This window comes from Narcine bancroftii, chromosome 6 (genome assembly GCF_036971445.1).
Source record: "Narcine bancroftii isolate sNarBan1 chromosome 6, sNarBan1.hap1, whole genome shotgun sequence".
NCBI lineage: Eukaryota > Metazoa > Chordata > Chondrichthyes > Torpediniformes > Narcinidae > Narcine > Narcine bancroftii.
The window spans coordinates 223,414,180-223,558,358 of record NC_091474.1 but is presented as its reverse complement, the minus strand read 5'-3'; the positions used below and the strand labels follow the sequence as shown (position 1 = coordinate 223,558,358).

At 41.5% G+C, this 144,179-nt stretch overlaps 2 protein-coding genes across 12 annotated transcripts in view; one reads left to right on the top strand and one right to left on the bottom strand.

Moving 5' to 3' along the window:
- Nucleotides 1-28,287: 28,287 nt before the first annotated feature.
- On the top strand, nucleotides 28,288-117,541 carry scml4 (Scm polycomb group protein like 4). Its single transcript, XM_069887517.1, has 8 exons — nucleotides 28,288-28,469; nucleotides 28,861-29,094; nucleotides 35,327-35,456; nucleotides 73,112-73,312; nucleotides 100,599-100,787; nucleotides 106,017-106,283; nucleotides 115,231-115,382; nucleotides 116,334-117,541. The coding sequence occupies exons 2-8, from the start codon at nucleotides 28,903-28,905 to the stop codon at nucleotides 116,457-116,459; spliced, it is 1,257 nt and encodes a 418-aa protein (XP_069743618.1). The 5' UTR covers nucleotides 28,288-28,469; nucleotides 28,861-28,902; the 3' UTR covers nucleotides 116,460-117,541.
- A 12,488-nt stretch (nucleotides 117,542-130,029) lies between these two features.
- The window catches only part of sobpa (sine oculis binding protein homolog (Drosophila) a), a 427,151-nt gene continuing 413,001 nt past the window's right edge, over nucleotides 130,030-144,179 (bottom strand). For 9 of the 11 annotated variants that reach the window (XM_069887499.1, XM_069887498.1, XM_069887502.1 and 6 more), the window contains one exon: nucleotides 142,137-142,220. Coding sequence is in view for 1 of the 11 variants with exons in the window: in XM_069887496.1 (XP_069743597.1) it covers nucleotides 141,997-142,220 (224 nt within the window). In the remaining 10 variants the exon portion in view is untranslated. Of the gene's footprint in view, nucleotides 139,704-140,370; nucleotides 142,221-144,179 lie in introns of those variants that run through there. The other 2 variants (XR_011340735.1, XM_069887496.1) reach the window with 2 other exon arrangements.

Here is a 144,179-nt window from a genome sequence, read left to right as displayed (position 1 = left end):
TAACAGAATGGTACAAACAAGGTGGTTTGCAGCTACCAAACTTTAAAAAATTATTATAGAGCAGTACAATTAAGGAATCTATCAGATTTTTATCAAACAAGGGAAAAACCAGATTGGACCAAGATAGAGCTAGATAAAATAGGGGAGAAGGTACCAGAACATATACTTTGTAAGTGGAATGAAAAACTGGTGCAATATAGAAGTTCACCAGTACTGCACCATTTACTCAACATATGGAAGAAGATTCATGTAGAAAGGAAAAAAAAACAAATTACCAACTACCAAAATTATTATTGATGCAAATTCAACTAATCCCTTTCACAATAGATAATTTTCCTTTAGAGAATGGGAGAGGAAAGGAATTAAAAGAATAGAAAATTGTTTTTTTGGAAATAATATCATTTGAACAAATGAAGTACAAATATGGAATAACTCATGGTACAACGTTTGCATACCACCAACTGAAAACCTACTTAAAAGACAAATTGGGAAGCAGACTGAGATTACCAGAAGGAAGCAGCTTTAAATATGTGATTACAGACACAATTATAATAAAAAGATTTATAACAAACATGTACATCAAGCTGCAAGAGAAGGAAAATCATGAAATAAGCTATAAACTCAAACAAAAGTGGGAAAAAGATTTAAACATAAAGATAAAAAATGAAATATTGGAAAAGCTATTCTCCGGAACTATGAAGAATATAATAAACACAAGGTTACGCATGATAGAATATAATTGGTTACACAGGTTATATATCACGCCTCAAAAGTTAAATAAATGGGATCCAACATTATCAGATAGATGTTTTCGCTGTAAGAAGGAAACGGGAACAATAGTACATGAAATTTGGGCATGTGAGAAAGTGAAAAAGTTTGGGAAGATCTAAATCAGATATTAAATAAAATCACAAAAAGCAACATACCAAAAAGTCTAAAGATCTTTCTTCTAAGTAATATGTTCTTCTTTGGTTTGGCTTCGCAGACAAAGATTTATGGAGGGGTGAATGTCCACATCAGCTGCGGGCTCGTTTGTGGTTGACAAGTCCGATGGGGGACAGGCAGACACGGTTGCAGCGGTTGGAGGCGAAAATTGGTTGGTTGGGTGTTGAGTTTTTCCTCCTTTGACTTTTGTCAGTGAGGTGGGCTCTGTGGTCTTCTTCAAAGGAGGTTGCTGCCTGCTGAACTGTGAGGCGCCAAGATGCACGGTTTGAGGCGATATCAGCCCACTGGCGGTGGTCAATGTGGCAGGCACCAAGAGATTTCTTTAGGCAGTCCTTGTAACTCTTCTTTGGTGTACCTCTGTCACGGTGGCCAGTGGAGAGCTCGCCATATAACATGATCTTGGGAAGGCGATGGTCCTCCATTCTGGAGACGTGACCTACCCAGCGCAGTTGGATTTTCAGCAGCGTGGATTCAATGCTGTCGGCCTCTGCCATCTCGAGTACTTCGATGTTAGGGATGAAGTCGCTCCAATGAATGTTGAGGATGGAGCGGAGACAATGCTGGTGGAAGCATTCTAGGAGCCATAGGTGATGCCGGTAGAGGACCCATGATTCGGAGCCGAACAGGAGTGTGGGTATGACAACGGCTCTGTATACGCTTATCTTTGTGAGGTTTTCAGTTGGTTGTTTTTCCAGACTCTTTTGTGTAGTCTTCCAAAGGCGCTATTTGCCTTGGCGAGTCTGTTGTCTATCTCGTTGTCGATCCTTGCATCCGATGAAATGGTGCAGCCGAGATAGGTAAACTGGTTGACCGTTTTGAGTTTTGTGTGCCCGATGGAGATGTGGGGGGGGGGGCTGGTAGTCATGGTGGGGAGCTGGCTGATGGAGGACCTCAGTTTTCTTCAGGCTGACTTCCAGGCCAAACATTTTGGCAGTTTCCGCAAAACAGGATGTCAAGCGCTGAAGAGCTGGCTCTGAATGGGCAACTAAAGCGGCATCGTCTGCAAAGAGTAGTTCACGGACAAGTTGCTCTTGTGTCTTGGTGTGAGCTTGCAGGCGCCTCAGATTGAAGAGACTGCCATCCGTGCGGTACCGGATGTAAACAGCGTCTTCATTGTTGAAGTATTTCGTGGCTTGGTTCATCATCACGCTGAAGAAGATTGAAAAGAGGGTTGGTGTGAGAACGCAGCCTTGCTTCATGCCATTCTTAATGGAGAAGGGTTCAGAGAGCTCATTGCTGTATCTGACCCGACCTTGTTGGTTTTTGTGCAGTTGGATAACCATGTTGAGGAACTTTGGGGGGCATCCGAGGCGCTCTTGTATTTGCCAAAGCCCTTTCCTACTCACGGTGTCGAAGGCTTTGGTGAGGACAACAAAGGTGATGTAGAGTCCTTTGATTTGTTCTCTGCACTTTTCTTGGGGCTGTCTGAGGGCAAATACCATGTCAGTAGTTCCTCTGTTTGCGCGAAAGCCGCACTGTGATTCTGGGAGAACATTCTTGGCGACACTAGGTATTATTCTATTTAGGAGAATCCTAGCGAAGATTTTGCCTGCAATGGAGAGCAGCGTGATTCCCCTGTAGTTTGAGCAGTCTGATTTCTCGCCTTTGTTTTTGTACAGGGTGATGATGATGGCATCACGAAGGTCCTGAGGCAGCTTTCCTTGGTCCCAGCAGAGCTTGAAAAACTCATGCAGTTTGGCATGCAGAGTTTTGCCGCCAGCCTTCCAGACCTCTGGGGGGATTCCATCCATACCTGCTGCTTTGCCACTTTTCAGTTGTTCAGTTGCCTTATATGTCTCTTCCCGGGTGAGGATCTCATCCAGCTCTAGCCTTAGGGGCTGTTGAGGGAGCTGGAGCAGGGCGGATTCTTGGACTGAGCGGTTGGCACTGAAAAGAGATTGGAAGTGTTCTGACCATCGGTTGAGGATGGAGATCTTGTCGCTGAGGAGGACTTTGCCGTCTGAGCTGCGCAGCGGGCTTTGGACTTGGGGTGAGGGGCCGTACAAGGCCTTTAGAGCCTCGTAAAAACCCCTGAAGTTGCCAATGTCTGCGTTAAGCTGGGTTCGTTTGGCGAGGCTAGTCCACCACTCATTTTGGATCTCCTGGAGTTTGTGCTGAAGATGGCTGCATGCGCGACGGAAGGCTTGTTTCTTCTCTGGCCAGGACGGCTTTGTAAGGTGAGCCTGGTGGGCAGCTCAGTTGGATTTCCTGGTTGTTTTCATCGAACCAGTCCTTGTTTTTCTTGGAGGAGAAGCCCAGTACCTCTTCAGTGGATTGCAGTATGATAGTCTTCAGCTGATCCCAGAGGATTTCAGGGGATGAGTCCGTGAGGCGGATTGCATCCTCAAGCTTTGCTTTGAGGTTTGACTGGAAGTTTCCTCTCACTTAGTCTGTCTGCAGGTTTCCAACATTGAACCTCTTTCTGGGGCTTTACTGTTCCTGGACTATGGCTTGAAGTGAAGGTTGAGCTTGCAGCGAACCAGCCGGTGGTCAGTGTGGCATTCCGCGCTGGGCATGACCCTGGTGTGGAGCACATCTCGTTTGTCTCTTTCTCGCACCAGGATGTAGTCCAGGAGGTGCCAGTGTTTGGATCGGGGATGCATCCAGGTGGTCTTAAGGCTGTCCCTCTGCTGAAAAAGGGTGTTTGTAATGACAAGCCGCTTTTCTGCGCAGAGCTCCAGCAGGATGCGCCCGTTGTCGTTGCACTTGCCGACACCATGCTTGCCCAAGATTCCTGGCCAGGTTTCTGAGTCTTTGCCGACGCGAGCGTTGAAGTCGCCAAGGATGACAACCTTGTTGGCTGTAGGGGTGCGTTGAATGAGGTTGCGCAGATCAGTGTAGAACTTGTCCTTTTCTGCTTGTTCCGCCTGGAATGTTGGAGCATAGACACTGATGAGGGTGATGCGACGCTTGCTTTGAAGGGGGAGTCGCATGGACATGATCCGGTCCGAGTGGCCTGTCGGGAGGTTTTCGAGTTTGGCGGCAATGGAGTTCTTGACCATGAAGACTACACCAGATAGGCGTCGTTCATCCATAGGCTTGCCAGACCAGTAGAGTGTGTAGCCCACGCCGTGATCTTGGAGGCTGCCTACATCTGCAAGGCGGACTTCACTGAGAGCGGCTATGTTGATGTCAAGTCTGAGGAGTTCATGTGCGATGACGGCAGACCGACGTTCAGGTCGGTAGCTGTCAGCCTTGTATAGCATGGTTCTGATGTTCCAGCATGCTAGCTTGAGTTTGTAAGCATCTTTTGAGGGGGAGGACGTGGAGGGGGAGAACATGGAGGGGGAGGACGTGGAGGGGAGGATGTGGAGGGGGAGGACGTGGAGGGGTGAACGTGGAGGGGGAGGACATGGAGGAGGAGGACGTGGAGGGGAGGACGTGGAGGGGAGGACGTGGAGGGGGAGGACGTGGAGGGGGAGGATGTGGAGGGGAGGACGTGGAGGGGGAGGACATGGAGGGGGAGTACATGGACATGTCCTCGGGCCTGCACAAAGGAGCTTTTAGGTGGAGTGCAGTGTGCGCAGTACTGGCCCCACCCTTTACACCCATGGTTCGTGTGCCGAGGCCAAGCAAGCTGGGACGTGGTAGCGAGGTCCTTGGGTTGTAGGTTTTATATTGGAGTGGCCTTCTCCTATGCAGGTTTCTTACCCGGGCTGGAGGGGCCTGCCTCCCCTCCTAGGTCTAGGTCGGACCATGCTGCCCGGACCGGGGCCGGGGCCGGGGCCGCCGCTGCTTTCCCTGTGCCCGGACTGGGGCCGCCGCCTCCTTCTTTCTGCCCAGACCGGGGCCTCCGCCTGCTTCGCTCTGCCGAGGCTGGGGCCACCACCTCCCCCTCGCTTCTGCCCAGACCGGGGCCTCCGCCTGCCTCACTCGACCGAAGCCGGGGCCGCCGCCTCCCCTTCGCTCTTGCCCGGATCGGGGCCGCTGCCACCTACCTTCTGCCCAGACTGGGGCTGGGGCCGCCGCTGCTTTCCTTGTGCCCGGACCGGGGCCACCGCTTCCTTTCTGTCCGGACCAGGGCCTCCGCCTGCCTCAATCGACCGAGGTCGGGGCCTCCGCCTCCCTCTCACTTCTGCCCGGACCGGGGCCTCCGCCTGCCTCACTCGACCGAGGCCGGGGCCGCCGCCTCCCCTTCGCTCTTGCCCGGATCGGGGCTGCCGCCGCCTACCCTCTGCCCGGACTGGGGCCGGGGCCGCCACTGCTTTCCCTGTGCTCGGACCGGGGCTGCCGCCTCCTTCTTTCTGCCCGGTCTGGGGCCTCCGCCTGCCTCACTCGACCGAGGCCAGGGCCGCTGCCTCCCCCTCACTTCTGCCCAGACCGGGGCCTCTGCCTGCCTCACTTGACCGAGGCTGGGGCCGCCACCTCCCCCTCGCTTCTGCCTGGACCGGGGCCTCCGCCTGCCTCCTCAACAGCTTATAATGCAACATAAGAAGTAAAGAATTAGGCCTCAAACTGGATGAAGCGCAAAAAATATTTATTATGATAGCTTTAGCTATAGCAAAAAAAATGTATAATGTCATCTTGCAAATCAGAAGAGAGCCTGAGCGTACAGCATTGGTACATAGAAATGAATAAATGTATTCCATTGGAAAAAAGAACATACAATTTAAAAAATAAAGTCACATTATTTGAACAAATTTGTGAACCATACATGGAACATAACAGAGAGGGTTTGCCTCGGACCTCCACTCCCTAAAATGATAGAATGAGAAGAAGACGAAATGAACTGATCCAGTGTGTAAAAGTAGATGACACAATTTTCTTGTTTATTTTCATTGTGTGATGACATTGTTTAATGGTTTTATTGTATTGTATATGTTGAACGTTTAATGTGTTTGGAGGGGGGAGGGAAGGGAGGTTGGAAAAAAGGGGGAGAAAATGCCACTGTGTATATTTAAGAGGGAAATGTTTGTGTGTATTTTGATTGATATGGTTCATAGTGTGAAAAATTTTTAAAAATGTTAATAAAAAAGGTTCAGGGCTGAAACAGAATTTACAACTTTACCTCCTGTGGATGCTGAATTCCTCCAGCATTTCTGTGTTTTTACTTTGGAGTCTGTAACTCTCACGGGAAACTGCTCATTGAATCTGTTTAACTATGTGATGAACCACACTGAGAGGGTTTCTGTAGACGGTAGAATAAAGAATGGTGAGACCCATCGGTTTTAGTGGAACCATAAGCATCAAATTGCTTTTTTGTTCCCCTGGATTAGCTATTGTGACTGTAACTGCTTCAAACTGGTTATCGAAAGCTCTGTGGAAAGATTGAGAGACCTCAGCAGTGCCATTGGCTTTTTGATCCCATGGATCAGTAGACCTTGCAGACTTAGTGACCTGGTGAGTTCAGCAAAAGGAAATGCAGCTATTGAATCAGGTGCAGTGAGGTTACTCAACAGCCACGACTCTCATCATTCTGCACTGCCCCTTTTTTTAAACTTAGAGATACAGTGCAGTAACAGGCCTTCTGGTCCATGGGCCCTTGCCACACAAATACACCCATTTGACAAATAAACCTACTAACCCTTATGTATTTGGAATGCTGGAGGAACCAGGAGTGCCGGAAGAAACCCATGTGGTCATAAGGAACACATACAAGCTCCTTACAGACCGCCACCAGATTTGAACCCAGGTCTCTTGACTTCTCCATCAGCATGGGACACACTAAGGGAAAGGGGGCATCAATAAAGTTAACATGAAGAATTTTGTGATCCATAACGGCAAACAAATGAGACAAACCACATTAAATCTGCACACCATATGTACTGATCCAGTTTGCAAGCTCATTTACACTTTAATATGTCGAATAAGTATTATTTATCTGTCAGTAGAATATAGAGAATAGATTTCAGATTTATTGTCAGGGTACATACATAACATCACAAACAACCCTTAAGATTCTTTTACCTGTGGGCGTGGAGGTATATTCATTTAAACAAATAAAGAACTGTAAACAGATAACAAATGTAAACAAACTGCAATACAGAGAGAATTTAAAAAATCAATAAAGCATGCAAGTACGAGTTCTTAAATGAGTCTGTTACAAGCCCAGAGGACCCCAAAACACAGCAGCAATAGAAATTCACCAAGACAAATGGTTACTTAAACAAAAGTTGTTTTTAATTTTCTTTAAACATAAAAAAAATCAAACTTTAACTTATTACTATTAACTTAACTTAACCCCCTTCTAATTCTAAGCACATGTGTACGTCATGTGTATATGTTCAGGAAAGTTCTTTGATTCACAATCAAATCTCACTTCTCACTTCTCCAAGTTCACTGGTATCAGGCAATTCTTATACTGTGCACAGAATTGAACTTTTGTGAATTTTCACCAAGCTCTGGTGCTTAAAGTTAAATGGTTACCGCTCAGGAAGGTTCTTGTTGGTTTCAGAGGGAGATTCGTTGCTCGTTGGACACTCACACACAAACTGATTTACTTCCATCAGTCACTTCAGTGTCTTGCTGAAGAAACTTTCCCCATCATGGGTTTTCCAAATGATAACCTCTTCTTCCAGGTCACCACAGAGTTCCTCTTATTTCAGGTGAAACACTCTCGCCAGTCATTTCCTTTAATGGGTAAATGGGTTTTGAACAAGCTGAACTTAGAACTCACAACCCAGCTTCCAAAATGGGGTTTTCAATGAACTGCTACCTTGTTCTGTTGCAGCCTCCAAAAGCCACTGCTGAACTGAATTCTCTCTCTCTCTAAAGAATCACATGTTTTTTTTCCCCCTCTCTCTGTTTGCAAAAAAACCAGAACCCATCTTAAGGCTCCAGACCCAGTCTTTGAAAGATCTTATCAGCACTTGAGCCCGGACTTCTCCATTTGCACCTACTTCTGAAAATTCTTTAGCAAAGCATTTTTCCAAAATAGTTTTATTGTCTTTGCAAAGGCTCTGGGTGCTTCAATGTCTCACTTTCATCAAAAGTCTATTTTAAATGTGATCTCTTTTGTGAAGTGTTACTCTGTTTGTGAAGTGACCTACACACCAAAGCCCCACAATCTCTTTTAAAGACATATATATATATATATATATATATATACAAATTTACATAATGTGTCGCAAGTCTTTGAGTTTGTTGTTGAGGAGTCTGAGGAGTCATACAATTTAGAAATGGGTTCTCAGGTTGATTTCTCCATGCCAAGCAAGTTGGCATTTTGGGTGAGTCCCACTCGCCTGCTTTTGGTCCATATCCTTCCTGACCATAATTCTGTCCAAATGACTTTGAATATTGGGTGGTACCATTTGTATAGAGGTTGGTGTGACTCTATTACAGGGACAGCAACCCAGATTCGAACCGGGTTTCTAATTTCCTCCCACCCTCCAAAACATATGAGGTTGTAAGTTCACTTGGGCTTAATTGGGTGGCACAGGTTTAAGTGGCTGGAATCAGCTTGCTGTAAATATATATTTATTTAAATTTTAAAAATTGAAACTATACCTGCTCCTATGGTTTCCTCTGGCAGCTTGGTTTACATATGGACCACTTTTTGAGTGAAGAAGTTGCCTTTCAGATCTCTCTTAAATCTTTTCCTCTCTTCCTATGCCCTCTAGTTCTATGGAAAAAGACTGTAAGCATTCATTTTATCCATGGCTTCTCATTTTAAAAAGCACTACAAGGTCACTCCTCAGCCTCCTTCACTCTGTGGAATGAAGGCCCAGCCTCTGCAACCTCTCCCCGTAACTGAAGCCCTCCAGTCCTGGCAACATCCTGGTGAATCTCTTCTACATCCCTTATAATAGAGGTAGGAATATTCTGAAGAACAATTAGCCAGGTACTGTATATAGACAAATCTGTGTAGAACCCCAGTGGGATCCTCCATGTCCTGGGCTTTACACCAGAGAATGCTCTGTTATTTATGTCTTACATGGTGGCATCCTCCTGGACTTCTGGTTAATCCTCCTGGTTAATTGCCACTCCTCTTTCAAGCCCATCGTGAGGTCATGACGTGTTGTGTAGTATTAGAACACAATGTCCTGTTTGCACCTATTTTAAAGCTCCCATCATGAACTTTTATGCAATTATAATTTCAATTCTCTCACACAACTCACTAAAATTTTAATATTTAAAAAATTCAATGATACAGTATAGTAGAAGCCCATTCCAGTCCATGAAACACATTCCACCCAATTGACCAACCGATCCATTGTTTTGGGTGGGAGGAATCTCGAGCACCTGGGGAAAACTCACGCATGTTAGACGGAAGAATGTAGCATGGGATTTGAACTTGGGTTGCTGGCGCTGTAATAGCGCTAACTGCTACACTAGCCATGCTGCCCAAATCTATGCTCTCTGGGTGTGAAGTTACCTGTATGCATTTCCCTATTCATTTTTTAGGAGTTGGATATTGCCGGCAAAGCCAGCATCAAATACACTTCCCTAACTACTCTTCAACTTGATAGGCAATTTAAGAGAGTATTGTCTGAAGAGAGCACACAAAATCATTGAGGACCCCTTCCACCCTGCACACAGCATCTTTTGGTTACTCCTGTCAGGGAAGAGATGCCATCAGACCCACCACCACCAGGCTGAGGAACAGCTTCTTCCCATAAGCAGTGAGAATGCTGAACGACCAAAGGAACTGCTCACACTAACCATACATTTTGTGGGCTTGAACTTGTCCAATCAGATGACAATAAACTTTACTTGACTTGAAGAGTCAATCACATTGCTGCCTCTGGATCCACATTGGGGAGGATAACAGATTTCTTCCTGTGAGGTTCATTTGTGAACCAGGCAGGATTTTTATGATCATCTGGTCTTTATTACCAATAACTTAATTGTATTTGTTTTTTAAAAATTCCAGAATATTCATCAATTTTCAATCCCACTGTTGTTGTGATGGGATTTGAACTCAAGTCTCTGGAAGATCGGTGTAGGTCCTTGTACTAACATGCCATATCTTTGAAGAGTCAAATGTCAAACTTTCTCAAAGCATTTATCCGCAATTGAACGGTTCCATAATAATTTCTGGTATGTCCAAACTCAAGAAGACAAGAATACATGAAAATAGGGCCAGGAGTGGATCTCCAAGGCCCTCAAGCCTTCCCTGCCATTCAATGTGATCATGGCTGATCTACACTGGCCTCAACACCACCTCTGTGCCAGATCCCCATTGCCCTCAATTCCCTATACTTTCAATAAAGTATCTGCCTCCACCTTGAATACTTCTAATGATGTCACCTTCTGGGCTAGAGATTTCCAGAGATTCACCAACCTCTCTGAAAATAAAGATTTGCACTCTTCCATTTTAAATGACCATTTCCTTATCTTGTAGCAATGACTCTTTGTTTGAGATTCTCCAATTAATTAAAATATCTCAACAAATTTCATTTAAATTGGCATCATGTTCAGTGCAGACATCATGGACCGTAAGGTCTGTTCTAAATTCTCTCCTCTTTGGCATGTCGTATCAGAATATTGTAGGTCTCACTAAGGTAGTCCCTCACTCCTTTGACCTCCAAAGAATACAGACCTAAAGTGTTTAGTCTCTGTTGTTTGCGATTGACTTAGTTTGCTTATTTCCTCCTTCCTTATTTAATTACGTCACTCTGATCTTGATTGACCCTTCACAGGCATCTTGATTGGTTTAAACAGGCAAATCAACCTTTCCCATGTGTGTATCAGGATAAGAGTAGGAGGGAGTAGTGATATAACTGCTTCATTTTTTTTTCTTCCACACTTTTAGCTCCTGTACACATTTTGTCAAAGTTAACCCAGGCGAAAATATAGCCAAGCATATCTGGAACTTCTACCTGCTGGTAGTTACAGCACCAAGGACAACCTCGAATTTACTCCATTAATATAAACTCACGTCCCTGCATATCAGCCTCTTAATTAAAGAACAAAGCTGCCTAGAAAAGTCTGAGTAAGATTTTATGCTTGACTTCATTGACGTCAGAGCTGGTAAAATGCTGAAGTCTGTAACAGCTGGTGACAAATGAATTCTTCAGAAATGTTGATTTACTTATCAACCCCACGGAAAAGAAACATTCTTAAAAGGATTGTTTTCCCTGGAAAAATAGGGAGCACAGAGTCAAACAGGGCAGAGAATGGTATTACAGTATTGTGCATGTTAACTTTTTTAGATGAACCATGTTTCTAATGGGTAAACGTGAGAAAACCTAAAATGTCCTTTATATTAATATGTCTCAAAAATGATATTGAGATTGCAGTGAGTTTTTGCACAAAGAATTAACATTAAAGTACACAATCTTAAAATTCCCACCACCTTGTGCCTTCCCAATGCCTTCAAAATAGTTTAGTGATTAATTTATTTTACCATACCTGCTGTTAAAGCTGTCACATATTAAATTTTCATTTCCAGTAAAAATGTCTGGGAGTACAATAGCCACCCACCCATTGTTCAGCTTGATTGAATGGCGAATCTGAAATGTCTCCTGAGGTTCAGGTGTAATTCAATGCTATTTCGAACTGCATATTAATTCCTAAGGCCCAATAACACCAGAAGCTTGAAACATGGACGTGATATCCATCTCTGTATTATACATATTTTCAAAGCAAATTAACAGATAAATTTGTTTCAGAATGACATAGAAGTTCACAGTACTCGAGCGGCACTTATACAAATCCGATTAGTTATACTTCTGTTGTTCAGCTCAGAAACAGGATTGGAGTCAGTAGATTAGATGCAACAGCTTCAATAAATTGGGCGGCATGGACTCATGGGCCGAAATGGCCTGTTACTGTGCAGTCTGTCTAAATTATTTTAAAAAATGAAAATTTATTGTAAGAGCCAGGCAGAGTAAAGTGTCACCATGAAATCTGGGAGAAAAGGCATTGTGCACAAAACAGTGACTCCATAAATTAAGAGAACCAATCAGTGAGAAAGAATAAACATTAGATTGTCAACAGCAAATTATCCTGATACTTTCTGCCATTCGTATTCAAATGCCTGGAAAGGAAAAGCCTGTGTAATCAAAGAAGTCAATGTCAACAATCATGGCTTCAAGATCTTGAAACTTGCTCCCTATCTTCCCCTGAGTCTGTTATGAAGAGTCATTTTGGAGCCATTTAACCATTGCTTGAAATGATAGCAACAGCCATTTTAAGAATGCAATCGTGAGAGTTTTCCAAGACCGTAGAACATTGCAGCTCAGAATCAAGCCTTTTGGCCCTTCTCATCTATGATAAACTATTATTCTGCCCAGTCCCACTGACCTGCACCCAGTCCATAGGCTTCCATACCTCTCCCATCCATGCACCTGTCCAAATTCTTCTTTAATGTTAAAATCACCCCACCATCAAGTACATCTACAGGGAAGGCTGCCGTCAGAGAGCAACAGAAATCTTCAAGGATCCACATCACCCAGCATGCATTCTGTTTTCGTTGCTCCCATCAGGAAAGAGGTATCGGTGCCACAAGACACGCACCGCCAGGTTCAGGAACGGCTGCTACCCCTCCACCATCAGACTCCTCAACAATAAACACAATCAGGGACACATTTAAGGACTCTTACTTGTGTACTTAATTGATTTTTTAAATTCTCTCTGTACTGAACAGTTTGTTTACATTTGTTATTGTTTACAGTTCTTTATTTGTTTACATGTATACGCTGTGTGCAGTTTTTTTTTTGCATTACCAATTAGTTGTAATTCTGCCGTGCCCGCAGGATAAAGAATCTCAGAATCATATGTGATGTCATGTATGTACTCTGACAATAAATCTGAAATCTGAATCTGAGTTACAAAAATAGGGATGTAAAGAGAACTTTTGGCATATTGGGCTTCATAAATCAAAATATTGAGTATAGAAGTTGAGATGCTATGGTAAAGTTGTAAAAGACATTGGTGAGGCCAAATTTGGAGCAGTGTTTGCAGTTTTTATTACTTCAGCTGATAGCTCGTTTCACACCCCTGCCGCCCTCTGTGTGAAGAAGTTCCCACTCATGTTGCCCCCTAAACTTTTCCTCTTTCACCCTGGTTTGTACCTCACCTACCCTCAGTGGAAAAAGCCTACCTTCAGTACATTTACTCTGTCAATACCCCTCATAATTTTAAATATCTCTGCGTTCACGGAATAAAGTCCTAATCTGTTTAACCTTTCCCTGGTAACTTGGTTCCTGAAATCCATGCAACATCCTAATAAATCTCCTCTGCACTCTTTCAATCTTTCTTGTTGTTAGGTAATAAAAACTGCAAATAGTTTGGCAGGGGGGTGGGGAACAGAGTGTGAGTGCAGTGTCAAGGGAGCATGGCCACCTAGATAGGAATAATAACGATAACAAAGGTAGGATGAAGATTAGGGTAAAAGGTAGAAAAGAGAATATAGGTGAGGGTCCGTAGAGCTCGTTGAAAGAACCAAAGACTTGTTGATCCAAACCAAGGCTTTTATTAGCAAAAGACAGGAGCTCTTCTCAGGTGGCCGACCAGTCCGGAATGATCCGACCTGGCTAGGGACACAACCCTTTAAGGCCCAGACAGTAGGCGTGGCTAAGCTCTCAGCCAATCGCTGTAAGCACAGTCATTACACTCTAGATACTGTAACTATATACATTGGTGATAGGTCTGTACTATCACAGGGTCATTCTCTGAAATGCATATATTTTAATGCAAGAAGCATAGTGAACAAGGTAGATGAGCTTAGAGCATGGACAGATACTTGGGGTCATGATATTGTGGCAATTAGTGAGACCTGGCTACAGGAGGGGCAGGACTGGCAACTTAATATTCCAGGATACATTTGTTTTAGATGTGATAGAGCAGGGGGTAAAAAAGGGGGAGGAGTTGCTCTGCTTGTTAAGGAGGACATTACTGCCGTGAGGTGGCAGGATGGTCTGGAGGGATGGTCCAGTGAGGCTGTTTGGGTGGAATTGAGGGGTGAAGGAGGCATGAGGGTGCTAATAGGGATGTATTATAGACCACCAAATGGGCCAAGAAAATTAGAGGAACAAATTTGTAGGGAGATAACATATGTGTGTGAGAATCATAAGGTAGTGATCATGGGAGATTTTAACTTCCCTCACATTGATTGGGATACCCATATAGTTAGAGGGCTGGATGGGACACAACCATATTCGTTAAATATGTTCAAGATTGTTTTCTAAATCAATTAGTAGAAGAACCGACTTGGGACGGTGTAATACGAGATCTCCTGTTAGGGAATGAGCTAGGTCAGGTATCGGACATTAACGTTGGAGAACAAATTGGGTCTAGTGATCATAACTCTGTTAGTTTTCGGGTAGTTTTGGGGAAGAGTAAGGAGGGGCCTAAAGTTGAGGTTCTAGATTGGAGAAGAGCAAATTTCGAAGGAAAACAAAGGGATTTGGGGAGTATTGAGTGGGACAGGATATTTTCAGGTAAGGATGTAAATGAAAAATGGAGGATATTCAAAAAAGAAATTTTGAGGGTACAGAGTAGATATGTCCCGGTGAGGATCAAAGGAAAGGCTGGAAGTCATAGGGAGGCTTGGTTTTCGAGGAATATTGGAAATTTGGTTAGGAGAAAAAGGGAGGTGTACAAGAGGTATAAAGAGCAAGGAGCTGAGAGTTTGAAGGAGGACTACAAGGAGTGTAGAAGGAATCTTAAGAAAGAAATTAGAAAGGCCAAAAAAAGGCACGAAGAGGCTTTTGCAGACTGAGTAAAAATAAAACCAAAGGGTTTCTATAGGTTCATTAAAAATAAAAGATTAGTGAGGGATAAAATTGGACCCCTTGTAGATAGCGAAGGTAGGCTGAGTGAGAAGTCAGAGGAAATGGGGGAAATTTTGAATGATTTCTTTGCCTCGGTATTCACTAGGGAAAAAAATATTGAACCAGTTGAAGTAAAGAAAAATAGTGGGGAGGTCATGAAGCATATAAGGATAACCGAGGAGGTTGAAAAAAATAAAGGTGGATAAATCTCCGGGACCGGAAAAAATATTCCCAAGGACACTCAGGGAGGCTTGTGGACAGATAGTGGGGCCATTAACAGAGATATTTAGGATGTCACTGGTCACAGGGGTAGTGCCAAAGGATTGGAGGGTGGCGCATGTGGTTCCGCTGTTTAAGAAAGGGTCCAAATGTAAACCTGGGAATTATAGGCCCGTGAGTCTGACGTCTGTGGTGGGTAAGTTGATAGAAAGTGTTCTGAGGGATGGTATTTACAAATATTTGGAGGTACAGGGATTGATAGGGAGTAATCAGCATGGTTTTGTCAGGGGTAGATCATGCTTGACAAACCTGATTGAGTTTTTCGAGGGGGTTACAAAAAAGGTTGATGAAGGGAAAGCTGTGGATGTTGTCTATTTAGACTTTAGTAAAGCTTTTGACAAAGTTCCCCACAGGAGGTAAGGAAAAAAGGTGGAGGCATTAGGTATAAATAAGGAGGTAGTGAAATGGATTCAGCAATGGTTGGATGGGAGGTGTCAGAGAGTAGTGGTAGAAAATTGTTTGTCCAATTGGAGGCCGGTGACTAGTGGAGTTCCTCAGGGATCGGTCCTGGGTCCACTATTGTTTGTTATATATATTAACGATCTGGAAGTAGGGGTGGAGAATGGGATAAGCAAGTTTGCGGATGATACAAAGATTGGTGGTGTTGTGGATAGTGAGGAAGATTACCGTAAATTAAAAGGTGATTTAGGAAGGCTGGAGGTGTGGGCTGAGAAATGGCTGATGGAATTTAATACAGATAAGTGTGAGGTTTTACATTTTGGAAAGGCAAATCTAAATAGGTCATATGCATTAAATGGCAGGCTATTGAGATGTGCAGAGCAACAAAGGGATTTAGGAGTGATGGTAAATAGTACCCTCAAGGCTGATACTCAGGTAGATGGTGTGGTGAAGAAGGCATTTGGAATGTTGGCCTTCATAAATCGGAGTATTGAATTCAAGAGTAGGGAGGTTATGATGAAATTGTACAAGGCATTGGTGAGGTCAAATTTAGAGTACTGTGTACAGTTTTGGTCACCAAATTATAGGAAAGATATAAACAAAATAGAGAGAGTGCAGAGAAGGTTCACGAGAATGTTGACAGGATTTCAAGGTTTGAGTTACAGGGAAAGATTGTGTAGACTAGGGCTTTTTTCTCTGGAGCGTAGAAGATTGAGGGGGGACTTGATAGACGTGTTTAAGATTTTAAAAGGGACAGACATGTGGACAGACATGTGGATAGGCTTTTTCAATTAAGAGTGGGGGGGGATTCAAACTAGAGGGCATGGTTTAAGATTGAAGGGGGAAAATTATAAGGGGAACATGAGGGGAAATTTCTTTACGCAAAGGGTGGAATGAGCTTCCGACAGACGTGGTCGAGGTAGGATCATTGGTTACATTTAAGGAAAGACTGGATAGTTACATGGATAGGAGAGGACTGGAGGGGTATGGACCGGGTGCTGGTCAGTGGGACTAGGAGAGTGGGGATTTGTTACGGCATGGACTAGTAGGGCCGAACTGGCCTGTTCTGTGCTGTAAGTGGTTATATGGTTATATGGTTAACTGTAAACAATAACAAATGTAAACAAACTGTGCAGTACAGAGAGTATTTTAAAAAATCAATAAAGTACACAAGTAAGAGTCCTTAAATGAGTCCCTGATTGAGTTTATTGTTGAGGAGTCTGATGGTGGAGGGGTAGCAGCTGTTCCTGAACCTGGTGGTGCGCGTCTTGTGGAACCGATACCTCTTTCCTGATGGGAGCAACAAAAACAGAGTGCATGCTGGGTGATGTGGATCCTTGATGATTTCTGCTGCTCTCTGATGGCAACTTTCCCTGTAGATGTACTTGATGGTGGGGTGGGTTTTTTAACATTTTATTTAAGAATTTTTAAAAGACATTCATGTCCCAATGAAAATTTCTGGTGGACATGGGTTCAGAAGTTAACATATTTCCACTCATCAGTTTTGACACACACCATCCTATCTCGGACCTGCAATTACAAGGAGTTAACAGTTCCAACTTTCTGACTTTTGCCATCAGGAAGATGAATGTCAAGTTCGAGAATCATCTCTACACTTGGCCATTTATTATAGCAGCAGTATCCCAACCTTTGCTTGGTGCAGGTTTTCTTCGGGCTCATTCATTCCTCATCGACTTAAAAGGGTGTCGGCTAATAGATGGAACTACTTTGCAGACCATTCCTCTGGCAGACGCCTATACCCCACAAATGCTCTGTGCCTCCAAACATTAAGTAAACCAGTAGATGAATTCTCCAAGTTGTTGGAAGATTTCCCTGAAATTACTACTCTACAATTTTCTGCCTCCATGACATTACTCACCACATTTGTACTAAGGGCCCTCCTATCCATGCTAAAGCATGTCGCTTGCCTCCAGAGTAGCTGCATTTAGTTAAGGAAGAGTTTGCCAAGATGGAGGAACGAGGCATAATTTGTAGGTCTGGTAGACTCTGTGCATCCCCATTGCATATGGTCCCAAAACACAATGGAAGTTGGTGACCTTGTGGAGATTACAGGCGGTTTAACTACACCACTCTTCCGGATCATTATCCAATATCTCATATTCAGGATTTCTCGGATAATTTGCATGGTGCAAAACATTTCTCCAAAATAGACTTGGTGCATAGCTGGAAGACATTCCAAAAACAGCAATAATTACCCCGTCTGGGTTGTTCGAATTTGTACGAATGCCATTCGGATTAACGAATGCTGCTCAGTCATTTCAACGGGTGATGGTTGCTTTAGGACGTGGTATAATCAATGTCTTCATTTACCTCGATGACAATTTTAGTGTCCAGCGGGACCAAGGAAGAACATTTGGAACATCTTCATAAACTTTTTATTCATCTTCAGCAATTTGGACTGACCATCAATCCAAATAAATGCACTTTTGGACAAGAAATTATTGATTTTTTTGGAGCATAGAATTACTCGGGAGGGCATGACCCCGCTACCATCCAAAGTTGAGATCATTATCAAATACTCAAGAGCTGCTACAGTTAAAAGCCTGCAGAAATTCTTGTGAATGGTAAATTTTTACCTTCTGTTTCTTCCGGGAGTAGCTCATATCACAAAGTCTCTTTTTGATTTACTGTCCAGAAATGCCAAAACCATCCATTGAACTGAAGAGGAAAACAATGCCTTCTTGAAGATGAAAGATTTGCTGACTCGTGCCACTATACTCAGCTACCCAGTTTTAAATGCAGCCATCACCCTTTCTACAGATGCTTCCAGTATGGCCGTAGGAGGTGAACTTCATCAATATGTCAATGGGCAATGGAATCTGTTAGCATTCTTCAGCTGCCATCTTCATGAAGCAGAGAAAAAATACAGTGCTTTTGATAAGGAGCTCTGGCCATTGAATTGTCTATTTGACACTTCCAATTTTTTTGGAGGGCAGAGATTTTACTATGTACACTGACCACAAGCCCTTAACATTTGTGTTTTCCAAGGTTTCAGAGCCATGGGCAGCGCAACAACAACAGCAATTATCATTCATTTCAGAATTTTCCACAGAAATAGTACATATTTATGGAAAAGATAATGTAGTAGCTGAGGTCCTCCATCAGCCAGCTCCCCACCATGACTACCAGGCCCCCTACATCTCCATCGGGCACACAAAACTCAAAACGGTCAACCAGTTTACCTATCTCGGCTGCACCATTTCATCAGATGCAAGGATCGACAATGAGATAGACAACAGACTCGCCAAGGCAAATAGCGCCTTTGGAAGACTACACAAAAGAGTCTGGAAAAACAACCAACTGAAAAACCTCACAAAGATAAGCGTATACAGAGCTGTTGTCATACCCACACTCCTGTTCGGCTCCGAATCATGGGTCCTCTACCGGCATCACCTACGGCTCCTAGAACGCTTCCACCAGCGTTGTCTCCGCTCCATCCTCAACATCCATTGGAGCGCTTTCATCCCTAACGTCGAAGTACTCGAGATGGCAGAGGTCGACAGCATCGAGTCCACGCTGCTGAAGATCCAGCTGCGCTGGGTGGGTCACGTCTCCAGAATGGAGGACCATCGCCTTCCCAAGATCGTGTTATATGGCGAGCTCTCCACTGGCCACCGTGACAGAGGTGCACCAAAGAAAAGGTACACGGACTGCCTAAAGAAATCTCTTGGTGCCTGCCACATTGACCACCGCCAGTGGGCTGATATCGCCTCAAACCGTGCATCTTGGTGCCTCACAGTTTGGCGGGCAGCAATCTCCTTTGAAGAAGACCGCAGAGCCCACCTCACTGACAAAAGGCAAAGGAGGAAAAACCCAACACCCAACCCCAACCAACCAATTTTCCCCTGCAGCCACTGCAACCGTGTCTGCCTGTCCCGCATTGGACTTGTCAGCCACAAACGAGCCTGCAGCTGATGTGGACTTTTACCCCCTCCATAAATCTTCGTCCACGAAGCCAAGCCAAAGAAGAATGTAGTAGCTGATACACTTTTCCGCTCTGCTCCTCTTGAGATTTCACCTGTAGATCAAGGTATTGACTACACAGCTTTGGCAGTGGCCAAAAAACATAATCATGAGACGAATGCTTATCGGACTGCAATCACGAACCTGCAATTGAATGATGTCCAGTTTGGAGTTCATGGCAAACTCCTCCTCTGTGATATATCAACAGGTTACCCATGCCTAGTAGTTCCAGCATCATGGAAACACTGAGTATTCGACTCTGCATGGTCTCTCACATCCATCGATTACATCGACCGTTCATATGGTTTCCAACAGGCTCGTGTGGCACTGTCTTAAAAAAGACGTTACACAAATGGCAAGGTCCTGCATTCCTGCCTAAAAGCAAAAGTTCAGCAGCCATACTAAGGCACCACTGCAGTCTTTCCCAGCAGTTACTTGTTGGTTTGCTCACGTCCATGTGGACATCGTTGATCTGCTTCCTGTTTCAAGAGGATACTGTTATCTTTTTACAGTAATAGACAGGTTTACGTGGCGGCCTGAGGCCGTGCTTATGGCAGATGCTACTGCAGACATTTGTGCTCTGACGTTCCACAGTTCCCGGGTGTCTCGTTTTGGTTTTCCGATGCATGTTACTTCGGATAGAGGACCACAATTTACTTCCTCATTGTGGACAGCCTTGTCTCGCTTGCTCGGTGCAACTATTCATTATACGAATGCCTATCATTCCCAGGCTAATAGAATGGTGGAAAGATTTCATTGACATCTCAAGTCACCCTTGATGGCTCAGTTAGAGGGCCCGAACTGGGATGATGAGCTGCCCTGGGTATTACTGGGCATTAGAACAACTCCAAAGGAGGACTTCCAAGCTTCATCACTGGACCTCGTGCATTGGGCATGGTTGGTGGTTCCAGGGGAGTTCGTTCCCTATCATTCCAACTCCAACGATGATCCTATGGAATCGTTGAGCAGGATAAGGGAGTCTGTAGGAAAATTGACCCCGATACCACCACCTCCGCATGGAGAATACTCTTCCTTCATGCCCAAAGACCTCAAAAACTGAGAATATGTCTTCGTCCTTAGGGGAACTCTTGACTAACTTTTCCAGATGCCTTACGAAGGACCTTATAAGATACTCACACAAACTAGGTCAACCTGTATTTTGAAGGAAAACTACAGTCTTTCACTATTGACAGGCTTAAACTAGTTTATATGGACAAGTCTTCCCCACTGCAGCAGCCAACAGTCCGTCGCAGAGGTTGACAACCTAAAACAGACAAACCTTTTTGCCGGATCTGGGTGGGGAGGTGGGCAGGGGCTGTGTAGTGTGCCACTATGATGGCACTACAACTCCAAGAAGGCATCAAACCAGGTAAGTGATGTCAGTGCGTGATGACGACAACGCTTGTTGGACGCGTGTTTCGGGCTTTTAAAAGGTTGCGTGCGTTCTGAACAGTAAATCCATTTGATTCACTGAAGAAACTCCCTGTGTGATTATTTCATTGTGTCCACTGCAATTCCAGTGGCCACAGTCTTCTCATTTTGAATATACAACAGCGCGAGCTCCCTGTAACAGATTAATACAACAGCGCGAGCTCCCTGTAACAGATTAATACAACAGCCCGAGCTCCCTGTAACAGATTAATACAGCGCGAGCTCCCAGTAACAGATTAATACAACAGCGCGAGCTCCCAGTAACAGATTAATACAACAGCGCGAGCTCCCTGTAACAGATTAATACAACAGCGCGAGCTCCCAGAAACAGATTAATACAACAGCGCGAGCTCCCTGTAACAGATTAATACAACAGCGCGAGCTCCCTGTAACAGATTAATACAACAGCGCGAGCTCCCAGTAACAGATTAATACAACAGCGCGAGCTCCCTGTAACAGATTAATACAACAGCGCGAGCTCCCAGTAACAGATTAATACAACAGCGCGAGCTCCCAGTAACAGATTAATACAACAGCGCGAGCTCCCTGTAACAGATTAATACAACAGCGCGAGCTCCCTGTAACAGATTAATACAACAGCGCGAGCTCCCTGTAACAGATTAATACAACAGCGCGAGCTCCCTGTAACAGATTAATACAACAGCGCGAGCTCCCTGTAACAGATTAATACAACAGCGCGAGCTCCCAGTAACAGATTAATACAACAGCGCGAGCTCCCTGTAACAGATTAATACAACAGCGCGAGCTCCCAGTAACAGATTAATACAACAGCGCGAGCTCCCTGTAACAGATTAATACAACAGCGCGAGCTCCCTGTAACAGATTAATACAACAGCGCGAGCTCCCAGTAACAGATTAATACAACAGTCCGAGCTCCCAGTAACAGATTAATACAACAGCGCGAGCTCCCAGTAACAGATTAATACAACAGCGCGAGCTCCCAGTAACAGATTAATACAACAGCGCGAGCTCCCAGTAACAGATTAATACAACAGTCCGAGCTCCCAGTAACAGATTAATACAACAGCGCGAGCTCCCAGTAACAGATTAATACAACAGTCCGAGCTCCCAGTAGCAGATTAATACAACAGCGCGAGCTCCCTGTAACAGATTAATCAATATTTTATTATGTCTTAGAAATGAAAAATATAATAAAAGAAATGATCGAATCAGAGGAAGAATACTGACCCCAAAAAAACCTGGAAAAAAAAACACTAGCATGGTTTCTGACTTTTATTCTCGCAGATAGTGCATCGAAACTGTACGAGCCTCATCCTAAACTTTCTGGGGTTCCTATATTTTTATGATTTTGGCATCTCCCTCAAGCTGGCACCTGGGACGGACCCCCCCACCCCTCACCATCAATACGTTAGTCCACAAAGATACATACAGGTACAGGTCTCAGTCACTACCAATGTTTTAGCCCTGAACCTTTCATGAAGGTATGGACAAAAAGCAGGCAGGCATCTGAATAAAAAGGTGGGAGGATGGAAGGAGGAGAGGAAGGGGCATGGGGAGGAGTGAATATAGGCCAAAAGTAAGAGGACTGAGATGAATATGGGTAGGATGGTAGAAGATTAAAAATAAACATTGAGATGATAGGCGGTAGCTCTAAATGAGAGGGAAGGGAAGGTGGTCAAGAGCTGGAAGAGAGGAGAAAGAGGGATAGGGAAAGAGCGAAACTTGGGGGAATGGTTTAACAGAAACCAGAGACATTGATGTTAATGCTGTCTGGAGAGTGGCCAGAAGGAATATTAAGGGCTGTTCCTCCAGTTTGTGGATGGCCTTGCTTTTGGATCAGAAGTCTCGAATCCAGATCCCATCTTACAAAGGTGTGAAATTGAGATCTTTGATCAAGTTATTTGGGCATCCATAAAAGGATTCAGCAATCGCTTGATTTACTCATGCAAAGGTTGTATTCCTTGATCTGATTGTCCGACTTGCAAACCCAGTCACATGATTTTGCGATAGGGCCATTTGGCAGGGAAACAGGCTGTTCAACCCATTGAGACACTACCAACCATCAAGCACCCATTTTCACCTACCCTACACTGATCCCATTTTATTCTCTCCACATTTCCATCACCCACCCCCTCCCCCACCCCCCCCCCACCACCCGATTTTACCATAGAATTTGTTAAGTGTATCCAAGGTTATTTTTCTGAGACAATATATAGATGGTTCCATCAGAGAAGGGCCTGTACTTGATCTTATTTAAAGTTATGATGGGCAGGTGATGGAAGAGTTAGTTGGCGGCACATATTTGAAACAGTGACCACAGTTTTGTAAGTTTCTACTTAGTTATTATAAAAAGGGATAAGATTTGTCTACATGTTTAGGTCTTGAATTGGGGTTTGACTGACTTAGGGACCATGGGGGTATTCTATGTGTAGAGTCAGAAGAATTGAGCATAATTTTAAATGTATACTTCTCATCTGTATTCAATAAGGGGAAGGATATAGAGGATAGAGATCTGTCGGTAGTCCAGGGCATGTTGGTAGATGTCTTGCATTGCATAAAGGTGGATAGATCCCCAGGGTCAGATGAGATCTATTCCAGAGTGTTATGGAAAAGAAAAGATAACTGGGGCTCTGACAGATTTTAGTGAAAAAGGAGAGAAAAAAGTGAGTTAGTGTCTGGGGTTCATTGTCCACTCAGAAATCTGATGGTGGAGGGGAAGAAGCTGTTTTGGTGTTGATTTTCAGGCTCTTGTATCTCTTTCTTGATCGTAGCAGTGAGAAAAGGGCTGGCCTCAGTGGTGAGGGCCCTTGAGGCTAGAGGCGGCTTTCTTGAGACACCGCCTCTTGAAAATGTCCTTAATGGAGTGAAGACTAATGGCCATGAAAGTACACAACAGAACGTAAAAAAAGGAACATTAAGTATCAGGATTAAAAGTAATGTTCCATTATTTAAGAAGAGCAGCAGGGATAAACCTGGTCTGTGTGGGCTCATGTGACTTACTTACATCAGTGGTAGGAAAATTACTGGAGAAAATTCAGAGACAAGATTTACACCGATTTGGAAATGTAGGGGGTGATTATGGCTGGTCAGTGTGGCTCTGTGTGAAAGAAGTTCTGACTTGCTAATTTGATTGAGTTAACAAAGGAAACTGATAAAGACAGGGTGATTGATGTTGTCTGTGTGGACTTTGGTACAGGATTGGATAAGGCTGTTGGTAGCATCTCCTAAAAATTAAAGCATGTGGAATTCAAAGTGAGCTAGCCTAAAAGGATCCAAAATTGGCTTAGCGATCAGAGACAGAGAGGTGTTTTTCTGATTGGAACTCTGTGGTCAGTGGTGCTGCAGGGTACTGGGACTTTTGCTGTGTGTGATATAGTGTCTCTTAATGACTCAGATGTGAATAGAGGAGATAAGACTGTAGATGACACAAAAATTAGTGATGGAGTGGACAGAGAACCGTGAATCGAGAGGGCCCTGAGGGCAAGGAGGGGTTCCAAAGTGCCCTGGGCGCTGGAGCTTCCTCATCATGTTGGAGGTTTGGGTCTGTGCTCGGGTTGCCGATGGTTTGATCTGAACTGGAGTCTTGTGCATCTGTCAAGGTTGCAGGAGTGCTGGAGACGAATCCACAGGCACTCAGGATCTCTGAGGGATCTCTGTTTTGTTTCTCTTTCTCTGACTGTCAGGAGCATAAACAATGTTAATGGTGAATCTTCGTCAGACTAAAGGCAATTTCATGCAATATTACATTTCAGTTTTATGATATAGGAACATAGGAACATATGAAGTAGGAACAGGAGTAGGCCAAAAATGGCACATCGAGCCTGCTCCGCCATTCAATACGATCATGGCTGATCTAATTTATGACCTAACTCCACCTACCTGCCTTCTCCCCATATCCCCTAATTCCTCTGTAATCTGAAAGTAGCTTTCCCTGCATACCAGTTAAAATCTTCCCATCATTTTGAGGAATAGACAACTAGTGTATCTTCTAAAAGCTCTTTATTCTGAGGGATGTGAAGCCCCTTATCTCAGTTTGTCAAGCGTCACCTGATAATGGCCTTGCATGCATCTTAAAATACTCATGAATGTATTTTTGGGTTTAGCATTCTTCGTGCTGTGCTCTGATCGTGAGATTCGCAAAGCTGCTTCCTTTCTATTGGACATATGGTGGGAACTCCATACGCCCAATAGAAAGAACAGGCGCATTACTCACTGAGCTTGCTATGTGCCTTCCTCTTTTTTTTAATGATTTATTCAACGTCCTCCAATTTCTCAATCTCTCAGCAGATATGAGAATTTTGTTTGTGTGATCTTTTGTTAAGATCCCTCCAGATGCACTTCCTCATTGCAGAACACTACAGTCCGTTATCTTCTCTCGTCATTTCACTCACAGTCAGAGTCAATCTCAAGATCTCTGTAATGTGCCTGTTTAATTTTCCTTTTTAAGAAACTTTTCATTTTGCTTATCATGAAAGGTGGACAAAACTAATGCCTGTTACGGTTCTCCTTATCTGGCTTTTATTCCTCAGCATGTTTGAATTAAACTTAATTGTTCCACCACCTGTCAAACCCAGAAAGGGTCAAAAAGTGAACAAAAACTTGCTCAATTATTTAGGTCCAGGTGGAACAAAAGTCCTGAGGTGTAGCCAAATTCTGTACTCTTTCTCCTTCACCTTGCATGCTCCAGTGAGATCTTTTGGAGAAAAAACATGAACGTGTGCTCCCTTGTTAACTTTAGTTTACTGTAATGTACTGTAATAACCAGGTGCCTTGATAAGATTTGCCAATGTGTAGTTTGCATTACTTTCAAGATTAAATCAAACTACCTCATCAGAATTGTTCATGACTGCAAGATCGATACAGGTATGTTAATTAAAAACTCAACAGATTCATAAAGTTACATCTAGCCAGAAAGAAGTAACACTCAAATGAAAAGAATTGTTGCAGTCTGTAACTTAAAACTTCAGAGGTTTATTGACTAAGTGGTTGAGGTGTGATCGATTTTCCCCTCATGCTCTCTCTCTTACTCTCTCCCACTTTCCCCCCCCCCCCCAACCCTCCTCTTCTGAAGCAGTATTTATTTTTAGACATACAACAGTAGTTGTGAAGAAGCCAGCATGGTAACAGGGCCATTTGGTCCATGGGCCCATGCCACCCAATTGACCTACGATCCCAGTATGTTTTTTGAACAGTGAGAGGAAACTAGAGTACCTGAAAGAAACCTGCATGGACAGGGGGAGACCGTACAAACTCCTTACAGACAGCGCCAGATTTGAACCCCGGTCACAGGCGTGGTAACATCATGGCACTACGCTAACCCCGCTTCCCCCTTATGCTGAACTATTTTACTTAATTCTGGTAATTTAAACATAAGGTTTTATTTACTTGCCTTATTTTTTTCCCAGCTTGCTCTCACTTCTTCCCCCGTCACCCTCCCCTAGCTCTGTCTCTCCTTTCCGCCTCCATTTGCACAAACATGATAAATTGTCTCATTCCTTATATATCCAATGAACACCTTTTATTGGTCTGGATTCCTCCCCCAGCCGGCACTGTCTGAATTCTGAGACTTTCTGAGGTTTCCTGCTTCTGGCTCATTCTGCTTATTCCTTGTATCTTCGTCTTTGATGGATGCTGAAAAGACTGGTTGTCCCTCCAGCATTTCGGTGTGATTTTACAAGAATCATAGCATCTGCAGACTTTCATGTTTCACTCTATTCCTTATCGCCCCTGTTCACTTCCTTGCAGTCTTGGCTACTCCTTGAATTGGACCCTGACACTGACTGGCTGAGATCCTGCTATGAATGTCTTTTACTTCTGTGACAATATGCTTTTTATGTTTCAGTCCCTCTATTTCTTTGAATCAGAGTGTTCCAGCGCCACCGGTTGCACTTGTTATATACTTTGTTAGTGCCTTCTTGGTGGACTTAAAATACTTGTTCTGGTCCAGTTTACCTGCCTGCTTCCAACATAACACTACTCATGCCTTGACTTTGAACTTATAAACATATTATTATTTCACCAAATTCTTTGCAGTCAGGGGCATTTTAATGAACTTGGTCCTTATGCTTTGTTTCTTGAACTATTCCTTATACTTTAGTTTTGAAGTTTTAATTTAAGTTTATTTGTCACATTATACCATCTTGAAGGAGAGGAGCTTTTCCTGTTCCATTGTTTTACGGCAACATTACTACAACGTGAAATACACAAGTTTATATATTTAAAATTTTTACTATTTCTTAAGGTTGCCTTCTCCAACTCTTGTCAATGAACAAAAAAGCCAGGGGTCAATGTTAAATTGTTGCATTCCATAATTGAACATACATAAGTATGATCGGGAGAAATTTGCACATGGAGAGCTCCCACAACAATAGTGAAATTGATTTAGAAATAAATATTGGTTAGATCATTGTATCTCTACCAATGTGATGGTAGGTGTAATGTTTAACCTGAAAGATGGTAGCTCCTGTAACACAGCACTCCCTAGTACTACATTGAAATGTTGGCTTAGATTTAATGCTCAAATTTGATGGCAACTTGAAAACATGGTTGTACATCAAAAGTAAGAACTAACCCACTTGCAATATTTGTGTATCTTTACTTAAGAAAAGAAGCTATAACATGTTAATTGAATGCCATAATTTTGGAATGGACTGAGGAGGGCAGAACTGAATAATATTTCAAAAGAATTAGTTTATAGATAATTATGCAATGGAGTTGCAGAACCTAATTTTACACTGGTTTTCCTGTAAAGACAGCAGACAGAACATTGAGAGTGGTTAGACACGCACCTTTGAAGTTGACAAGGGTAATATTAAGTAAATATTTTGGCTTTCTTTTCTCGTGTAGAACAGCTGGCCCACTGGAGTTGATCCTCAACTATGTTGGTTCCTGTGACGCAGCGATCTGACTGGCATCTGGGCTCAGCCACTCCGCTTGTAACTTCCTGTGAACCTTCGAGGGAATCTTGTCAGTCATTTAACCACTGTTGTGTGAGGCTGGGAGGATGTGTTGCCACACATTCAGTTTCCCATATGTGAATGGGAGGGCAAGTTATGTTAGCGACAGACGTTGGAGTGCTGAATTGACATTTTCAGTGTGGTTTCCGTGGAAACAGTGGAGGAGGTCCAAAAAGAATAACTGAAAGAGTAATGCAAGAAAAATGCCTGATTAAGAACCATTGTGTTTTAAGTACCATGAAGCAGTATGGTTCAGCAAATGTTGCAACATAGAACAGATTTAGGGGTATAAACCAAACAATTTTGGTCTCTCCAATGCTTCAAATAGTCATTAAAAAAATGTGCATTGCATAACATCGTTGCTTGTATTCATTCGTAGCCACCTATCTGATTTATTTCTGTGAGGTATATTCTGAATTTGTTTGACTTATTTGGCATTTTAAAATATATTTTTCTTTCCTCTCTTAGCAGCATATTTCCTTGTCGAGCCGATTGAGAGGAAGGAAGATATACCGCATGTAGGCTTCATTTTGTGCATGTAATTTTTTCCCCCCCTTCTGAAGCACAGGGTTGGTTGGTTTCCGGACATGATGTGGTTTAAGCTGTCATCGTAATGGAAATTCACTGTTGTAGCCATGGCAAATCGAGTTTCTGCTCTGCCCTGAATGCATTAGTTTAATGAGATGTTTGCAGCTGGAACACTGGGCTGCCAGAGTCTTGGTTTACAACGAGAAGCGTAGCAAAGATGGGTTTTGCCAGCTTATTGTGCCTGTGCAATAAGTGTGTTCCTGCCTCTGTCACTTCGGAGGTTTAGTGGTGTAGTCTAGTTAACAAGGTAATACGAAGTAGTGAATGGTTCATCTGCATGGTTGTAATTCTTGATTTAGAAATAATGATTTAATAACATATGGTCTTGCAAGCAAATTTTATTTGATGTATATGATTTAAGTACAAATATTCTTGGCACACACAAGTAGTTACGTTATTATGAGATGGAATTATATCTGAATGTTAACATCTATGTATGCATTAATGTATAATATATACACACACACACACGCACACACACATTGAAGACTGGCAAAATGCATAGATATTGGAATGTTAAAAATGATCCTATACTGCTAAAAATTAGTAGTGAATTTTTGACCATTACCTTCCCTGCCTTCTCTGCAATTTAAAGTCTTCCATCTCTTTTTATCACCTGTTTCATTTCTATCCTGAAGAGCATTGCTTCTCCCATCCCACCACGGTCTGAAGAGAGTGAAATGCAGTCTGCAATGAAAGTGGCTTCAGAGCATACACCCGGACAAAGAGGAAGGAAGCCAGGTAGAAAACGGAGACAGGAGCTCCTTCAGTCAGCTTTCAAACTGGCCGTGCAGACTGCTGCAGTAGCTCCACCTAAAGCAGTTTTACCGCTCAAAATACCCAAAAAACGAGGACCAAAACCTGGAAGCAAGGTAAATACGGGTCAGATTTGGTGTATTCCACAGAGCGTGGCAGGTGCATTTTGCAGGTGTAAATGGCAGAAAGTCACTGAGAAATTTTTACAGGTCCCATTCTCCTTAAGGAGGCAAATAACAATTGTTGCTGTGGCAAGGCACGCATTTCCTTATGTGTGGATAAGTTTTTTAAAAATTTGTAAAGATGACTTTTTTTGATCCTCTAAAATCAAGTGCACTGTGTAATCAGACGGATTGCCCAAGGGATTGCATTTGTGGGATAGAGCAGTTGATTTAAATCTGTGATGAGAAGGTTGTTAAATTATAACAACCTCAATTTCTAATTCCTTGTCAAATAATGTTAAGTGCTTATAGCCAACATAATATTTGCAATTATGATCTGAATACTGTTATAATATTATTTGAACAATTGGCTAAAATCTTACTTATATTGCTTTACAGTGAACATCAGATCCATTTGTTTTTGCCTAAAAGGTTCAAAAATTGATTTTCAGATGCCAAATGGAATAAAATAGCAGCCAATAGATTGAGTTTATATAAGATTGTGGAGAGTAGAGAGTTTGAGGTTGATAGGTTTTGTTTTGGCCAAGCTGTACCTGGTCAAATTTTTTATCTCCATTCTGTGTGTGCATATTAATAATTTCTCTCATACTTGTTACTAAGGAAACAGGGCATTTTAATTTTCATAAAATGTCAGTCTTAACCATTCTACTCTGCTTCTACAGCAACCATTCAGTTACTGTAACTTATTAAGGAAATAGTTTCCTGTATTATCTTGTAGCATGCATTAAAGTGAAAGATTGAGCAAAGAAAAAAAATAGATTGTCTTTCTTTGATTTAAATATTATTATAGGAGATCATTTTTTTAGATCTACCATTTATTAAGAAAATGTTTAGAAATTTTGCACAAAAGGCAAAAGAAGGAAATGTCCTGCACCAGTTCATCCTGCTTGAGGTTAAGCCTGTGTTTGTATTTAGATAAAAGGGACATATCGTTTTTGAGAATGGTTGTTAAAGTTATCAGATGTTCAAAAAATAATTCATGCTATTTACTATTGGTGCCCAGCAGGCTTTATTGCTGAAGAAACAACATAGTGTCAATATGAACCCATCAAAATTGACTGAACAAGCATTGAACAAATGAGCTCACATTTTAAAAGTTTTTATTTGTTAAGAGAAATAAAATTATTTCCATGAATTTTCAAGAAGCAGAATGCAATTATCAGCCAATGCAGCAGAAGATAAAATTAATGTAACATTATAGCTGTTTAATAATAGAGTCTGCTTCCCTAGTCTGATAAAAATGTAGCATCTAGTCTTTTGATAAGATTGTTCATTGACATCAAGCTAATGTCGTACAAAAGTGATTAAATTTAAAGTAGGTCTGTTATTGTCCAGGGTACTGTTTAATCTAGACATGTTTCCAGACACTAAATGGTTAATTACATTCATCCATGCAAACACTCCTCTACTGTATTTATAGACTGACTTAACGTGGAACGTGTGGAAGAATGTTCCTGTGAGGCTCGAAATTCCTCTTTGACATTAGCACTAAGTAGGTGGTTTGGTATCAACTGCCTCTATGTATTCTGTGCTGAGTAATTAGTTCCATTGCTTCAATGGAATCAAACACTAGATGGGCAGTCAAGCAGGACCATCGTAAATGGTGTAAAAAATTTCCTAGAGTTGACTGAGCGAGAAGTTCTTTGCATTTTTTAGACGTAGACATAAAGCACGGTATCAAGTCTTTCCGGCAGTGCCGCTCAATTAACTCCTGTACATTTTGAAGGGTGGGAGGACATCGGAAAGCCCAGGAAAAAAACTCACGCACAGGGAGAACGTGCAGTCTCCTTACAGAGAGCGCAGGATTCGAACTCGGCCAGCGCGATGCTAACCACTACATTAACTGTGCCACCAGAGATGGCAAAGAGGAAGTGTGTGAGAAGACAGGAAGGAGCCCTAGGTTCAGCCACTCCCAACCCATGACCAACTATTCATCAAGCACATTATGTCATAATAAATGCTCCTTCAATAAATGGTCTAACTTATCTGTCAAACTTTAAGAATAAAGCAAAGAATTTGATTTATTCATTAAAGTATTCCTTCCTCCCCCCCAATACTGTTTTATTTCTGTTTCTCCGTGTTTTTTATTTTCCGCATTCTCCTGCTGGAACTTTCCCAATGCAGGGAAAGTATTCAGCATTCTTTCTGCTGTGAGCTGATTGCAGACTGGAGATGTTCCTTCACACAGCCTGTCGACCATCATGTCAGATACAGGGGGCAGTCTGTCAACGATCGCTGTTCAATTCCTGCTTTTCTGACAAATCACGGATTATTGGGGGAAAAAAATCTGTCAGACATTGCAGAGACTTGGATGCCACAAGGACAGGATTGGCAGATGATAATTCTGAGGTTTACATATTTCTGAAGGGTCAGGGAGGGAGGTAAAAAAGTGGGGGGGGGGTTGGTGTGGGGTTGGAGAGTGGTATTGCTACTCAGGGATATGATCATAGCTGCAGAAATGGAGGATGTTGTGGAGGGATCATCTAAGGAGTCATTGTGGATGAAGTCAGAAACAGGAAGGGAGTGATCACTCCATTGGGAGTATTCTATAGGAAACCCCCCCCCCCCCCCCGAGCCATTGTGATACTGAGGAGGAGATAAGTAGGCAGATTCTGGAATGGGGCAAAAATAACAGGGTTGTTGTTATTGGAAAATTCAAATTCCCAAATATTGACTGGCACCTCCTTAGTGCATATGGTTCAGATGGGTAGAATATGAGATGTGTGTCCAAGAAGGATTCCTGACACAGTATGTGGACCAGCTGACATTAGCCCATTTTCCAGGAATTACCTGGGACAGGGTCCAGTGGAAAATGGACACTGTCCAAACGCTGGCATCAAATGACGCCATTTCCCACCGGGGATTATCCTCCTCTACTCCTATTCATATCCCCGGCTTTTGCTGATGCCAGGGTGCTGATAAAACCAGTGGGAAAGGGACAGCAGAAAGTGACCCATTTCCAATTGAAGGTAGAACACTCCAATCCCTGGGGATGAGTTGTTTTCAGTGGAAAAGCAACTAGTGTCCCAGTTAAGGGATCCCCAGTGGAAACGGCACAAAGAGGTTCCTATCCTGGGACACTGCACAGCCAATTAACTGGGATGCCAGTGGAAAAGGGGCTTAGAGGAGAGGCCTTTCTGAATCTGGTAATGAGCCTAGACAGGTGACAAACTTCTTGGTGAGGGAGCATTTCTGAGACAGTGACCACAATCTTGCAGGCCTATAAAAGTCTAGTGAGACCACAATTGGACTGTACGCCTTCTTACTCATTCTATTAACTTGTGCAGCAACCTTGAGGGATCTATGGACCTGGACTTGCAAAATGTGCCATGTTCTTTGTAGCTCGTGTGAAAAATCATGTATTAATATATGTATAAGTGTAAAGAGGTGTTGATAAGGCTCTATGGGCACTGTGTGCAGTTTTGGGCCCCCTATCTTAGAAAGGATCTGATGTTGTTGGAGAGAGTGCAGAGGAAATTTACTAGGATGATTCCTGAATGCAAGGAACATTTGGCTACACTTGGATTGTATTCATTGGAGTATAGAAGAATGAGAGGGAATCTCATAGAGACATTTTAAAAAGTATTGACAGAGTGGATGTAGATAAGATGCTTCCTTTGGTGGGTGAATCAAGAAAAAGGGGTCACTGTCTTAAAACTAGAAGTTATCCATTTAAAACAGAAGTAAGGAAGAACTTCTTTAGCCAGAAGGTCGTGGATTTGTGGAACTCACTGGTGCATACAGCGATGGAGGCCAGATCATTGGGAGAATTTAAACAGGAAATTGATAAGTATCTAATTGGTAAGGATATCAATGGATATGGGTTAAGGCTGGAAATAGGAACTAGGTGTGAGCATAGTTCAGCTTAGTGTAGAATCACGGAACAGACTCGATGGGGCTAATGGCCTGTTTCTGTTCCTTTATCTTGTGATCTTATAAGGATGATTGATTGCAATATGATGGGATACATGCTGAAAGAACTGCGGTTTCAATCTGAGGCAAGTGGCCATTCTCATTTCAATAATTTAGCCAGCTACGGGACAGCCATGTGCAACCACTAGACAATGGGATCCAACCAAGCACCACTTCTTGCCATGTGTGAAGTTTGGTCTTTGACATCTTTTAATTGGTGTGAGCAGGTAGTAGAAGCATGACTCCCAACTCACCTTTGCAAAAGCACTTCCTTCAAAGTGACATAGTAGTAGTAATGTATATCTACTCCTCTCCTTCAATGGTTTTTCAGTTGTTATACCAAGCCTTTCAGGGGTAGTAGGTCGCAACTCTTTAACCATGAGTAGAAAAATTTACCTTCCAGTAAAAGACATGGAGTCATGGAGTTCTGCAGCATGGAAGCAGGCCCTTGGCCCTAACATCTTTGTTGACTAGTCTGAACTTGGCCCATATCCCTCTAATCCTTTCCCATCCATAATTCACACTTCATACCCAAAGTTCAAAGATCATTTATTAATTGTTTCTCAGTTTTCCCTCACACCATCTCTCTTTCTGCCTCTGGATAACTGGGATAGAAGTAATATCTTGAAACTAAGTCTTTCCAGCACATTGAGCAAACAAAACTCCATTTAAAATCAGCATATTGACTGCCATAATCTAGAGCTTGTTAACGTATTTCTTGTAAAGTATAGGATAATGAAATGGGAAAGCCACTCCCTATTTCAATAGGGTTTTTTTCTGTACTCCAAATGAACATTTTGGGAAAGCCTTTTGATCTGGTAGAGACTAACATGCAGAGGGAAGGACAGTGAGCAGCCAAAGTTCATCCACAAAAGATGACTTTAGTTAAGTTCTATCTTTATCCCTATGAGTGCTCCAAGAAATCCTTGCTTCCATGATAGGTTTTCTCCCGCAGAAGGAATTGCCAAACTAAGCGTTGTAATGCAGTGCAAATGTAAAGTGTATCTTTGGATGGGAGAAAGGGAGCTCGCAATCTCTCCTATAGGGTTCAAATGAAAATATAAATCTTATTTAGACACTATACTCATAGGTTTAAAATGATTGGCAAAAGATTGGGTGGTGATGTGAAGAAAAAACATTTTCATGCACCAGGTATTTATAATCTGGAATGTATTGTCAGAGAATATGATGGATATAATTCAACTGTACATGTGAAGGGGAGCACGATAAATATTTAAAGTTGAATTGGATCCAAGTGCTGGCATAAACTTGGGATGTTACAGTTCGAAAATGGTCCAATAGTCTCTGATGAATGAACATATATGTGTAGTGCATTTATTGTATAGAATAATGAATTTGGCCTATCACTGTAGAACTAGGCAACATCAAGAGATTAAGAACAGGTACAGTGTTTCAGATTGCAAGGACAGCACATAATCTCTGCTGGATTTATTCAATCATATTTTACACACCTTTGCAGATCCAGGCAGGGGGTGGGGAGAAAAATCTTTGTTCCCAATCATCAAATGGTCTTGAATCCTGAGTCTTTATTTTGTACTCTTCAGCCAAATATCAAAATTTAAATATATTTTAAATTTACAATGCATAAAAGTAGATGACGAGAATATTTTAAACGCTGTCGTACAGGAATTAAATACTTTGCTTTGAGGCCAGACCAAAACTGAATAGGTTACATCACTCTACCATTTCACCTAATCTGTAAAATGTATTACTTTCTGGAGTCCCACATACAATTTCCATCCCAAGAGAAATGGTGACCACGACAACTTTGAATTTCGTGACTTATCAAGAGAAAATCTCATTTGTTGAATGTAAATAATACAAATGTATATTTTATCTCACTGACCTCCATAATTTATCATGAACATTTGTCATACGAGCTGACAATCTTTTAAGTAGTAGGTACTTAGGGTAAGTGTTGCAAGACTGTGAGTCCTAAAGCTGTAAGTGTTATAACAGCATGCTGCAATTGACCTAATTATTAGTGAAAAGCAATCTATTGTTTCCTTTTACTAGTCTGCACCTCAAAATTACTTCAGTCTCCATAAAACGTTTTGGGATGCCTTAAAGTTTTTAATGGTGCTATGTAATTGCAAGTTCTTTCTGTAAAATTATTTGTTCCTTCACCAGTAAGTTGAAAACATCTGCAAAAATATGATAATTGCAGGCAAAAGCCATTGGAGTATTTTTTTAAATTTTGCTGGTCATTTCAAATTCTTTCTTGTTATGGCAGAGGAAGCCCCGTATTCCACAAAATCCTCCACCCATCTCGCCCACCTTAAGCACTCCAGAGCCAGACACCAGCACTGTACCTCAGGACGCAGCGACTGTTCCCACTTCAGCGATCTCCCAAGCACTGACAGGTAGGAGGAGAATCAAACTGACATCTCTGGGGCACCAAGGACAGCTTAAAGGGTGGGATTGATTTCAGATGAAATTACCATTCATTAATACACAGCCAGTGTGGTGATCAGAGCCCAGGAATTAATGCATTGTGTCCTTAAATCAAGCACTTAACGTAGTCAGTAAAATTAGCAACCCCATGAAATTTTTAGAAACTTCTAAATGTATTTTAATTGTTGATGGATTGGGTCTTTTAATTAATTCACTTAGGTTTTTTTCTTCACATGAATGTTGAGCTCCCTGCAAGTTGGGAATTCATGGAAGATTTGCTTGCATGGTTGGTTCTGCATTGTGATGTTGGCAGCTGAACTCTTGCTCATGAAGAAATTGTGCTGAGGGTGAGAATGAGACTTGTCCCTAACCTTCTCTTATGTATTAATGGTCAACCTGGTTGGATTGAGTGGACCTGGATTTGTATATGGCCCAGATGGATTAGATGTAGTGGGACCTTTTCTGAATGATATTAATGAATTACAGTAAAGCCCCTGAGATCTGACACCTATGGGCATTGGTAAATGCCAGATAATTGAATTTTCTGATTATTTGAGTTTGTGCATTGCGTAGATTGGTGAATTAATGGCCAGGCACACCGATTTTGAATTTCCGTATTTTTTACCTATTTATTTTCCACAATTTTTTTTTGCTGGTTTCTTGAGGCTATCGGACGCTTGAGTTCTGGTTAACAGGGTTTCACTGTAGTTTGATTTATAGAACCATAAAATACAAAAGCAAGGACAAATGGTTATGAATTGCTGTGTAGTTCAAGTATTGTGGCCATTTCTGATCACACACTTTATGGAGGAGATTAAAGTCTTTACAAGGGTCCAGAAATGAAAGAAGTCCATCATGAGAACAGACAAGAGAAACAGGAATGGTGCTTATTAGGGCAGAAATTTAACAGAAGGCTATCAAACCTTAAAGCATTTTTGGGGAAGGAACGGAGAGAGCAGGGACTTCACTCGTGGGACTGTCAAGGTGATCATGAGAATAAAAGAATATCTTGATAAAATCAGAAAGTGATGGTAAGACTCAGCACGCCAGGCAGTGTCTGTGGAGAGTGAAACAAAACTAATGTATCGTATCAATGACCTTTTATCACAACTCATCACAAGTTAGACAGAAGTTGTGATTTGGAATTCTTTACCTGGAAGGAAGCAGGGTCAGATGAATATTGTAAAGGAGGACATTTTGCAAGTGTTCCTGTTTCAGAATGAACTGTAAGCCACATTTCAGGCAGGATTCCAAAATGTAAGGTAGTGCAAGGTAAATAACATCTTAATTATATCTTCACAATGTTTTCTAGTAAAAAGGTCATCACAGTAGTGTACAAACACTTAAGAACTTGAGTCTGAAATTTACTGTGGTGCTCCAGTAATAAGGGATGATGTCCTGGAAGGGTCCTCAAATGAAGCTACATGGAGAGAACTCAGAAATAAGAAACAAATGGGCAATGACTTTGCTGGGTTATTACAGACCTCCACCTTCTTCACACCCTCAGTCTGAAAAGCTTACCCCTCAGATCTCCTTTAAATGTCTTCCCTCTAGTTCTAGACTCCCCTGACCCAGGAGAAGACTTCTGACTGTCTATGCTAGCTATGACCTTAATAATTTTGTAAACCTCTACATGTTCTCTTATTTTCCTGTGAGAATAAATCCAGCCTATCTAATTTCTCAAACATCCTGGTGCAGAATCTCTTCTGCACTCTCTCTTTCTCTGTTGCTACAATGGCAGCTGCAGACTACTGAAGACAGGTGAGGCTGTTCAGGATTATGGAGAGTGTGAGGGAGCATTTCAAAAAGTAATATGAAAGGCAAAGAGGGCCACAAGATATCACTAGCAAACAAGATTAAAGAAATTGTAGTATTTTCCATATGAAGAGTAGGCTCTAAACTTGCCTTGCAGTTCACAGAAACTTTACACAGTTGATTCTTGGGATGGAAGAGCTGGCCTCACATACTCACGAGAAGCTGATCAGTTTCATTATGACCCCAAAGGATTAAAAAACCCCAACAGCAACAGAAATTCACCAAGATAACGGCTGCTTAAACAAAACTGGTTTTATTTTCTTTCATACATAATAATAAGATCAATACTTAATTTATTACTATTAACTTAACTTAGCTCCCTTCTAATTGTAAGTCATGTGTATAATGTTTATGTGTTCAGGAAAGTTCTTTTTCACTGACCAATCATTCACTTTTCACTTCTCCAAGTTCACTGGTATCAGGCAATCTTCCATTCTGTGTACAGAATTGAACAGATAATATATTCACCAGGCTCTGGTGCTTTAATTTAAGTTGTTACCATCAGGAAGGTTTCAGAGAGATATTCGTTGTTTGTTGGACACACGCAAACTGATCTCCTTCAATTTGCCACTGAAGTGCTTGTTGAAGAAACTTGCTCCCTCTTGGGTTTTTCCAAAAGATATCCTCTTCATCCAGGTTACCATATAACCATATAACCATATACGGAGCGGAAACAGGCCATGTCGGCCTTTCGAGTCCGCACCGGTTCACTGATTTTGTGCGCCCTCTTCAGTAATAATCAACTTTTGAAAATATGGGATCAGAAAGGAGTTAAGACTGTACAAGATTGCTATGAACTTGGTCATTTTATTTCCTTTCAAAGAACGAAAGAAAAATATGAATACCACAAAGTATCCTTTTTTGTTATTATCAAGTTAGAGCTTCATTATTGGATAATTTTGGACATGCTTTAAAGTTACCACAGCAGTCAAAATTTGAAATTCTACTTATGGAAGCCGGAAATTAAAAAAAATATGTATCAGAAATGTATTTGTTATTGCAGAATAAAATGCCTCAGATAGATTTGCATAAGTCAGGAAGATTGGAAAAATTTATGTAAAGATGTATGACAAGATTGTTAATGTGAGATATAGATTAGTTCATTATAATTTTATAAATCAGTTATATTTAACTCCTGAAAAATTAAAGAGATACCACAAGGAGTTCTTTTTCCCTTATTTCAGAAGAAACTCAGTAACCAGCCACAACCTCTGCAATGGACTCAGAGATTTAGAATAGGCTGAACTCAGAACTCAAAACCCGTCTTGAAATGGCGTCGTGCAGCAGGTCTGCCAACTTGTAGCCTTCACCACAAACTGCTGCAGAATTCTCTCCCAAACAATGGATAGTTTCTCTAAGTTTGCAAAACCATGTGGCCCCTCTTAGGACAACAAACCTCAACTAGAAATTTTAAACTCTGGTCCCAGTCTAGCAGCAAAAGACTTCTCAGTTCTTGAACCTGGACACTGTTCAAACATGCTGATCCATTAACACCTACTTGTGAAACTCTCACAAGCACTTCCCATTGTCTTTGCAAAGTCAACTGCAGACTCAAAGCCTACCCTTGCATAGCTCTTGCATGGCAAATGAGACATTTGTTTGTGACATGTGACCTGATAACTAAACCTCACAATCTTACCCTTTTAAGATATATTTTATCATAATTTTATCAACTTATTCCATAACAGTTTCAAAATTGAAACATCCCAAGGTTCCCATGATTTACATGGCACCAGTCTTCACTCCATTGAGATTATCTACATGAGGTGGAGTCTAAAGAAAGCAGCCTCTATCCTTAAGGACTCCCACCATCCAGGCCATGCCCGCTTCACTCTGCTACCATCAGGAAAAAGGTACAGAAGCTGAAACACAAGCATTCAGTGGCACAAGGACGGCTTCTTCCCTGCTGCCATCAGATTACTGAATGATCCATGAACCATAGACACTACCCTTACTTTGTCTTTTTCATTTTTTCTGCACTATTTTATTTATTTTTGAAATGTGATTTATAGAAATGTTTGCACTGTAATGCTGCCACAAATCAATGAATTTCATGACACATTCTTGACAATAAATTCTGATTCTGAGAGATTATGAACTCTCTGGTAATTAACTTCTAAGGTTCAGTAACAGAAGTGATCCCAATATCAAAGGCTTGTCTTCATGGGAAGGAACCTCTAATGTAGGAAAAAATATATTGAGTTGAGCAGGATTTATGAAAAGAAAATCAGGCTTGATCAATTTGCAGAAGTTCCTTGCGGATGTGACTCTTAACATAGATAAAGGAACAAGTGGTTGTGTCGTATATGGATTTACAGAATGCTTTCAATAAAATACAAGATTGGAGCACATAACATGCTAACCTGGATTGAGAAATGGTCATTGAGTAGAACGTGGATTGTAGGAGTAAACATTGGTTCCTCCTCATGACGGCAAGCTTTGATTTCTAAGGGATTGGTTCTTGGTCCCCATCTATTCACGATCCATATCAATGACTTGGCTGAGCAAACTAAGTATCAACTTTCTAAGAACTCTGCTAATGGGATTGTGACCACAGAGGAGGGTGTGAAGAGGTTACAAATAGATAGTCTGAGTGAGAGGGTGAGACATGGAAGTTTAAATAGAATGGAAACAGGTAAGAGGGTGAACATAACAGAGAAGCAGAGTATTTTGTTGAATGGTGAGATTTCACCGGTGTTCAAAGGAAGATGGGTGTGCTTGTGTACAATTCAGTGAAAGCCAACATGCAGGTTTGAGGAATGGTTAGGAGGAAAAATATTACGTGGGCCTGATTATTGTGAGAAAGATGCAAATTCTTAAACTGCAGAAGCTGGAAAGCTGAAATAAAATCAGAAAATCCTGTAAACATTCAATAGTTCAGGCAGCATCTATGGAGAGAAATCGAGATAGTATTTCTGGTTGAAGGTCCTTTGGCAAAACTAGAAAAAAAAAAGAGAAAACAAGTTGGCCTTAAGTTATGGAAAGGGGTGCAAGGGGGTGGATCTGACACAGGATCTGTTTCAGGGTGAGATCAGGGTTGCTGTGTGCATAAATTGTGCATGACGCTTCTAGTCAAAAGGTCAATGAGGGGAGTTGGAGGAGGAAAATCCGAACATATGAACGTAAATTCTGTCTAACAACTGGATAAAAACAGATCTCGTCGACCCCATTGAGCTGCTGCCTCACCGCTCCATAGGCCCTAGTTCATTCATGACCCACTGTCACTGCCTTTGTGAAATTTGCATGTTCTTCCTGTGCTGTGTAGGTTTCCCTCGAGCGCTCTGGTTTCCTCCCACAGCTCAAAAGATATGTAGATTGTGGATATGCGGATTGGTATTGTAACTGGCCCCTGTTAATTTCTCCCTGTGAGAATGGTAGAATTGGGAGAAGTGGATGATAATGTGGGGAGAATAGAAAAATGAGATTAATGTAGGATTAGTGTAAATGGGTAGTGGATGGTCAACATGGGCTCTTATGAGAAAGGCCTCTTTCTGTATCGCTGTATCTTTCAATGACTCTAAAATGCTGGAAACTTTGCAGGTCAGACAGGGTCTTAAGAAAAATAAATGGACCTTCATCAGATCTGAGATCGAGCGAAAACAAGTTAGTTTTCAAAAGAAATGGAGGTGGAAGAGGGATGAGCAGAATAAAGGGAATATCTCTGATATGGTGAGACCAACTGACTTGACATGGAAGATAGAACAACAGATTCAAGATTCCTTTACTGTCATGAACTAAAAACTGTGCAATATTGCAAGGAATTGGCTTTCATCTGCCATGAGCCATTATGTTTGGATGATGCTTACTTGGTTCTGACATGTATTGCAAATAGCAAGGCCATGGAACATACTCAGCAGGTAGACAACCCTAAGAGTAATGGAAAAATTGAACTAAATTAATTGCCAGTCCCAAAAGGAACAGAAAGAAAGACCAAGTCGCATGAAGGTGAAGAAGCTGAGTTTGGAAGACTGTCAAGTGCTTGGGCAGTCTTTGGCCTTTGTTGCAAAAGTTCAGAAGGTCACAGAAAGAAAAATCAAGGTGAGAATGGGATGGTGAATTAAATCAGCATGTAGTGGATATAGGATAAAGAGAGACTCAATGAGTAAGTGAATACTTGTCAAACTTGGAAATTGGATGGGAGGGGGCATGTCACCTGATGACATGGAGTTCATAATGTAATCCCTACCCTTCCCGAAAAAGTTTTTAAAAAGTCAAAAAAGTATAGAAAACTTTAAAAGAACAGTGAAAGAAACCGTAGGAAGAGTTGGAGAAAAGAACAAGATGCCACCAAAGAAGGAAACATTTGATATTACAATGCTGGAGCCAGAAAAAGAAAAGGGCAACTCCCCTGATAATGGCCGCTGATAACTGAAGAGGAACATCTTCTGTGCTGGCACGAGGAGTCATGCCTGTGCAGAGAAGTAAAAAAATGGGGGCACTTCTTTAAAAAAAAATATATATACATATATATATATCCTGAATCTGGCAGCTCTGGGGGAGAACCAAGTGAAGAGCTAATAGAGGTAGAAGTTGAATCGGACACAGAATAAGGATTCAGGGAGGTTGGTAAAGAAACATTATTATTGGCTTCGGAGGTTAAAATGTATATGGGTAATCTTCAAGAATCACTGCAACAGACTCTTAGTCATATATGATAAAGCGACAGAAACCAGGATGTGACAGGTCAGGTGCAGAATACTGTAAAACAAATGGAAAATAAATTAGAAGTTATGGAAGAAAGAATAAAAGGAAATGAATTGGAAATACAGCAACTAAAAGACCGGGTGAAAAATTTGCAAGCAGAATCAAAAATAATGAAGGAACGTTTTAGCCAGAAAATGGACACTTTGGAAAATTACAGTAGAAGAAATAACATCAAGATTGTGGGGCTGAAAGAAGGTGATGAAGGTCAGGATATGAAGACATTTTTACAGTTGGATACCGCAAGTATTGAGAATGGAAGAATTGAAAGGAGATATTGAAATTGAGAGAGCGCATAGAGCTTTAAGACCAAAACCACAAGAAGGTCAAAACCCTCGTCCATTTTCCTTTGCTATGAGGTGAGAAAGAAAGTGTTGGAACTTGCAGCAAAGCAAGTGAAGGCTAAGATGAACCCAATGATTTACAATGGAAACAAGATCTTCTTTTATCCAGATATAAGTTTTGAACTGTTGAAAAAGAGAAAGGAATTTAATGTAGTTAAAAATGTTTTGTGGAAGAAGAAATATGCATTTGTTTTGAGATATCCTGCTGCATTGAAAATTTTTCTTGATGATAAGCACAAATTATTTTCAGATCCTGATGAAGCCAAAGTTTTTGCTGAATGCTTGCCTGTGAAGATGGGCAGTAAGGGAGGAGGAGGTATACTGTTTGGTTTGACAGTAAAACTGGAAGATTATGTGTTTATTTGACTTTTCTTTAATTGGAAGGGTAGGGAGTTATGACAATATTAAGTAACTGAAGATATATGTAAAGGCTGGTTAGTGCGAGATTTGGCGGGGGGGGGGGGGAGGGAATGTTTGCTGGTTGCCACCGAATCATGTGTGTGGCTGTAGGCTGGACAACCACTCCTATAAATAAGGATGATAAAAAGGGTATGTTTTTTGCGTGCATCTTTTTTTGGGGTATTCTATCATTTCTTGTTTCTTAATTTTTCTTTTTCCACACATTTATTAGTATAATAGATCTAATAAAGAATAATGCCTTTGTTATGTTGATTTGGAGGATAAAGGCTGGATGAGTAGGGGTTTCATTTGATTGAAGATTAATTTTATGAGTTTTAATGTTAATGGGATACAAAATAATAAAATGTTAAAAGATATTGGTATTTATGAAAAAAGAATATAGATATAAGAAAAAGTGGAGAAGGAATTTGATAAATTACAAAGGAATTGGGTGGGTACAGTAGGAGCAGCCTCATTTAATTCAAAGGCTCGAGGAGTTGCAATATTGTAAATAAAAATCTACCAGTAAACATTTTAAATGTAGAAAAGGATGTGGCGGGAAGATATGTTAAGCTAGAACGTCAAGTATACTCAGAAAATTGGACATTGTTGTATTTATCTGCTCCTAATGTAGGAGATAGTAAATTTATGCAATGTTTTTATAAAACTATCAAATGCCAATGGTAAAATTTTGATGGGAGGAGATTTTAATTTAACATTAAATTCATAAATGGATAGATTGGGAAAATATGTAGGAGATAATAAAGTGTCTAAAGAAGTAAAGTAATTAATGGTAGATACGGGATTGATCAATATTTGGAGAAAAGTGCTTACGAATGAAAGAGATTATTCATTTTATTCTTTTTGACATAAGATATATTCATGAATTGACATGATTTTATTGACAGCTCAAGTTCAATCTAGAATACAACAGGTGGAATATTTGGCAGAACTATCTCAGACCATTCCCCTTTGTTAATGTCAATATTATCTGAGGAAGAAAAAATTAGTGGATACAGGTGGAGATTAAATAAGGTATTGATGAAGAGGAAAGATTTTTGTGATTTTGTAAGAAAACAAATTAAGCTTTTTATGGAAAATAATGAAGACTCAGAAAATAATAAATTTGTTATATGGGATACTTTAAAGGCAGATAATTAGTTATTATGATAAAATTAAAAAAAGGATTATTTAATGGAATTAAATTAGATTAGAAAAGGAAATATTACCTATTCAGGTACCTGAAATGTTTTTTTAAATGATTTAATAAGAATATTAGTGAGTTTTTATGGAAAGGAAAATTGGGAAGGATAAGTATGGAGAAGTTGACATTGTAAAAAGATCAAGGAGGTTTGAGATTACCAAATTTTAAAAGTTATTATAAGGCAGCTCAATTGAGATTTTTGTCTTCTTGGATTCAAAGGGAAGAAAAAGTATCTTGGGTAGATATTGAGATGAATAATATAGGTGAAGAAAGTCCAGACCAAATATTGTACAAATGGAATTATAAATTTTTAAAGGTAGAAAAGAAATATCAATTTTAAAACATTTGTTTCAAATATGGAACAGGATACATGTGGAAAGAGGTATAAGGAATTATCAGTTGGGTCAATTGACTTTAAAACAAAATCACCTTCTTCTGTTTACAATGAATAATTCTTTATTTGACAATTGGTATGAAAGAGGTATACTGAAAATACGAGATTGTTTTAGGGGTTCAATTTTTATGACATTTGATCAATTAAAGGAGAAATGTGGGATATTACAAAATACAATATTATCAATTATGATCATATTCGAAGGAAAAATAGGAATGAACTTGAGACTTCCAGAGCATAGTCAATTTGAATATGCTATAACAGATACCTTTATTATTCAAAGATCTATAACTTCTATGTATAATAAATTACAAATAAAGGAAAAGAAAGATTTGTATAAAACTAAACTGAAGTGGGAACAGGATTTAAATATACAAATTCAAGAAGAAATATGGATGAAACTGTGTCGAGATAGTGTAACTAATGCAATCAATGCTAGATATAAAATGGTTCAATCTAATTTTTTACATCAAATGTATTATACACCCTATAAATTGAATACATTTAATTTAAAATTTTCTACTCAATGTTTTAGATGTACAAAAGAGATTGGTAATTTCTTGCATTCAGTATGGTTGTGTGAAAAGGTAAAAGATTTCTGGGAAGAATTATGTGTTATGAAAGAGAAGATATTAAAAGTGAAGGTTAAAGTAGATCCAATAATTTTTTTGTTGGATAATATATATGATGAAGTCATTAAGTTGGAATTAGATAAATATAAAAATAGATTTTTGAGTCTAACAACAGCAATAGCAGAAAAGTGTGTAGCTAAAATGTGGAAATTGGAAAATAACGTTAAATTAGAAGAATGGTTTAATGAAATAAAATATTGACTCCCTTAAGAAAAAAATACTTTTAATATGAAAGATGATTATGATAGATTTTGTCAAATATGGGGACTTTATATGAGATTTATGAATATAGACTAATCCAGACCTTCTAATCCAACCACCCCCCCCCCACCTTAAAATATGGTACTTTCATCAAGAAATGTATTATGGTATTATCAATGTGGTTTAATTATTATGTTCTTTCTTTTCTTTTTTTTACTATCTGTAAGGGTTAGGGATGGTGGAAGGTGGGGTGAAAATTGAAAATTATTTAGTTTCTATTATGTAATGTTATTGCAAATTAATTTGAAATGTATGAAAGATACTAATAAATAAAATTTTCAAAAATAACCTTGGAAAGTGGAGTTTTACATAGTTAAGTGTGACCTCATGCACTTTGGTATGAGGAATCTAAAGGTAGGCTACTCTCTAAGTGGAGAGATTGTGCAAAGGCATCTAGGTGTCCTTGAACATGCATCACATGAGGTTAACAGGTGCAGCGTGTCAAATGGCACATTGGCCTTTATAACAGAGCTGCTGGAGTTTAGAAATAGTGGGATTTGTTCCAATTATATACAGTGAGAACACACAAGGAATACTGCCACAGTTTTAGCCCCTTTAACTGAGAAAGGATTGCAAGTGGTCCAATGGAGATTCACCAAGGTCATCCCTGGCATGAAAGGATTACTCTATCAAGAGAGGCTAAACAGCTTGGTTCTGTATTAATTGGAGTATAAAATAATGGGAAGAGTGGGGTGGATCTTAGTGGAACATTCAGGGTAGATGCTGAGATGTTTTCACAAATGGAAGAGTCTCCAGCAATAGGGGATAATTACAAGTTATAGGGCAGGTCATTTCAAACCAAGGTACTTGCAAACTCCTTTTCATTGAGGGTAGTGAATCTTTGGAATTCTCTATCCCAGAGAGTTATGGAGGTAGATTTATGGAAGCATTTAAAGTTGTGGGAGACACGCGTTTTAAAGATCATGGGATTGGCATCTGGCTCAGGGGGAGGAATTGAGTCCTGAGGTAAATCCACTCAAAGGTTAGGTGAGATACAAACTGAGGTTAGGTGATACAAACCAGACGACATGGGTTAAAGATGAAAGGGGAAATTATTCTCTTCATGCAGAGAATAGTGGGAGTGTGGAACAAGCTGCCAGATGAAGTGGTGAATGGGGGCCTCAATTTCAACATTTAAGAAAAAAATGGACAGGTACATGGATGGGAGGGATATGGACTGGGTGCAGGTCAGAGGGACAAGGCAGAATAATAGTTCAGCGCAGACTAGAAGGGATGAAGGGCCTGTTTTTGGTGTTGTCATGTTCTATGGTTCAACCATAATCATATTGAATGGCGGAGCAGGCTTGAGGTAACCTGATGACCTACTCCTGCTCTTTTTTTTGTGTTTTGTTGAAATTTAGAGTCACTGAAAGCAGAAGCTCCTTAAAGTAATTGGCCTCATTTTTATTTGTAGAGGAGACCACAAAATGCAGCATATAGGCAGAAAGAAGCTCCATTGAATCGTGGCTTCACTTGGAAATAATACTGGAGCCCATAAATGGTGGGAGGGGAACGATGAGAAAGGAAAGGTGTTACATCTCCTGTGGTTGCATGGATAAGAGCCACGAGACGGGGAGTGGGGATTGAGGACGTAAGAGTGGTCCAAGGGGTCGTGAAGGGAGTAATCCCTTTGATAGCCCAAAAAGTGAGAGAAGGGGATTATGTGCTTGGTGGGAGAATTTATTGTAGTCAGCAGAAATTGGAAGGATATTGCATTGTGTACAGAAGCTGTTCTTCAAGTCGTCACCTTTATTTGCCATTCAAATCATGTATTGCATGGTAAAGGTGAGATAGCATTTCTTCAAGACCACAGAGCAGATTTACAAAAATAATTAAAATATTAAGATATATACAATAAAAGTCCATGGTGCACTATCTACATATGTTCTGGGAATTCAGGAGCCTGATGGCTTGGGGGAAGAAACAGTTGCCCAATTTGGATGCAAGGACCCAAATGCTACAGTTCCTCCTACCAGATGGCAGAAGGGAGAACAGTTTACATGAGGGGTGTGTGGAGTCCTTCACAATGTTTATTGCTTTCCATGTGCAACGTGTGTACGTCATGGAAGGAAGAGAGTCCCCAGTGATCTTTTCCGCTGACTTCACTATTCTCTTCAGGGTCTTGTAGTCTGAGGTGGAACAGCTTCCAAACCAGGCGGTGATGAAATGTCCAGGAGAAGAGGTGAGGGAAATATTTGAGAAAAGGTAAAGGGAAATCATGGTCCATCATGGTCAAGGGGAATCCTTCTCCAAGAAAGATGAATTTGTCATGAATGGAATGCAGCAAGTTCAAATGAATGGGAGGAGATAGACATGGGTCTCAGAGCTGGTACTACCAGAGCTACTAAAATGGCAGTGTTGTCACTGGGAGACATGGAGAGCAGGGAGCAGAGATACAGCGCTCCACCACAGGGTTCTACTGCCCAGTCCATCTACCAATAGCTCCGTGCAGGATTTAAATGGCCTGTGAAAGAAGTCAATGTTATTTTATATCAAATTCTTGTGACCACAATGTCTGGGCCCAAGATGGTGGTGCCCTTTATCAGCAACTTCAGGAAGCAGAGGGCTGGTGGAGGGCACCAAATAACTGGGAGAAGCAGAGGAGACAACCCTAATAAAATGGGAACTATGGCGGTGGACAAGGGAGGAGCTCTGCTGTTGGCGACTCGAGGTGAGGAACCCCTGCAGGCTATGGGGTGCTGGCGATTTGCAGTCACATTAGACTATGGACTGCTCGAGACTGGCTAAAGGGGAACCAGGTATTGGATCTGGGATGAAAGAGGGTGCTGAGGGCAGGAAGGGCTTCCAAGTGGCCTTGGATGCTGAAGGCTTCCTGATCATGTCAGAGGTTTGGATCTGGAGCTCAGGTTGCTGAATGTTTGGTCTGAAGTCTGTGTGGCTGCGAAGGCTGCGGGATCGCTGGTGGTGAATCCATGGACGCTCAGTGATTCTGGAGGGACTCTCTTTTGTTTCTCCTTCTCTGACTGTAAAGGGTGCCGGGCAATTTCTGCTGATGGCGAATCTTTCTCTGCCTGACAGTAAACAAAATGCAATTTATTGTATTATATGACACTAAAAGAATCTTGAATCTATACTAATCCCTGTATTTTTCCTGCACATCCCTCTATGTCCCTCTCATTCCAGTACCTCTGTAACATTGTTACTATTCCTGCCTTTACCTCCTCCAGTTGCTCATTCCAGATACATGAAATACTTACCCATCAGATCTCCATTAAACCTCCCCCTAACCTCAACCTAAACTCCTGCCCTCTTGTTTTAGACACCCCTACCATGGGAAACAGACTCTGGCTATCTACCTTATTCATATCTCTCATAAAATTTATATGGTGTAGTGGGAGCCCCACGCGAACAACAGAATCACGTGCAGCCACAACAGTTAAGCAAGCGCATTACTAGAGCTCATACCCTCCAACGATGTCCCAGTCCTCCAGCTACAAGCCAGGCACCAGCAATTAGGAAAAGTGCGTGAATAAGAGCCTGTGCTTTTTATGGCACCCGACACCTGAGGCTGGAAAGTGACATCACTACTGCATCCCAGAAGGCTCAGCGTGAAACGCGCAGAGGGAACTATAAAAGCTGTGGTTAAGCACAATAAAGGAACTGATTCCTGACTATACTGTCTCCAGTGTCATTTATTGCCACTTGCAAAAGGTAGTGCTGTCAGATAGGCCACCACAATACCTCTAAAGTGTCACCTCCAGGCCTCCATTGCTTCAGGGAAAGCAAACCCAGTTATCCAATCTCTCCCGATAACTCAAGTTCTCCAATCCAGTCAAAATCCTTATAAATCTGTTCTGTAGCTGAATTACATTTTTCCTGCAGTGCAGTTGCCGCAACTGATCTCAATTCTCCAAGTTCAGCCCCTCCTAGTGTAACACAATCTCTTGGAAACATAAAATTGACAGGCCAGATGTAAGGAAGGTGTTGCCCTGACCAGGTCCAATGGGCACACTTTGAGAACAAGGAGCAGGGAAACACCGAATGAGTTAAGGAAAACTTGCTTCATGCAGAGGCTGAGGAACCTTTGAGAATTCTTAACCAGGAGGCATAGAATCATTCATAGAACATGGATACAAGATCTTCAGCCCAATTCATCCACACCATCTAAGATATAAACCTGAGTTAGTTCCATTTGCTCATTTGGCCCATATCCCTCTGAGCCTGCCCAAGTGTCTTTTCAATGGGGTATTGCGCCTGCCTCTACCATGACCTCAGGCAGCTCTTTCCATATACCCACCATCTGTGTGAACAAAATCCCACTCAGTTCCTTTCAAATCATTCATCTTAAAACTATACCCTCTAGTTTTAGACATCCCTTACCCTGGGGGAAAAAAACTGTGACCATCCACCCTACCCTGATTTTAGAAACCTCTAAGTGGTCACCCCTTTCGCCTTCTGTCCAGGGAGAAAAATCCCCAAATTTCCAGTCTCTCCTTGTCGCTTAAGCCTTCCAGTCCTCAGGACTGCTGATTAAAATTATGGATCAGAGATTCCCAGAGTCTTGCATTTTTCCCTTCTCCTCTCCCTGGAATGTGGTAGTAGTTAGTTCCTATTTTGGATCTGGCTAATAGCAAAATTTAGCTTGCAGATTAAATGAGTGCCTGTAGTGAGCGTTTTTGTTGCTGAAGGTTTGCATTATTTTCTGCAGGTGATGCTTTCATGACTCATTTTCCTTAATACCAACTTCACCGTTTTCACACCAATCCGAACCTACAATTTTGGACTTCATTGCTCCTCTGATATCCTTCCTGTCTCCACACAACGAAGAAGGATTTTCTCCTTATCCACCTCAACGTCTTTTCACCCCTTTGTTCAACTTGCCTTCTTGGATCATGGATTGGTGTGTGTGAAGCCCATCTTGTATGCACACAGCATTCCTCACTCAACTTGCCCAGTGCTCTGGTAATCTCATGTTGTTTACTGAATTGAAGTATCTTTAATAATCTTGGACAAGACCTGCTTTGCAATTAGCCCTAATGTCATAAATTCACTGTGCAAGCGTCCATCCTTCTCAATTCTGATTGGTTGCAGCTAAACATTGATTACAGAAGCTGGCCTTCAAGGTACAATGGAAACAACAGACTGAATGGGACTTCTGATCTTTGAGGTAGCAAAGCTTCTCATTTCTCTTTAACATCCAGCCTTGTGCTTCTTGTAACCTCTGATTTTATTTGCTCCATCTTGACAGCATCTCACAGCTGGTTTCCACCTTTGTGCAGAATTAAACCCCACTCAATACTGTACACTCAGCTAAGACAGTCATTCATTCATAATTGCACCCAGCCATTATCTTTCTGATTTAATTAATGACTAATATATCAACTATATTAGCCATTCTCAATGGGGGGACCATATGGCTCCCCTGAGGGCCACAGCACATTTATAAAGAAATCATAATTTTTTTTAATGCAGTCGGTAGGAGAGAAATAGAGATAAAAACAACTAAATGACTGCTTCACAGAGAAGGTGACGCAATCACCATGACGTGGTTAGCCCAACACCATTACCAGCGCCAGCAATCAACCAAGGTATGAATCTGGCACCGTCTGTGAGGAGTTTGCACATTCTTCTCATGACCTGCGTCGATTTTTGCCAGGTGTTCCAGTTTCCTCTCCCTCTTGATTTAATGCAGGAATCTCTTAAATGGCTCCCCTCTCTCATTATCTGAATACCCTGCACAACGATGTAAGTGTGCCAAACACCTAAATAAATAAATATCGCTTCAATAGGACAGCACAGTACAGACCCTTCAGCCCTTGATGTGTGCCAGCCTATATATTACAGCTAAAAATAAAATACTAAACCCTCCCTCCCTACCATGTGCCTAAGATTCTCTTAAATGCCCTTCACGTTCCAGCCTCAATCACCACCCCTGGCAGTAAATATTACAGTTTCAGAAAGTTAGTGTAAGCAATTCCCTTGGTCGTTCAGCATTTTCACTTCCCGTGGGAAGAAGCTGTTTCCCAGCCTGGTGGTGCTCGCTCTAAAACTCCTGTATCTCTTCCCTGAACTGAGTAGCTGAAAGATGCTGTGTACAGGATGTTCTAAGGAATTCTCAACAATTTTGCCTGCCCTCTTCAGACAACAATCCCAATTGATCATGTCGATGGTGGGGGGGGGGGGGGGGGGGGGGTTGGGAGGGAGACCACAATGATTCCTTCAGCCACTCTTATGGTCCTGTGGTTTGACCTTCAGTCCAATTCTCTACAGCAACCGTACATACTGTAATAGAGCAGCTGGGATACTCTCGAAAGAGCTCTTGTAGAAAGTTGACAGAATGGTGGCTAGTAGCCTTGCCCGCTTCAGTTTTCTCAGGAAGCTGTTGCGCCTTCCTGACAAATGAGGAGGTGTGTGTCCATGATAGTCACTTGTTTGGAGTGGATGGGCAAGCTGTGTCAAAAGTTGGAAACAAGGGAGTAACATTCCCTCTCGATTGCAGGCAAGAACCTGGTCATCAAGGTATGAGGTGTTGCACATGCCGCAGGTGTGGCCTCTGCCGTGGCAGACGTTTTGTCTGGGGATCCAAGATGGAGCATGTACAATGGGATACCATTCAGGAGTGGAATCAACATTGCCTTTGTCCTGATGCCCAATTTATGTGCAGCTCCCTCTGGCTGTGAACGGAACTGAAGTCCTCAACCACCATGCTGAGGTTCTTCCTGTTCCATATGTGCCGATGGGAGAGCTTGGCCTTGATATTTCTGCAGTGTTCCATTTCAGTTGGACTTTGCCCCACAACCTGCTATTCGTGAAGAAGTTCCTTCAGTAAAACACTTTTGATGACAAGCCCTTCAGACAATAATCAGCATGGAAGGTCCCACAGACCCTCTGGGAGCAATGTTCTCTCTAATTTTTTAGTAGTCAATGTGCGCAAAGATCTTAAGTTGTGCTAATTTTTTTCCTGTAACAGAAGTATGTGCGCACTGAATGCTTGAGCAAATGTAAACTTGAAATTGTTTCGAGATAATTATTTAAGGGAACTAAACTTTTGTCTGAACGTTAATTTCTTTGATGCACTGCACGCACACAGCTTAGAGGGAACAGTACCTGGGAGAAGGCCACAATGGATTCCGAGCAGCTGTTTGCTGAGCATACTACAGTAAGGACTTCACATCCCATCTACCAGCACCAAGACTGTAATAGGGCTCTCCAGATGCCTGGACAAGTGCAGTGCAAACTGTAGTTATGGTCATGTGGAATATATGCAGCATAAAACGGTACAACATAGGAACAGACCCTTTGGCCCGTGTGTCTGCACCAAACATGACACCTAATTAAACAAAACCTCCTCTATTTGTGCACGATCCATACCCCTGCATTCATGTGTCCACCTAAAATCCTTTTCATATTGGAAACCCGCTAAATAGGCGTGTGATCGGCCCGTTTTGAATACTGGTAGGGGAGTTCACACTGGACCAAGAAAAACCGGTTCCTTGCACCCTTTCCCATTACCTACCCGATATCACGGAGCTAAGGGGAAGGGGAGAGCCTAACCTCCAGTGGTGACTTCCTGAGTGACGTATTACGTAGGAGCAGGGCAGTGAAATTGTAGCGAGAATAAAGCACACATGCACAATTTATGAAAGAACATGGGGGAAGAACACAGTTTAATAAGATATATGTGCACAATTTATAAAAGAGCATGGCAAATTCTACTGCAGACTGTTCCAACTGAGGACAAACCCACAGACCAACTCCCTCAAATCTAGGTCCCTGAGCCTACAGGCAACCCTTTCATCTAACAGGGTCCGTCTTCTTTAACAGTGCCCATTATATGTTTGGAGATTTCCTCCTTGGCCCTTATCGAGAGGAGTTCTTGCACCTCCCAGTCCCCCCCAGTTTGGCAGCATTATATTTTTTTGATTAATGGTAAATCAGAAAAATCCAACACTACCTGCCTCCCCCCCCCCCCCCCCCCCCAGGAGGTTGCACGCACATATGCAAGAATGTCATCAACGCATCATTAATGGGACCTGGCATATCTGGTTGCCCGTTCATACTGGAGCTGATTTAAAATGGCTCAGCTCTGATATCACCTACCCCCCCCATACTGGTTTGGGAGTGTTCACACCGATAGGTGAACCAGTAAATTGCTGCTAAGTTCCTGGTTGCAAGTGCCAGTGTGAAAGGAGCTTTTGTCAATAGTGTACACCTTCTCTTTAGCATGTTCAGCCAACCCTATAATCAATGTCACTTTGTAGTGTTTCTCTTTCATATTTGCAAGCCTTGACTTTTTCCACTAGTCTTTTTGTTCCATTGCTGGATTGGGCAATCAATATTGAGTCATTTAGTCAAAGAGTTGTGAGTTCAATCACAATGGAAGTCAGCCCAGGGTAAATCATTGCCAATTAGGACAAAGGAAAGATATTGGCCAGACATGCGGACACCTGTAAAATATTCTTTAATCAGGAATGAACTTCTAAACTGTTTACACCAGCAAGTATTAGAACAGAAATTAGTACAAATGTGAAATGCACAAAAGCCTATTGGAAACTCTGAAATCCACCGAAATTGTCCTCCTCTACTGTTTGGGAATGGATAAAGTACACATGACCTCTGCATTCTGGAGAACAAGTTCCTGGCTGTGAAGTCATGAAAGGTGCGGACAGAGTAAATGTAGAAAGGTTGTTTCTCAAGGTGGGAGAGTCTAGGACAAGAGGGCACAACTTCAGGATTGAAGGGCATCTGCTTATAGCAGAGATGTGGAGGAATTTCTTTAGCCAGAAGGCCATTTCATGTCAGGCCTTAAAACTTAATACTTACCTTTCAGACAGCAGCCCTAAAAGGCTGCTCCAGCATCCCATTCATAGCGCCCTCTGGAGCCGATGGAGGTGGGGCGACTGGTGCCGTAGCGTCACCCAGAACAGTTCCAGCTGTGTGGGGGATTATGGGTAGGGAAGACGGCCATTGCTCTGCTTCATTTTGAGCTGTAGAGAGCAGCCCCAAAGGCTGAAGCAGCCCAGTGAGGCTGTCACAGCCCGCACTGGCTGCCTCCTGACAGCTCACACTGCCCCAACAGCTCCTGCTGCCCCAACGGCTGCCCTGATGGCTCCCGGTAGCAGCACCTGCATTGAGGGGGTCATGGAGAGAGAGGAGTGAATGGGGAGATGAGTCATGGGCTGACAGCATCACCAGCTTACCCCTAACCAGCTGCTTGCAGCAGTTATACATTCCCTGAAAGGGATGGACTCAGAGCCTCTGAGCCGGCCACGGCGCATTCAGAAAGGTACGTCTTTAGGCGTAAGGGCGAAGAACTTCCGCTTTTACAGACAGGTGTTGCCCCTGCTTGAAAGTTCATAGAGAGTGGTGAATTTGTGGTATTTGTTGCCACAGGTGGTCGCAGAGGCCAGGTAATTGGGTCTATTTAAGGGAGAAATTGATAGGTTCTTGATTAGCCAAGACATCAAAAATTATGTGGAGAAGGCCGGGCAATGGGGCTGAGTGGGAATATGAATCAGCTCACAATCAAATGGCAGGGCCGACTCGATGCGCTGAATAGCCTGTTTCTGCTCTTACATCCTTATAGTCTCAGGTCACCTGAATGTGTATCAAAAAGCACAAGTTGATGAAAAAATTGTTATTTATTTACTTTTTCACACAAATACTATGAGAACGAGTTTTGCATCCTATCTTTTTTTTAGGTAATAATTTGTGAATTCTGTCATGGGAAATTTCTGTCACTCTAAATGGCCATGATGCAGGCGTTACTTGTACAGCTGGTGGATTAATAATGAAAATGAATATGTGTATTGTTTGGTGATGTCACAGGAGAGAGTTTGCACTGGCTGTGGTTTAGGGCACACCAAGGACTAATTTGGCATTTGGGAGATGAAGCAGATTGAACAAGAGTGAATGTAGGTGACTGAGTTCATTACCACCTTCACTGTTATGGTTTCTCTCTATTTGATTTTGATTCTCTTGAATTTACCACTAGAGCTCTGCAGAGCTGTCTAAATGACACTGAAGGGCTTGAGTATAAGAGAGACTGGATCGACTGGGACATTTTTCCCTGGGAAATCATTATAGAATTTTATAAACTGACAAGGGCCATAGTCTTTTGTCCGGGGTGGGGGATTGATTTAAGATGACAAGAAAAAGATTTCAAATGCACCTGAAGGCCTGAAGGGCAACATTTCCATACAGAGTGGTTGGTATGGAACGGCTACCAGAGGAAGCAGTAGAGGCGGGTGCATTCCATCATTCAAAGGACATTTAGACAGGTACACAGAGGGAAAAGGTTTAGAGCAGCCATTCTCAACCTTTTTTTTGGCTCTGCCTCCCCCCACCCCCAGGATTCTGCTCAATGTTTATCGGCCTCCTTCCCTGTGTTTCTTCTGTACTTCTCCCTACCACTACATAAAAATCTTAAATATTTATGTTATGTGAGGTGAAAAGAAAATAAGGCTTTTACTTAAGTGCGCTGTGGACCCCCATTGAGAATGGGGGTTTTAGAGTGATGTGGGTCAGATTCAGGCAAATGACACTTGCTCAGGTGGGTGTCTTGGCTGGTATTGGTGTTGGGCCACAGGGCTTTTTCACATGCTGTTTAACTCTGTGACTCTATGACCTGTGATTCCCAAGTTATTTTCCCCTGATTTTTACAGTCCTCTCTACCAGGTTTCCTGGAATGCCAATAGAAAGGGTCAGATTTTCTTACCACAACATGTTAGCCACTGGAGCTTCATGTTTGGAGCGTGAAATCACTCGCTTCGTGATGCTGGGTGCTGATCATAATGGGTGGCCCACACCTCTCTCAGCACTGACAATCAGTGCAAGGGTTCCTTTCAATTCACAGCCACAAGACCTGTGTACTCTGAGTGCAGTTGTGGCTTATTGTGGGCATTCAACCAAATCTCACCCAACTCAACAGTTCAAGCCTAACCTTGGTTATAACTGTGTTTTCTCTCATTTACTTTGTCGTGGGTGCTGCCAAATCTGGGTACATGTTGGCACACAACTGGGGTGATTGTTTGGTGTGTTGAGTTAATGTTTGTAATATTACCTGCATAAATTGGGGACCATGCAAATATGACACTCACACATTGTAGCGCACACTTGACTGGAAGAAGATCAAATGCTTTTATTAGCGTACAACACAGGTAGGGGTTCACGAACAGGCTTCAGAGGGGTTCAGGGTTTAGGAAGGAAACCAGGGTTATATACGGTCCCCAGGGGGAGAAGCCAGGAGGCGGGACTATTTGTCAGTACAGCACACTTCTAGTGAATCCCAGTTCACTACACACATTTTAGTTGTGAGTTACTTTCAACTAATGTTTAGTTAAATTTAAACTTTGAAGCTGCAGCTTTTCCCCTCATAAAAGGTTTGTTAAAGTTTCACTTTAAAGGCTCTAAATGCGCATCTCAGGTTTTTCAGGGCTCAACACAGTTCCAAAGATTAAGCGTATGCTTGAGTGAAGTATGATGTATTCATGAAGTGGTTTTCAATTTTTTCTTTCCACACACATACCACTTTAAGTAATCCCTATGCTTTAGAATCACTGCTCTAGACCCAATTGCTTGAGAAAAAATGTCTTTAGCCCATTTCCTTCGGAATTATGAAACTGTGCACATAACGAGTCAATAAGGTACAATTAAATCAATGGTTTTCCAACCTTTTTCTTTCCACCTACATGCCACCTTAAGCAATCCATTACTAATCACAGAGCACCTGTGGCACAGGGAATACTTAAAGTGGGATGTGAATGGAAAATAAAAGGTTGAGAACCACTGGTCTGGAGGTTCAGGTTCATTGATCCTTGAAAGTGAATATTGTCTTACTGACTGGTATGCTTGCCGATTTACCAGGATGTAATCTGGATTAGAGGTTTTGAGTTCTAAGGAGAGGTTGGACAAACTTGAGTTTAAAGGCTCTAAATGCGCATCTCAGGTTTTCTCTTGAACATCAAGGCGGAGGGATGACCCATGGTTTGTAAAATTTTGAGAGGTGGGTCTCTTTCCTGGGTTATAGATACATCAAATACTAGAGGACACATTGAAGGTGGGGGGGGGGGGGGGTGGCGAGAGGGGAGGGAGTTTTAAGGAGATCTGCAGGACAAGTTATTTTAAATTCAGAGAGTGGTAGGTGCTTGAAACAGGCTGCCAGGAGAAGTGGTGGAATCTCATGCTGTAGTAGTGTTTAAGAGGCTTCCACATGAATGTGCAGGGTATAGTTGGATATGGATCATGTGAAAGCAGCAGAGTTTTAGTTTAACTTTGGTATCATGTTTAGAGACTCTCATAATTATGAAACAATATTCATGTATTTATTTGCATGGATGAATATTTGACCTGCATAGGCATTGTTTGTCTGTATGTGTGCGTCTGTGTGTTTTGCACCAAGGACCAGAGATCGCTTTCATCAGGTTGTCAGATGACAATAAAATTTACTTGATGTTCGGCACAGGGCCTGATCCTTCATGTACTGTTCTTATTTGATGTGACACTTGCTGTCCTGTTGGCTGAAACAAACTTCATAGCTACAAGTGAACAATAAAATCTTTGGTGAAGAGGGTCGAGCTGCGCAGGCGAGATATTTTTCTCAAATAACAGTCTTACAGGAAGCCATACCAAATGATTTAATTAATTACTGTTCTATGAATGACCAAAAAGCACTTGTGAAAGAGTAAGTTTTAGTATATGGTTAACAAATGAATTGGATGAGAATATAGTCGCCTTGTAGCATAGGTGAGAATGTGACTGCCTTCTAACATGACTTTCCCTTTGGTGCAGTGAGATAGTAACAATCACCAAGGACATCCTGTTTTTGCCAGCTTGTCTGCAGACACCACAATGGGATATATTGTTGTAAAAAAAAGGAAACGCCAGCTGTGTGAAACTTGTTGGGTCTCATGCAGACCCCTGTTTAAAGGTGTATAAAAATGGGATGAATACTCTGTATGCTTTGAGTGGGCTCAGTGTAGAGAACGAGTTACTGAACTCTTCTGTTGTACCCCTCACTCCCACTAGCATTAACAAGGGTGAGTAAGGAAAATTGTTGTACGCTTAATTTGTTCTGCTGTTTATTTTGTTTCAGTGTAGACTGAGACCGCACCTTTGAACTCTGATCAACTGCAATCTGAGAAATGCCATAATCACAATCGGCCCTGCTGCTTTCAGTTTCCATTTACACAATTTACTTTGCTGTAAGTGGACAAAAAATGCCTTTTCTTTGGATTATTGAAACAATAGTGCCACAGTAATATAAAGAAAGGAAGAATGGGTGCAGAGCATGTTTTAGAAAGCAAAGAGAATTTGGACAAAATTCAATGCCTGCAAAGGGTTAAATATTGTAACTGCCAGACCTATTTGCAGGACTGATTCTGAGGCAGTATTGGTTATTCTTCCTGATATAAACAACTCCACAGATGCTGAAAACCTATCTGAGGGAATGAGAATGGGCAAATGATAGAAGTGTCTGTGAAGGAATCTTTTGGAAACAGTGACCATTTTTGGGTAAGTGTCAAGGTAGGCATGGAAAAAGATAAGGTTGTTTTTAGAGTTGAGGTCTAAAATTGAGGGAGGGATGATCTTGACTGTATAAAGCAAGACAATACACAAAAATACTGTAGAAACTATGAAACAGTAAAACATAACCAACATTTCAGGCCTGGGTTCTTCATCAGGCATATGGAGAACTTCATCAAGGTAGACATCTCCCTGCAGGCTTCCTTGATTAAACTTATACGGCAGGACCTGGCCACAGTAGATTGGAAGCAGCTGCTCAAGGGAAAAACATCATCTGGTAAATGGGAGGCAATTATATGGAAGACAGTGAGAGCTCAGAGTTAGTGTGTCCCTGTAAGGACAAGAGGCAAAGAGAGTAATAATAGGGAATCTTGGTTTAGAAAGGAAGCTGAAAGTTTGATTATAAATAAAAAAGAAGAGTCTTTACATATGGTACAAAGGTTGAAGTTGCAAAGGATAGTGTAGAAGGTTGTTGTAGGTTGCAACAGGATAGATCCAGATTTGAGCAGAGAAGAGGTAGATGGTGTTCAATCTGGATAAGTGTGAAGTGATGCACTTTGGAAGGCTGAGCAGAGTACATGATAAATGACAGGATTCTTAGCAGTGTGGATGATCAGGTAGATCTTGGGGTTCAGGTCCATAGATCTCTCAAGGCTGCCGCACAAGTTGATTGGTTAGTTAAGAAGGCGTATGGTGTGTTAGGATTCATTAGTTGGAGAATTGAGTTCAAGAGCTATGAGGTAATGTTGCAGCTCTCTAAAACTGCTTTCACCACACTTGGAGAACTGCATTCAGTTCTGATTGCCTCATCTTAGGAAGGATGTAGAACATGTCTTATGAAGCAAGGTTGACTGAACTAAGGCTTTTTTCTTTGGAGCGATGAAGCATAAGAGGTAACTTAATACACATATATAAGAATATGAGGTGCATAGATAGGGTAGAGAACCAACACCTTGTTTCCCATGATGACCACAGCAAGTACCAGAGGACATCTGCTTAAGGTGAGTGGAGGAAAGTTTAGGGGAGATGTTAGAGGTAATTTTTTTTACACAGAGGTGGATGCCTGAAACTCATTGGTGAGGCTAGTGGTGGACATTTGAAAGACTCCTTGAAAGGCACATGATGTTCAAAAAATAGGTTATGAATGTGGGATAGCAAAGGACTAGATTGTTATGGAGTAGGTATACATTGGTCAGCAAAACATTGTGTGCTGTAATATTTATGTTGTATGATCTGTGTAGTATGTTAGGCATTGGTATTTAGTATTGAATGAGACATTTAGATAACATATTAGATAATGAGTTAATTCTCATCCAAATTATACCATGGTACATATGCAACAAAATTCCTACTTGCTGCAGACAAATGAATGCTACAGCATAGAAAATAGGCCATTCAGCCTTTCTAGTTTGTGCTGACCATTATTCCACTAGTGCCATTGACCTGCTCCTATTTTATAACCCTCCAGGTCTATTCCATTCATGTGTCTATCCAATTTATTCTTAAAGCTTAAGATCGAGCTTGCATTCACCACAGCAGATGGCAGCACAGGTAGGTTTAGAAAAGAAATGCAGAAGAAATTCACCAGGATGTTGCTTGGAGCAGAGGATTGTAGTTGCATGAAGAGATTGGGTAGGCTGACTTTATTCTCATTGGAACGTAAGAGGTTGAGCTGTGACCTCAGAGAGGATTTGTAAAATTATAAGAAACATAAATAATCAGGGTCATTTTCCAAGGTTAGAGGTGTCTAAAACTACAGGTTTATGGTGAGTGAGGATAAATGTAAAAAGATCTGAGTTTTTTTCACAAAGTGGATGGTGAGCAAGTGGAATGACTTGCTAGAGGAAGTGGTGGGGACAGAGATACTTAAAAGGCACTTGGATGAGTACTTGGGGAGGAAAGAAAAGAGATATGGGGCCTAATGAGGGCAAATGAAATGAGGTAAAATGAAATGAGGTGGGCCGAAGGGCCTGTTTCTGTGTCATACAACTCCATGACTGTGGCTTTGCAAACCTGTTATTTCCCAACGCACATCAATCAACCTTCATTTGGCTGGAAGACTTTAAACAGAATGAATTTTCATGATGAAAAGTTGGCTGCTACCCAGATTATTTTCTGGTCTAGTTGTTCTGAGATCATCAATTTACTTGATTGCCAATTAGTGTACAAGATAATGTAACATTTGAAAGGATTGTTAATGTTTGCAAGAGCAACATACTAAAGGTTCTGGATATGTGGAAAAGAACAGAAGATTCTTGAAATTCTTTCAGATCAGACAGGGTCCCTCGACAGATAACTGAAATTAATGTTTCATGTTGAGGGCATTTGTCATTTCTGAAGGTAGGTCAGCGACCTCAATTCGTAACCCTTATTCTCTCCATAAATGCTGCCTGATCTACTGAGCATTTCCAGTGATTTCTGTTATTGGAGGAGGATATATGACAGCTCCCAAACTGTTTCAGGGTTTGGGACAAGCAGCATAGGAAAGAAACTTAGATGCTTCGAGCTCAGGTCCACTGCTGGACAGGACAGGAGGGGGTGGGGTCTACGGATGTTCATGTCTCTGAAGTGGCTCTCTTTCACTTCTGCAGTTGGGGCAAAAGAAATTATTTTGCAGTTGGGGCACCTCTTTGTGCACCTTCACAGGGCAAATGAAGGGAAAAGTGATTGTGTATTTTGTGTGCACAACAATGGATGGAATCTTCAATCTTGAATAAGCAAATGGAAAATATTTCAAATGCTAAAGACAGCTCCTTCAGTGGCATGACATTGTGGGAGTGGTATGTTAGTAAAGTGATTGGTTGGCACTGTTAAATGTAGATTATGTGTGTATTTCCATTTAGACCAGAACATTTGATAAAGGCATTCATATTTATCTTGTGATTTTAAGAAGCACCCACAAGACGTTTTGTTCTGCAACATATTTGCAAAAGAAAAGCTAAATAATTCTGTTATAAAATGAGAGTTCCTCTCCGGTTGACCTCAGAATATATATAACTAAAGTAAGGTGGCAAGTTTTCATTGCTGTCTGTCTTTGGACTGCCAAATGATGCAATGAAAAATGGTAAGCACAAGATAAAATAGGCTAGAATCAGCATGGCTTCCTTCAGGGGAGGTCTTGCCTGACAAATCTGTTGGAGTTCTTTGAGGAGGTAACGAGCATGACAGACAAAAGAGACAGTGGATGTTGTTTTCAGAAGTTCAGAGGTTGCCAAACAAGATAGAAGCCCATGTATTACGGGAATGGCATGGATAGAAGTTTGGGTGAATGACAGAAGGCAAGGGGTAGGAGTAAAGAGACCTCTTTGAGCTGACTTCCGGGGGTGTACCACAGGGGTCAGTGTTGGGTCTGCTATTTTTCATGTTGCGTGTAATTGACAGAATTGATGGCTTGTGGCCATCTCTGCAGATGATACAAATATAGGTGGAGGGACAGGTAGTGTTGAGCAATTGCAGGTATAAAACACAAATATAGTTTTAGCTAAATTGTATACAGCTGTACGTTGGCAACTGTGTATGATAAGGGAGAATACACCAGTCACAGGGAGCATTGCCACAGGGGATTAGTAATCTGGAAAAACTTTCTTTGGTGGTGCCTGCATCAGGTCCCTTAAAACAGTCAAGGAGTTTTCAGGTCATCCAGTGTTCTGCTATCTCTAAATCAAGTGATGGCTATGTTCATTTTTGTTCAGTTTTATAAAAGCCCTGTTTTTTTTTATTGCAGCTTTATAAGACTCTTGTGAGACCACATTTGGAGTATTGTATCCAGTTCTGGTCACCTCATTATAGGAAGGATGTGGAGGGTATGGAAAGGGTGCAGAGGAGATTTACTAGAATGTTGCCTGGATTGGAGGGGCATGTCTTATGAGGCAAGGTTGGCAAAGCTGGGACTTTTCTCTTTGGAACGTAGAAGGATGAGAAGGGAATTGATCGAGGTCTACAAAATTATGAGAGGCATAGATAGATTGGACAACAAATACCCATTTCCTAGGGTGGGAATAACAACCACAAGAGGACACATGTATAAGATTAAGGGAGGAAAGTGTAGGGGAGACATCAGTCTCTTTTACACAGTGTTGTTGAGGCCTGCAATGGTAGAGGCTGAAACATTAGGGGCCTTTAAAAGACTATTAGATAGGAACGTGGATGAAAGGAAAGTAGAGAGTTATAGGGTAGGGAGAGTTTAGTTCTTTTATATGGTTCGGCACAACATGGAGGGACGAAGGGCCTGTAGAGTGCTGTAATGTTTTAATGTTTAATGTTTACATAGAAAGTGCTACAAAGATTAGGGTTCAATTTACTTAAATTAAAATCTTTCTTTTTGCATGTGGGATGTATGTTCCAGATTCGGGTTTACTTTAGCGTAATTTCTTGCATCTCAAGCACAGCTGGTCTTAGATTTTATTGAATGATAGGATGTGGTGGTGAGGTTAATGCACGTACTATGAATCTGTTTAGACTACGGCTGCAGTTTCTTTTGTCACACTACAATTATGGTATCAATTATGGTAGGGTAACAGGTGTAACTTTATACCAGAAAATATTTAAGATGAATTTCAGTCCTTTTTTTTTAAATAATAAAAATTAAAATATATCCTGAATGCTGAAGCAGTACTTGAGTCCAGGGGAACTCACAGCTGTTAATGCTGACCCTGCCTGCTCTTCGCTGATTGTTCTTCCAGCAGAGGTCAATGGTCAGTGATCCAAAGAAGAAACTCCCTTTGTTTTCCATTGCCTTCAACGATTTCAGCACAGACTGGATATTGATGCACCCTCCCCCATCAACTCCGTCCTCACAGTCACTGTGGCTTGACAGTTCACTTGGTAAACTCACCAGAACAAAGTCTGTTGTGCGATAGAACAAATTGAACATCATTGCAATATTAAACTTAGACTGCTGGTAGAAATTGGACATCTGAAATGAAAGCAAAAGTCCCGGAAATAATTAGCAGGTCAGGAGAGAGCATGTCAGGTTGATGATTTTGCGTCAGGACTGGGGATCTGAAGAAAACCCAGACTTACTGATGTTAAAAGTGTTGACAATTTATATTGCTCTGGTATTTATGCAAACCACTGGCAAATTTTCAAGTTTGCTCTTATCATCGTCAGACTACATATACAACCAGATAAAGGAGAGCTTCTCTGGACCACAGTCTGCACAATACATGTAAAATTCTAAAAAATGCATAAATATTTTGAAATAATTTGCTCATTTTATTTATTCAAAGCTTACAGGATGCCATTCATCAATCTCACAGCCTGCAGGAAGAAGCTACTTCCCAGCCTGGCAGTCCTGATTTTGATGCTCTGGTCAAGTCACCTTTATTTATTGTCGTTACGGTAAAGTTGAGATAGTGTTTCTCCAGGATCACGGTTACTAACTATAAGTTAGAATAGAAGTTAAACACATTGAAATATTAAAATAGTAGAACGTATACAGTAACAGTTCATGGTTCATTATCCACATATGTTCTGAGAATTGAGGAGCCTGATGGCTTGGGGGAGAAAAACTGTTGCCCAATCTGGATGTAACGACCTGAGTGCTGCGGTACCTCCTACCAGATGGCAGAAGGGAGAACAGTTTACGTGAGGGGTGTGTGGAGTCCTTCACAATGTTTATTGCCTTTCGCCTGCATTGAGTGTTGTAGATATTCTTCATGGTAGGAAGAGAGCTCCCAATGATCCTTCTGCTGACTTCACAATCCTCTGCAGGGTCTTGCACACCGAGGAGGTGCAGTTTCCAAACCGTGATGCAGTTGCTCAGATGCTCTCAATACATCCTCTCTAGAATGTAGTGAAGAGGGGGCGTGGCCATGCTAATATGGTGAGCAGAAGAATTTTGAAAGAGCTCTCCACAAAAAATATTAAAAAGATGGTTTAAAAGCTCTATTGTTAAAAATGGATAAAGCAAGAACTAAACGACAGGGGCAACTAAGAACAAAAACTGAAGAAGTGACAGCTCAACCAGGAACATCAAGTAGAAGCCTGATTAGGAGTGACTCATCAGGGGGCTTGGGACCGACTGAAGCCAGCAGAGCCAGGGAGTCGGCCCTGGATATAGCCTCTATCCTGAACATGATGGAAACTTCATGCAGTCGTTTTACAATGTGGAATCAGTGATGAGATATATATCAGAGAAGGTCATGGAAATTAAAGAAGGTGTGGAAGACTTGAGTGAATGAATGACTCATTCAGAGGCTGAGCCGGACAAAACAAAAGACAGGCTGAAGGTACTGGAAGGAAAAGCAAAAGTATGGGACACAGAAAAGTAAGGACTGATGGACAAGATGGACCATATGTAAAATTTTAGCAGACATAACAATGAAAGAATCATTGGACTGAGAGAAGGAATAAAGGGAAAAGACACAGTGAGTTTCTTTGAAATGTGAATCGCACAAATGCTGGGACAAAATAAGTTAAATGCAAAGTTGCAAATTGAAAGGGCTCACTGGACCCTCGGACCCATAAGAATCGGCAAACAGCGACCACAACCAGTCCTGGTAAGAATTTTAAATTACCGGGAAAGAAATGCAATCTTGGGAGCACCGTATGAATATTCAAAAAATCATAATGGCCCAATAGTGGTGGACAATGCAAAAGTATGGTTTTTCCAGGACTTCAGCCCTGCCTTGGTCAAACAGAGAAAGGTAAAGAGACAACTTCAATCTAAAAACTTTAAATATCCAGCATTGCTGAGGGTGGATGTCTCAGATGATAATGGATGGATTTTCAAAAATAAAGAATTTAAGAAAGTTATGAAAAGATTAAAGTCGCTAGCTGAAAGGGCTGAAAAGGCAATTTCAAAATGGGACTAACTGAAAGATGTATCTTTATTTATACTAATAGTACTAAGATGTCTTCTTTTCACTGTTAAAAGAAAAAAAAAACATTAGCTTAAATGAAGAGCTCTGAAAAGACAGAAAGGTGGTAAGGAATACAGCAAGGTGGGAACTCCAACTTGGGGGTGGGGGGGGGGAGATGACCCCAGATGAGGGGCGATTTTAAAAGGTTATGCCAAAGAGATGGTTTCTTCTTCAGTATTGCGGGCTTCTGGGTACTTTTTTCCACGTCACTGTCAGAGCTAGGGATGTGTGTGTGTTTCTTAAAGGAGAAATGTATATGTTGGAAATGTCTTTTAATAGGGAAATCTTTTACGATAGTATTTAGAAAATTGGAAAGATATTATTGTTATACAATATTTGTGTGAAAAATGGTATGGATAATATTAGTCTTAATATTAACGGGATAAATGGGGTGGCTCCTCCAGTGCACCCACAGTGTCCACAGCCACACAGGCTCCAGTCCAAACCATCGGCAACCCAAGCTCCAGATCTGGACCTCCAGCACAATCAAATGGATATAATCTTTTTGCAGGAAAAACATCTTACCAAATTGGAACATGATAAATAAAAAAGAGGATGAGTGGAACAAATAATATCGTTTTTCTTTGGTTCAAAGGCAAGAGGGGTAGCTATTCTAATTAATAAAAATACACCAGTGTTAATAGAAGATACCTTGATTGATCAAGCCCTGAATTATGACAATGAAGCCTTTATGAAAATGGCAGAAGGAAGACAAAATATATTAGTTGTGGAGACTTTAGTTTCTGCTTGGACCCATTACTAGATAAATCAGCAAGAAGAATAATGAAGGCAAAAGCATATAAGGAAGATTTAAATCTTATTGATGTATGGAGGTAATTAAATCCCACAGAGAGAGACTACTCTTTTTACTCAAGAGTATTTGACTAACATACAAGGATTGACTTATTTTTAATGTCTGCCCAGTTAAAAAGTAGAGTGATAGAAATAGAATATTTAGTGGGGCTTCCATCAGACCATTCTCCATCAATATTAACTATAGCAACAATGAAAAAGCAAGAAAATGTATACAGATGGCATCTCAAAACTACATTGATTAAAAGAACAGACCTGCAAATTTATAAAGAGACAGATAGAAATATTTTGTTAAGTAAATCTGCCATCTACTAATAATAATTTTCATACAAAGAATCTTAAGAGGGAACATATGACAGAAGTAAACAGTTTGGAGAAGGATATTAAAGAATTAGAAAAAAATCAGAGCAAGACTACAAGAAGGATACAGATTATTGGAGAATAAAAAGCTAAAATATAATAAAATACAAACATATAGGACAGAAAAAATTATATTAAAAACTAAACAATACTATGATTTGGGTGAACAGGTGCACAAAGTTTTAGCTTAGCAAATTAAAAGAGGAGTCATCAAGAATGATAAATGCTATAAATGCAGAAACAGACACTCTAGTATATAAGCAAAAAGGAATTAATGACACTTTTAGACAACATTACATGAAACTATGCAAATCAGAATTACTAGTAGATAAAAATGAAATTGAAGAATTTTTGCTGAATGTCAAACTTCCAAGGCTAGAAGAGAGAAAAAGGATAGAAATCGATACTATCTTCACAAGGGAAGAAATGAAAAAGGATCTTGGACCCTACAGGCTAATAAATCACTGGGAGAGGATAGATTTCCACCTGAGCTTTATAGACAATTCAAAGAATTATTATTGCCCCTTTTAATAGATGTCCTGGACCAAGCTGTAGAAACGCAAACCCTCCCGGAGTAATTCTCAACAGTGATTATTACAATGTTACCAAAAAAGAATAGGGACCCACTAAAAACTTTGTCATACAGACCAACATCCCTGTTAAGTGTTGATTAGCATTGGCTAATAGGTTAGGACAATACTTGCCAAAACTGATACATACGGACCAAGCAGGATTTGTTAAAGGAAGGCATTCCTCAATAAGTCTAGGTAGATTATTTAATATAATACACTAGGATAAATCTGAACAAAATCCAAGTATTACAGTCTCCCTAGATGTGGGAAAAAAAGCCTTCAACTGTTTGGAATGGCCTATTTTATTTAAAACACTGGAATAATTTGGTAGAGGCAGAACATTTATAAATTGGATAAAAACTTTTATACCATAAACCACAAGCTAAAACAATAACAAATAATCAGATGTCAGCAGTGTTCCCCTTGAGTAGGTTAAGTAGACAGGGATGTCCCTGTCCCCAGCACTTTTTATTTTAGCAATTGAACCATTGGCAGGAATAATAAGAAAGGATCCAGATATAAAGGGCTTCAAAGTCAAGAAGAACACAAACTCAGCCAATAAGCCGATGATGTGCTATTGTACCTATCAGACCCAGCTAAATCTTTAGAAAAAGTACAAGGAACATGAGAAAAATATGGAAGAATATCAGGCTACAAAATAAATATGGATAAAAGTGAGATAATGCCATTAACAAATTTTGAGTATGAAAGATACCAAAAAGGAAGTGAATTTAAATAGAAGATGGATGGAATAAAATATCTTGGAATAGCAACTGACAATAACTTGCAAAATCTGTACAAATAAATTATGTCCCTCTTCTTGGGAAGATAGAAAGAGACCAACAGAAATGAAGAGACTTACCCATTAATTTAGTGGAAGGGTTAACTGCATCAAAATGAAAGTGATGCCAAGACTGCAATACCTTTTTCAACCGCTGCCTGTTCCGTTACCTAAAAACATTTTTTAAGCTACTGAAAAACCACATTAGACAGTTCCTATGGAAATAATATGGTTCCAAGATTTGCATTGGAAAAACTGACATGAGACTATGGGCTGGGAGGACTTAGACTTCCAGATTTTAAAAAATATTACCTAGCTGCACAGGCTAGATTTCTCAGAGCCTTCTTCACTGAAGAAAACACCCCCCCCCCCATTCCCCCACCCCCAGTCTTGGGTTCAAATGGGAATGTACACAATAGAGGAGGAGAATCAAAAGACTTTATCTATCAATGGAGCTTCAAATCACGAAAGGAAAAGATGGATAACCCCATTCTAATACATATGATTAGAATGTGGCAAGAAATTAATGAATGTATAGGAAAAAGAGTAGGGATATCAATAAAAACATCATTGTGTAAAATGTGTTATTGCCATTGAACATGGACAATAGAATATTGCATTTGTGGTATGACAAAGGTATAAGATACATTAATGGCTGTTACACAAAAGGAACTCTTATGTCCTTTGAACAATTAAAACACAAAAATGGAGTGGCCAATGGGACCTTCTATTTTCTCCAGCTAAGATCATTCTTAAGAAGAAGATCGGGACCAAAGTTGACCTCACCTGAAATTAGTGAAATTGAACGAATGGTCTGGATGGGGAATACATTCACATTTAGAACAGAAATCTACTATGCTCTACAGATCAAAAGGGAAAAACCAGGGTTGCAGAGGTCCAGGGAAAGATGGGAGTTGGACTTGGGTGTGGTGATTCCAGAAGGAAGCTGGTCAGATTGATGTAAGAACAGCATGATGTCAATTATAAATGCAAGATATCGACTGGTTCAGTGTAATCTTTTACACCAATTATATCTTACCCCACAAAAGTTACACAGATCAAAAGCTAAAATTTCAGAGATGTGTTTCAGATGTGGGACTGAGACAGGAAATTTTCTACAAGCCACATGGTCGTGCGTGGAAGTGAGGCCCTTTTGGCAAGAAATCGCAGAAAAATTAACCAGGATAACAGGAATGGCCTTCACAGGTGAATTAGGTAATTTCATGGAAATAAGTAACAAATTGATCAAATCGCATTTATAAAAATAGCACTGGGGGTAGCAAAAAAATATATTGCGATCACTTGGAAGTCTGATTCCCCTCTACTTATAGCACGATGGACTGCAGAAATGGACAGCTGTATACCTATGGGGAAAAAAATCACATACAACTTAAAGAATAAATATGACACTTTTGTAAAAGTCTGGCAGCCATACCTCCAGATACAGTAATAAAAAGAAACAAAAAGGAGTATAAAAGTAATTATTATATATATAAAAATGTAGTTTCCTCAACTGCACCCTATATATTTAAAATATATATAAGCTCTGACAGTGAATGGATCTGTATGTATGGAAGGGGAGGAGGGATGTACTGTTTTTTTTTGTTTGTTGTGTTAGTGAGAAAAATTTAATATATTGTATATTTAAAATGTCACTATGTAAAATTTTTGAAAAAAAATCAAAAGTAAAATATAGAATATAGTGAGGATGAAGGGTGGGAGATGAACTTTCTACAGCCTTTGCAGGAAGTAGAGGCACTGCTGGGCTTTCTTGGCTATGGAGCTGGTGTTAAGGGACCAGGGAAGATTCTCCACCAAGTCCACTCCAAGGAACATGATACTCTTGACGACCTCAATGGTGGAGCCATCAATGGTTTACTAAGTGGGGTCCCACTGAGCTCTCCTGAAGTTGACAACCATCTCTTTTGTTGTTTTTTAACATTCAGATATAGATTGTTGGCTCTGCACCAGTCTGTTAGCGACACACCTCATCTCTGTACGCTGACCCATCATTCTTACTGATGGTAGTAGGTCAAAGACACTGTGTGGTGGATGGAAAGGGTTCTCAATTGAACTCGATTTAAACAATGTTCAGTCAATGTTGTCATTTGAGGAAAGGGAGACCTCATTGATCTTGTCGGCCATTTTGATGATCCTTTGTGTTAGCTTCTGGTTCAATGCTTTTTTTAATTTTCAAATTTTAATTTCATTTATTTTTAGTTTTATTTACAACATGGTAGAAGCAGATTCCAGTCATTTAAACCCATGCCACCCAATTACACCCAAATTAACCCATTTGTTTTGAACAGTTGGAGGAAACTGGAGTAAACGGAGAAAACCCACACAGACACAGGGAAAACGTACAAACTCCTTACAGATAGCATGGGATACGGGTCACTAGTGCTGTAATAGTATTATCCTAACCCTACCAGACAATGATGCAGCCAAACAGGACACTCTCAATTATGCCCTTGTAAAATATTGTCAAGATGGGTTCTGATTGCCTTGCCCTCTTCAACCTCCTGAGGCCAACAATGACCTTGATCTGCCATAGTCCATTTCCACACAAAGCAGTCTTGTTCCAAATGGAGAACCCCTGTGTTTGCAGGAGCTTAAATGTCATTTTGTTTTTGTGTTGAGAGAGGGAAGTTCATGGAGGGAGTTCTGGTGGGTATGGGGATGGGAACGGAGCAAGTACTGCCTGCAAGTCAGTTGGAAAACTTTAAAAAGTCTCAAACTCAGATCTCCTCCAGGTATTGCTGATTGTCAAACAGAACTGCAATAAATGAATTAACATTTTTTAAAAATGTAAATGATTGAGTTAAAGAACACATTAAATACAGACCAAATGTGGGTAAATGAAATTAGTGGAGGTCAGTACATGGACATGCTGGGCTGAATGGCCTGTTTTGGCTCTGTAAAAATTTGTAGCTCTTCCTCAGATATGCCACTATTTAATTGAATGGATGCTGTAACATCAACAGATCTAACCTGGAATAAGTTGATGAGCAGTTTTCTGAGTGTAGGTGCTGGGGAGTTGTAGCAAGTGCACACTTTGCTGCTCAACTTCTGTGGATTCCCGAGGTATCATGCCATTGAGCGATGGCCAAAGGAGCTCAGCCAACAGAAGCTCCATGTTGATGCCAATGTCCAGGACAATTGAGGTAAATATGAGGCGCTCTGTAGAGAACTGCTGGCAGTTCCCAACAGGTTCTGGTTCACATAAGGTTTCCTTAATTTTCATGCAACCCCATTCCCTTCAACTGCAATATTTGTAAAAGTTAAAACTTCATGAATCCTGCACTTGCTGACTACCTTTACTCTTGGTTACACAGTGGTTTGCTTGTATAATGGTCAACATTGCTTCATAAGCCTTTATGGATTATTTCCTGCTCACTACAGCTGTCCAACCCCATTTGATTTCCTCGGGTTCCTTGTAAACTTTCTCCTCTCATATTTAACCTATGCCCTCCTCATGATTTTATATCCCTCTGTAAGCCCACCCTCATCCCCTTAGGTTCCAGGAAGAAAAGTTGCAGCCTCTCCTTACAACTCAAATATTTAGTGATTTTAAAAAGTTTAAAATAATTGAAAAACCATTCGGGTTTTGTTTGATATTGTTCTCACGGGGTATGGTGTAATGCTTCACGATACTATGGAGTTGAATTAATTGTTAATGTCACATGTACCAGGTTACAGTAAAGCTTTATTTTCCGTGATCTCCAAGCAGGTCAACTGATAGTTAAGTACAACAGGCAGTGCCGTAACGAAAACAAAAATACAGGGCATTTCGTGTCAGTTGAAAAGTGCAGAGTACAGTGTTGTTGGGAAAAGTACAGTTAAACAGTGGAAGGAAATAGCCTTATGAGAGATCCTTTCAAAGGTCTGCTCATGGCAGGAAAATGTTCTTCAATCAGCAGGCTTGCTGCCATATAAATACATGTTATACAAATATAAATTCTTATTACCCTTGAAATATGGTTATATAACTAAAAAAAAATGCAAGTTGGTCGTCAACCAGAAAAGCGCATCTGTTGAAACTTCCTATATGTTCATCACACTGGATGGAGCTTTGGCAGGAGATATGGAAATTCGAAGCACCGCCAGACCATACACATGTTTACTTGTTGCAGAATATTATATAGCAGTTTATTCTTCAATGTCAGTTCATCACAGATTTGCTTAAAACCCTTGATTCACAAACCCATAAAAAATGAACTTTACAGATGAACTTGTAATTATAGTTGAGGCAAAATAGCTTTGCAGATAGTTCCAAGGTACATATATCTTCATTAATGGTAACAACATAAGGGATTTTAGGAATTAAAAAAAAAACTTTAACAGCCTCAAAACACTTTTCTTTCCGATGGCTGGTTTCACCAGCTCATTACTCATTCTACTCCCTTCTCCTGAAGCAGTCGGTGAATATCTACCTTATACTAAAACACCATGCTCTTCGGAAGAGTTTTGCCTGATTTCCCTTCTCACCCCTAACATTTACATTTGCTGTTGATTAACTTTCCCTACTCTGAACCTTATAGCAAACAGGCAAAAAGGTATCATTTGAATTCCCTTCATAATGTGCAAAGGTCCTTTCAACCCAATCAGCTTCTGCTTTCACAAGTTAATAAACCCAACGTTCTCATGAACTGTTTACAAGGGTGGCTGTTGTGCAGTGGATTTGTGGGGGAGGGGGCACATTGCTGATATTTAAAATGTTAATAATTCAGGGAATATTTCCTTTTCTAAAAAGCACGTGCTGAATTCAGTAGATCTCTAGAGACGCATTTTTAGACCTTTCCGTACCTGAGACTGAGAGGAAATCTTGGTCCAGGTAATTAAACCAGTTGGAAGGCAAAAGTCGAAACCTGCTCATTGTGGAATGTGGAATTATCATTTCTGAAGGGAATTTGTCAAGTTGTTTGCTTAATAGGGCTGCTTCTTATGCTATGATTAGTCATCGCATATGCTTGGCATGTCTGACCTCTCTGTTTTTGCAGTTTGTATTTATGTCAACAAGCACGCCTGTGCTGGTCCACATCTCGACAAGAAGAAATTACAGCATCTCCCTGACCATTTTGGCCCTGCCAGAGCTTCCATGGTCCTGCAGCAGGCTGTCCAAGCATGCATCGATTGTGCCTTTCAACAGAAGGCAGTCTTCTCCTGCCTGAAGCAAGGGCATGGCGGTGAACTGATATCAGGTACGTGGCGGAACTTGCTCCAAATGAACTAATAGCAAATGTGAGGAATTTATGGGACTGAGCAGAGATTGTTATATTCCTTTCTGCAGTAGCATCAAGTCAGTAAGTGTGAAATGCTCTTCATCTATTTTTTGTGCCAGCTGATCTCAAGATGTGTAGAGAGGCTTTAAAGCAGGAAATCAAGCATATCGTCAAAGCATGACTCCTGTCCAAACAGAATGAAAACATCTAAAATCAGTAAAATCCTCAATTTTTCAAAAATTCATATTACAAATCAAAAGCCCTGTTGTGCAAATATGAACAGTAGTTTTTCAAACGGATGCCAAATTATCAAGCATGTTTCCACTTCAGCGCATTGAGGCCACTGGTGTCAGATATGAATTAAGTGAGGTAAGGAGGGGGTGAACCAAGAAAGGCCCAGTTGTCTGGGAACGAAGGGGCTACCAAAGGACAGGTTGGCCCGTCTACCCAACTTTACGACAACTGTTCCAGAAAGGGTTTGATTTATTGGTTCACTGGTAACTGTAGTGTGGTACCGAGATCTCGAACTGGGATCTAGTTCTAGCTCTGGTGTTGTAGTGTTTGCTTATACGTTGACATTTCATGTCTCATTGCTTTAAACCAAAATAATAATTGACTTGAGGAGCGTGGTACCTCAGATACAACTTTTCAAACTTGGAGTGGGATTAACCTTCAATCACGTACTGCCCCTCTCCATTCCTACTGCCATCGAGCGTAAAGTTAAAATTATTTCAATTTAAAAAAAATATTTTTTTTGTATTTACAATTCAGAATTGAAAGACGAAACCTTAAAAATGGGCACTACAAAGTTTGTGGTGTACACCTTCAAAGAGCTTTATTTTCCACTTCCAATTCCAAATTATAAATACTAACTGTGACAGTACAGTTCTATCACCAATGTGTATATGTACAGATTGTAGTGTAGGATGACTGTGATTGGCTGAGAGCATAGCCACACCGACTGGCAGGTCTTAAAGGATTGCTCCTAGCCGGACCAGGTCATTCTGGACTGGTCGACCTACACGTGATATGCTCCATTCTTTTAGTTAATAAAAGCCTCAGTTTGGATCAACAAGTCTTTGGTTCTTTCGAAGCGCACTACACTAACAAAATGTTTTTTTTAAAGTTTGAAAACTTCTGACTTAAAGGTATAACATGATGAATAATGGATAATATTTTTACTTTACTAGATGGTCTATTTATATGTGTAATTTACGTACTCAAGAAATAGGAGTGCCAGAAAGTTTTTGACTCCAGATGCCTGCTTTACTGATCAGTAAGATCATGGCAGATTTCCTTTCAGCTCACGATTACTTTCCTGCACCAAATTTACATCCTTGATCTGCCTTGATATCTAAACATACATCTGTTTTGAAGACAGTCAGCAGATGAGGTCTGCATAGTTCTCGAGGGTGGAAAATTTTAAAGATCCACCATTCTCTGGTTGAAGAAATTTATTCGATCTCGGTCTTGAATGGTCAACTCCTTACTATGAGTCCTGATTCCAGACACCCACACAGCATTCAACTATCCATGTTGTCAAGCTCTGCAGGCATGTTGTATGATTCATTGAGTCATTGAATTCTAATGCACAGAAATAGGCCCCTCTGGCCATCAAGTTAACGCAGACCCATTTGCCCAGCAGCAGTCCTGTGGTCTGTGTCCTTCCACATCTTGCCTAATTAAGTGATAGTCTAAATGTCTCTTAAATGTAAAGTTGCAATATAACTTCTATACTCTGTACTGCAACCTACAAAAGTAAGCATTTCACACATCTTCTTCACCACCCTCTCTACCTCTTTCATCAGATTATTCCATTCATCAATTCCTTAGTGCCCTTCAATTCACTGCATATGTCCAATCTCATTTTGAGTTCCCAAAAAGCATCACCTCACACTCATCAGAATTAAATTCCATTTGCCAGTGCCCTATCCAATTTTCCATCCGATTTCTATCCTGTTGAGCCAGAGGCAACCTTTTTTCCTTGGATCCGCACCACCCAGGGCCGGTCGGTGCCAGACTATTTTGCACCTTAGGCAAGGCCAACTACTTGCACCTCCCTACCCCCGAAAAAAAAAATGTGCTTATTTCAATTTTCAAAAACAAATGTTTTGAAGAAAAAAAATGGGAAGCACAAAACTTGAAACTGCTAAATTTATTTTAAATTGCAAGACTAAGTAATACATCGATCTTTGATTATATTTCTCAAATCCAGGAGAAAATATTTTGAAACTAACGCATCCTTCCGCCAAGGGCAACACAACATTAAAATCTTTCACTTCACACACCTTTAAGACTATATACCTTCCAGTGTCCATTTTTTTTTCCACAGGAATGATGCAGTATGAAAATACCCTTTAGGCCCATCAAGTTTGCTCTGACTTTCCTGTAACCATTTTTACAAATCTATGCTATTTCTTTCCCCCCCCCCCACATTTCTATCATTTCCCCCCAGATTCTACAACTCACTTGCACACTACAGGAATGGCCAATAATCTACCTGCCCACATCTTTGAGAATCAAGAGGAAGCTCCCATGGTCACAGAGAGACTGTGAAAACTGCAAACAGACAGTGTCAAAGTTCAGGGTAGAAGTCAGATCACTGGAGTTTGGAGGTAGTAGCTCTATGAATTGTACCATTGTGAGACTGCATCAACTATAGCAATAATAAAGTTGATTATATGTCTCTGACGGGAAGGATAGTATTTCCATATCACACAACAACTGTGAGAACTTGGATAGAAACCCCTGAGCAAAATGTAACTATTTAATTCCAGCTTTGCTTTACACATGGAAATTCTTTTCTGTTACTTTGCCTTTTCAAATTCTTATGATCAATGATACTTTCAAAACTAATATACAAAATCGTTAATATATAACAACAGAAAATAGCATGGAGTAATTGCTGAGTTGATTTATTTTAAGAATTTATATATTTTTATTTCTCATCTATGAATATTGATAGTTATTCTGCTATTAGAAACCAGCTAGTACTTGTCCTGAACTCCTGATGCCTGACTCCTAAGGCTGAACCTTGCCCTCGGCAGTCGGCCTACAGGTGCACACCAGAGTTCCCGACGCCGACTTCAATCCCTCCCCTCGGCCTACTACCGCACACCTGACTCCAGTGTGCATGTGCGGTAAGCCAAGGACACAGGCCGAGTAGAGAGTTTGGAGTTGGGTGTCGCCGGGAGCTCCTGATGACTGATTCTGAAGGCTGACCCTCTCCTTGACAGTCGGTCTACGGGCACACTACTGGAGCTCCCGACGCCGACTCCAAACACTTCCCTCAGCAGTCGGCCTGCAGGAGCACACTGGAACTCCTGTCTCCAAATCCTCCCCTTGGCCTACCTGAACTGTGGGGCACAATTTGCTCTCGTCAACAGTGCCCCTCTGAGGTCTGCACCCTAGGTAGCGCCTAGTTTGCCTATCATCAACCTTGCCAATCAGGCCTCCTACATTCACATCTAATTTGCTAATATGGCAGACAACAAGAGTCCCCATGCTGATCTCTGTAATATCCTGCTGGTCACAGAGTTCTGATCAGAATAGAATCTTTCTACCTCCACCCTCCGCCTCCTATCACCAAGGCAACTTTGAATTCAATTAGCTGGCTTGCCTCGATCATGTTACTTTATCAAAAGCCTTGCTAAAGTCCATGTAGACTACATCTATCACCCTATCCTTGTCAATAATCTCTTCAAAACAAACCTCAAATTTGAGAGACAATTTCCCACACACAAGGCGATACTGACTATTTCTAATCAGTCCCCGTCTTTCCAAATGCAGGTAGATCCTGTTTCTTGGAATCCCCACCAGTAACTTTCCCACCACTGATATTAGGCTCACCAGCCTATTGTCCCCTTCTTAAATAAAGGCACAACATTATCCAACCTCCTGTTTACCAGTGCCTCAGATGTGGCTAAAGATTATACAAATATCTCTGCCAGGGCCCGTTTTCTTTCTTCTCCTGCTTCCCACTATGTCCTAGGATACACTTTGTCAGACCCCTGGGATTGATTTGCTCTTGTGCGCCTCAGCACTGCCAGACACCACCTCTTTTGCAATGTTGATATTTTTCAGGACCTCACAGTTCTCTTCCCCATCGATTCTGCCCAATCCTCTTATTATTTCTGAAGTGCCCAGCTACCATGTCCCTGATAACATGTTCCAGCAGTTTCCCAATTACTGATGTCAGACTAATTGATGACAATGGGAATGAATTTGCCTTTTTATAATCTCTGAAAATCAGTCTAAAATGTATGGAATTTTGAAAGATGCCAGCCCTTGCATCCACCATCTCCAAAGCCAACGTCCTCACCCTAGGAAGCAACTCATCAGGTCCTGCAGATTTATCACATTTCATTTCCAATGATTTCTGCAAAATAGTTTTTTTTTTAAAACTTGTGCTAATTTCTTAGAGCTGCTCATTCACTTCTTTAGGGCAGCACAGTTAGTGCAGTGGTTAGAGTAATGCTGTTAAAGCACCAGCTGTCGGCTAGGGTTCGAATCCCACGCTATCTATAAGGATGTTGTGCGTTCTCCCCATATCTGTGTGGGTTTCCTCCGGGGGCTCCGGTTTCCTCCCACTCTTCAAAACATACCGGGGCGTTGTAGGTCAATTGGATGTAACTGGGTGGCACAGGCTCATGGGCCAAAAGGGCCTGTTATCATGCTCTAGGTCTAAATTTTTAAAAAAGTTAAATATAAATTTTTAAAAATTAAATTGCTACAGTTCTGGAGTGAACCTGGTTCAAAATCAATTGGTCCTTGGAAGCTTTGTGTTTTGCTCAATGAAGGCAGGTACAAACTACGTTTAATATCTCCACCGGTTCAGAGGCATAGATTTGTGTAGCACAGGAATGGGCCCTTCAGCCCATCATGTCAATGCTGACCTTGTTGCCCATTTACACTGATCCCATTTGCCAGCATTAGGACCATATCCTTCTAAGCCTTGCCTATCAGACTGTCTTACAAAATATTTTTTAAACCTTGTAGTTGTATCGTATTCCACCACCATCTGGTGCATTAAATTCAAGATACTAATCCCTTAATCTTTCCCTTAAAATCTCATTTAAAACTCCTTCCATTCACTTTGAACCTATGTTCTGATGTTAACCCTGCCAATAAAAGAAAGATTTTGAGTGTCTACTTTGTCAATTCCTCTCATTAGTTTATCAGGTACTTCTATCAGAACTGCTTTGCTCCTGGAAAAACAATCCCAGCCCACCTCATTTCACCCCTTAACTAAAATCCTCCAACTCCAGGAAAATCCTGGACTTTCTCCAGTGTAATCATATCTTTCCTGTAGTGTGACGACCAGACCTTGCACACAATACTCCAAGTGTTGCCTAACCTCTAATTCCCTGCATGCAAAATATCTTCATGCCCTGCATATAAAATGTCCTTATTCCCTCCACACATAATTTCTCATGGTCTCTGTCGGAAAGGGAAAGTTTTCTTTTTCGCAAGCTCTTCGAGTTTGTTTTCACATTTCACACTCACCTCTCCTTATCTGTCACCTCTCCTTTTCTTTAGTATCCCCGACTGCATTCTGGAATTTTCCACTCCTTGGGCTGACTGGTTGTTTCTTTTAATCTAACACCATATTTAACTTCTTTTGGCAACTGGACTGCTTTCCCTACTAAATTTGTCTTTACCCTCGGGCAGCCATTCTCAATGGGTGCCACAGCAACATGTAAGGGAGGCCACGACTGAAACCATAAAATAATTTTTATGTAGCTTGACTGCTTCACAAGGAAGGAGGCCCATAAACTTTGAACAGAGTCCTAAGGGGACCATAGACAAAAAAAGGTTGAGAATGGCTGTCCTAGAATGATGCACAATGTTAAGTCTGCATAATTTCTTTAAAGTATTAGCCATTGCTGTTTCCAGTCATAATCCTTCATCTTGTTTTCTAGTCTAACGCAGCCACTTCATGTCACATGCCTTCAGGGTTTCCTATTCACGTTTAAGGCCTTAGTTTCATCTTGATGTAAATCACTTTTAATTTTTATGGATTCTATCCTGTCATGATCTCTGTTCCCTAAAGACGCTCAAATACTTGTTCATCAATTAACTCAGTACAAGGCACTAAATCTAAAATAACCCTCATTCTGCACATACCAATAAAGATGTCACCTCTTGTACTCCATCCTCCACAACTGCATTTCATCCGGTTTGTTTAGACTGGAAGACATTTAAAGCATTAATTGGTGTAAGTAATTACCAACCAATCAGGCAATGCACGTTTTGCAATTGCGAATCATTAACTGATTCCTAAGGGAGAGTTCCATCCAAACACTGCACTTAGACCTCCATCTAGTGGCAATGTATGGAACTCCCAAACTGTACAGGAGAACCAAATGGGAAGTGGCAAAATCTTGATCAATGGAGTTTGTCTGAGATTAAACAATTACTCTTTGAAAACCTTTCCAAATCCACCCCATGTCCCGCCTCCTTGATGACTACAAATAGCCGGTTTTGAAATTCTTGACAATCTGTGCTAAATGAAGAAACAAGAAAAGGAATAAAGCAAGGAGAAGATGCATGAGATTCTGCAGATACTGGGATCTGGTGTGAAAAGCAGTCTGATGCTGTTCAACCTGCTGAGATTAAGATGTTAAGTTTCTCATTTGCCATGCAAATAATTAAATGAAATGCATTAATTATACATTTAGTATGTGATTATAAATGTTGGTAATATTTCTTCAGTCTTACACTCAGCAGGACTTGCAACGTGGTGTGTGCCTTGTGAACACGCACACCAAACCTCTGCTATTTCCCCGATGTCCTGAAATACATTTTCCCTTTCACTTTAAACCTATGTCCCCTAGTTGTAGAATTGCTTACCTGGGTGAAAAGACAGTGAGGATTCACTTCTTAACTTTATAAACCTTGATAAGGACATTAAAAACAGCGCTAAGGTGTTTAACACAGAGATTTGGATGATGAAACAGGATCTCGGCAGGGGTGGGGGCATTAGGATTTGTTTATGTCTTTGCCACATTGATTTTGGGGAAATTAGACGGGATTGGAATGGCTCCAGAAAATACAGGGGACAAGGTTTCCAATCAGCTGCTACAATGCAAGTGGCTTCGAGCTGCTGGGAGCTGTGGGCAGGCCAAGGGAAGAGCAATGAAGATTGCAGTGCGAGCAATGGCGTGAAGAAGGCTACAAATGCTGAAATGGTCTGAAGGCAGAATTTTTATATTAGGCCAACTATTGATCAGAGAGGCTGGGAAGCGTGTGCCTCCCATCAATGTGCTTGCGCAGACCCTTGAATCGGATAGCATGGTAAATAGGAAGAGGAGTGTGGGTTTCAACCCTTCTAACCTGCTCCATCATCAAACCTTTGGCTGATCTTTCAGATTCAGCTCCTCTCTCCTACATCACATGATCTATTTCATCCTATGAACAATATCTTTATCCCAACAAACAATTTAATGATTTAGGTTTAACATTTCTGTAATGGAGGATTCTGCAGACTCACCATTCTCTGGGAGAAGAAATTTCTCCTCGTCTCAGTCTCAAATATCTTAGCCTTAATCCTTAGACTGTTGCCTGGGCCTTAGACTCCATGTCATTACGAACATCCCCACTGCACCTAAATGGTTCCTCATTTAGACAAGAACATGGAAAGGGGAGGTTGGGAGATGTATGGGCTAAATGTATAGAAATGGGACTTCAGCTCAAATGTCTGTGTTGACCAAGTTGACTTTCTGGGCATTTGCTTGCATTTGGTCCATGAGGTTCCAAGCTCTTCCTATTCATGTTATCTGTCCAAACATCTTTTTTAATGTTTTAATTGTCCACTTTTTATAACTCCCTCTGGCAGGTCATTCAGATACACTCTACGCTTGGGTGAAATATTTGCCCATCAGGTATCTCTTTCACCTTTCCTCTTTCACTTTAAACCTATGTCCCCTAGTTGTAGAATTGTTTACCTGGGTGAAAAGACAGTGAGAATTCACTTCTTAACTTTATAAACCTTGATAAGGTCATTCCTCAGCCTCCTACACTCCAGGGAATAAAGATGCACCCTATCCAACCTCTCACTGATACTCAAGCCTTCCAGTCCTGGCAACGTTCTGGTGAACCTCCTTTGCTCTCCTTCTCATCCTTCCTACAGATGGGTGACAAGAACTCGTACCATGAGATCCCAACTTTTGTACTCTATGCCCCGCCCAATGAAGGCAAGTGGGCCAAGTGCCTTCTTCACCAACCTGTCCACCTGACTCACCACTTTCATGAACTATGCACCTGTATTCCAAGATCTCCAACTCTCTCCAGGGCCCTGGCATTTACTGGGAAAGTTATACCCTGGTTTAACTTACCAAATGCAACATCTCACACTGTTCAATGTTAAATTCCATTTGCTACTTCTTGGCCCACTTTCCCAAATGTTCAAGATCCTGTTGTAAACTTACATATCTTTCCTCATTGCCCATTACCCTTACTAAGTAATGTACTAATCATACGACCTACATTAAGACCCGATTTGTTAACATCAATTTAAATAAAAGCAGTGGATTCAGCACGGACTCCTGCAGCACACCACAGGTCACAGTCCTCCAATGAGAAAAACAATCCTCCACTACTTTCTTCTGGCTCTTTCCACCGAGCCAGTGTTGAATCCAGTTGGCCAGTTCACCTTGGATCCCATGTGATTTAGCCTTCTGTGGCTCCACCTCCTGACCAGAGCTGGTCAGAATCTTATGCTGGAGATACAAATGATGTACTGAATGGATGGGCCAAGGGGCAGTCATTAATGGATAATGAATGGGCCAGGGGACCGTTATTTGTGAGTAATGAGTGGGTCGGGGCAGTTATTTAACATAAGAACAGAAGAAATAGGATCCAGAGTACACCATCTGGTCCGTCGAGCCTGCTCTGCCATTCAATGTGTTCATGGCTGATTGGATGATAGGCACATCTCCAACTATCTGTGTTTTTCTTATACCCCTCAATTTTCCCTTACTATGTAGAAATTTATCCAACATTGTCTTAAATACATTCTGAAATTCCCTTCGCTGCTTCAAGGGGCAAAAAATTTCACAGATTCACCACCATTTGGGAAAAGCAGTTCCTCCTCATCTCTGTCCTAAATTTACTACCCGGTATCTTGAGGCCATGTCCCCTATTGGTCTCCTTTACCAATGAACTTACCTATCTCTATCTTATCAATGCCTTTCATAATTTTAGATGTTTCTATAAGATACCCTCTCATCTTTCTAAATTCCAGCAAATGCAGTCCCAGATGACTCAATCTTCCTCCTCATAGGCCAACCCCTTCATCCCTGGAGTCAACATGGTGAGCCTCCTCTACACTGCCACCAAAGCCAGTACATCCTTCCTCAAGTAAGGAGATCAGAACTACACGAGATGCAGCCTTGCCAGTATCTTGTACAGTTGCGGCAGAACCTCCCTGCGCTTAAATTCAATCCCTCAAGCAATGAAGGCCAACATTCCATTTCCCTTCTTGATAGCCTGCTGCACTGCAAACCAACCTTTTGAGATTCATGCACAAGCATTTAAGGGATACTGAATGCTGTTCCAGAAGAAGGAAGGTGATCAATTATATTTGCTTGTTCAGGACTGTAATGCATTAATTATAAGAACAAATCAACATAACTTAAAAGGATTATGTCAAATGTAATATTGAAAAGACAAGCAATTCTGGAAGAAGTTAGGCATTTCAATTAACACTATTACCATTGGGCTGAATGACTCCCATTGACCTGAAAGAGATCATTTTTTAAAAATTGGGATAGTTGCATGGATGGGAGAGGGATGGAGGGCTATGGTCTGGGTGCAGGTCATTAGAACTAGGCAGAATAATAGTTCAGCACAGACTGGATGGGCTAAAGGGCCTGTTTCTGAGCTGAGGTGTTCAATGATTCTCGAGATTGAGATTGGTAGAGGTCAGTGAATTGTTGTCGACTCCTGGTCCATAGCAGCGGGAAATGTTGTACAATACAAAGATCCTTAGTGGTTCGTTGCTGTCATGGATTGGCTGGTCCAAATAACATGCTTACATGGTGTAAGTTATATAGGGCCAGGAGTGCACAAGATAGAAATAGACAGCAAACTTTGTTGGAATTTTTAAGCAGTGAAGGGGACTTGACTGGGCCACCTGCTGGCCATATTTGGCACTTCCAGCAGGATAATTGGATAGGTGAGGAACAGAATTAGTGCACAGGTGAACAAGCCATCTCAGTAGACTCCAATCAGGCGAAATCAAATTCTGACTTCCCCCCCCCCCCCCCACCCACCCCACACACACAATTTCTGTTAACCCCCTCCCTTGATCCTTCTCTTTCCCTATTCCTCTGTCTCCCTTCCTCCAGCTTCCCACCCTTTTCCCTTCCTTCTCCTATCAGAGAGCTTCCCTCTGCTCCCTCCCCATCACTTAATTTCCTTCTCTTCTACCCTCCCTCCTGCATCCACCTATTACTTCGTATCCATTAGCCTGTGCTCCTCCGCCTTTCCCCACCAAGCTCTCCCTTTTTATTCAGGCATCTGATCTTTCAGCCCTCCTGAAAAAGGGCTCGCCTGAAATGTCAACTGCCTGTTACTTTCTGTGCACGCTGTGTGACCTGCCGAGTCCCTCCAGTACTTTGTGTCTCAGTGCACGTTTCTGCCTTCTCTTATGTAGGAAGGCTGAGCCCAAAATCTGTCCCCTTCCCTACTCTTTCGAAGATCAGCTGTCTCTAGCAAGCTCAGGGTGAAACTTGATTGGTTACAGCTCAAATAATATCAAGGGAGCTTTGGCGATCCTCAGAGCCAATATTTTTTTTCTTGAGTGTTCCTTTGTAGAAGAAAACAATAGGCAAACAGCAGGATATTGGGAATGCCCCAAAATAGCCTGTATTTGGAATCCAGGAACTGCTGAACATCCATGCAGATGCTTTGTTAATGAAGAGATTCTCCCAGGAGGTGGGAATGAAGAACTCTTGAGTTTCACCTTCCCCGAATCTAATCTGCTGCAGTCTGCAAGAATCTTCTTTCATTGATAAACTCATTCTTCCTGTGTCTTGACGTGATGGAGTAGATTGCCACGGGGTGAATAATGAACCTTCTTCCACTGGGATTTCCACCAAAAATAGTGTAAATAATACGCCTGCCCATAAGTTGCTCCAGATCGCTCTGAGCTATGTTGCTGCCAAAAAGTAATGCTTCAAGCTACTAATTCAGGTTTATTAAGTGAAATTAAAGAGCAAATGTGTTCTTAATAGGAATTCACTATTTTGGTTCAAAAGTTCACTTGCAGCTTAGAGGTCAATACATATGTTTAAGATTATTTCTAAAATATGATGCTGTAACAGAATACAAGCAGCACGATTATAAGCGCAATAATTGGCATTTCAACAATCTTCAAGTGTTTCACAGAGACGAAAGTTGTTTGAAAGAGTAAAGCAAGAAATTCGGCAGTGATTGAACCAAAAACACAATGTGGGAAAAACTCAGCAGGTCAAAGAATGTACTTTATGTCGCAAAGATAAAGGGATTTTGTTCATACCTTGATGAAGGGTTCAAGCCCGAAATGTTGGTTATGTATCTATCTTTATCTTTGCGACTTAAAGTTTGACCTGCTGAGTTTCTCCAGCATTGTGCTTTGATGAAAGTTGTTCTATACTGTTTAGAACTTGTCTGAATGGTTTGACGTTTTCATGTATTGGAATACACTTGCCACAGTTCTGTCCACTTGCTTCATCTGTCAGTATCTCTGATAAGTGCACTGCTCCCCTCCATGATGTTTTGGCATTGCCATTTAGCTTTGTCTCATTGGCATCTTCAGATATAAAAAATATCCACTGCCCTTTCTTCTTTTAAGCCAGAACCTCACAATTGAGGATTTTGAGGTGATTTACAAGGTTGGAAATGCAGTCTCATTTGTGAGATGTTCCATTCCTTCTGCCACCTACCTCAGGCTCTTGCATGTTTCAAATGCAAGGTCTTGACACTGTCAATGTCATGGTAAATTCCTCCTTCCACCACCACCCTCCTCCACCTGGCAGAACTTGTCCTCACCCTCAATAACTTCTTCACACTTTCTCCAATCTGCGCTACAAGCCTACACAGACGAGGCTCTTCAACTTTTCCTCTGCTTCATTGACGATTACCCCGATGTTGCCTCATTTACCCATGATGAGCTCATCAACATCATCTACTTTGCTGCTAACTTTCACCCTGACTTCAAATTCACTTGGTCCACCTAAAGTAACACTCTCCCATTTCTCAATCTTTCAGTCTCCATCTCGGGAGACAAACTGTCAAAAGACATTTTCTATAAACCCACCAACTCCCACAGTTACCTCAACTCCATATCTTCACATCCTGTAATGGTAGTGATCATGGGTGCAATGCAACTAGCAATGCCTTACTGTTTGATTGTACTTGGCTGCCACCAGGGGCTGACACAGAGCAAGACACTCAGTATGCTGGAGCTGTAGCGGAGACTTGCAACCTCATGGTGCTGTTCATATCAACTTTAAACTTTAAAGAACTTTTTCCTTCATCCATGTGTTGTCTTAAGAGCTCACACATACGAATACAAGATGAAACAGTCCCCTGTAAGAATCGTATTCCTTTCTCTCTATTCCTCCATCATATTTGCTCCCAGGGTGAGGGTTTCCATTCCAAGAAGATCAGAAATATCCTCCTTCTTCAAACAACGTGGCTTCCCCTCGACTACCATCAGTTTGGCCCTTGTCCATGTTTCCTGCAAATCTGCCCAGAACCCCTCTACCACAGATGCAACAAGGTCAGGATTTCCTTTGTCTTCACCTACCATCCCATAAGCCTCCACATCTGGCATGTTGTCCTCCACAATTTCTGTCAACTGCTACTTGATACCACCACCAGACACATCATTCCCCCTCCACGACTCCCTTGTCCGTGCATCCCCTCCCACTGGTCATCTCCTCAGTACCTATCCCTGTGACTGCTAGAAATGCACCCATTAACTCCTCCTTTATCACCATTTGTGCCCTAAAAAGCCATTCCAGATGAGCAGCATTTCACCAGTGAATCTGTAGGGGTCATCTACTTCATCTGGTGCTCCCATTGAGGCCTCCTCTACATCGGAGAGACTGTACACAGATTGGGAGATTGATTTGTTGAGCACCTTTGCTCTGTCTGCAGTAATAATGGGGACCTCCCAGTGGCCAACCATTTCAATTCCACAGTTCCAAATGGTCTCGTGCCCTGCCAAACTGGGCCACCCGCTGATTGGAGGAGCAGTGTTCTGTCTGCACCCTCTCCTACCAGATGGCATAGACATTGGCTTCTCTGGGATTTTGTTAGGCCTCTCCCCTATCGCTCTCTCTTTCCTTATCTCTCTGTTTCCTTTTCTCCAGCTCCCCACCCCTCCCCTGTCAGAACTACCCCTCATCAGTTTTTTTCTCCTCCGTCCTCCCCATATCTACCTATAACCACTTGCCCGTTGGCATGCACTCCTCCCCTACCCCTTCCTCCTCCCCTCCTTATTTCAAGCATCATGCCTTGATGAAGGGCTCAGGTCCAAAACATGGGTGGTATTGCTTTGTATTCCTGTTTATCATCATGTGTGCTCTCTGTTTGCACAGAGGCTGGAGATTTCCATGAACTGGAGGGAATGTTGCATTTCTTCAAGGAAGCTTTGAGCACATTCTTGAATCTTTTTCCTCTGTCTGCCAAAAGATCCTGAATAGAATGTCTGTTGTGGGAATCTTGAGTTGGGCATGTGAATGGCAAGGCCATTCCAATGTAGCTGACTGACTGTAACAGGCCTCAGCTGTGACAGAGTACATAGAGGTGTTTGGGAGATAAATTGGGAAAGATTTGTTAGAGCAGGTCACACACAAACACTTTAAAACACAGAATTTTTTGCAGGAGCCTTTGCAAGAGTGCTCAGACTCATGAAGGATTGTTGTTTGCCAAAGGGCAACAAACATGCAGGGCCGCTTTGGAAAACAGAACTTGCTGTCTGGAGGGTCATGTGATCTTTGCAGACAGAGAGCAGAGAAAAAGCAGGCTTTGCTCTCAGAGAGGAGGGAGTGACAGAGAGAGGGGAGAGGCACAGACATTTGTTCCAGAGGGACAAGCTGGCAAGCTTTGGAAGACAGCCTGGTCAAAAGAGTGGACTGGCTGTCTGGTGTTTCCCTTGGAATAGGAGGAACAGAGAGGAACTCTGTGGATGCCCTGGAACAAGAAAAACTCTCTCTCTGAAAACCAATAGAACCATTTACCTGTTAAGCACTAAAGCCTGGTGAACTTTATTAATGTTAACTTCTGTGCACAGTACAAGAATTGCCTGCAACCAGTGAGATTGGGCTGTGAACCAAAGAAGTTTGCTGAACTTACGCACACATTACACACACGTGTGCTTGAGAATTAGAAGGGAGTTAAGTGAGTTAGTAGAGATAAGAAGAGGTACAAGGACTGCCTAAAGAAATCTCTTGGTGCCTGCCACATTGACCACCGCCAGTGGGCTGATATCGCCTCAAACCGTGCATCTTGGCGCCTCACAGTTCGGCGGGCAGCAACCTCCTTTGAAGAAGACCGCAGAGCCCACCTCACTGACAAAAGACAAAGGAGGAAAAACCCAACACCCAACCCCAACCAACCAATTTTCCCTTGTAACTGCTGCAACCGTGTCTGCCTGTCCCACATCGGACTTGTCAGCCACAAACGAGCCTGAAGCTGACGTGGACATTACCCCTCCATAAATCTTTGTCCGCGAAGCCAAGCCAAAGAAGAAGAAAAAGAGAAATAAGTTAAAGTCTGAATCTTTTTTCATGTTCAAAGATAATTAGAAGCAACTTTTGTTTAAGTAACCCTTTTTCGTGGTGCATATCTATTGCTGCTGGGTTTTGGGGTCCTCTGGACTCGTAACACAGCACAGTGACCTTGGCCTGGCAGAAAACAATGGTTCCCTGCAGCTTGAAGTGAATATGGACCATTTTGCAGAAACAGCCTTGCTGGAACTTTTCCTGAGATTTTGCATTTTATATATAGGTCACCACAACATCATGGGCTAAAGGACCTGCACTGTGCTGTAATCCTCTATGTTCTAACTACAGTGTACAGCTGTGTACCCAACACAGAACCTTGTGGAACAAATGCATCTCATCTTTGCTATTTGTCATTCATCCATTATCTCTACTCTGGATCCTACCACTCAGTCAATTTCCTAACAGGTCAGTAATCTACTCCAATTAGTTATTAAAATGCTTTACTGAAGTTGTCACAAAACAAATCCTTAGATCAGTGGTTCTCAATCTTTTTCTTTCCATTCACTTTAAGTAATTCCTATGCCATAAGTGCTCCGTGATTAGTAAGAGATTGCTTAAAGTGGGATATGAGTGGGAAGGGAAGGTTGTGAACCACTGCTTTAGACCCAATTGTTACTGAAATATTTTACTTAAGAAAAATTGTCATTGGCCCATTTCCTTTGGAGTTATGAAACCGTGCACATAATGAGTCAATGAGGTACGATTAAAACACCGATTTTCAAACTTTGTCTTTTCACCTACATACCACCATAAGCAATCCCTTACTAAACACAGAGCGCCTATGGGAGAAGGAATAATTAAAGTGGTATGTGAATGGAAAGTAAAAGGTTGAGAACCACTGCCTTAGCTAGTCAAAATAAAATAGAAAAAGCCAGAAATACTCAGCAGGAGTGAGAGAGACAATAAGAAACCTACAGTGTCCTCATCAGGTCATTGTATCCTTCCTGATTCTGAGTTGTAGAACTACGGCAGCTTCTACATAGGAGTAGTATGACGGTTAGCGCAATGCTGTTACAGTGCCAGTGATCGGGGTTCAAAGCCGGCACAGCCTGGAAGGAGTTTGTACATTTTCCCTGTGTCTGCATGAGTTTCCTCCGTGTTTTGGTTTCCTCTCACCTTTCAAAAAAACATACCCGGTTGTTGGTCATTGGGCGGCACAAGTTCAAGGGATGAAAGGGCCTGTTACCGTGCAGTATGTCTAAATTTTAAATTTTAGAAAATTTAAAAGTTGTAGCTGAGACATTTCTCTGCATTTTCATGGATGCACCATTAACCAGCCTCATTGGAATTATCTCTGCTTTACAGCTTCAATCTTTTTCTTACTGGAATCGGCACTGGATGACACTAATGGCAACTCTTTGTCTGCCTCGTGGCAGGCAGAAGGCAATTTTGTGTAATATTATGTTCTGTACTATTTCATGAGAATAAAGGAATCTTGAATTTTGAATCATCTTTGAATATTAAGTGGTCTTGCCGTCCAATTGAAGGTGTGCTTTAAAAATCACACAGGATCTAACATGGGATTCATTTCTCTCCTCACCCCCACCGCAAATTGCCATGGAAGTCATTGTGCAAAACATACATTCAATCACAGGCTGCTGTGGCTAGCTACAGCTGAAATTGGCTGTTGGAATGGTGCCCTTGCAATTTCCAATTTCTGTGCAAGCAGAGAGTGGTGGGAGGGTGGAACGAGCTGCCAGCTAAATTGGTAAATGCAGATTCGATTCACGATTCTTTTCTGCCCCGTGTAACAGTACAGAATGTGTAATATTACACAAAATTGCCTTCTGCCTGCCATAAGAGACAATTTTGACATTTAAGAAAAATTTGGACAATTACCTGAATGGGAGGGGTAGGGAGTGGTGCGAGTCAGAGGGACAAGGTAGAATAATAGTTTAGCACAGACCAGAAGGGTTGAAGGGCCTGTTTTCTGTTCTGTACTGCTCTATGGTACTAAGACCTTCCTTTCAGAACCACCAATGAATATTTCAACATGCTGAAGGTAATTTATGGTGAGTCTACAACTGGGCAGCATCATGAGTCCACATAGTGGCCATGCCCTGTCCAGAGGATGGTCTCGTGGTGAGGGTTATTGCCTCCCACCTGGTCTTTTGCATGATTTTCAGCGTGTAACTTGTAGATATGTCACCAGCCAAAGGTATTATTGAAGCCATCAGTAAATCTAATGGACAATATTAATTCTGGTTTATATCAAAAATATTATCATGTCGAAATCCAGACCTTTGTATTTGAACGTTTCTCTAAAGTAGATCATTGGTTTTCCTTATCTTGAGTCATTCCAGGAATTTTAGCAGGTCCAGCCTAGTTTATTTTTTTACAAACTTTGATCTCTTTCAATGACTTCCTTTTCATGATTCAAATCAGATATTCCTCCTTGTTCTGACATGCCAGTAAAAACAAGATGAGATGGCAGTGGAATTATCTCATTAGATATACACTTGCATCCAATGGTTCATTAAAGCAGTTTGAGTTTGAAAAATGTAACGAGTGACAACATCGGGTAGCACATTTGGCGTAGTGGTTAGCACATCACTGTTACAGTGCCAGCGATCAAGTCCAGGGTTCAAATCCTGCTCTGTCCATAAGGAGTTTGTAAGTTCTCCCTGTGAGTGGGCTCCAGTTTCCTCCCACCATTCAAAACGTACCAGGGGTTGGAGATCAATTGGGCAGCATGGGCTCGTGGGCCGAAAGGACCTGTTACCATGTTGTATGTCTAAATAAAATTCACCTGGTTTTCACAGGAAGCATTGGAAGTGACAGAATCTCAAGGAAATTGAAGTAGTAACTAGTATGTACAATAGCACATTGTCACTCCTCTACAGAAAAAAAGTACACAATGAATAGTGAATTATTAATTCTAATGTAATATGCCTGAGATTGTCTGATCTTGGAAGCTAAGCAGGGTCAGTACTAGTCAGTACTTAGAGGGGAGACTGCCTAGGAACACCAGGTACTGTAGGTTTCTGTAAGAGGCACTGGACAAAGTGATGACTCTGCCTTACAGTAGACAAATGTTACATTCTAAAACAATGAGGTATTATGTGACAGCAATAGAACCTTTACTTTTAATGCCTAATAATCAAAGTATAAAACAGTGACTAAAGGACTTCACCCTGCAAAGCTAAATAAAATGTTGTCATGAAACTGGTTTCCACACATCCTCCTTTTCCATCTGCTGATTCACTGAAAACATTTTTGGTGTTAAACAGGAAATTCTGCAGGCGCTGTGATTGTAGCGCAATACACACAAAAGCGCTGGAGTAACTCAGAAGGTCACACAGCATCTATTGGAATTAAAGAGTAACCAGTGTTTCGGGCCTGAGTGCTTCAACGTATGAGCAAAAAGCAGGGAGGTGACTGAATGAAAGAGTGGGGGAAGGATTACAGGCTAACAAGCAAGAGGTCATAGGTGGATGTGGGTGAGGGGGGCTGAAGACATAAAAGCTGAGGTGATAGGGGAGGGGGTGGCTATGAATGAACAGGGAAGGGGTGGAGAGCTGGAGGAAAGAAGACAGAGGTTCTGGATTGGAAAAGAGCAAATTTTGAAGGAATAAGAAGGGATTTGGGGAGTATTGAGTGGGACAGGATATTTTCAGGTAAGGATGTTAATGAAAAATGGAGGATATTCAAAAAAGAAATTTTGAGGGTACAGAGCAGTTATGTCCCAGTGTGGATCAAAGGAAAGGCTGGAAGTCATAGGGAGGCTTGGTTTTCGAGGAATATTGGAAATTTGGTTAGGAGAAAAAGGGAGGTGTACAAGAGGTATAAAGAGCAGGGAGCAGAGAAGCTGAAGGAGGACTACAAGGAGTGTAGAAAGAATCTTAAGAAAGAAATTAGAAAGGCCAAAAAAAGGCATGAAGAGGCTTTGGCTGACAGAGTAAAAATAAATCCAAAGGGTTTCTATAAGTACATTAAAAGTAAAAGATTAGTGAGAGATAAAATTGGACCCCTTGTAGATAGTGAGGGTAGGCTGAGTGAGAAGTCTGAGGAAATAGGGGAAATTTTGAATGATTTCTTTGCCTCAGTTTTCACTAGAGAAAAAAATGTTGAACCAGTTGAAGTAAAGAAAAATAGTGGGGAAGTCATGAAGCATATAAGGATAACTGAGGAGGTAGTGATGGCTGTGTTAAAAAAGATAAAGGTGGATAAATCTCCCGGACCGGACAAAATATTCCCTAGGACACTCAAGGAGGCTAGTGGACAGTTAATGGGGCCATTAACAGAGATATTTAGGATGTCACTGGCCACGGGGGTGATGCTGAAGGATTGGAGGGTGGCGCATGTGGTTCCTCTGTTTAAGAAAGGGTCCAAATGCAAACCTGGGAATTATAGGCCTGTAAGTCTGACGTCTGTGGTGGGCAAGTTGATGGAAAGTGTTCTGAGGGATGCTATTTACAAATTTTTGGAGGTACAGGGATTGATAGGGAGTAATCAGCATGGTTTTGTCAGGGGTAGATCATGCTTGACAAACCTGATTGAGTTCTTGTGGTAGAAAATTGTTTGTTCAATTGGAGGCCGGTGACTAGTGGAGTTCCTCAGCGTTCGGTCCTGGGTCCACTATTATTTGTTATATATATTAACGATTATAGGGGTGGAGAATTGGATAAGCAAGTTTGCGGATGACACAAAGATTGGTGGTGTTGTGGACAGTGAGGTAGATTACCGTAGATTAAAAGGTGATTTAGGAAGGCTGGAGGTGTGGGCTGAGAAATGACTGATGGAATTTAATACAGATAAATGTGAGGTGCTACATTTTGCAAAGGCAAATTTAAATAGGTAATATACATTGAATGATAGACAATTGAGGAGTGCAGAGCAACAAAGAGATTTAGGAGTTATGGTAAATAGTGCCCTCAAGGCTGATACTCAGATAGATGGTGTGGTGAAGAAGGCATTTGGAATGTTGGCCTTCATAAATCGGAGTATTGAATTCAAGAGCAGGGAGGTTATGATGAAATTGTACAAGGCATTGGTGAGGCCAAATTTGGAGTACTGTGTACAGTTTTGGTCACCAAATTATAGGAAAGATATAAACAAAATAGAGAGAGTGCAGAGAAGGTTCACGAGAATGTTGACAGGATTTCAGGGTCTGAGTTACAGGGAAAGGTTGTGCAGACTGGGGCTTTTTTCTCTGGAGCGTAGAAGATTGAGAGGGGACTTGATGGAGGTGTTTAAGATTTTAAAAGGGACAGATAGAGTAAATGTGGATAGGCTTTTTCAATTAAGAAAGGGGGAGATTCAAACTAGAAGACATGGTTTAAGATTGAAGGGGGAAAATTATAAGGGGAACATGAGGGGAAATTTCTTTACGCAGAGGGTGGTGGGGATGTGGAATGAGCTTCCAGCAGACGTGGTCGAGACGGGATCATTGGTTACATTTAAGGAAAGACTGGATCATTACATGGATAGGAGGGGACTAGAGGGGTATGGACCGGGTGCTGGTCAGTGGGACTAGGAGGGTGGGGATTTGCTAAGGCATGGACTAGTAGGGCTGAATTGGCCTGTTCTGTGCTGTAAGTGGTTATATGGTTATATGGTTGGGGGAGGACTTTTAAGGGAAACTAAATTTGAATTAATCTCACTTAGTTGGAGAGTGCCCAGATGAAATATTAAGCGTTCTTCCTCCAATTTGTGGGTGGCCTCAGGTACAACATTTTTGGTGTGTGTTCCTTCAGTTGAAAGATATTAATAATGCTGCAATGAAACTCTGAAGCTCTGGTCATCGATTTCTTTAATTCTGCTATTCTACCTTCACTTTTGTCTATTCCATTGTTTATGTGTACGTAGGATATTGTAGATCACAGAAATAACAGCTGAACAGATTTTATCAATTTCAAAATAAATAGTGTTAAATGAGCCGTACGGATAACTTGTTTTCAGTAGGTAATTACAAAGATAAGGTGGGTGAGTAATGGAATTCAACATTTGACATCAAAGGAAGACAACTTGGAATGTTTCCTTAACGTGAAATTGTAGAACAGAAATTTGATTTAGGTGTTGAGCATAAGCAACTTGTACACAAGATGCAAATGTAAGCAAAGGGAAAATCACACTGTCTTAAACTGCTGGAGCTTGAGGTTCAGAAGTGAGGTGACCCTCTCTGGAGTGCTGTGCCTGAGTCAAGAACATCAAGGTTGAAGTGGACAGATATTTGGTCTCTATGGTGATCAAATTGTGCATGATGTTATTGAATGGTGCGGAAGAGGCCATATGATCTGGTCCAGCTCTTATGTTCTCATGATATATTTAATGGACGTGGCGGGAATACTAGGCAGTTTGATCAGAATTTTTTAAATTTTATTCTGAGAATTTTCACTCAACGTACAGTCAAAACGAAGAATAATCAAAAAGAAAAACATCAATAATATTAACAAAATAATATAAATATCAATCTATATGTTGATATTAAAGAAAGTGAGAAAAAAGAGTCAACATGTGATTCAATTACTATAAAGAAAGAAAAGTTACGATAATACTACAAAATGCGAATTCAATGTACATGTTGAATCAAAGGGAGAAAAAGATAATAGAGAGAAAGAGAACAAAATAAAAGGAACCTGTCCACCCCCCCCCCCCCAAGAAACAAGAAGAAAGAAAAAGAAAGAAAGGAGAAAGAATAAGAAAAAGAAAAGATTGGCTTCACCTCGGATAAACTCCACACCCATCAAGGGACAAATAACCTGACTACCTAAGGCCCTCGGCGCTGCAAACACTGGGAGGTATCAGTGGCTTTTTCCACTGAGAGTGGGGGAGATTCAAACAGGAAGGCATGGACTGAGAGTAAAAGGGGAAAAGTTTAAGGGAAACATAAGCAGGAATTTGTGGTGGGGGTGTGGAATGAACTTCCAGCAGTGGTGGTAGAAGCAAGGTCAATGTTAATATTCAAGGAAAGGTTGGATAGGTATATGAACAGGAGAGGTGTGGAGGGTTATGGGCCAAATGCGGGTCAGTGGGACTAGGTGGGAGATAATGTTCGGCACGAACTAGTAGGGCCATACTGGCCTATTTCTGTGCTGTAAATGGTTATATGGTTAAAGATTTACCTCAGTTTGACCAGAATATTACCAGGAACATAGAATGATACAGCACAGGAACAAGCCCCTTAGCCCATGATGTTTGCACTGAACACAATACCAAATGAAACTAAATCTCTTCTGCCTGAGCACGATCCTCCATTCTCAGCATATTCATGTGTCTAAAAACATTTTAAATGCAAATATTGCATCTGCTCCCATCATTACCCCAAGCATTCTGTTCCAGGCACCTACCACTATCTGTGTAAAAACAAAACTTTCCCCCTCTCACCTTAAATGCATTTGATATGTTAACAAGGAAAAGATTCTGACTCTCCATTCAATGCCTCTCATAATTTTATAAACTTTTATCACGTCTCCCCTCAGCCTCCAACATTCCATAGAAAAGCAAATAAAATTTGTCTAATCACTTCTTGTAGCTCATAGCCTCTCATCAAGGCAGCATCCTGGTAAATCTCTTCTGTACCCTTTCCAAAGTCTCTTCATCCTTCCTGCAATGGGGAAAAATAATTGCACACAATATTCCAAGTGAAGCCATGCCCAATGAAGCCACATGTCCTCATTACCTCTATATTTACCTGTGTGGCCCCTCTCAGGGACCTATGGACTTAAAGCCAAATCCCTCTGCACATCACCACTGTTAAGAACCCTGCCATTAATTTTGACCTATCAATGAGTTTTGCCTCACACATGCTTGGATTAAACTCCATTTGCCACTTCTTCACCTATTGCTGCAACCAATCTATATGCTTCTGTATCTTTTTTTTTAAACTTTATTTAAGATTTTATAACATGAATAACATATAGGATTACATTAAAAAAAATTAAGAATAAAATAATAAAATTACAATACAGTATCAGTAATCTAAATAAACTATACCCTCCCCAATAATTATTACACATTAATAATCCAACTCAAATTAGTCCAACCCCCCCTTTCCCCCCAAAATAAAGAGTGAAGAATTAATAAAATTAATAATATATGTGAGAAAAAAACCCACTTACAAAAAAAACATAACCGATTAAAATACTAACAAAGAGAAGTAATTAATACTAAGATATCAGACTTAAAAAACATATTTAAATCAAACTTAAACGCATATATTTAACAAACAGAGTTAAGATGAAACATATAATTAACTCAAACTTAATATAAAAAATTAGTTAAGTTAGTAACATTATCTATCAAAAATTCTTAAACAATAATCAATTCTTAAAAAAAATTGTAGCATGAAAAAAAGATGAAAAAAAACTTTCTCTATAGAGATAAACCTTCACCAAATATCAACTAACTTCACATCTATCATCATATTAGTCACATAAACCACCATCTTAAAACAAAATTCAAACCTCATTAAGCATTGTACAATTCAATTTTAGTACTCTTCCACCATTTTTCCCTTTTACTCTTGAATAGTTATCCAATAAAAGCTCCAATACCACATTTAAATATCCCCAATCATTACGTTAAAATTCAGATATCCAAATAATAAAAACACATCTACCACGAAATCTATATCTTCAACAAATGGAGCATAAACCACAAACAAAATTCAAGCCTCATTAAGAATTGTACAATTCAATTTATAACTTTCACCATTATTCCCTTCGTTCTATAATTAAAATAACAAAATAATATACACCAGAATTACCATCCTTTCACCTTAAAGTTAAAGAAAAAATATAAAAAAAACTTATCCATCCCATTCACATTTAAATTTCAGATATTCCTTATCTACTGAATAAACTTTACAAAAAGAATCACATCAATTTTTAGTTTTTTAAACAATCAAATACTTTCTTATGCTTTTTTAAAAAATATTTAAACAAAAAAACCCCCTTCACTCTTTAATCTAATAATACAAAAAAAAGGAAAAAAAAACGGGTAGGAGGTTAAAAATACCCCCTCCCGTCTAAACCGCGCAATGCGATAACTCCCAAAATAAAATGGGTGTGAAATAACTCACACGTAGCAGATGACTTTCAGGAAATAGTGCCTATCCAGTTCTCTCCCCCAACTCTCACTTCATCTTAAACTAACATCATCATTATTTAATATCCTTTTTTTTTTAAAAAAAAACATTAGAAAAAAAAAAGGACAACTCTTCTTTTAATCAGCTCCAACTGCCGAGTCACCATTACAACCATTCCTTCTTGGAGCACAGCTCTTTTCTTCCATCTCTTGTCTCTTTAGAGATCGCGGCGGACTATGTCTCTGTTGAAACTGAGTAATTGGCAGCTCTTGAGCAAATGCTATAGCTTCCTTTGGAGAATCAAAGAACTTTGGTTGGTAACCATCTTGAAAAACCTTCAAAACAGCTGGATATCTAAAGGTTGCCTTGTAACCTTTCTTCCACAACAACTCTTTAGCAGGATTGAATTCCCGTCGTTGGAACATAACTTCTTGACTCAAATCCGCATAGAAGAAAACTCGATTATTTTGAATCATCAAGGGTGATTTTCTCTGTTGTGCATTTCTAATAGCCACTCGTAAAATTATTTCTCTGTCGTAATAATTCAAGCAACGAATCAAAACAGGTCTTGGACTTTGACCTGAAATAGGTCTTCTACACAAGGCTCTGTGAGCGCGTTCCATTATTATACCTTCCGGGAAATGTTCTTGACCCAGCACCTGCGGAATCCATTCAGTAAAAGATTTTCTTGGGTCTGGTCCCTCCATACCTTCCAGCAAACCAATAATCTTTATATTGTTCCATCTGGATTGGTTTTCCAAATAATCAATCTTTTTCACCAAATTTTTATTTTGAGTTTGTAAGTCTTCAACTATTTTGGTCACATCAAAAACTTGATCCCGTATTTCGTCTATATCTTCTTCACACGATTTAAATTTATCTCTCACTTCAAGCTTAAAAGCTCCAAACTCAGCCATCTGTTGAGAATGTATTTTCACCAGAGTATTAAACCTAGTACCAAGTTCAGTCATAATCTTGGATAATTCCTGCATTGTATAAGATAATTTAGATTCAAGATTCACAAAAATCTTTTCAATTGGAAGAGATTTTGGCTCAACAGATTCCTGCTTCTTCTGCATAACCAAAGGATCTTCTGTTCCTTCCTTCATTCTGGTTGCCTTCCTTGTAGTATGACTGTGTGTGGAAACCCCAGCCACAGCCTCTCCAGCAATGACTGGAGGATGCTGGCCGGGGTTTTCCCCAGTCCATAATGTATTAAGTTCTCCCAGTACATCAAGTTGTATAGGTTCTTCTATCTCAAGAGATGCAGTTTGCAGCGCCACCTCTACAGTTGACAAATGCCTTTGAGTAACTCTTTGTTCTAAAGGCCCCCTCTTTAGGGGGCTCTACCTATGTAACATAGAGCTCTCTCCTGGGATCCATTTCACGCTGAGTCCCGGTGTCTTTCCTGTAGGTAGGCTCCAAAACTTGAACTTTTGGAAAATGTAGTTTTTTGATGATCTGTTGTCGTTTTTTTTTGCTCTTTTTCACCAATTGTACCATCATAAGTTAAATTAACAGCACTGAAATTATCTAAACTTTTAAGGAATTTTAACGGGCATTTCTAGACAAAACAATAAGATAGAGTCAGGAGAGGACTGGAAGGCACGTCTGATCCTTACGCCATCTTGCCACGCCCCCATGCTTCTGTATCTTTGATGACCTTTTGATGGTCAACAGCTACAACCAATGTGTCATCGGCAAACTCATCCATCTCCATTTTCATCCAGGTCATTTATATATACAAACAATGGTTCCAACCCTGACCTCTGAGGGTCTTTGTAGTTTAGTCTGCAGTTAGGATTGATATTCTATTGTAGTCAATCATGTAACTGATATGATTGAAGATCTGGCAGGGTCACTGCAAAGTTTCTTCAGAGGGTACAATACAGAACAAGGGAGAGCCTGTTCTTTCAGCCTTTGAGGTAAATGGTCACAAACCAATTTTGGAATGAAAAAAGATAAGAGGTAACTTACTGTAATAGAGGTCTACAAAATTCTGAGAGGTAGAGATAAGGTAGGCAGGCACCCAGAATCTTTTTTCCAGGGCAGGAGTAGCAAACACCAGAGGACATCTGTACAAAGTGAAGGGATGAATGTTTAGAGGAAACATCAGGGGTAAGATTTTTTATGCAGAGAGTTGTAAGTGCCTGGAATGTCTTACCGGGGTAGTGGTGGAAGCTGAAGTATCAGAGATTCATAGACAGGTGTTACGATCCCAAAGGACCCCAAAACCCAGCAGCAATAGATATTTACCATGACAAATGGTTACTTAAACAAAAGTTGTTTTCAATTATCTTTAAACATGAAAACAGAATCAAACTTTAACTTATCACTATGAACTTAACTAACCCAACTTAACCCCTTCTAATTCTAAGCGCACGTATGTAATATGTGTGTAAATTTAAGAAAAGTTCTTTGGTTCACAGTCCAATCTCACTTCTCATTCTTCCAAGTTCACTGGTTGCAGGCCATTCTTTTACTGTGCACAGAATTGAACATGTATAAAGTTCACCAGGCTTTGATGCTCAAAAGGTAAATGGTTACCGCTCAGGAAGGTTATTGTAGGTTTGCAGAGAGATATGTGTTGTTCCAGGATTTCCACAACTGAGGTACCACCATTCAACGTCTTGCTGATGAAACATACCCCATCAGGGTTCTCCAGATGATAACCTCTTTCTTTCAGGCTACCACAGAGTTCCTTTCCATTCCTATTATTCCAAGAGAAACATCAGACATATAGCACTTCCAGCCTTCTGCCTCTCTGGAGCTTCTGTTTCAGTTCCAACATGCTTCTCCTGCCTGACTCTGTTCAGTCTCTCCCTCTCTCTGAGATTCAACTGCCAGCCAAGTCTCCTTTTCTCTCTCACTTGCAAAACCCCCCAGCAAACAATAGGAGTTAGTCTTCTGCTTCCATCTGTTGTTTTAGATAAACAAACCTCTCAATGACCTTTGAGTGAGCACTTTGCAGAGAGGTCAAAAACTTTGCAAAAATGTCCATCACAGACAACCTGACTCCGGTTGTTCTTCCAAGACAATGGTCTATTCATTTCATGACATCATTTCAATTAGCACCTACTTGTAAAATGTGCATAGCATTCTGCACAGTTTCTGTAAAGTCACTGAATATTAATTCTTCAGTATTTCAAATAAGATCTGTTTTAAAATGTGTGTATGTATGTAACCTACTCTAATTTTACCAATTTATCTCCCAAAAACATCTCCAAATATTCCATCACACAGGCACATGGATTACCAGGAAGGAAGGGTTTTTTTTGGTAGGAATATATGAGTCAGCGCACATCAAGGGCCAAAAGGCCTGTACTGTGGTGTAATGTTCTGTTTTCGCCACAAGCATCCTTTGGGTTGATGAATTCAAAAACATATTGAAATGTTGTTTAAAATAAAATTAATCCAGAGTTTGTGAATACTTTCTGTCTTGCACTTTGTGTTTTGCCAGCTTCCTTTGATGGAGAACAGCACACCCTAAGCCTTCCAGCAGTCAACAGTATTGTCTTCATACTGCGCTTCCTGGAGAACCTCTGCCACAGCCTTCACTGTGATAACCTCTTCAGCAGCCAACCCTTCACTATGTACAATGCAACCTCCCAGACCTCTGTGGAATATGAAAGTGACAGGATGCATGCAGGTGATTATAGCTACTGACTAATCTGTGCACATTATTTCTGACCTATTCCTTGTTATGAAATGAGATAGAAAGACCAATATCCTGTCAAAAGAATGAAGGGGAAAAATCTCTGTGTCCTGCACTCCGTGATCATCCACTGCTCTGCCCGATGGGTTCTTCCAGTTATCACAGTGCTATTTTCAATATCCAGTGTCTGAATGTTGTATTCATTGGTAATGATATTGATGTTCAGAGGATCTGAGGATCATCCAAGGGAAAAATTGTACAACAGTGCAATGGATGCAGATTCAATTGTGGCTTTCAGAAGGAAATGGGATAAATTGTTAAAGGGAGCCAAAGTTGCAGGGCAGCTGGGAAATTAGATGACCAGAATCACAATACAGAGAGTCAGCAGAAATTCCTGGGCTGCATGGCCTCCTTCATCATTGCCTTAATAGTTCCTTTGCTAATTAACAAATTCTATGTTGTCCGTGATCTTTCTGCAAATGGAAACAATTTTATTCCCATCTCCTCTGTCCAAACTCCACTTTCATTACACCTTCCTTTCATCTTCTCTGACCTCAGGAGAATAACCCCAACAATGCTCCTTTGACAATAGCCTGTGGCAAAGGGTTGGAGCTTGCTGATAACCTCGACTAAATGTGTTCCGAAAGACCTGGTGGGATCTGTGACATGGATCTCCTTTTGCCGATCTGGGTTGTATGTCGGTACCATCAGGGAGGTCTATGCCACCAATCAGAATGTTCACGGGCAGAAAACAGGGATGCAAACAAAATTGACCTTGAATAACTTTTATGGAAATTGAGATAAATGGTTGGAATGTATCTCTGGGAAAAGGTAGAAACTAAAATATTGAAATGTTTTAAAATAATAAAATTAAAATTGTTATTACTTTAAAATTAGTGGAACTTCCAAATGTTACAAATGATAAATAAAATTGATTTTTTTTAATCTCAGGGAAGCCATTCAATAGAAATTATGGTTTGATTCAAAATCAGCTTATCCTTCCTCCTTTGAAAGTGAAAGAGATTCACATTGATTACATCTTGAAACAATGCAACAGCGCACCTTGTGGAGGAGCAGTAAATTACACACAGTTCCCACTAAGTTATCAATCAAGTCAAGTTTATTGTCATCTGATTGTACAAGTAAAATCTGACAAACAATTTTCCAAACTTTGGTGCAAAACACATAGACACACAGCCCGACATAACGCACTTACAGACAAACAATACACATGCAGGACAAGTATTCGCATATACAAATAAATATTGTTTCATAAATATGTGAATCTCAGATGGTTAATGTGAGCAGTTCCTTTGGTCATCCAGCATTCTCTCTGCACTTGGGAAGAAGCTGTTTCTCAGCCTGGTGGTGCTGGCTCTGATATTCCCATATCCCTTACCCAATGGGAGCAGCCAACAAAGGCAGGGTGGAAGGGGTGCTCAATGATTTGACATGCCCTCTTCAGACAACGATCCCAGTAGATCATGTGATGCAGGAAGGGAGACACCACTGATCCTTTCTGCCACTTATGGTCCTGTGTTTTGACCTCCAATCAATTTCTCCATAGCAACCGTACCACACTGTGATGCAGCCGGCCAGGACACTCTCGATAGAGCTCCTGTAGAAAGTTAACATAATGATGGCCGACAGCCTTACCCACCTCAGTCTTCTTTGGAATTGCAGTCACTATTGCACCTTTCTGACAAGGAGGAGATGTTTTGTGTCCATGAAAGGTCATTGGCTTAGTGAACTCCAAAGAACTTGGTGCCCTCCACTGCAGGGATGTTGATGTGTAGAGGAAGGTGGTCATTCCTAGTTCTCCTGAAGTCCACGATCGTCTCCATCTTGTGCACATTGAGACTCCGAATATTACTCTCACACCATACCTCGAGGTATTCCAACTACTGGTGTGTCATCTGTAAACTGGATGACCCTGTTGGAGCTGGATCTGGCATTGCAGTCATGGGTCAGTAGAGTGAACCCTGAGGTGCTTCCAGTGCTCAACACCATATTCTGGTGTTAACTGACATCAGAAATTATTCACAGAATAATGTTGACAATCCTGATAGATTTGCTTTAATCAGTACAACTGTGACTTCTAGTCGGGAGTAATGTGGGGGATGAAAATGCAGGAAAATTGCCATTCTTGAAATTGTGAGATTTCCCCAGTTCCCTTGGTTGTGGAGGCCTTTGTCTTAATATTGTCCGAACCCAAAGGTGGCCTGATCTTGCCCTGAGTGCTTGACTGTTAAAAGTCAACATTTCACGGCTGCATATGAAATAAGACTGAACTTTTCACCATGGGCCCAGGGGCCTATTCCCAGCTGTACTGTTCTTTGAGATTTTTAACTTACTGTATTCAATCTCATTCCTATTGGTTATTTTCCCTTTTACATTCTGTATAATTCAGAATTCTCCAAATAAAAATCAAAAGATGCATTAAAGGTGTCAAAAAATGAACAGCTGGAGTCAGGCAGTATCTGTGGAGGGAAAGGGGTGGTGCAGTTAGTGTAGTGTAGCGTCAGGGCCAGGGTCCGAATCTGGCGCAGTCTGTAAGGAGTTTGTACATTCTCCCCATGTCTGCATGGGTTCCCTCCGGGTCCTCTAGTTTTTTCCCACCCTCCAAAATGTACAGTGGTTGTAGTTTAATTGGGATATTTGGGCAGCCCGGGTTTGTGGACCAGAAGGGCCTGTTAACGTGCTGTATGTCTAAATTTAAATTTAATTTTTTTTTAATGTAAATATCGTGGACCAAAAGGCCTGTAATGTGTTGCAGTGCTCAATGACAGTCGACTTTTTGTACCAAGGCACCATTTGAGGACTGAGAGTGTAAAGGCACTGTTTTCACAGGCGTCTTGTTCCAGTCATAGAGAGTGCTGGTTAGACCACAGTTGGAATGTTGTTTGGATATCTGGTCTCTTCACCTCAGATTGATTTCAGGAAAGGCAGATTTGTGGCATGTGCAGAGATAAAGCAGGCTGGTTCTGTGCTCTACAGGGTTAAAGAAAGTGAAGAGTGATCTCAGTGAAATGTAAAAAAATCTAAGGGGCTTGACAGAGTACATACAGAGTTGTGTTTCTCCTGGTCTGCATAACTGATTAGCACTAGCTACAGTTATGCTTTTTAAGATATATTTGTGGTGGATTTTTCAGCAGGGATGGGGCCAGTTGGATTCTCCAGTGCAGGGTGGGGGAAAGGGGGCAGTAGGCTGGGGAAACACTGCCACCCCCTTTGTAAACAGGTCTTTGGTGATCATGAGAGGTTGAGGAGCCACAATGCACAGGTCAGAGGTCAGAGAACAGGTTGCAGGCACTTGTTAACCGTGTTTCATCAATGTCCTGTTTAGACCCACTGCTGGGGGTTCTCAGGTGGCTCTCTGCGCTCCTGACATCTCCAGGCATTGTCAATTAGCTTTGCCCTGTCTTTTGAATAGAGGAAGCTTTCTGTTTTATTTTCTGTTTTACCCATGTTAACTAACCTGCAGTTTACCCAAGTCTTGGAGTTTCCTCATTTATCTCAGTTTATTTATTGTCGTTGAAGATAAGATCCCTTTTTTTAAATGTCACTTTTGCTCATCAGACTAAATAAAGTCTCTCTCTCTCTCTCTCTCTCTCTCTCTCACTCTCTAGGCATCTTTCAGTTCTCAGTCCCACCTCTGCACCCACATGGATGGAAAAACCATATAGAGCAATACATAAGAGTTATAGAGTTATAAAGCAGGCCCTTTGGCCAACCATGTTACCATCTGAGCAAGTCCCATTTACCTGCATTTGGCCTATATCTCTCTAACACTTACCTACCCATATAACTGTCCAAATGTCTTTTAAATGTCATAATTGCACTTTTTTTTCTATTTATTTTCTACTAAGGTAAACATTAATTTCCTCTTGCAATCAAACCTAACTCATATTGATTGTAATTTAGTTATCGTTTGGTCATACTCCAGTCCAAGAGTAACCAGTTTGAAACAACCAAAATTGCTTTGTATTTGGTACCACATGAAGAGGCTAGTAAGAACTTGGTTGCTCCGAAAGGGAGCACTGGGGATTGGTTTCAAGTCACAAGTTTCCAGCATTACATGATCGCTCTCTAATAAGGAATGAAACTGGAATGAATGATTTACTGTTTTCAGTTGGAATAAATGAATGGCAGTATGACACAGGTCACCGGGACTTGCAATGTGTCCTGCTGTTTAGCACCTTCCTTTGAATGTCTAGCTGTGAAAATATGAGACGGTTTGGTTGTGAGCAGACTAATGAATCCAAGAGTTCTTCCAATTAAATAATCAGGTTGAGCAGAGATGGGATAGAGGCTTTCAAATAAAATCAAGGATTACTAAGGAAAGTCTAATTTTTCTACAATGAGATTTTTTTTAGATTTAGACATACAGTACGGTAACAGGCCCTTCCGGCCCATGAGCTCGTGCTGCTCAATTACACCAAATTAACCTACACCCCTTGTAAGTTATGAAGGGTGGGAGGTAACTGGAGCCCCCGGTAAAAACCCACACAGATACAGGGTGAATGTACAAGCTCTTTATAGACAGTACAGGATTTGAAAGCTGGTCCCGATCATTGGTGCTGTAACAGCATCTCGTTAACCACTAGGCCAACCATGCTGCCCTGAGAGGGGATACTTTCCAAAAATCAATATTTTACAGAATTCATTTGGAGTCAATTTTTACACGTAAATTTATAATAGGACAACAGGTATTTTACCAAAGATAGCACTGGAAGCAGATCTACATTAACTTGGAAATAGACATTCAACAAAGGTTTAAAAATTGTTATGGGATTTTACCTAATTTCAAAAAAAAAGCGTATGTAATTACAATAAAACCCCTCATATCCAGAACCTATGGGGATTGGTAGATACCGGATAAGTGAATTTTCCGGTTGTTTGAGATTGCGTGTTGTGTGATTGGTGAATTCTAAACCTGTATTTTTTAGCTATTTATTTTCTGTGATTTTTTTTGTTGCTGGTTGCTTGAGGCTGCCTGTGGCTTGAATACTGGATAACAAAGGTTTTACTGTATAAAGAAATCTGGAAATATGAAATAAAACTAAGAATGCTAGAAATACTAATGAGAGGTCATTGACTAGAAACTCTGTTTCTCTCCCCACAGATGCTGCCAGACCTGCTGAGTATTTCCAGCATTTTTTGCTTTATTTGTGATTGTAGACAAATGACACCATGCCCTTTCTGTGCTGATTCCTGCTGCAGAAACGGGGATACCAGGGGATGACCTCATTGGATCTGTGGAAAGCAGATATGGCGTGGATTCCATGGATTCTCCTCTCCACTCAATGAACCCCCGTAGTCCATCAAGGCGCAACTCTGGAGAGCACAGGAGTGCAGGGGCCACCCCCTACAACTACCGCTCGTCCTATCAGCCCTCCAGTGGGCCTCCCTCTGCCAGCCTCCGACGGCTTTCATCCAGCATGGTCGGAGGTGGAAGCTTTTACGAAGTGAAGGAAGGTGGTAACGCAGGTATGTGTCATCCTAACTACTGCTATGGAGTCATAGAATAGTTGAATCTACACTGAGCAGCAAGCACCTACTTACACTAATCCTACATTATAACCATATAACATTTACGGCACAGAAACAGGCCACCTCGGCCCTTCTATTCAACACAGCACCAAGTACTCTTCTCTAGTTCCAACTACCTGCATCATAACCCTCCATTCCCCTCCCATCCATATACTATCCAATTTTTCCTTAAATGACAAAGTGGACCTTGCCGCCACTACTTCTCCCAGAAGCTCATTCCGTACTGCCACCAGACTCTGAGCGAAGAAGATCCCCCCCCATGTTACTTCTAAACTTTTGCCCCTTAACTCATGACCTCTTGTTTCAATCTCTCCTACCTTTAAGGGAAAGAGCCTATCTACATCAACTCCATCTATTCCCCTCATAATCTTAAATACCTCTATCAAATCCCCTCTCAACCTTCTATGTTCCAAAGAATAAAGACCTAATTTGTTCAATCTTTCTATGTAATCTAGATACTGAAACCCAGGTAACATTTTCATAAATCTTCTCTGCACCCTCTCTACTTTATTGATATCCTTCCTATAATTTGGGGACCAGAACTGCACACAGTTTTCTAAATTTGGCCTCACCAATGCCTTGAACAGTCTCAACATCATCTCCCAACTCCTGTATTTTATGCTTTGATTTATAAAGGCCAGCATACCAAAAGCCTTCTTCACCACCCTATCCACAAGAGATTCTACCATCAGGGAATGATGAACCATTATCCCTCAATACCCTCCCCTTCACTGATTATGTCCTGTTTTGTTAATTCCTTCCAAAATGAAGAACTTCAGACATCAGCATTAAACTCCATCTGCCGGGGAGTCACGTGATGGAGTAGTGGCCGGACGGTGAACTCCAGCCCTCTCCAGAAAAGTCGGGAAAAACAAGAAAAAATACAAAGGCACAGAAATACAAGTTAAAGAAAAGTGAGTATAAAGGTGGAAAGAAGATGGAGACAAAAGGAGAAAAATCAAAATCAACGGAAAGAAGAGAGGAAGAGAAGACAACGGAGGAAAAAGGTGAAGGCCTTACCTGTCCGAAGAAGCCCGCTGTGGAGAGAAAACCCCACTACCTCAGGTCGGTAGAAAGAGAACTACAACAATGGCTCACAGAGCCGAGTAAAAATGCGCAACCGCGCATGCGCGACTCCTCGCGCATGCGCGATGCGCATACAAAAAAACACACCGAAGGGAGGGGGGACCAGCTGGGGAGTCGATCTCCACAGCCGGCAACGACAGCTGCAGAACACCTGCAGCAAGAAGAGAACACAGAAGACAATGGAAACAAGAAAGAAGAGGAGGAAAGGGCATCAAAGAAACAACAGATGGCCAACCCAGAGGAAGAAGAAGAGGAAGAGTATGGTGAAATAGAAGAAGAAAAGAGAGGCAAGGTAAAGGAGGTACTTGCTCTTGTTAGAGGATACATGGAGTCATTTAAAGAATGGCAAACACAGGAATTCAATGATTTAAGAAGAAGAATAAACAACACAGAAAAGAAAATAAATAAAATGGATATGACCTTAACAGAAATGGGGAAAAAAATGGACAAGATGGAAGAACGGGCAATAGCAGCAGAAATGGAGGTAGAAGACTTAAAAAAGAAATTGGAGGAATCTAATAAAAAAACTAAAGAGACACAAGAATTACTAGCCCAAAAAATAGATATAATGGAAAATTATAACAGAAGAAATAACATAAAGATAGTGGGCCTCAAGGAAGATGTAGAAGGCAAGAATATGAGGGAGTTTATAAAAGAATGGATCCCTAAGGCCCTAGGATGTCCAGAACTACAGCAAGAAATGGAAATAGAAAGGGCACATAGAGCATTGGCCCCTAAACCACAACCACAACAAAAACCAAGATCTATTGTAGTAAAATTCCTAAGATATACTACAAGAGAAAAGGTACTGGAGAAGACAATGGAAAAAGTAAGAGAGGGCAACAAACCACTGGAGTATAAAGGGCAAAAAATCTTCATTTATCCAGATATAAGCTTTGAACTCCTAAAGAAGAGAAAAGAGTTCAATGCAGCAAAAGCGATTTTATGGAAGAAAGGATATAAATTTACACTGAAGCATCCTGCGGTATTGAAAATATTTATCCCAGGACAACAAAACAGACTATTCTCGGATCCAGAAGAAGCACGAAAATTTGCAGAACAATTACAAAAATAGACTGAGGGATGAAGACGGGTAATGAGAGCAAAAATTATCACGATTGATATGTATGTGGGTAAAGACAAAAATAGACTGAGGGATGAAGACGGGTAAGGAGGGTAAAAATGACCACGATTGATATGTATGCGGGTAAAGAGGTATAAGAGTGAATAGAGACAATGGGCATATGTGAAAATATCTGTAATTAGAGGAAAACATAGAAAGTATAGACAAGAATTAACAAGAGAAGGTAATGGAATAGAGAGAATAAGGAGGGAACTAAAAGAGTGACCTTTGTGACATATAAAAAACGAAATCTTTTCTGGGGGGGGCTGGGTGGGGGGAAAAGAGCGGGCACTGCAAAATCAGTTGACGCTTGCGAGTGGATTCGCAAATCCAAATGGAGAGGGGAGATGTGGTTGTCCGACAAGGGATAAAGGGCAACTCAGGAGGGGAAGGGGAGATTGGGGATAAAGAAGATAGAAATAGGAGAATAAGGAAAATGTTGGATGTTGTAGGAATGTTGTCTGGTAAAGAGTTGAAAATAAGAAAACAGAAATGGAAAAGGAGGAAAGGTAATGATGGAAAAACGGAAAGAGAAGATAAACAAAATATAAAATGGCTACGCTGAACTATATGACTCTAAATATTAATGGAATACATAACCAAATTAAAAGGAAGAAACTACTAAATTTACTGAAAAAGGAAAAAATAGATATAGCATTTGTCCAAGAAACACATTTAACTGAATTGGAGCACAAGAAATTAAAGAGAGATTGGGTAGGACATGTAACAGCAGCATCGTATAATTCAAAAGCAAGAGGAGTGGCTATATTAATTAGCAAAAATGTGCCATTTAAAATAGAAGAGGAAATAATAGATCCAGCAGGGAGATATGTTATGATAAAATGTCAGATATACTCAGAGCTTTGGAATCTACTTAATATATATTCACCTAACGAAGAAGATCAAAAGTTTATGCAAGATATCTTTTTGAAGGTAGCTAATACGCAAGGGAACATACTAATAGGAGGGGATTTCAATCTGAATTTGGATCCAAATATGGATAAAACGGGGAAAAAAATTAACAGGAAGAACAAAGTAACCAAATTTATAAATAAATCAATGCAAGAAATGAAACTTGTGGACATATGGAGGAAACAAAACCCAAAAGAAAAGGAATACTCATACTACTCGACTAGACATAAAACATACTCAAGGATAGACCTATTCCTGTTATCAGCCCACATACAAGGGAGAGTTAGGAAAACGGAATATAAAGCTAGACTATTATCGGACCACTCACCCCTGTTATTGGCAATAGAGCTAGAAGACATCCCTCCAAGAATGTATAGATGGAGACTAAACCCCATGCTACTTAAAAGACAGGATTTTAGAGAATTTATTGAAAAACAATTAAAAATGTACTTTGAAGTAAATACGGAATCAGTGGAAGATAAGTTTATACTATGGGACGCAATGAAAGCATTCATTAGAGGGCAAATAATAAGTTATGCAACCAAGATGAAGAAGGACTATAATCAGGAAACAGAGCAGTTGGAAAGGGAAATAATAAACATAGAAAAAAAATTAGCAATAAAGGAAGATACAACCAAAAGAAGAGAATTGGCGGATAAAAAAATAAAATATGAAACATTACAAACATATAAGGTGGAGAAGAATATAATGAAGACAAAACAGAAATATTATGAACTAGGGGAAAAAACACACAAAATCCTAGCATGGCAGCTTAAGACAGAGCAAACTAAGAAAATGGTATTGGCAACAAGGAAAAAAGACAAACAAATTACATATAATCCAAAAGAAATTAAGGAAAACTTTAGAGAATTCTATGAACAATTATACCGAACCGAAAACGAAGGGAAAGAAGGGAAAATAGATGAATTTTTGACTAAAATTGAACTACCAAAACTACAAATAGAGGAACAAAATAAATTAACAGAACCATTTGGAACAGTAGAAATACAAGAGATAATAAAAAATTTACCAAATAATAAGACACCAGGAGAGGATGGACTCCCAATAGAATTCTACAAAACATTTAAAGACCTAATAATACCGCCCCTCCTGGATGTAATCAACCAGATTGATGAGACACAAAACTTACCAGATTCATGTAAAACAGCAATAATTACAGTGATACTAAAACAAGGGAAAGATCCACTCTCACCAGCGTCATATAGACCAATATCTTTGCTAAACACAGATTATAAGATAATAGCTAAACTATTAGCGAACAGATTAGCAGAACAGGTACCGAAAATGGTAAATTTAGACCAAACTGGATTTATCAAAAAAAGACGCACAACAGACAATATTTGTAAATTTATTAACTTAATTCATGCAGTAGAAGGAAATAAAGCACCGGCAGTAGCAGTTGCTTTAGACGCAGAGAAGGCCTTCGACAGAGTAGAATGGAATTACTTGTTCAAAGTATTGCAAAAATTCAGTTTACCAGAGAAGTATATTAATTGGATTAAAGCATTATATAAGGGACCGTTAGCGAAAGTGACAGTAAATGGACATGTATCAAAGCAATTTAACTTAAGCAGGTCAACGCGGCAGGGATGCCCACTATCACCATTATTGTTTGCGCTAGCTATAGAACCACTAGCAGAATCGAAAACTCCATCTGCCATCTTTCTGCCCACTCTTCTAAGCTGTCCAAATCCCTCTGCAATCTTTGAAAACCGTCTTCATTATCCACAATTCCACCTATTTTAGATTCATCCACATATTTACTAATCCAGTTTACCACCCCATCATCCAGATCATTAATGTAAATGACAAACAGCAATGGACCCAATACAGATCCCTGAGGCACACTGCTTGCTACTGGCTTCCTACCTGACAAACAGTGATCTACTTCAACTCTCTGGCATCTTCCCTCCAGCCACTGTTGAATCCATTTGACTATCTCAAAGTTAATGCCTAGCAAATGAACCTTCCATGCAGAACCTTATTGAAGTCCATACAGACAACATCCACTGCTCTATTCTCATCAACATTCCTAGTCACCTCTTCAAAAAATTCAACAAGGTTGGTCAAATGTGATCTTCCTGATCAGACCCTGTCTCTCCAGATACTTATATATATTATCTCTAAGAACACTTTCTATTAATTTACCTACCACAGTTGTCAAACTTATAGGCCTATAATTGCTAGGCTTGGTCCTCGAACCTTTTTTAAACAAAGGAATCACATGTGCAATATGTTAATACTCCAGCACCATACCCATCTCTAATGACCACTGTCAGAGCCTCTGCTATTTCCTCACTACCTTCTCTCAAGGTCCTGGGGAAAATCCCATCAGGACCTGGACACTATCCACCTTTATATGCTTAAAGCTCAGGTACTTTAATGTAATGTAATCACTACATTTTCCATAATTACCCTCTTTGCTTCCTTTACCCTGAAGAATTCAATATCTTTCTCCTTAGTGAATACTGAAGAAAATAAATTGTTCAAGATCTTCCCCCATCTCTTTTGGCTCCACACAGTGCTGTCTGCACTGATTCTCTAAGGGACCATTTCTATCCCTCACTCTCCTTTTGCTATTAACATATTTGTAGAAATCCTTTGGATTTCTTTTCACCCTGCTTGCTATAGCTGCTTCATACCTTCTTTTATAATTTCTTTCTTAAGATTCTTTTTACATTCAATGTATTTTCCAAAAATCTCCTTTATTCCTTGTTTCTTATATTGATTGTAGGTCTCCCTCTTTTTTTGAACCAAGTTTCCAATATCCCTTGAAAACCAAGGCTCTCTCAAACTTTTGACTCTGCCTTTTATCCTGACAGGAACATAAAGATTTTGTACCCTCAAAATCTCACCTTTAAAAGACCTCCATTTCTCTACTACATCCTGCCCTTAAAACAAGTTGTCCCAATCCACTCTTCGTAATTCCTTTTCTCGTCTCCTCATATCTAGCTTTTCCCCACTCAAAAACCACAATCTTAGATCCTGATCTATCCCTTTCCATAATTACTATGATCACCGGATCTGAAGTGCTCCACAACACATACCTCCGTCACCTACCCTATCTCATTCCCCAACAGTAGATCCAACACTGCCCCTTCTCTAGTCAGTACATCTACGTATTGCTGTAAAAAAAACTATCCTGCACACATTTTACAAATTCTAATCCATCTAGCCCTTTCACAGAATAGGTTTCCCAATCCCATTTAACTCTCCCCACTTTCCCATAGCTTAACCACTCCACGCACCCCCCCCCCCACCCCATCAAATTCTAACCCACATGCACCACTGGAGACATTTAAAAGTGGCCTATAAGCTATCAGCCCAGACATCATTGGGAAGTGGAAGGAAACTGGAGCACCTCAATGAAAACCATGCAGTCAAAGGAAGAACATGAAAACTCCTGACAGACAGCACCAGTGATCGAGATTAAACCCAGGTGGCTGAAACTATGAAGCAACAGCTCCACTAACTGCACCACTGCCCCAAGCCTCTAGAAAAATGTGACTTGTCTGTTTGAAGTGGAGTTTGAGGACAGTACTAAATAAAGCATGCCAAATTTTCCCAGAGAAGTCGAGGTGCTGATGCACTTTTTTGGCTATTTCATGTGGGTTAACCAGTATAGATCACAGGAGATGCCGTTTCCTATCTCCATCTCAGCGCCTTTGAGGTAGACTGGGAAGAGAGCTTGGCCCTTCTTCCAGAAATCACCTTAGACTTGATGACATTGACGAAAAGATTATTTTCCAAAGCAGTAGTCTATCTCCCTTCTATATTCCAACTCATTATTGCTAAAAATTCTGCCTATTATGGTAGTGTCATCTATAAATGTAGTTGGAGTGGTGTTTATCTACCCAGTCATAAGTTAAAAGTAACTTTAAAATCCATGGCAAAGCCTGGAGAAGCAGCCTGCTATTTGGTATTTGCCAATATCTGTAAACAGTGTATTTTTCGACCCATGAATATGTCTGTTCTGTTGGTCAGCCTTGCTTGATTCTAATTGTCCTGGAGAGCTGGAAGTTGGTGTTCCAATGTTTCAGTGTTGTTTTGGTCGTTGGGAGAGATGAGGTGGTGGGAGGGGCGGGGGTGTGGGGGTTGGCGGAAGAATGCATTTTTTTTACAAAAATAAACCTTATCCACAATAAATTATTTACAAAAGTAGATGGTTCAAAGTCTTTCATATTCTTAGTGCCATATTCATACATTTCCATCAGTATACATTTCTTCTGTATTTAGCTCCATTGCCACCACTGTGGTTATTTGCCCCTCTGTTGTTTGAGGGACTTCCCTTCCGATCTCAGTGGAGTGGAGACTATCACCCACCTCTTTGCAGAATGCAGATTTGCTAAGAGTGTGGAGAAGGATGCAAGGGTCCTTGTCATTGTTCATCCCCAGTAGCAGCAATAGAGAGGACTCGGTCTGATTTACAGGCTGTTCCTGGGGATGCACGCTGAGACAGACATCCAGTGCTGCTGGAAGATCATCAGCTGCCCCAAGAGATAAACTGCAACAAGGACCCTTGCATCCTTCTCCAGAAACTCAGCAAAGAGGTGGACGACTGTCTTCACTCCACCACAGTTATCTTGGGGTGATGTTCCGGTTGCGCAAGAATGATCTGATTGTGAGGAATCCTCTCACCACCAGCTAGGCCAAGACCTGGTACTTGTTTGTGAGTACTGGTGATAAGGCATTCTGCCAGATGACTCCTGGACAGTCTGCCATGGGAACCATTGCACAGTATCCATTGAGTCCTCATCTCTCAGTGTCTGTAGGATGATCTGTGTTGACCACAGGGCCAGGCCCATCCTTTGCAACACCTGAGACAGGTAGAACCTCAACACATAGCCGCACTTGGTCCTCTCCTACTTTGGTTCTATGCACAGCTTGATGCAGCCACAAATGAAGGTGATTATCACGATGAGGGCCTCATTGCACCCTTTCCCCTGTTGTCTGGCGACCCTTCAGACCCTTTCCATCTTGGATACCCATATGAACCGGAAGTCTGCTCTGGTGACCGCCAGAGTGGAGGTTCGAGAGATGGCCACATCAACCCCAGGTGCAGAAGTTCCACCTGATGACCAGGTTTTTCTGTTGTTGAGAGGGAGCACAGCACCCACAGACCCAATTTCTGGTGGACCTTTGTGATCCACTCTGACCCATTTTTGTTGCATTGTTTGGCCTCTCCAAACCAGATGCATCACCTTGTTTCTGCTCATATGCGATTCCAAAGCAAAACCGAAATGTGTGTTTCAGGGACTTGCAGAGTCTACCTGTGCTTTGCACCTCTTAATTACAGAGAGACAAAGACATTTGTGTGTACCCAATGAATTAGCATGGGAGGGGGAAGTGGAAGAGGAGGACAGCCGGCCTAGGGTGGAGGCTCGATTAAATCCAAAGAACTTAAGTTCTGAATAATAGATGTGTAGGAATTTGTGCAGTGTTTATTGTATATATTCTAATTCATTGGACATTAAATCATCTCCCTATATCCTGTTTAGTTTATTACAAAAGCACTGAGAAATTATTCGTAACATTGATGTGATGTTGCCAAGATGTTTTATGGAACAGCATATTTTTATGAATAAATGCACCAAATATTTGAAATTTAAAAGAAGCAATATTTAGATTTGGCTCAGCGTTCCTGTTACTTGGCAATATTGAGCTTCAAATTATTTTAATATTTGCCTCATTGTTCATGTTGAATTAATCTATTGTTTCTTATTTATTCTTGAATTGTTTTAGCATCTAGTCCTGCTTCAGGCCCTGAGCGTCATGTACTTCCCCAGTCATCCAGCAGGCATCCGTCTACCTGGACTGTGGAGGATGTAATGCGTTTTGTCAGGGAATCAGACCCCCAGGCTTTGGGACCACATGCTGAGCTCTTCAGAAAGCATGTAAGTGTCAGACTGAAAACTTTTGCTTCTGCAACTCCTCATCCAGCTGATCTGCCTTTCTGATCAGCAACAATTCAAGGATTGTTTTTTTTCCCATCATCCTTGTAAGCAGTGGATTTGAACTTAGTGCAGGCCCTATTTAATTTTTTTTTGGTTGCACAGGTTAGTCATAGGTAAAGAAGGCCATTTGGTCCAACTCATTCACCTTGGCTTCATGCAGTGAAATGGCGATGACCCCTTTTTGAAGATTTGTGATCATTTACTCGAAAGGCTGCAAGGCAAAGAAAATATGAAGTGACCTTAGCAGTTTGGTAGTGGTTTGCCCAGATGTTCAAAATAGCCCTATTTTTGCTTTTGTTTTCTGTAGCTTTGTTGAAGATTGAGTTGAGTAGATCTTTTGTCCAACTCTGAGCACTTTGCATTCACTCGCGCAGTTCACCTCCAGAGGCATCAACACGTTTCAATCTCCATGTACATGTGTGTAATGCAATGTGTCAGTCCGGGCTGCTTGCACAGCTGATGGACTGAAGGGCCTATTTCCATGCTGCATCTCTCTATGACTCCAAGATTAAACAAAAGACTAAATTCTTGGGTTCTGAATGGAAAAAAATGGAATGGCAGCAGCTTTGAATGGTAAACTGGAATAACTTTTTGTAATGTAACTGCTTACACCCACCCATTTTAAATTAGAGAGCTAAGATTTTGTGGAAATGTAATGGGGCTAAGTGTGAGATCCTGTAGGATCTCATTGAGTGTCATCGAGTTGGGCTTGGACTATTGTGGGAACTTTGCTGCTCCCACGCAAGAAGTCAGCCTGCCATTTCCCCCGTGCATGTTGAATGCTACCCCTTAAACATCCCCAATTTCCTCTTTGTAACTCACATTTGGTTCAGGCGAGCCACTTTTGATGGGTTGATTTGCTTCTCTTCCCCTCCCTGTTGTTTTTTTCAGGAGATTGATGGCAACGCTTTGATCTTGCTGAAGAGTGACATGATAATGAAGTACATGGGACTGAAGCTGGGCCCAGCTCTGAAGCTCTGCTACCACATTGATAAACTGAAGCAGGGCAAATACTGAGCCGAGGGCTGAACGTGAGCAGTGCAACTGGAGGACAAGTCACTTCTCTCTCGTTCTTGTTTTGTCTCTATTCTCGTCTTCGAAGGTGTTCTTTTTCCCTCTGCGGCAGTTGTTCGGTGACCTTCTGGAACGTTTGGTGAAGAGAGACTCGGATTAACCTGACGCCTTGCAGTAGGACCACACACACAAGGGCTGGTTTGTGGGTGATTTAATTTGTGGTTTCATTTCCACGTGCACAAAAAAACCCTGCAAACATCAGAGGTGGATATGATGCATTTTCATATCCAGGGTTAAAATTACCTAAGATATTTTGCCTGTTTCCTCATTGTGAACTGAAGTTTCTGAAGGTAGCATTGATTAAGTGAGTGTGTTGCAGTAATGTATAAATGCCAAAACTGAATGAAAAACAGCCTTTATGTAATGTGTACAGTACAACATAATCTAATTTTAATTTTAAGGTGAATGGCTTTGCCTTTGAGAAGTTATATTGAATTGTGTAAATGGGTGTATAATTCTCTATGAAAGGAGGTTAACATTTTACATAGCAATCGCCACACAACTGAGTATGGGAAGATTAATTGTTGGATACTTCCAGAGAGTAGCAAAGTAGAGATTGTACCTTATTTTCAGTGTATCTTTGATGCCCTAATGTTTGTTGTATATGTAGTAAAGATTAGAGATGCAGATATATATTCCTTCAACTGAAGGCCCTCAGCACTTTTGGGGTTTCATCTTGAATACCTGATAAATGAGCTCAAGCAAAGAGCACTGACCATAGCTTCACAAAACATGTTGGATGCAGCTATCGATAGTAACATTCGGGTTGAATCTACAGGTTTTCTCATGGATGATTCTCTTAACATTCATCAGAGAAGGGTAACTGAGGTTCTAAAACTGGAATATGAAAGAACAATGGTTGTACGGTGGGGAATGGGATAAGTCAACCACTGAGGTTAACCAGGCACCGGGGAATAGGGTTAATTCATGAGTGTACCCTCAGAAGGGGTGTATACTGGGGACTGGCTGGTGCTCTGGGAATTATACACTGAGAGGTTAATGCCACTCCTCAGAAGCTGGGCAGAGGGGTTAACATCAGAGGGGTTGGGGGGGGGGCGAAGGTAACCTGTTAGTGTACACTGGTGGGGGTGAGATTACACTGACAGTATACACTGGGAAATGTGGTTAACCTGTCAGCGTCTCCTGAGGAGAGAGGTTAACCTGTCAGTGTACACTGAGGGAGGAGGGGAGGGGATTAACCTGTCAGTGTACACTGGGAGTGAATCCTGTCAACTAGTATATACTCCTGAGATGGGTTTAATCAAAATTTAAAACAGAAAATGACAGAACTGCTCAGCTGTTCAGGAAAGAGAAACAGACTTTGTGTTTCTTGTTGAAGACTATTTGTCAGAATTAGGAAATAGAAAACAAATCACTTTAAAGTTGAAGAATGAATGGGGTGCGGGGGTGGGGGTTGTCAATGGATAGGGTGGAGGGAATACTCTTGATAGAGGGAGGCAAGGGTTACCAGATGATCCCAATGTTTACGGTGCTGTCTAACTGATTGATTAATAAGAGTGACCAGAGAGAGTGAGAAAACAGATATGGAGACAAAGGCTGGAGCTGTTGCTGGGGGGTTAGTAGAATGAATCTGTTTTCTCTACTAGAACAGTGTGGTTTGGAAGATCAGGATGGGTGCTCAACAGTCACCTCGTCCCTTCCTGCAGGAGCAGAGGAATGTTCTTGTAACTGTGGTGGATATGCTGAGTCCACCACACCATGTTCAGGAAACGAACCACAATTGGAAAACTATTTCTGCTGGTAAAGGAACATCCCTAGCCTCTGAATAGAGCTGCGATTGTTAGTGCTAAACCTTCCAATTAAAGGAAGCACTGCAGTAAAGGTAGTGCCAGGTACAAAGGTTCATAATAAGCACGGGTAATGAAGTTTACAGGACTTGCTGTTCAAGGATGTTTGCTGCTGGCTTTAATTTCCCTACTGCTGTAATGGGACAGTGTGCACACTGTAATTTGGGATCTACTACAGCAGTAGTAAACTGTAATGTTAGAGAAAGTGGCCAGAGGTAGGGTTGAGATCGGAAATTGTGACCGTTCCTTTCCTTCCCACTGATGTTCCATCAGCAGATTGTTTCTGTGCTTTGCCAGCATAGGATCATTCCAGATTGCTTTCCTTGTTTCCTTTTGCTGTTCGGAGTGAAACATGGATGTTGTGATTGCTGTAAAAGCACGCAGTCAATGCTGGAGGAACTCAGATATATCTTTACCTACTATGGACGCTGCGAAGCTGGCTGAGTTCCTCCAGCATTGACTGTGTGCTTTTCCTCTTATGTTCATGTAGTGTTAGATTATCCCATTGAAGTATTAAGTGGTCAAACTTCAAGGAGATGAAAGCAGCCAAACATGCAGCAGCACCTGTTAGTCCAACCAGCTTCATCTTGGGGTTCAAATCCATCCATCCCTCAAGGTCGCCTCATAGGTTGATAGGAGAGTTAAGAAGCCCTATGGGATGTTCGGATTATTTAATATGGGGATTAAATTCAAGAAGAGTGAAGTCATGTTGCAACTCTACAAATCTATGGTGAGACCACTCTTAGACTATTGTGTTCAGTTCATTATAAGAAGGATGTGTGGAAGCCATCAAGAGGGTGCAGAGGAGATTTACCTGGATTGTTGCCTGGATTGGAAAACAAATGTTATGAGGCAAAGTTATTAAAGCTGGGACTTTTCTCTTTGAGAGATAAGAGCACTACAAGATTATGAGAGGCATAGATCGGGTGGACAGCCTGTTTCCCCAGGCAGGAATGGCAAACACTAGAGAACATATGCACAAAGTTAGGGGAGGGAAGTTTAGGGGAGACAGTTTTTTACACAGAGAGTTGTAGGTTGCTGGAATGCCTTGCCAGGGATGGTGGTGGAGGCTGAAACATGAGGGGCATTTAAGAGACTCTTAGACAGGCACATGGATGGAAGAAAAAATTGAGGGTCACAGCGTTTAGTAAGATGGATATATGGGGCGACACAACATCGAGGGCCGAAGGGCATGTAGTGTGCTGTAGGTTTCTATGTCCGATCTCTCAGGCAGGTTCAGAACAGCAGGACATTTGGCTGCTTTGTATGTCCGGCTTTACCCTATTTTTGTCCGATTTCACATATATTTACAGGGGATTGATCAAGCACCTGGCAGCTTGGACTTGGCAAAGGTACCCAGTCTCGAGTTAATACAGAATTGGTTTTCCCAAGTGTGAGTTTGTGTGTTTCTGTTTCTGATATCTGCCACATGGACACTGCAGTAAATGCAAAGTCAGAGGCCCTGGGCATACCACTGACAATGGAGATTAATGTTCAAGATATTAGCTGTGAATTATTAACACTTGCCATAGAGATTCAGCAGAATGTGCACACAGCAAGGAAACCCAACAGAACATCCTTATCATCGAGCTGCTTACAATCACGTCATGTCAACACAATCCAACAGATGGAAGAATTCAAGGGCCGGCTGCTTGTAAATGCTTGCAGAAGGAGCTGTGAATTTTCATCTCGGAAAGCACTTGTAAAACAGAACTTAAGGTTTGGATAAGTAGTTGGGCATAAACTGCCTTCGCAATGATCAAGAGCAAATATATAACATAAATGTCCAATCATATATTTTAATATCACATGTTTGATCCCAACAAAGATTTTCCTTCAAATTTTTTGAGAGATACAACGCACCAACAGGCCCTTCCAGCTCACAAGCCCGTGCTACCCAAATGCACCCACATGACCAAGTAATGTACTGACACACTATGTCTTGTGGGTGTAGAGGCTGTGTGGGTGTAGAGGCTGTGAGAGCACTGGAGGTGAATCCACGGACACTCAGTGCCTCCGAAGGATCTCTATTTTGCTTCCCTTTCTCCTATTGTTAGGGATGCCCGGCTCATGGCCTCTCTGCCATATAGCAGGTAAAAGTTAAAATATATCATGTATGTCACACTTTTAATGTATTATTACATGACAATAAAAGGAACTTTGAACCTTGAGAATGCACAAACGCCTTTCAGGCAGGGCCTGATTCGAACCCAGGTCCCTGGCACTGAAATAGCATTGTGCTAACTGTGCCAGGGAGCGTGCTCTCACCATCTGGGCACCTCACAAAGCAGCACCTGTGGCTCACTCCTGCCTGCCCCGGGGATGCGCTGGTGGGTCTGATGCATCTGTGACACTAAGTGGCAAACTCCGTCCTAAAGCAGCTCCAGGTGAGGGAGGAACCCATGGGACAGTGCGTGGAGAAGGGGGTTACAGTCATTTGCAAACAGTCACCAAGTTAGGGATCTCAGTCGCATGGCACTAAGGCTCCCTGTCTGCAGGCCGCTCCACCCCCGCACTCTCTGCTGTCACCTTGATTGGGTGCAGTTCAGCACAATAATGAAGTCTCTGCTGCCAATGTTACCGCAGAGCTTCCCCAGAGTGAAACATTCATAAGACTCTCCATGATGATAATAGTCCTTGCTTGCCTCCTGTTGTAGTGGGGGGTGGCCACTCAGTGGCTGCTGTGAGTTGGTCTGTGGAGTGCTTGTGCCGCAGAGTGCACCCATTCATGCACAGTGGTCATTGAAAATGCCCGGCAGACTGGTCTTGACCATGAGCTTCCTGGGAATGAGGCTTCCCTGAAGAAATCCCTCTGATGATCCTTAACATCCTGCATGCTCGGAGAGTGAAAACCTTTTCCCCATTGTAAAGATTCAGGTTGTTAATGGGAGCCCTTACAGGAGCTTATTCAGAGGTTGCCCACACAGAGGGAAGCTAACTATGGACCTTGGTACCTGCTGGCTGTGACTGAAACCAAAGTAGAAGTGAACTCCACTGCCAGTACAGTGTCTGGCTGACGTACAGCAGTGGTGGGGAATGAACTGGGAGAGATGGCAGAGATCTGCTGTGTCTGCTTGACGGCAAGAAGATAACCTTGACTTGGACAAAGAAAAGTGCAGTCGTGAGCAATGCTCACTTTTTTTTTGGTGGTGCTTGAGCAGCAGCCCATCAAGTGTCCTGATGTCAGCATAATGTCTCTTCAAATTGTGGCAATGCCACATAGGGCAGTGTGCTTCTTATTGGACATGGGTTGCTGCTTGTCTGCCATTCATACTGGCAATGAAAGGAATATGTGATCTTCAATGAGTGGCATCAATAGGTGGCCAGCGGCACTGGCTGAAAGTCAGCCCCATTGAGGTGAAATGCACAGAAAGGTTTCTGAGGCGATTTCTCAATGTGAGCTATTCACCCTGAAACAAGTGTTTGTGCAATCCAACCCAGTGAAATCAATGTATGCGAATACCGCAGGAACAACTGATGCCTACTGGATCATATTTCTAAGCTCAAATGCTTTGTGCATTGTAAAGAGGTAAAATCCAATTCCTGGGCAATAAATTTGCTGCTGGTATTATTGAGCGAATGTGAGCAATCTGGGCTACTTATATACCTTGGCTTCTAACAACCAGCACCCAGCCATTTTACACATTTTCCTTAAACTAAGTTAAACTCCCCTAATCTAGAGAAAGAATAAAGACATCTAATAAATCTAGTTTTCCTGGCTTGCATTGCAGCAGGATATTTAAGCCCAGACAGAATCGTTTGCCCATCACACTCTAGAGGATATGCATTTAGGGTTGAGGGGGCAGGAAGTTTAGGGGAGATGTGTAAGGCAAATATTTTGCACAGGGAGGGGTGAGGGCTTGGAATGGGCTGCCCGAGTCAGTGGCAGAAATGACTATAATGGTACCATTTGAGCAGTTTCAGAATGGGCATCCAGAGGGATGGAGGGATATCTATAAAGGAGCAAGCAGCAGGTTTGTAGTTTGATTTGGACATCATGTTCAGCACAGATATGTGGACTGAAGGGCCTGTACCTGTCCTGCACGGTTCTAGGTTCTAACTCCCTAGAAGTGTCAGCACAGATCTCAACTGAATGTGATTTCCAGATGTAATCAACTTGAACCTAGGGTTTGTCCTTGAGGTAACAGCAGTTCTTTGGCTGTAATTTAAACAGACAAGCAGCTGTTAGATCAGAGTATTTCACTGAAGATGTTAAACATACTGGGCTGGAATATCTAACCAATCAAAGTTAATGTCAGAATCTTTCCTGATCCTTTGCAGTGGGGAGTAAGTAAGGAATAAGACTTGTTTATTATAAACCAGTGAATTGATTGTCTTTAACGTGGTATATAACATTACACTGTTATATATACTATCCGTGATATATACGTACATTTACCCTGTGAAATGTGTATAGTACTCTTGATGCTTGCTTGTTTAATTCTGTAATGTGTATATTGTCTGGTGATCTCCAAATTTATCTTGTGACATATCCACATGTCATTGTGTGATGTATGCATTAACAGATTATGCGATCTTCTCATATATTCCATCCTCCTCTGCTTCCCTGATCATTATGTTTTCTTTTCAGTCTTTGTTTATTTAACTGTCTCTTAGCCAACAGCGTTTAGCATTACATTTCCTTTACACATACCCCACTCTTATCTCTGACAGTTGCTAAATGCACTCAGCCTCACCAGCTATTCCTGTAAATAAACAAACAGTTATAGTAATGGAGAATTGCTGGCACGATTAAAGGCCTCTAATGTTTACTGAATGATTCACAAGCTACAAGAATGTGTTGGAAATAATTTATAACCCGATAATAGACAAGACACTCACATGAGGACGTATCCAGCACTTGTATGCACACAAACATTCCCACGTGAACACTAGTGTTCTAGTGTATACACACACACTATTCATCTCTTTCTCAGGAAGTTGTGTTATTCCACTTTAGGACCTTGTCATTGTATTTCCCAAGATAAAATTACAATCCACGCTGAACCATTAATAGCAGTGATGTAATTTGTACAAGTTTATAGATTATTAACCGTCAGTTATTATCTGAGAAATATTTTACTCATTATCTTTACCATTTATCAAGTTTTATTGAAACGAGTTCCAGTCAGTTACCTCACACATTTTCCTTTGATAACCAATTTTATCTCATCTAGTAGCCCAGTTCTTCAAAATAGGGAACTGAGGAGACACTAATGAACATTCAAGGATGTTGGCAACAATTTGGCTCTGAACATTTTCAGTGTTCCCTTCTATGGTGCTGCATTAGTGTTACCAATATCTATAATTGAATGACAATATGAATAATTGGAAAAAATGTTACATTTAGGTATCATGGGAGTTTCCAGGTTAATAGCAAACAAGACAGTGTCTTTAAAAGTTGCATAACTGGAGAATGAATATTGCAAACTCATTTTATTAATTTTTGAACAATGCATGACCCAATTTGAACATTTTTGATTGAAGTATCCCAGTTTTTTTTAAGAACATGTTAACAGGTTTGTAAAATTAAAATTGAATTGCCATCAACTAAGTTTCCTCAGAAGCTTCATTCATTATTGTATCTGATAACCAAAATGTCCCCAAAACTGGAAGGAGAGACATTTCCAATGTTTTTAGTGTAGTTACAGTACAAGAGGGACCAGGGATATCTGGATGACAAAGAATATTAGGGGTTTGTCAAAGAAAAATTAGGAAGTAAATGAGAGAAAATGGTGGTGGGGGGGGGGGGTGGGCTCCTCGGGAGTGTAGAAAGTTTGTTTAGAGGGTGATTAAAAGAGAAATTAGGAGGGAAAAGTGGGGTCACAAAATGTCATAAAGAAAGCCCCAAGCATTTTATGTAGGTTAAGATCAAGAGGGTATCCAAGGAAAGAGTGAGAATTGCATGTGGAGCCTGAGGAAATTTTTATTCGTATTCACTCAGGGGACACACTTTATAAGTGGAGATTTCAGTTGAGATGGTGAAATTCCAGAGCATGTTGAAATTAATGGCACAGTTAGCATAGAGCAAGGGTGGCCAACCTTTTAATTTTTAATTTAGATATACAGCATGGTAACAGGTCATTTTGGACCACAAGTCCGTGCCATCCAATTAACCTACACCCCCAGTACGTATTCATGGGCCAAAAAGGCCTGTTACCATCCTGTATGTCTAAATTAAAAATTAAAAGGTTGGACACCCCTGGCATAGAAGGTGGCGCGGTTAACGTAGTGGTTGATGCAACACTGTTACAATGCCAGCAGCCAGTGTTCGAACCCAGCACTGCCTGCAAGGAGTTTGTACATTCTCCCCATGTCTGGGTGCTTTGGTTTCCTCCCACCAAAACATTTCAGGGGTGTAGGTCAATTGAGTATAATTGGATGGCATGGCTTTGTGGGACAGAAGGGGACATTACCGTGCTGTATGTCTAAATTTAAAATATAATTTTTTTAAAGATTAATATCAGCTATCTTAGCAGCCATTAAGGGGAATAAATCTACAAGGCCTGATGAAGGGTGCATCCTAATGTTGATTTTAAGATCTCCACTGGCCTCCATTAAGATACCTATTGATTGCAGGACAGCAAATGTGGTACCATTATTAAAGAAGGGCAGCAGAAAGATGCCAGATAATTACAGGCCAAAGGGTTGAGGGCCAAAAGGACTTTGGCGTTCAAGGGTAAACATCCCTGAAGGTGCTGCACAGGTGTATCTGATAGTGAATAGGGCATCCTGGATGCTTATCTTGTATAGGCAAAGCATAGAATGTAATCATAGGGAGATCTGGGTACAAATTCATAGAGCATATTGATTAGGTGGCAGCTGGAATATGGTACGTAGTTCTTGTTTCCAAAATCTAGGGTATGACTGTGCTTGTGAGGATACAGAGGAAATTCACCAGGATTTTAGTCTGGGATGTAGGCTTTCAGTTAAGAGGAGAGACCATGGCTTTCATTTCTTAGATAGAGAAGATGGAGGAGAGGGAGAGAGAGAGAGAGAACCTTCTTTCCATACCAAAGGTATCTAAGACAAAGGTATAAGTTTAAGCTGAGGAGTAAGAGGTTTACTCTTTGGATCTGAGGCAGAATTTTTTATATCACCCAGAAGGTGGATCAGTTGAGGGTACAGTGGAGGCAAGTTCTCTCACGACATTTGAGAAGCTTCTGGACTAGCAATGAATCTCCAATGCATAGTAGGTTACGGACCAAATGCTGGCCAATGGGATTAACGGATAGGTACTTGATGGTTGGTATGGACATAATGGGCTGGGTTGTATGATGGGTAGCTTCCCTGGTAAAAAAATCAGAAGTATGGGGCTCGCCTGCCAACCCATTTTCCTGCATGAGCTGTAGGTGGCCATTGCCTATCAAGAACAAAACAATCAAAAAGTAACCCTTAAGTCTTTATTTCAACTGTAAATAGCTCTTGTGGGCTGAGCTTTAGTAAATAGATGATAACATAGACCCAAAAAAATGCAAACATTTCCTTTTCAGACTGAGTTCATTGTCTGATTTATACTGAATGCACTTTACAGTCACTGCCTGTTTTCAACTGAGTAACTTGAGGAATTGCTAGCAGGTATTTCATTCGTGTGATGGTGCAACCAGAGTTTAAGCAATGGAAACACAAATCCTCAGATGTGCTGTTGAATTGCCATTAACAGTGACGAATCATTTGTCATATGTCTTATTAGAAGTTTCAGATTGCACTTAATTATGGCTTGAGTCTAATGAGTTATTGACACCTTGGCAGGTGAAATGCACACATCTGGAGAGGGTCTGGGCCTTTGACTTTAATCTGCCCTATTTAAAATCTGTGTCCATCATTCCTTATATTTTAGAGTGCAATCGATGATAGTCTTGGATCACATAAATGGGTGCTTTGTGCAGAACCTTTCCGCTTTTTTAGGTTTTATGTTGTTTCTAGCATTTCAGTCCTTATGCTTATTACCTGTTCTGCATCTTTGTAAGGAGAACATGCTTAAGATGCACCTAAATGAATGAAGGTTAATCTCCGTGATTTAATCCAGCTATTAGTTAAAAGGAATAAAAAGGTTCTGAAATAGTATCGTTTAAATTAAGTACATTGATTACATTTTAAATGAAAATAAATTGCTGGAAATGTCGAATGGCCACAGAAAGCAAAATATACTAATCTCACTGTCTCTTAAACAATATCAGCCCCAAATCTGAACTAAATAACTGCAGTATGTACCATTGTTCTGATTATCTGGTTGAAATAATCCATCTGTAGATGTGCCTACATTCATGCAGGCAGTTAAAGATGGGCAATGTAGGTAAAATAATAATAACCTTAAAAAAAAAACACACTATTTTTAAATCAAAAGAAATTGCTGGAAATACTTAGCAGGTTGAGCAGTGTTTGTGGAAAGAGAGACAGAGTTAAGGTTTCGAGCCAAAGGGCCTATCAAAATGGGGATAAAGTGGTTCTCAGTTTTGCTGGAGGGCTTTTTCCCTTTCTATAGATGCCCAATCTGCAGTTTATTTTCCTTTCTTCATTTCAGATTTCCACCATTTGTACTTTTAAAAAAAAAACAACTTTGGTCTTATTTTCACAATTCAGTGTACTTGGGTTTGGGAGCTTCGGTTATGTATTACAGAAACAAATAATATTAATTGGAAACTTGTTCATATCTACCATTCCAGTATTTCCAATCAACTTCCTGTATTGCAACATTAAATTCCACATACCTCCATCTTTTTCTTGTTCCTTCAACTCACTACTGTTTCCTGTCATGGCGCAGAACATCTGCCTCTCTAGTGTAAATGAGAATGATGACGGAATGGCAATTGTATCACTGTCTACATATGGATACATGCAAAGGTATCACTGACACTATCGGAATGATTGGCAGTTTCACTGCATCTATGATAATTGATGGCAATGGTAAGACTCTGTATCGATGTCAATTATATCATTGCCTGCATTGCAATCAGTACCAATGGTTTTGCGCCATGAATCATAGGATGCCCGAAGCATTATTCCCAACAGCGGCAGATAATGGGAACTGTATCAAGAACACCAGAGATATTTGCTTTGTCAGGAGTCACTACTAATATCTTGATAAATGCAGTGGGCTCACTGCCAAGATGGTCATGAACGGCAATGGGTTCACTGCAGAACTATCTATCAATGAGTAATACCTGCCTATATTGCCTTTAGTATCAGTGATATCTCAATCTTATTCTCTTTATTCTTTTGAAAGTGTAAATTTTGTATGTGTGGGTTTTGACTGTATTTCTGAGGGATCTGACAATCATTTTATTGTATTTGTAACCAAGTTTAAATTTAAAAAAAAGTAAATGCAGATGGAGGACGAGATGTGTTCTTAATGTTGCAGTTATTGTCTGCCTGTAAGTAAATAAGTAATTCATGTGGGATGGAATTGGCCTTAACAATAATGGCCAAACTATAAAAATGGAGCAAACAAAACTGGATTGAATTTTTGTATTTAGGGTCAAAAAGGGCAAAACCCAGAGGGTACACTCTTCCAACATTCTCTTGTGTGAAACCTCATTTCTTCCAACTAAACATTGATCATTTTAAAGTGATTGGGTTTACCTTCCACCCTGAGTTTCATATCATTTCTACAGGTAATCGAAATTGTTTAGAAACTCTGCTTTCCAGAGCCTTCCCAACCCTTAAAGTTTGCTTCAGTATCAAGTACAATTATAACATCATCCACCTTAAATCATCGCTGCTGAAGTCTTCATCTGTACCTTTCCCAATTCTTCCCTCTCTAAACTCTCCATGCACTATATAGAGGTTCCAAAACTCCCCTGTAACAAGTACTGTACACTAACCAAAGTTGTCTATGTTTCCAACAGGATGAGGTCAGGGGTTTTCAAATTTCCCCCTAAACTCACATTCCACCTTAAGTAATCCCTCTGCCATATGCGTTCTGTGATTAATAAGGTATGTGAGTGGAAAGAAAGCGTTTGAAAACCACTGATTTAGATCAATGGAGAAAATGGGCAAATGAATGGGAGATGAAATATAACAGTACATTGCAGGATTCTGGAAAGTGCTCCAGAACAGAGATGTCCAGGTATATTGTACTCTGAAGGAGGTTACAAGGCTAGGCAGGGTAGCGTAAAAGGCGTTTGGCATGCTTGCCTTCATTTATCAAGGCACTGAGTACAGGAATTGAAACTTCATGTTTCTGATGTGAAAGTTTTCGTTAAGGCCAAGTGTTGACTACTATATGCAGATTGGTCTCCCTAGTGAACCAGAAAGGATTCAAGAGAATGTTACCAGGACTGGAAAATTTGAGTTATAAGGAGAGGCTGAATAGACAAGGACATTTTTCCCTGGGGCACAGGAGGTCGAGGGGTTATCTTATAAAGGAATATAAATGACAAGGGACATAAATAAAATGAATAGTCACAGTCTTTTTACCCAGGTTAGGACAGAGTCTAAAACTAGAGCACCCAGGTTTCAGGTGAGATTTAAAAAGGGCATGAAGGGCAACATTTTCCACACATAGGGTGGTGGATATAGGAATAAGCTGCCAGAAGAAGTGATTGAGGGGGATATAAATGTGACATTTTAAAAACATTTAGACAGGTAATTGGATAGGAAAGGTTTAGAGGGATGTGGGGGAAAAAGCAGGCAAATGGGACTTTTATGGATGAACAACTTTGTCAGCATGGATGAGTTGGACTGAAGAGAAAGATTCCATTCTGTATACCTCAATGACTCTGGTATTCACAACCGGCCAACTCTCCTCCTCCCACTGGCTTGCCAAATCCATTACATTTAAAATCTTTAGTTGTTATCTCATTTCTTTTTATCCCTGCATTTGTTTCAGACCCAGTACCTTTTACAATTTCCGAAATTGCCACAATCATCCAAAGTCTCTCCTTTTCCCATCTAACTTGCTGACGTTGAATTTTCAGCACCGGCTATATTTTGTTTTCTTCCATTTCTGTATTCAAGTTGAGAATCGCAGATCTCCATCTCTCACAGTCAAGCTTACAGCTATTTAGGCCCCGCACTGGAATTTTTCTTGTCCTTCATAACCCCATTTCTGATCACCTCCTCTAAATATTCAGCTGGCTATCTATCTTTCTCATGCATCTCGGTGACGTGCACCTGTGTGTTTAATTCCAAGTTAAATGGAGCTTTATAAATTCAGGTTGTTACTGGATCAATTCCAACTAAGATATAGGAATGGTTGGCCATATCCCTGTAAGATGTGGCGGTCTGGTACACTTGATTCTCATGTCTCTTGATTGAACAACCATTTAACAGCTAATGTATAGGTAAAGCTCATTGCAAGATGCTTTTAAAGAGGCATACATACTGAAGTATGGACCAACATTATACTCACCCACTGTTTTAGGAATGTACATGGATTTTTAAGCATTTATTTCTTTTGGCTTCGTATGCAGTACATGAAGGGGGAAAAAAATCACAAAAACATCTTCTAAAAATTACACAGAAAGAAACATCCCATGACTTTCTGTTTTGATGACATGGTAGATCTTAAAATTAATTTAATGCCTTGTCTAAAGATATATATTTTTCATGATTCTTATAATGCCACGGCCCCACCATTTGGAGCTGTTATGCACCCAACTTCTTAGTCCTGTTTACATGGATTGAAAGATTCAATTGGTTTTATGCAAACATTTTGCTTTATTTTAAACATTTTTAAATAAATAATACTATAAAATGTTCAGGAAGAATACTGAAATAAGATATAAAAACACTACATGGTCTTGTTACAATTACATAACTGCATTTGAATATACAAGTTCTGTTCAAACAGATCACATAAATGTTCAGAAACCACTCAACATTACCAGATATAAGGAAATTGTTTGTGTGTGTGTGTCTCTTAATAATGAGAGAACAGAAGCAGGCATTCAAGAACGGTGCAAGTTCACAAGCAGTAAGTTAAGGCAGTTCTTTCATCCTTCAAAAAGAAACATTAGGAACTGGGTTGGAGATAGTGTTAATATTAATCAGAATCTAATTGCAAACTGGAGATGACCTGCCACACACAGATGAAACAAATAACACAGTGCAGATGTACAGTTTATCTTCCATACTCCGAGGTGCCAAAAGAAAACTGTGCTTTTCAATTTTGTTTAGATTTTATGAAGATTGAAGGCAAGGTATTTATTGTAGAATTTCAACATTGTTAATGTAAAAATGAAACTTTGTAACATTAAATTTCAAAGACTTTTACTCAGATCTTTGCCTTTATTTCTCCATCATAAGGTCGGTAAAATGGCCATATGAAGCTGTAATGTTTATTTTAGTCTGGGAACATTTTCACCCTTTGCCAAACCATTTTTGTCCACCTTCGCTTCAAAGTCAGGAGCCTGTTTACTGAGCGTCTATCTGAAATGATATCACCCTTCTTACATGGGCTAAATTTCAATAACCTCGAATGTATGTTGAGTTGGAAAGCAAATCCGCTTCCTTTTCAAACACTCCACAAATAACCCCTTGAATTCGCAGGTTCTAACAGGATATGACTTTTTAAATTAAAATTTTTAAAAATTTAATTTTAGACATACAGCAAGGTAAAAGACCATTTCAGCCACGAGTCCATGCCTCCCAATTTGCACCCCATTAACTGACACCCCTCGTACGTTTCAAACAGTGGGAGAGAACTGGAGTCCATGGGGAAAACCCACACAGACATGGGGAGACCACACAAACTCCTGACAGACAGTGCGGGAATCAAACCCTAGTCCCGATCGCTGGCACTGTAAAGGCATTGTATTAATCGCCAGACCAACAGTGCTGCCCTATTTAATATTAATGACTATGAACGCCGATATTCTAGTTCCTAGAGTGAATAAAGAGAAGCTGGAAGGACTCAGTAGGTCAGCCAATGTCTATGGGGAGAAGTGGTCAATGTTTCAATTTGGGATCTTTTAATCGATCTTGATATAGAGTGCCGCTCCGAAAAGCTGAGTGACTAATTTCTCTCTCTGGGTGGTCCCTCCAGCAGCTCATTATTTTCTCAAGATTCCAGCACCTGCAGTTTTAGGTTTCTCCTTATTTGTGGAGCATGTTTCAAAGTGAGGAGATACCCTGTGAGATTAAAGTGGATTAAGTTATCCTTCTCCAGTCATTAATATAGTAGGGAGTGAGAACAACTGGAGAGGGGTTTCAAACAATTACTTTTTAACTTTCAGTATTCAAATGTTAAAAGTAGTGATTGGGACCAAATACAAGAATAAACATTTTTCTGAGCTGGGTGGGGAGGCTTCTGCTACAAGTGGGACCCGTTCACATTGGCCATGATCTGGGGCTTCAGGCCCATGCTAGTGTTATGTGCATCATAAGGACTCACTTTTCACTGAATGTGGCTGAGGGAAGCTACTTTCAGTGATACATTTGGAAAAATAAAAATATAAAAATGCATCTCTCGAAATTAAAAGGTAGCCCACATTTTGAGTCTGGGGGCTTCATGAGGAGAGTTGGAAATCAGGCAGATGGCTGAATAAAATAGGAGCATGGTGGTGGGGGGGGGGGGGGGGAGCAGGAGGATAGGCAAACAGGTAAGAGGAAATAGGTGGGAGCAGGTGGGTCTATTTTGCACACATCTTCCCTGGTCCCTTCCCTCCTCTCCACATGGAACAAGGATAAGGGTTCCCTCGTTCTTACCTACCACCTCACCAGCCTCTGCATCCAGCATATAATTCTCGGCAACTTCCTCCACAAATAACAAGATCCCAGCAGCAGAGACATCTTCCCTTCTCTTCTTCCTACTGGGCTTTCTCCCTCTGTGACCACGTTTCTCATCTCTTCCCACCAATCCCCTGTACTCACCCCTGTGATCACAAGAAGTGCTACACTTGCACTTACACTTCCTCCCTGACCACTTTTGTTTCCGAGTGAAGCGACACTTCACTTGTGAATCTGCTGGGGGGGTCATTTACTGCATTCAGTGCTCCTGATGTGGCCTCATCTGCTTTGATGACACTGGATAGAGATTGACCTTCTTTGGGCTGTCCACTGGCCAGCCTCTTCATACCATTGCCACACTGACATATCTGTCCATGGTTTCTGTACTGCCAAGATAAGGCCACCCACACACTGAGGAACAACACGTAATATTGCATCTGGGTAGTCTCCAATCAAATGGCACCTCCAATTTCCATTTACCCCCTCCCTCTGGTCTCACCCTTTCCCTCATCCCTCTTCTCTAGCTCACACCCCCTTCCCTTCCCGATCAAAGAGCTACCTTTCTTAGACCTCTGCCCTCTCCTTCCCGATCAAAGAGCTACCTTTCTTAGACCTCTGCCCTCTCCACTATCACCTCAGCTTCTTTCTCTACTCCCCCCTCCCACCTGTATCCACCCATCACCTCTTCCTGTTAGCCTGTGCTTCCCCCTTCTACCGGCTTTTCATTCAGGCAGCTGCCTGATTTTTGAAAATCCTAATGAAGGGCTTGGGCCTAAAATGCTGACTGCCCTTTTACTTCTTATGGATGCTGTGAGACCTGCTGAGATTCTCCCGCACTTCAGTGTATTGCATTAGATCCCCCCCCCCCAGCACCTTTCCAAATGTTTTATTAATGGAACTAATTTCTGCAATTATAACAATGGTAAAAAGAGCAATTTTCCTCCACCTTTCTGTCAGTGATAAACACAAACAGTTTAACCTTGTTGGGAGTTGTACTTACACTGCCCTATATACACATTGTTTTTCAAAGGACAGCTTTGTTTTGTCTTCTCAAACAACTACAAATTTACAACTCCAAGACACTTTGAAGAAGAGATACGATTAAATTAAGTATTCAGTCATAATTGGTGTCAGGGCCCACACCCATGTCCGTCGATTTTTTAAATGCCATTGCGAATTTGATTTATTACTTCTGTAAGTAGTTAAGTCCAACTGTCCTGACAGAAGATGGGAATACATCAGGATTTATCCTGTCATTGACATTCCTGATTTAACTGGCCAGTGTCAGGGATTTATTTTCAATTAGACCCTCCTGGCACGACACAGATGAAAATGAGCAAAGTGGTGGTTAGAATGTGATAAAGGACAGGCATGAATACAGCTGTGGATTTGCTCTCTGACCTGTTTTAGAGAAGCATTTCATATTTCTTGCATTTCCAAGTGAGAAATGTAACATATATGTCGAATGATTTAAGATATTTATTGTTTCTAAGTGTTGGCAGGAATTAATAGATTCATAGAAGATAGGTGTAGAAGGCCATTCAGCCCTCCGAGCTTGCACACCTGTCAATACGAGCATGGGTGATCATGTAGCCTCAGTAACTTATCCCTGCTTTCTCTCTATACCACCTGAACCCTTTAGCCATAAGGGCCCTTATGAATAAATCTAATGAACTTGCCTAAACAACTTTCTGGGGTGGGGTGTTCGACAAGTTCACAACTCTCTGAGTGAAATAGTTTCTCTTCATTTCAATCCTAAACGGTTAATCCTTTATCCTTAGACAGTAACCCCTAGCATTGCACCTATGTGACCACTTTTGATTTTTTTATTGTCAATGTAGGTCAGTATTTTGTATGTGTGTGTGTACCTAAGAGATAGACAGAGTGGGGGGGGGGGGGGGGCAGGAGTATTGTATATTAATAAGCATACCTAGAACAGCTGGGATGATTAACCAGATCAACTGGTGGTCAGACAGATGACACTATAAAGGCAAAGGAATGGGAGGGGACAATGGCCTTGGTCACTCCTTCAAACCTTTCTTTTCAACTTGTGGATCTTTACAGCCCTGTAACCATACACCTTCAGTTAGCCACCCGTGTCACGCCATCATACCATTTGTAGACGGAGGGTTTGAAAGCTATGGGTCACTGGCAGTACTGATGCGCTCCTCAAACCTCTGACGGGAGGGGAGAGGGTGTGATTCATGACTTCATAACATTCTTGCAAATACAGAGTAGAAGCTAGTCAAGTGCTTGCAACAAGAGAAATCTTGTGCTGCTAAAGGTAGTAGTGCAATTTTCAAATTTAGACATACGGCATGCTAACAGGCTCTTCTGGCCCATGAGCCCATGGCCCCCCAAATACACTAATTAACCTACAAGATGGGAGGAAACCGAAGCACTCAGTGGAAACACTTGCAGAAATGGAGAGAACGTACAAATTCCTTACAGACAGCGCCAGATTTGAGCAGGTGTCTCCAGCACTATAATGGTATTGCCCTAATGATAATATGTATCGTCACAATTCAACACAGTAACACAGTCCCTGGCTGGTGATCTTGGAGGTTTGGATGTGTGAATGTCATTTACTTCATGAGCAGGCTGTGTGACCTTTGATGTCAGTGTGTGTGTGGGTGTGTGTGTGTGTGTGTGTGGGGGTATGTTGTGTGGTTGTATGGTGTGTGGGTGTGTGTATCTGCGCGGGCATGTGTGTGTGGATGGATGTGTGGGGGGTGTGTGTGGGGATGTGTGTGGGTGTGTGGATGTGTGTGGGCGTGTGTGTGAGGAGAGAGAGAAGTTAATGGTACAGGCAGCGGTTCAGTGGTTCCATCATATTTGGTGCAGACTATTTTAAAAGTTCATGGTTCAATAATTAGAGAGAGAAAAATAATTTCAGGAGTAGGTAACTAAGAAATGGAAGCAGTAGAAGCAGGTAGGGGTGCTGGTTACCTACATTTAGAAAAATTAATGATCATACCGTTCAGTTTAAAGCTGACAAGAAGGAACATGATAACTTGTTACTCAAGCTTATGTTTGGCTTCACCCTGACAACAGATGAGGCCAAGGTCAGACATATCAGTGTAGGAATGATTGGGGGGGGGGGGGGGGTGCAAGTTCAAATGATTGGCTCCGGGAAGCTCTTTTAGACCCACACACAGAATATAGGTGATCACCATGGTGAATGGAGCAGGAACCACCCAATCTGTTTATTTCTCTGAAACTGGCCACCATATACCTGCCAGGGACAGAACCAATGCGACTTCTTGCTTTTGTGTGTGCGCGCGCGCGTGCACACGCATGATATGAACATGTGTGTATGTAAAAGCATGGGTGTCCATGTGCATGAAAGAGCATGTTTGCACGTGACAGTGCATGTGCGCATGTGTGACAGTGTGTGTGCATGAGAGCGCGTGTGCATGTATGTGAGTGGGAGCACTTGTGTGCGAGTGAGAGCATGTATGAGTATGTGTGAGCATGTTTGTGTGTGTAAACGGAAGCAGATGCCAACTCCATCACAACCTTCCCCTCACCAACCACGGGAAAACAGCTACACTGGATGGGTACAAGCAAAGAATGAGCTTCTGGAGGTGCCATGTCTGGTAGGCAGCATTCATGGGTAGAAATGGTCAGTCAATGTTTCAGGACTGGGTCCTTTATTGAGCATCTGCGGCTTTTTCACAATAGGCAGGCACATGGATGGGAGAGGTGAAGAGAGAAATGGGCCAAATGCTGACAAATAGGTAGACAACTTCCTCGGCTTGGACGAGCTGGAAAGAAAGGCCAATTTCTGTGCTGTTAAACACTTCGAGCACAGTGCTGGGTGTTGGTGCACTCTGTTGAATGGCATGGACCGAAAAGCACCCCTCCCAAGTGAGGTGTACCCAACAAGGGGCCACTTGGAAAGGGATGGGGGGGGGGGGGGGAAAGAAAAGTGGAAGGAATGGAGGATGTTATGCATTTTTTCTGGCACCTTGGAAGTTCTGGATCGAAATCATAACCGAGCAAATCAACCGATCACAGAGCAGATCAGGAAGTAAGCCCAGGTGAGAAAGGAAACCTTGACCACTGGTGGCCAAACAAAATTTAGAGACAAACGTTGCAGGCAGATTATGTTTGGTAAGGACTTTGACAGATTCTGCAAGGGAGGTTGGTAAAAAAGATTCAGTTACCCTATAAATTAGTAAATTCAATTAGACATCAGATTTGCAGATGACACAAATGTTGTAGTGAAGGAAGAGTTTCAAAGCTTGCAGCGGAATCTTGACTTGCTGTAAAAATGGTCTGTAAAATGGCAGATAGAATTTAATGCAGACAAATGTGAGGTGATGCACTTTGGGAGGTCAAACCTGGGAGGCACTTACATAGTAAACAGTTGGGAAATATAGACTATGGTAGAACAGAGGGATCTCCGAATTCAGACACATAATTCCTTGAAAATGGTATCACAGGTAGATAGGGTTGTATGGAGAATATTTAGCATAAATCAAAGTCTTAAGTTCGGGAGTTGGGATATTAGTTGAGGTTATATAAGATATTGGTGAGGCCAACTTTGGAGCATTGTAAATGCAATTTTGGTTATTTAACTACAGGAAATACTTCAAGGATGTTACAGGGACTTTAAAAGCTGAGTTCAAGGGAAAGGTTGAAAAGATTAGGACTTTATTCCTTGGAACATCAGGAAATGAGGGGCAAAAGTAAACAGGCTTTTTTCCCACTGAGGTTAAGTGAGACAAGAACTCGAGATGTGGGTTAAGAGAGAAAAGTGAAATGTCTAAGGGGAACATCTTCACTCAGATGGTGGTGAGAATGTGGAACATGCTGCCAGCAGAGGTGGTGGTGGAGCATTTGATTTCACCATTAATGATCGGATAGGTACATGGATGGGAGGAAAATGGACTAGATGGGTTGAAGGGTGTGTTTTTTGTGCTGTGGTGTTCAATGATACACTACTAGTTTTCCCTTGTTTTGGATTTTGGAAACACAGTGGCTGCAGCCTGGTTTCAACTCCACCCTAGAAATGAATTTAACAACCGAAGCGCCAGCAGTTGGTTCCCAGAAGGGGAATTATGTGGACAGCAGATGAAAACCCATTGCACATGCAGAACTATTGCACAAGGTCTGAGAGGTGGTATTACGTCCAAAATCTCATCTTGGTCAACATGTACACAATGGACAAAATGTGCTATACATTGATGCCATTTTATGCAAGCAAAACATACTGCCAAGCATAACATCCCCAGTCTCAGGAGTCATCAATGATCGCCAAGATTTTTTGCAATGTCATTACCTAATGAGCTAATTTTTCATCTTGTTTGTCCTGATGGGCTTCCAGGCCTCTGTGACAAGGACACCCTCTTCTTCCTCCAGAAACCTTATACACCTACCCTTGCAATGAAACTCTATATGTCCATTTACAAAATATTTCTAGCGATTGAAGGTTTAAATTGGGAGCCTCTATCAATGGATTTTTTTGTTCAATTATTATTAGGGAATTTGGATGTATTAGAAATACTTCAAGGGAAAACTATTTTGGCTAATATGCATGGATGCTGATGAAGCTGTAATGGTGGGAATACTTTGCCCGGGGTCAGTTTCAATCCAGGAACTGCTTTCACTTGTCCTGCGAGTTGTGAGGTGGCTGATGAAGCCCATATGGATCTCTCATAAGGAGGTGCTTGATGGGACAGGTGGGACAATGAAAGGTTTGGGAGTTTCTGAATGCTCTCAGTTAAGGGACTTTACAGAGCTCTATGTTGACATGACCTGTTCACGGTAGAATCATTCTCACTATACCAGATATAATGTAGCAATGCCCTTAAAAGAGTTCTATCATGGACCAGAAATTTCCATAAGTTGGTGGGTATGTGACACTTTTTCAAGAAGGCTTTGAGAACATTATTACCTCTCACCTCCCGCTAATCTCTTGTGGTGACTGAGAGTCTGGTGGAGGATGATATGAATAAGAAGGCCAGCCAAGAGAGTTGGCAGAAGTAACTGCAATGTTCTGGATGTAGGTCTGGGAGAGGACATTGCTGCTACTTTGTTGATGTTGTCAGTTGATATAGAGGATTCTGTGGAGACAATGACAGTTGCTTTGAACACTCCAGTGCTTTGAGATGTTTGCTGTAGGTAGTTTATATCTCAGAAATGTACAGAAGGGAAAGGATCACTTCCGTGCGATAGCATCGTACTGGGTTTCAGAACTGCTTTTCCTCAGATAGGCAGGGATGTTGTGGTGCACTGAAAGATGCTGTGAACTTCCATCATTTATTTCTGCCTTCACGGAGACATCTTCACCTCCCCCTCCCCAACACGTGGCAAGTAGTCTGTGTTTCTCAGGGTGTTTTCATGACCCTTTAGAGTTGGGCTGTATGGTAGACAACAGGAGAAGTTGGGAGAGGACCATTGTTTTGTAGATAATAAGTGTAAGGTTTATTCTATAACACACTTTAGTGATTGAGCAGACAATGATGGAGCTCAGCCTCCGCACACACTGGCCAGTGTGTTATCTGTGATATGCAGCTTTATGGTTGAATTGACTTTGGTTCTGGAAGGAAGATGATCGAGGATGAATGGTTTCCCACTTGACCTGTGGATCAGCTCCACTCCAGCAGGAAGCATGTTGGAGGCAAGTTGCAACATGGCAGTGAAAAGGATTAGGACAATTAATGGAGGCAAAGACTGTTATGAAAATAAAATGATTATTAATGAGGAATATATCAAATGTGGCTCTTGATGGATGATGACTGCCTTTTAGCCCAGATTATCATTTTTTGGGAGCTCTGGTGATATTCACATCCCTGTGGTCTCTCATTCAGGCATTGGGTGAATCGAACATTTACCTATGCTTCCATTGGGAATGTTCCAATGAGGTCTTATACTTGTCTCTTAAAAAGAAACCAAATCGCCAAGCATTTTGTCAGGTGCAGGATTGGGGTGGAGACTGATCTTCTCAACTCCCTCTTGGAGACCCCGCTGAGTGGTTTTTTGACCCTGATATTGAAGCTGATCTCTCGCTGGGATAACGCCTCATTCGAAGATTCAGCGTTTGGGGGCAATTTTAATTGGTCTGGATCTGCGGGAAACTGGCGAGATTGGATTACGCCCGAGTTCTCACGTGAATCAGGTCAACTTGTCCGACCGGCGGCCAAGTTAGCTTATGCTTCTCCAATGTTTGACCGCCCAACGTGTTATACAACGGGAAACTGATGGAAAGCATCAAATGAGAGATTTAACGATCATGGGCGTTTCTTTTCAGCTCCTGTCTGGACACAGAAACTTCCTGGAGCGCATCCGCAGCTCCCCAAAATAGGCACAAGTTCTGTTTTGTTTGTCCATTGAACTGGAGCCCAAATACAGTGCGGCAGGTTCGCTGACCAGGGCAAGGCTGGCGTGTCCCCACGCGTGGCCATTCTACGACTTTCAACATTCCTTGCGCACGATCCGGAGGTGTCTCCCTCCCTGAACTCTTGTTCCTTCGCCCTTGCACGCCTCGATGCGATGATGGAAACAGCCAGAGACCTCGGAGAGGCACAGCCCCGTCTCTAATCCGGCCTGCGGTGGAAGGTCCCTTTGCGGGAAGAGTACCGCTTACGTTAGAGGGGCGAATCGACCAGATTTATGGGATGATCCTGACAAACTCCCTGGAACAAAGTTGGGCCTGACCAAACCTCACCCGAATGTGCCCAGACCTCAGCTCCTGGCGCACCTGAGTGAGAAGGGGGTTGTGAGCAGAAAGGAAAACGAAGTAGTATTTAAACCAATATTAACTGATCGAAAATGCAATCTCATTCTCAGGTATTTTGACACATACACCTCACTTCAACAACCCGCCTCAAACTCCTTATCCAAGTCTAGCCAATTCCAAGACTGGCGTCAGAATTGTAAGGTTTTTTTTGCTGGCTGCATGCCATTTCGGCATGTTACAGTAACCAGGGACCCGCTCTGAACCGCAAGAGCATACAATTTCCTTTCATCTTCCCGCTATTTAAGGGGGGGGGGGGGAAGACAGACTGCAGTTAAACAAGTCTTCAGACGCTGTGAATGCACAGATTGCAGCCCGCCACTGCACAGGTATCGCCTCTCTGAAAAGTGAAGCAAGAGTAAAACGCACCTGATGATTAACGCTGCGTGTGAGAGAGAGGGAAAAAATACATAACAATTAGAATCAAAGACAAAAGGGAAAAACAAACATCCGCGTCCAAAAAGGTCCTTGTGAGGATCAGTATTTACTCCGACGCGCTGGTTGCAACGCGCTGCGCTGCTCTCCAAAGTTTGTGCAGGAGGTGGGTCCAGACGGCCTCTCCCTGTGTCCGCCCTCCACTATTAATAGTTCACGTCAACCAGCGAGGGAAGGAGTGTCGCCGCTTGCCACAATTAAACAAAAAATGCACATTGATATGGTATCATATTTATCGGACTTTTTAAAAAAAAATACACAAAACATCGAAACAAAATGCTGATTGCACAACGTAAACCACCATGCAAAACGAGATTCCCGAAATATACACAGCCGGTCTCCTTCAAGGGCACTGGTAGCAGGCTGTATGGGACGCACTGTCCACTCTCGGCTCGAACCATCACGGACAGTGCAGACAAGAATATCCTACCCTGTTTATCCACCCAGCATCCGCGGATTCAATTGCACATTTCTCTTTAAAACTGGGAAATTAAAATAAAACACCAGCCCCTCTCTCAATTTTCGTGCTGTGTCATTGGTTAATTTTCGTCCGTGTCAACTATTCATGTGAAAGAACCGTGCGTGGGGGTGGTCGAGTCTGTCTCACCGACTTCCTCCAGTACTGAATAATAAAAAAACACCAGCGTTTGAAATGTCACCACTGTATCAAATGGCCTAACACGAACGTCTCCGAGAATTTGCTTCCTTCGAGATTTCTTGGCCTTTTTGAACACTCGCTCCGTCAGTGCTGCCTGGGTGGGGAGAAAGGAGGGAAGAGGGGACCGGGGAAGAAAGGGTGAGAGAAGAGGGAGAAGGGGATGAAAAGAGGGGGAAGGGGGAAAGAGGGAGAGGAGGGGAGGGGGCAAGGAGGGGAGACGAAAGGGGAGGGGGAGGAATGAAGTGGTAGCGGGGGAGGTGAAGAGGGTATAGGGTGGGGGAGAGGAGGGGTTGGGATGGAGATGAAGGAGGGACAGAGGGGAAGGGAAAAAGTAGGGGTTACGTAAGGGGGGGAAGGAAGAAGGGTGGGTGGGTGGGGGAGGAGGAAGGGTGGGGAGACGAAGAGGGGAAAAGGAAGGGAGGGAGAGGAAGGGTGAAGGGGAGAACTGGGAGCGGAGGGTGAAAGGGAACGGGGGGATTGAAGGGGGGGAAAGGACGTGGGTGATGGGGAGGGGGTGAGGGGTAGCGGGAGAGGGGGAGGAAGGGAGAACGGAGAGAATGACGGAGAGGCTCTGAACATTGCAATGGTCGGGTTCTGAACAACCGTTCAGATTCCCTCGGCAAACATGACGTGTGAAAAGCCACAGTACAAAATACACGAAGAAGCACTGTTTCCCATATCAGTCCTAATAAAAACCGTGGTCGATTAAAGTACACAACACTGGAAAACGCGGCTTTCCATTCCCCAAAAAACCCCCAAGAGCCGTGGCAGCAGCAGTTCACAAGGAAGGGGCTTCAACATTTGTACCTCACTGAGACGACCATCATTCAACTGCTTTGCTTCCCTCGTTCAAGGAACAGTCCTGCCCTCCCTGGGCATGGGCGCCGCCGCTGTTGGGTTAAGACTAGCAGCTCAAGTCGGCCTCTTGACCAGCTCACCATCCAGATCTTGTCCATCGCTGCGGCCGGGAAGGGAGGGGGGTGGGGAACTCCTTAAAGAAAAGCAAATACCTCCCGTTGGTCCTTGTATCCGTGCACGTACACGAGGGAAGAAACACAAAATTAAACGAGCCCCAAAAGTGATCACTTTAGGGTAGAGTCACGGGGAAGGAGGAGGGAATGCCGCCCGCTTGTACTGATGGCTGGGCATATCTCTGCAGACCATCTAGAGAGAGGAGAGGCCGGACTCTGCTTGTTCCTGCACCGCATTGTTCCACGCCGTCTCTTTCAACTCCGAACATTGGAAGTAGTGCCGCTTCCGATGGGATATGGCGTGTCCGGAGCCGGGCCGGTCCGGAGAGCCGCCGGCCGTCGGCGATTTGGTGGAGGGGAAGTTGACTGCACTGCTCCATCTCTCCAGGCTGCTCAGCGGATTGTCAACCGGGATCCCTGCAACGAGAACAAAACCGTGGGTAAATCATCCCGGGCTCTTCTCTCAGCTCTCGTCCTGTCCCGCAGCTCCGGGGCACGGGGGTCGCACAGACCAACCGTGACCAAGCCCCCCACCCCCCAAAACAGTGAAAGCAACCCCTCGTCTCCGTTGACCCGCACCGTGATTTTGAATAGTTAGAAGGCGGCACTTTAAGTAGAGGCGAATTGGGGGGGGGGGGGGGGGGATGGTTGGAAGCTCCAACAGGTAACAGCAGGACATGCTTGCTCAGTATTTGTAGTGAGGTTGATGGCCTTGGCACATTAGAGCAAACAGTTGGACGGAGGTGCGTCGGGTTGTTTTCAGTACAATATCGTACCATAACGTTGAAAAAAACATTTCTTCAACACATTCTGGCAATTCAGGTTTGAATCTGAACTTTTAATGGCGAAAAAAAAATTACTAAGTGTATTTTTGAGAAGGTCAACGTGTTGCTGTTCGCGCATGTACACAAATCAGGGAAAGTTGACACGCAGGGACTGGGCAAATGAGACATTGTCCTTTCTGAAGAGGGACAGATTTCAATACCCCTCTTGGTGCAATTATTTAGGGCCCTGCAAACTAAAATTAAAATAGTGTGCAGACCTCTAGTGTCTCCAGTTAAGGAAACACTCACTGATCCCCTGTTTTTGGCGAGTTGGTGACAGATTAATCGATGGGGCCCCACCACATCTTGAGAAGAATGAGGTGCCAATTCATTGGAACACAACATTATTATTGGGCTTGCTCGGGTAGATAGAGGAAAGGACCTTCCCTTAGCTAGAGTCTCCAGAACCAGGAATAACAGTTTCAAATAATAGGCCTGTGAATCTTTGCAATCCTACACCCAAGGAGGTTCTAGAATTTGTGTTGGCTGAATAGGAATTCTGGGATTTGTTTTTAGTGCAGGAAAGCGAGGGAGAGGTAAAAGATTAGCCATGATCTCAGAGATGGGCATGGGTGCAGGGGTCAAATTGTCTATTCCTTTTTTCTCATGCTACGAAGTGACACTAGGCAAATAAGTATCAGAGTTCAGTGGTCCACACAGCAGCAGACTGATCATTGTAAACTGTGGCCACATACACTGCAATAGAGAGACTCTGTTGGGGTCACAAAGGAACCCCCACCCCACAAGTGCACAGCCATTTTAGAAGAAAGCTCTCATAAAGTCTAAAGAGGAACTGCTAAATTTGAAACAAGATCTATTTCTAACAATAGAAGATAGAAGTTTGAACATTTCAAGTTGAAGATCCCTGCATGCTTCAAATCCTACTTTACAATACTCACCATCAGAAACTGAAGAAAAAATATTTTACAATAGAACATGCAAATATTTCAACAGATATAAAGATAGTGAATTGAAAGAATCAAGTGTAAAGCAACTGCAGTTTTCCAAAGCTAGCTTTAAAAATATTCAACACGCCACAATATATTAATGCCTTACCTTTCTTTTTTTTGATCTTGGGACAAGATTAACACCAGTATTCATTAACCCTCCCTGGGGTCATGAGATAACCTGCAAGATGGGATTGGCACCACAGCTAGGCCGAGGCAGAATAGAAGCTGAATGTTCCTTAAGCTATAAAGTTGATCTTACAATTTGTAATAAAATAATTCAGCATCTTTTTTGGGAAAGTTTTCCAGTTTTACAATTTCCAGATTTATTGGAACCAATTGTTTACTGCACTGTGCCTTTATCTAACCTCCAGCTCACTTGTCCTGCACAATTACCAGGAGTCCCAACATTCACTCTGCCAAAAATCGGTAAAAGTAACAAAGACAGAAAATGTCAGCAAATCCAACAACATCCACTGGAGAGAAGTTAAACAGGAAATTGTGCAGATGCTGTGATTGTAGAGGAAAAACACAAAGGTGCTGGAGAAACTCAGCAGGTCACGAAGCATCTTTAAGAAATAAAAGGCAACCAATGTTTAAGCAAA

Coding starts and splice junctions, on each gene's coding strand:
- scml4 (XM_069887517.1), top strand. CDS start 28,903: ATGCAGTCTGCAATGAAAGTGGCTTCAGAGCATACACCCGGACAAAGA. Junction 29,095..35,326: donor GACCAAAACCTGGAAGCAAG/GTAAATACGGGT, acceptor TTGTTATGGCAG/AGGAAGCCCCGTATTCCACA. Junction 106,284..115,230: donor GAAGGAAGGTGGTAACGCAG/GTATGTGTCATC, acceptor GAATTGTTTTAG/CATCTAGTCCTGCTTCAGGC.